Source organism: Budorcas taxicolor, chromosome 16 (genome assembly GCF_023091745.1).
Source record: "Budorcas taxicolor isolate Tak-1 chromosome 16, Takin1.1, whole genome shotgun sequence".
Lineage (NCBI taxonomy): Eukaryota > Metazoa > Chordata > Mammalia > Artiodactyla > Bovidae > Budorcas > Budorcas taxicolor.
In genome coordinates, this window is record NC_068925.1 from 71635008 (window position 1) to 71779186 (window position 144179).

General features: G+C 40.3%; 4 protein-coding genes across 6 annotated transcripts; 3 read left to right on the plus strand and 1 right to left on the minus strand.

Annotated features, from left to right (window-relative positions):
- The first annotated feature begins 34920 nt into the window (after positions 1-34920).
- SPATA45 (spermatogenesis associated 45) lies at positions 34921-37356 on the plus strand. Its single transcript, XM_052654291.1, has 2 exons — positions 34921-35194; positions 37337-37356. Exons 1-2 carry the CDS (start codon positions 34921-34923, stop codon positions 37354-37356), a joined length of 294 nt encoding a protein of 97 aa, XP_052510251.1.
- A 16787-nt stretch (positions 37357-54143) lies between these two features.
- Positions 54144-66678, minus strand: TATDN3 (TatD DNase domain containing 3). 3 transcript variants are annotated; one of them, XM_052653847.1, is made up of 10 exons: positions 66567-66672; positions 65158-65190; positions 64160-64233; positions 63864-63948; positions 61546-61608; positions 60538-60647; positions 60311-60366; positions 59549-59661; positions 56912-56989; positions 54144-54412 (listed from the first exon to the last, which is right to left on the minus strand). In XM_052653847.1, the coding sequence occupies exons 1-10, from the start codon at positions 66630-66632 to the stop codon at positions 54269-54271; spliced, it is 822 nt and encodes a 273-aa protein (XP_052509807.1). In that variant the 5' UTR covers positions 66633-66672; the 3' UTR covers positions 54144-54268. The 3 variants fall into 3 exon arrangements, with proteins under 3 accessions (XP_052509807.1, XP_052509806.1, XP_052509808.1); XM_052653846.1 differs by having other exon boundaries at positions 56912-56992; XM_052653848.1 differs by lacking the exon at positions 64160-64233 and having other exon boundaries at positions 56912-56992; positions 66567-66678.
- Positions 66679-66789: 111 nt separating this feature from the next.
- Positions 66790-110475, plus strand: NSL1 (NSL1 component of MIS12 kinetochore complex). Its single transcript, XM_052654088.1, has 6 exons — positions 66790-67023; positions 76993-77071; positions 86497-86627; positions 88149-88203; positions 107562-107629; positions 110187-110475. The coding sequence occupies exons 1-6, from the start codon at positions 66790-66792 to the stop codon at positions 110463-110465; spliced, it is 846 nt and encodes a 281-aa protein (XP_052510048.1). The 3' UTR covers positions 110466-110475.
- A 24230-nt stretch (positions 110476-134705) lies between these two features.
- On the plus strand, positions 134706-135066 carry LOC128061643 (60S ribosomal protein L34-like). Its single transcript, XM_052654023.1, has one exon. It carries the CDS (start codon positions 134716-134718, stop codon positions 135064-135066), a length of 351 nt encoding a protein of 116 aa, XP_052509983.1. The 5' UTR covers positions 134706-134715.
- Positions 135067-144179: the final 9113 nt, after the last annotated feature.

Consider the following 144179-nt stretch of genomic DNA (forward strand, 5'->3'; position numbering starts at 1 on the left):
TTATCAACTCCAGTATTCTTGCCCAGAGAATTCCCTGGACAGAGGAGCTTGGCGGGCTACAATCCATGGGATCAGAAAGAGTCCGAAGTGGACTGAACGACTTTCACTTTCACATTGTTTATTTATGTATTTTAATTGGAGTAGGATTGCTTTACAATGTGTTTGTTTCTGCTATACAACAATGTATATTTGTTGTTGTTCATTCACTCAGTTGTGTCTGGCCCTTTTCAACCCCATGGATGAATATATATAGCAGCAATATATATGTGTATATATATAGCAGCTATATATATGTGTATATCCCCTTTGTTTTGAGCCTACCCGGCAGCTCCCCATCTCACCCCTCTAGGTCATCACAGAGCGCCAAGCTGAGCTCCCTGTGCCATACAGCAGCTTCCCCCTGCCTATCTATGGACCATTTTTCTAGACACGTATTCATTACTAAAGTGAAATTAAAACTAGGGGTATTTCACAATGGACTTAATATTAAACAGTGTTGCTACCTAGAATGCTAAAAGCCGATACACTATTGAACCTGAAGGAGATCAGTCTTGGGTGTTCATTGGAAGGTCTGATGCTGAAGCCGAAACTCCAATACTTTGGCCACCTCATGCAAAGAGTTGACTCATTGGAAAAGACCCTGATGCTGGGAGGGATTGCGGGCAGGAGGAGAAGGGGACGACAGAGGATGAGATGGCTGGATGGCATCACCAACTCGATGGACATGAGTTTGAGTGAACTCTGGGAGTTGGTGATGGACAGGGAGGCCTGGTGTGCTGCGATTCATGGGGTTGTAAAGAGTCGGACATGACTGAGCGACTGAACTGAACTGAATATCATTATTTTGGTGGCATATAAACCTATTGTCAGATACTTCTCAGTGAAGGTGAAAACTACATAATCCTAAACCTTAAGGAATTTTAATGTCTTCGTTAGTCATCCTATGTAAATTGCACATATCACCCTAACCACTTCCCCTGCTTTATTTTTCTCCTTAATGCTTAGCACACTCTAAAATGTCCTATATTTTACTTTTCTTTTCTTTTTTTTGGTTATTTCCTCCTTCCCCACTAAAATGTAAGTTCCTTGAAGGCAGGGCTGAAAGTTTTGTTGCATTGCTGCTGTTGCTGTATACTGAGAACTTGAAACAGTACCTAGCAGTAGGTTTTCAATAAATATTTACTGAATGATTGCAACTAACAAGCTTTGTATATTTTAAATAATTGCTTACTTTGTAAGTGAATCTATTTCTTTTTTTAAAAAAACTTGCAAATTTCTTCTACAAACATGATTTTATAAACATTGATTTAGTTATAATTTTAGATAACTTAGTAATGTCCCCGAGTGAACAAACAAATAACTAAATCCAAAGGACTTCATTCTGTTAAGAAGTCTGTATGGATTACTGAGAAATGAACTAATTGCATTGCATGATATTCAGCACAACTTACTATTCATTATTCTGAGGCTTTTAAAATACCTTCGTGTACTAGGAAACCTTCTACATAGTTCACCAAAAAAACAAAAAACCAACTGTTCAGAAAGTGAATCTGTGCATAGAATTTAATTTTAGATCCCCCTTTTTTTTTAAGTATAATGACCTACAACATGTTAATTCCAGGTGCACAATATAGTGTTTCCGTATTTCTATACATTTCAAAATGATCACCAGCAATGGGTAGAATTTTAAATGGACCTTTCTTTACTTCCCCCAGTAGTACCTCCAATCCACATGTTTACAGTAAACATTCAGGCATCCCCTTCCTGAAACCAAAAAGTAGCAAAGTACATTAGGGCCCCATTTCCCCATTATCCAATGAAGGCCCCATTTCCCCATTATTCAGTGAAGGTTGAAGATTGTCTTCTGCCAGATTGGAAAGATAACTTCTCCTTTCCTTGGTAGCTCAGACGGTAAAGCTTCTGTCTACAAAGTGGGAGACCGGGGTTCGAGCCCTGGGTTGGGAAGATCCCCGGGAGAAGGAAATGGCAATCCGCTCCAGTACTATTGCCTGGGAAATCCCATGGACAGAGGAGCCTGGTAGGCTATAGTCTATGGGCTCGCAAAGAGTTGGACACGACTGAGCGACTGCACTTTCACTTTTCAGCACAGAGGACTTCCGTGGGAGACCTGGGTTCGATCCCTGGGTCGGGAAGTTCCCTGGAGAAGGAAATGGCAACCGACTCCAGTACTCTTTCCTAGAAAATCCCATGGACAGAGGAGCCTGGTGTCTGGGGTCGCAAAGAGTTGGACATGACTGAGCGACTTCACTTTCTTTCTTTCTTTCAGCACAGAAGAGCTTCCTGAATGCCCTGCAGGGAGGCCCTTCTCTCTGATTGTTGAGGCTCCATCTGTTTAAAAATAACTTGTCTTTTCTGTGGTCCTTAGCAAGAAGAAATGGGATTGGGAGTCCTCTGAGTGTCCTGGACACCAGTTAGCATGGTATCTAATTTCCTTCCATGGTGGAATTCCCTGGCAATCCAGTGGTTAAGACACCATGGTTCCACTGCAGGGAGCACAGGTTTGATCCCTGGCTGGGGAACTAAGATTCTACATGCCGTGCAACCTGGCCAACAAAATAAAAAATTGCCCTCCACATTATCACCAGCTCAAGCCTGTCTTATTCTTGCCCACTTTATCTTTTGCCTTCCCTGCACTTAACGAAGTTCTGTATCTGACCCTGTAATCATCATGGAGCATAGCAGCAAGAGGATTTAGAATAGTAGAGAAGAGTATCCGACCTCGAGCCTGGCTACCTGGAGTTGAATTCCAACTTTAGTACTCACTTGGAGAAGCCAATGGCACCCTACTCCAGTACTCTTGCCTGGAAAATCCCATGGACAGAGGAGCCTGGTAGGTTGCAGTCCATGGGGTCGCAAAGAGTTGGACACGACTGAGCGGCTTCACTTTCACTTTTCACTTTCATGCATTGGAGAAGGAAATGGCAACCCACTCCAGTGTTCTTGCCTGGAAATCCCAGGGACAGGGGAGCCTGGTGGGCTGCCGTCTTTGGGGTTGCACAGAGTCGGACATGACTGAAGCGACTTAGCAGTAGACTTAGCAGTAACTGTGTGATCTTGGACAATTTACTGAGCTGATCTGTAATAGCACATGCCTTATAAGACCGTTAACATGAGGATTAAGTGAGTAAAGAACACCTGGCACATGATTTAGGTATTCTTAGTTATTGAGACAGTCTAGTATAGGTTTCCCAGGTGGTGCTAGGGGTAAAGAACCTGCCCACCAATGCAGGAGACGTGAGAGACGTGGGTTCGATCCCTGGGTCAGGAGGATCCCCTGGAGGAAGGCATGGCAACCTACTCTGATATTCTTGCTTGAAGAACCCCATGGACAGAGGAGCCTGGCGGGCTACAGTCCATAGGGTTGCAAAGAATCGGACATGACTGAAGCAACTTAACATGGGCACACACTTAAGGGCCCAGGCTCCAGAGCCAAATGAGCTAGACTCAAACCCTAGCTGTTTGACTTACTAGTTGCATGACTGGATTAGTTACTCTGTGCCTCAGTTTCCACAGGGAAAGGGGGGGACAATATTCTTCATAAGATTGTTGTGAGAAATAAATGCCTAATAAATATAAAGAACTTCAGTGTGTCTTGACCTCTGATATATAGTAATACTCAGTAAAATGTTGTCCAGAGCCATTATTATCAACTTGTATCTCCTCAAAGTCATATCTCATGTTCATGTATTCTTAGATTTCATCCCATCTTGTTTTTTTTTTTAAGGTGGACCATTTATTAAGTCTTTATTGAATTAGTTACAGTATTACTTTTGTTTTATGTTTTGTTTTTTGGTGGTGAGGCATGTGGGATATTAGCGCCCCAATCAGGGGTCAAACCCATACCCCTTGTATTAGAAGGTGAAGTCTTTTTAAAAAATTATTATTGTTTTTATACTTGGAGGATAATTGCTTAACAATGTTATATTGGTTTCTGCTACACAACAACGTGAATCAGCCAAAAGTATACATATGTGCCCTCCCTGTTGAACCTCCCACCCCCCACCATGCCATCTTACCCCTCTAGGTTGTTACAGAGAAGTGTTTTGAGCTCCTTATGTTATACAGCAACTTCCCACTAGCTAGCTGTTTTTTGTATGGTAATACATATGTTTCAATGCTCCTCTTGCAATTCATCCCACTCTCACCTTCCTCTGTGTCTGCCCTGCAAATATTCATCAGTATCATTGGTACTGGTTCATCAATACCATTTTTCTAGATTCCGTATATATGCGTTAATATACAATATTTGTTTTCTCTGACTTACTTCACTCTGTATAACAGGATCTTTAGACCGAATTTATGGTGGTAGACCTCCTCCCTGGAAGATGATCTGAGGATGTCCCTAAAGGGTAGCACGCAGTGGCATATACTAATTACACTTACCATAAGAGGGAGCCAGCAGTTGCCACATCTAGACAAGAGTTGACCTGTCTAGACAACATGTGACATGTCTAGACAAGAGCAAGAGGCAATGGGTGTTGGACTAGGTATGTCGTGAATAGAATGCCCAAACTCCAAGGAAAAGTGAGCTGTGTGAGATTTAAGATTTCTTCTGACTTTAAATTTCTTTGATTTATGAAAAGTAAGGTATTTCCTATGAAAGGATTTGACAAAATTCATATGCTCTTTCAACAAAGTTCCAGAAAGTAATGAATGAAGTACAGAAAGGAGAAAACTCAGTAGTGTCTCTCTGTATTATCATTCTAATGTCTTAACCCCTGCCCCCTATCTCGAGGCTTCATTAGTAGGTACTTATTAACCAGTTTAGGTATGACTCATACTTTATACAATATCACATGTTTGGATATATAACATAACACGAAACTTTATCTCTGCCAGAGGACAGTACTGAGACCATCACTTTGTTGGGAGTCAAGAGGAGACTGAGCCACTTTATGGGTGTGGAATGGCAAGTCTGAGACAGATCTGAATACGTAATAGTTCAGCCATGTGAGATCTGAATGATACTCAGGAGCCAAGGTCCAAGATACTATTAAGAGTGATGTGGCTGTTCCTGAGCAAAGGTTTCCTGAAGACTAAGGGAGTATGTTACAAACCGGAACAAATCCACATGTCATGGAGCGGGGGTAGATTTTAGCAGCATTGTTTTCAGTTGGCACCAGTATTACCATGTCTATTTCCCTGAGCAGCCAAGGCAATGCTGTTCTACTCTGTGGAAAGGTTAAGTTGGGAATAGAGAAGTGGAGAAAGCTGGAAATTAGAATCCTCCCAGATGTACTTTTCCCCATTGAAATGTATCCCTTCCCCCCTGCCTCCCCGCCCCCCGCCCCCGCCACTGAAGTGATTTATCTGTATGTATACACTACATTCCTAGAAAAAGAATCCTAGGATTTCCCTTCTGTGTGTTTTCATCTTTCTTCTTCTTCATCCACAATGCTAGTTGAATCCATCAGTACTGTAGGTCCCCTACATACGAAACATCAAGCTGTGAACTTTCAAAGAGGCAAGCGGATGTTCCATCAGCATCAGGCATGAATGAAATTGCAGCTTGCTCTCCACCTCCTATTGCTGATAATCCCTCAATTTTACCATCTCCCATCTCCACTCCCTCCTCCAATCAGTAACTGTTCTTGCTCAGTGCCAGCCCCTGAATGCTAACTGTACTACTGTATTTTTCAAGGTACAGTACCATAAGATTAAAAATGTTTTCTTCATTTGTTGTGTTTGTTTTTATGCATTATTGGTATGAAAAGAATTATAAATCTGTTACAGTACAGTACTATATAGCTGACTGTGTTAACTGGGTACTTAGGCTGATTTGACTTATAAACAAATTAGACTTATGAACGTGCTCTCAAAATGGAACTTGTTTGTATGTAGGGGACTTAGTGTACAATGAAACCAAACAGACAAGATAGAGCAGATTATTCTGCCATATTTCTAGATCTTTGAGTTGCACACCAAATCTAGGACTGATCACTCCACATTTGTTTAACCACCCATAAGGTTCACAATTTTCCCCGCTTTTGTGATCATCAATGACTTCAAATTGACCAATGTAACCATACTTCAGCATCAGTTAGAAACCAGGCAATGACTTTGAAGCAATGCCTAAGAATTTGGCATTTGGGTCTCTTTGTGACATTGTTGATGCTCTTGAGAGCATCAGCCAAGTAATTCATGCATACCATTGTAGTGGCATGGAAGGATGGTGGAAACTATGTGTACCTTTTTGTGTAGGTGTGCTAGGAATTCAGTGCTGCAGTGGGAAGAACATCCTGCCCTAAAACCTCCCACAGATTTGCTAAATTTGGTCCTGCATTTCCTATCTTGCTTAAAACTTGCCCATTGAGTGATTTAAATATAATCAATGTCAAATCACAGTAAATTGTCCATGTTACATCTTGTTCCTATTTCCTTTACCTGAATGGATTTATCAGATTTCTGGTTGGCATGTTGGTTTTAAAGATGGTGAGATTCAGAAAAACAAATTTAAAGGTCTCCATTCACACATTTATCTCTGACTGACTGCTCCTCTACTCCAGCTGTGTTCATTTGAATTTATTTTGTTTGTTTTTTAATGGTAAGGGAGGATTTTGTGCTCAGGAAAACAAAACGTGGTTACTTGTGTTTAAATCAATACATAATTTGTTAAAGTTGCTAATATCAGATTTCTACTTCAGCTTCAGTGACATATGTAGGTAGCTTGAAATTGACCATAATGGGAGTATCCACACAATGAAAGTGGCAAATGCTACATCTACCCATGCACCAATGCTCAAAGTCTAACAAGACAGATCATTCAAAGCATTTTAAACACTACTTACAAACTTAGTAAGTCCGAAACTTTTGGTTAAAACAAATTTCCTTAAACAGTAAAATACTGCTTACAAAGAAACTTTTTTAGCTGTGGGATCATAAAATACATATCAGTCTCTTTTACCACCCTGCCCCACACACTGTTCTTGACACAGATGTCCTAAAATTCTTATAATTTCCTAAGTGGTAAGAGCACTAGGAGCATTTTTGTTTTAATATTCAGTTCTTGACCCTGGTTCCTAACACAGAGTTGATAAATCCCTTGGAATTTCCTGGGTAACAGCAGTGTCGCTAGTTGCTTCTAATGAGGCAACCCTTGGTGGGCCCCTCACAGGGCTGATCACCAGATAGACCAAGCCATGATTAGAAGCATGGACTTTTCAGCCTCACCTCCTATTCTCCAGATAGGAGAGAGGGGCTAGAAATGAAATGAATGATCAATCATGCCTATATGAGAAAGCCTCCATCAGTTCAGTTCAGTTCAGTCATTCAGTCGTGTTCGACTCTTTGTGACTCCATGAACTGCAGCACACCAGGCCTCCCTGTCCATCACCAACTCCCGAGTCCACCCAAACCCATGTCCATTGAGTCAGTGATGCCATCCAATCATCTTATCCTCTGTCGTCTCCTTCTCCTCCTGCCCTCAATTTTTCCCAGCATCAGGGTCAGCTCTTCGCATCAGGTGGCCAAAGTATTAGAGTTTCAGCTTCAACATCAGTCCTTCCAATGAACACCCAGGACTGATCTCCTTTAGAATGGGCTGGTTGGATCTCCTTGCAGTCCAAGGGATTCTCAAGAGTCTTCTCCAACACCACAGTTCAAAAGCATCAATTCTTTGGTGCTCAGCCTTCTTTATAGTCCAACTCTCACATCCATACACGACCACTGGAAAAACCATAGCCTTGACTAGATGGACCTTTGTTGGCAAAGTAATGTCTCTGCTTTTGAATATGCTGTCTAGGTTGATCATAACTTTCCTTCCAAGGAGTAAGCGTCTTTTAATTTCATGGCTGCAGTCACTATCTGCAGTGATTTTGGAGCCCCCATACAAAATCCCAAAGGTACTGGATTAGGAGAGTTTCTTTAACACCAGGCAAACACCTGAAGGTGTGGAAGAGTGGTGCTCCTGAGAAAGCATGGAAAATCCACATCCTTCCCCACATACCCTGCCCTGTGCATCTATTCCATCTTGATGTTCATCTGTATCCTTTATCTTATTCTTTTGTAGTAAACCAGTAAATAGTAAGTAGACTGTGTCTGAGTACTGCGAGCTGCTCCAGCAAGTTAATCAAAACCAAGGAGGGGGTCATGTGAACCTCGATTTCAAAATTTAATCTGTATTACATGATAAATCATGTCCTCTCCCCCTTCTGAAATGTAACTAAAACAGTTTAATTTTACATAGTTGGCCACAAGCCTAGTACTGTATCCTATAACCTTAGAGTGGGAATGACCTTAGTAAGGTTTTGTGAAATGTGTATCAACTGAAAAAATACTGCAACCTGACAGTTATGTTTTATTTGGTGGAAATTTTTAGAGGTAGCATCTTAAGTGATCCTGAGAGAGTGACTCTGAGAGTTGGGGGGGGGGGGGTAAGGAGGGGAGAGGGGGGAGGGAGGTGTGTGTGTGTTGGGGTAGAGCCAGGTTATATAGATGTTTTGCAACAAAGGGCAGATTTTTTTGTAAATTAAAGAAAACCAGATAACCCAGGTTAAGGAATTTAGTGCATTTCTGTGTATGGGAATGCAAGAGTCTGGGCTCATTGAAACCATTCTTTTGACATGCACCTCAGCTATTTGGGACCAGTATCTAGTGTTTTTCACATCCTGAGTTCCTCAGGGCCCACTGTAGGGAATGGCTGCAGTCTAATGGCTGCTGCTGCTGCTAAATCACTTCAGTCGTGTCCAACTCTGTGCAACCCCATGGACGGCAGCCCACCAGGCTCCCCCGTCCCTGGGATTCTCCAGGTAAGAACACTGGAGTGGGTTGCCATTTCCTTCTCCAATGCATGAAAGTGAAAAGTGAAAGGGAATTCCCTCAGTCATGTCCAATTCTTAGCGACCCCATGGACTGCAGCCTACCAGGCTCTTCTGTCCATGGGATTTTCCAGGCAAGAGTACTGGAGTGGGGTGCCATTGCCTTCTCCGCTAATGGCTGCTAGATGGCAGGTATTACTCTCCTTCCTGAGTTTCTTCCGGGATGACTAGCTCACCGTGGAGGACTGCAATTGCTGATGACTGTGACATCCTTGTTTACTGATATGGCAGGAAATATTCCATTTCTCATGTGAAAGAAAATGAATTCACTGATAGCAAGGTGTTTTAAAATGGAGCCTGGAGGCCATTAACAAGGTGAATCTTACACAGAGATGGAACTCTGACCATTTGAACTGGGCCAAACCACAAATATTCACAGGACTCTGCAAGAACACCTGAAACCTATCACAATCATGAGCTAAGCTTTCCCCTCCCTCTAGTGTTAGCCTCTGCACCCAAACCTGTTTAGCCTAGCTTCTACCTCCAATTCCACTTAAAATTCTTTGTAATATGAACCTCCTTTCTCTGCCTTTAAAAGCTCCTGACTTTCACTTCCTAGCAGGACACTGGGTTGCTACCAGAATCTATGTGACCTTAATTGCAATTCTTTGATCCCCAATCAATTCTGTGAAGTGAGAGTCCCTTGGGTCCCTCAGTCGTGTCTGACTCTTTGTGGCCCGTGGACTATACAGTCCATGGAGTTCTCCAGGCCAGAATACTGGAGTGGGTAGCCTATCTTTTCTCCAGGAGGTCTTCCCAACCCAGGAATCGAAAAGGGGTCTCCTGCATTGCAGGCAGATTCTTTACCAACTGAGCTATCAGGGAAATCCCAATCCGTAGGGAAAGACTAAGTTAGCCAAGATGGTGGTGGTCAGACTCTCACCCCACAGCCTCTCGCTCTGGCCCCACGTTTGGTAAATAATGATTATGTAATGGCTGAGATCATTTGTAGCACTGCGCATGCGTATCACAATGAACCCGCTTGGCCACGGGGCGCTTTTGTTCTGCGTACTTATATAAGCTCCACCTGAAACGCCCTTGAGGGTGCATTATGGCTGCGTCTGCTGGGTCAACCACGAGAGGAGAGACTACAACGTTCTGCGGCAATGGCTGCTCTAGCAGTCAGAAGAGAATAAGGGTCTACAGCTCCTTGAGTTTTTTCCCTGCTTCCCTGCTCGTGCCTTGCCTACCCTGGGTTCAATGAACAGTGAGATACAGCAAAACAACTTCCTTCCAAGATACAAATTCTAAACTTTCTGAAAAGATTTCTCAATTACAAAAGACATAATTCTGTCACCCTTCCTCCTCAAGTCTGTCCTCTGCATCTACCCCCATCTCCCTCCTTTTCTTCTTCCCTTGCTAAACTCCCACTTTACACCCCAAACCTTGAGGCCCCCTTCTTCAGCTTCACCCCCAATCTCTTTCATTCAACCAATTCAAACTCAACGTTTAGGGAATTCCCGCTTCCATTGCAGGGGGCACAGGTTGCATCCCTGGGCAGAGAACTAAGATCCCGCAAGCTGTGTAGTGCAGCTGAAAAATAAATAGAAAACCCATACATTTAAATCAAAACCTAGTGATGAGGGCACCTTTTAAAATGTACGTTATATACTTTGGACTAAGAGTTGCTAGCTATAGTCAAAGTAACTGCAGACCCTCAACATTTTACAAAGGAATTTAACATTGTCATTCAAACCTATGAGCCTTTGTTTCCTGATCTTTTATCAGTTTTGTTGAGGGGTCAGGCCCAACACTGGATGGCTGAAGCTGGCTGGAATCCTCCTTTAAAGGATCTGCAATGTATACTGACAGCTGATAGCCCTAAAGCCCAAGAAATAGCAAAATTTTATATGAAGCCATTTCTCAGGCCTTCCTAACACCTGTTGATTGGAATAAAATCAAAGCATCCACTCAAGGACTAGCAAACCTGTGCATGATATTACAACAGACTTGAAACTGTTTCTAAGGAAAACACTGGACTCTGTTTAGATAATAGAGTCTTTAACGCCCTGTTCATACATGGCCCAGGTGAAGATCTCAGTTTGGGCAGAGTGAGCCTGACTTAATTGACAAATCATGGCAACTCCTGATTTGGTTAATTTGGCAAACCTATTGGACTCTGCCTGCAATGTGGGAGACTAAGATTCTATTCTTGGGTCAGGAAGATGCCCTGGAGAAGGAAATGGCTACACATTCCAGTATTCTTGCCTGGAGAATTCCATAGACCGAGGAGCCTGGCGGGCTCCATGGGGTCGCAAAGCGTTGGACACGACTAAGCAACTAACGTTTTCACTTTTTTCATTCACAATTCAAATAAACTAAAGACCACTAAAATCATTAATTTACTGGTTCAACAGCTATCAGACTCCTCCCAGAGGCTTCAACAAACTAAATCAAAAGCCTTCAAACTCTAAAAATGTCAGCCATTTGAGTAAGTAGACTGGCCATTGGAAAAAGGATTACCTTAAACACTTTAAACAATTGTCTCAAGTTAAGCCTTTAGTTCTTCTTATGGACTGTGCTTGCTCCAAGAACAAACTGGGTAACAATTCACTTATGATTGGAAGTGAGCTCCTTCTTGTCTTCCCTGACACTGGAGACACACTTTCTGTGCTCAACCCCACCAATTTCAAACAACCCTTTCCTCTGAGAATTCAAATGGTGAGAATATCCTGAAAACCCTCCATGGTTTTACAAGTCCGCTCCCTTCCCTTTCCAACTGGGCTCCCTCCAGGACAATCATTCCTTACCTCTGGTCAGTTCTGTTCCTGTCAACTTCCCAGAAAGAGACCGTTTTAGAGAAATATTGTTGCTGGCCAACATCTTGGCTTTTTCTGCTCACTGAAGCTGAATAAAAAGTGTAGAAGCAGCGTCTGGAGGGAATAGAAAGGTGGCTTTATTTCCCAGCTGGTGGAGAGGGGAAGCACAGTAGGCTCGTGCCGCAAGGACTGTTCGTCTCCCTCTCCCGCCTCCACAAGGAGTCTGGGGGCTTATATAAGACAAGGGCTCGCAGTCAGGAGTCAGTGATGAGGAACAAAAGTGTTTGGATCTTGATTTCTTCCTCCTGCCCTTTACAAGACAGTCATAGACTGGCATAAGTAATCCTGTGAGTCTGGCAGTTCAGTAGTTCTGCGGCCTTCTTTTTGATATGTAACTACAAGGCTAAGGGTGTTGTAAGGGTAAACACCAGATACAAGATGTATTTAGCCTAGAATCAAAGGGAAATAGGTGCCAAGTGTAGATCCTGCCGAGTTAGAGGGCAAAGCAAACTTAGTTACAGACATGCAGTTAGGAGCAGTTAAAGTGAAAAAAGAAACAAAAAACTAGGAGTGTTCAGGCCTGCTCACTGTTCTCTTTATCTTCTTTGTTCTCAGGAAAGGGAAAGAAAAAAGCCTCATTCCTCTTTTTTCTTCCTTTTTACTGCAACAGTATCACGCTCTCATCTCTTTTTCTCAAAATGGGAAATTATTCTCGAGATTGATTCAGCTCCCTGGACAACTCATGGCATTCCAGCTCCTCAGTTCTATTATTAGCAGTTTTTGCCATTAGGACAAGCTTGAAAGAACCGAAAGTTAAAACTCCTCAAAGAAGTCCCTGAGAAATGCTGGGCAAAATCCACAACTGACATTGCGTGGATTCATCCAGCTCCCCCAATTCAAATTCAAATTGATCCTGGTAAACTCCTTCCAAGCATTAATCAATATCCTTTAACTCCTGAGGCCTGGGCAGGAATTTCCTTTGAGGCTCAGCTGGTATAGAACCAGCCTACAATGCAGGAGATCTGGGTTCGATCCCTGGGATGGGAAGATCCCCTGGAGAAGGGAACAGCTACCCACTCCAGTATTGTGGCCTGTAGAAGTCCATGGACTGTATACTCCGTAGGGTTGCCAAGAGTTGGACACGACTGAGCAACTTTCACTTCATTTCTCTTCAAACCAATCACAAGGGAATATAAGACACAAGGCCCCACAGTCCCTGCACCAGCCCTTGTTTTACATCCATTTTCACTATGAAATCCAAGGAAGAGGATAGAGATTCATCCAAGATTTGAGGGCTATTTAGAACATTGTTATCCCTCATCATTTGACTGCCCTTAACTCTCATACCCTTTTAATGACAATACCTAGAGAGGGTAAATTTTTCACCATAGAAGACCTCTGTGATGCCTTTTGCAGCATCCCTGTGGATTCTGAAAGTCAATTTTTATTTGCTTTCATGTGGGAAGAACAACAACACACCTAGCTAGATTGAAAGCCCTTTCTACTTTTCACAGATCCTAAACAGTGATTTAGTAGACATCATTTTTTCCACAAGGGTCTATCTATCTACCCTCTTACAACATGTTGATAAGCTTCTTCTCTGTTCCTTTTCTAAGGAAACAAGTAAGCAAAATGGCATCAGTCTCCTCAAGCCATTAGCAACTATAGTTCATTAGGTTTCTAAAGAGAAATTACAGGTTGTTCAAATGCCAGTTAAACACCTAGGATGCTGCTGCTGCTAAGTTGCTTCAGTCGTGTCTGACTCTGTGCGACCCCAGAGATGACAGCCCACCAGACTCCCCCATCCCTGGGATCCATCCTCTAGGCAAGAACACTGAGTGGGTTGTCATTTCCTTCTCCAATGCATGAAAGTGAAAAGTGAAAATGAGGTCGCTTAGTCGTGTCTAACTCCTAGCAACCTCATGGACTGCAGCCTACCAGGCTCCTCCACTCATGGGATTTTCCAGGCAAGAGTACTGGAGTGGGGTGCCATTGCCTTCTCCAAATACCTAGGATACCTGCTATCAGATGAGGACTCCTTTTAGACCCTTATAGGATTCAGTGTCTTAAATTTCCAGTAGCCACAGACCAAAAGACAACACCAGTAATTTTGGAGTCTGGCTGGATACTATGGGAACTGGATACCTTATTTTTCCTTAATAGCCTACTCTCTTTATACATTGCTTAAAGCTGAAAGACTAGATCCTTTAAATTGGGAAGAAGACACCTTTATGACTCCAGATCCTGAAAATCAAACTTCTCAAACCACCTGCTTTATTTTTAAAAATTATTTATTTTACTTTATTTTTGGTTGTTCTGGACTTTCTCCAGTTGCAGTAAGCAGGGGCTACTCTTCTTTGCGGTGCACAGGCTTCTTATTTCGGTGGCTTTTCTTGTTTCGAGGCACAGGCTCTAGGCTCAAAGGCCTCAGTTGTTGTAGCCCTTGGGCTCAGTAGTTAGGTTACAGGGGCTTGTTAGCTGTGGCTCAGGGCCCTGGAGCATTCGGGCTCTAGAGAGCAGATTCAGCAGTTGTGGTGCATAGGCTTAATTGCTCTGATGCATGTGGAATCTTCCCGTACCAGGGATCGAACCCATGTCCCCTGAATTGGCAGGCAGATTCTTATCCGCTGTACCACCAGGGAAGTCCTCAGAACATCTGCTTTAGGTCTTCCTAGTTACCAGCTTCAGAGAAGGCAATAGCACCCTACTCCAGTACTCTTGCCTGGAAAATCCCATGGACGGAGGAGCCTGGTAGGCTGCAGTCCATGGGGTCACTAGGAGTTGGACAAGACTGAGTGACTTCACTTTCACTTTTCACTTTCATGCATTGGAGAAGGAAATGGCAACCTACTCCAGTGTTCTTGCCTGGAGAATCCCAGGGACGGGGGAGCCTGGTGGGCTGCCGTCTCTGGGGTCGCACAGAGTCGGACACGACTAAAGCGACTTAGCAGCAGCAGTTACCAGCTTCTTTTCCCCTTTCTTTGTGTAGGAAAGGGAGGAGAATGCCTCAGGAATGTTTACAAAAAGGCACAAAGATCAACACTGAGTCCTTGGTCATTGCAGTCAATAATTAGACACTATAGTCAGAGGTCTTCCCCTATGCCTGAGAGCTATTTCAAAAGCAGCTCTAGAAAATCAACTCAGGAAATGGTTATGGGCTGTCCACTCATCATCTATGTTCCCCAAGCAGAAGAAACTTTGCTCAGTTCTTATCACACTCAATGCCTTTCTGTAAGCCATGTTACCTCACATGAAATGCTGTTACTAACGTCTCACAAAACCCTTTCCCAGCGCAACAACCTTAACCCTACAAACCTTCTCCTTTTACCTACTGACCAAACTCCTCATGACTGTTAACCCTGACTGATGAGTTATTAATCTTTGGAGCTGACTTAGAAGAAATACCTAGCTAACGCTGAAATTAAAATTTACTGAAGTTTAAGTTTACTGATGTTTCCTTTTTTTTTTTTTGACTGATCTTTCGTATATGAACAATGGCAAAGGAACACATTGTACGCAATCACTTCCTCCTTTGAAGTAATTTAAGAAGCTTCAGTGACCACTGCTACTTCAGCCCGGCACACAGGGCTCCGTGCTTCAACTGGGTCTGATATAGTCCCTTTGTGGTAGTTTCTAACTTTGGCACTTTGGAAACAAAGATTCCAGGAAACCAGATTAAGAATGGAAATTGGGTGAATGATTTGTTGGAATCAACCCAACTTCCATCTGTCCTGGTCATCATGAAGGTGCTTGGACATTCAAATTAAATTCAAATGAAACCAAAGTAAATAATCTGGTTGATCAGGCTGCGAGAACAGCCACCTTGTGAGCCACCCAACCTGAAAGATTTTACTAAATTTTGTCTACATTCTCAAAGAGGATCTCATGGAAGTGATCAAAGAAGGCCAATTGAAGGCAGTGCATAAAGGTTTTATTGGGCTGATAATAGCTGTATTTTTAGCCTATTAACTAATCTATGGTATGGCCCTCAAAGAAGAGCTGTCTTGCCAGAGTCCATGTAAAGACTCCTGATGGCAATGACTCATCAGATGACCCACTGGGCTGTGATAAATGAGATAATACTGTTGGGGAATTTTTTTGGATTAATTAATTGTTTTATTTCCTGTTGATTGCACTGTGTCTTTGCTGCTTTCCACGTGGACTTCCTCTAATTCTGGCAGGCAGGGGCTACTCTTTGCTGCAGTGGGAGGGCTTCTCGCTTCTGCGGCTTCTCTTGATGCAGAGCACAGGCGCTAGGCACGCGGGCTCGGGAGCACAGGCTCTTTAGTTGTGATGTGCAGGCTTAATTGCTCTGTGGCATATGGGGTCTTCACGGACCAAAGACTGAAATTGTGTCCCCTGCACTGGCAGGCAGATTCTTATCTACTGCATCACCAGGGAAGACCCAGGAAATATTTTTAAGGCCTCCAAGGAGACACAATTAGCTTGTGCTGTACATCCTTTAAAAAAAAAAAAAAAAACAGGAAAACTATCCAAACTGTCCCTGGATGTTTTGATTTGCTCCCCAGTGGCTCAGGGTTAAAGAATTTGCCTGAAATGCAGGAGATGTAGGTTCATGGGTTTGATCCTGGGTCTGGAAGATCCTCTGGAGTAGGAAATGGCAACAACTCCAATATTCTTGTCTGGGAAATCCCATGGAGAGAGGAGCCTGGTGGTCCGTGGCGTGGCAAGAGTCGGACACTACTTAGCAGCTAAACCACCACCGCTACAAAGGACCTTTTAAGATATGGCTGCTGCTGCTACTAAGTCACTTTAGTCGTGTCTGACTCTGTGCGACCCCTTAGACAGCAGTCCTCCAGACTCTCCTGTCCCTGGGATTCTCCAGGCAAGAACACTGGAGTGGGTCGCCATTTCCTTCTCCAATGCATGAAAATGAAAATTCAAAGTGAAATCGCTCAGTCGTGTCCGACTCCTAGCGACCGCATGGACTGCAGCCTACCAGGCTCCTCCACTCATGGGATTTTCCAGGCAAGAGTACTGGAGTGGGGTGCCATTGCCTTCTCCGTTAAGATATGGCAAATGGATTTAATTCAGCTGTGTCCTTCCCAAGGCTATAAATTTGTGCTTGTTATGATATTTATGTTTCCTCATTAGATTGAAGAATGTAGCAATATTGTTAGAAAAGGTTAGGCACTTCTCTGGTGGTACGGTGATAAGAATCCACCTGCCAATGTAGAGAACATGGGTTCGATCCCTGGTCTGGGAAGAGTCCACTGCCTTGGAGCAACGAGCCTGGTGCGCCGTAACTCCTGAAGCCCACATGCCCAGAGCCCATGCTACACAAGAGAAGCCACTGTCACGAGAAGCCCATTCACAGCTAGAGAGTAGCCCCTGCTTTGCTTTCTGAAACTGGAGAAAGCCCAAGTGCAGCAACAAAGATGCAGGGCAACCAAAAATAAATGAATAAGTATTTTTTTTAAAAAGAGAAAAGGTTACACCTATGTGGCGTGTGCTCTCAGAACTGCATGGTGACCAGGGAATGCATTCTACTGGCCATATAATGAAGCAAGTCTGTGGGGTTTGGCCTACTCTGCACTTCCTTTGGGAAGCGGTCTGTCACCACTAGAAACCATCACCAGCAGACTTACGCATTTGTCTCTCTCTGCTCTCGATATATTCAACTAATTAAAGGAGACATGCTTCATTATTGCAATGGACTAATCAGAGCCTTAGATAAAAAACATACCCTCATAGTACTATCTGTCCACAGGGTGCTCCTCAGAGACGAGAGAACACACATCATATTCTATAAGCAGGTGGCTTTGTCTACTGGAAATAACATCTTCAAAAAGATTACTTTTTTAATTAAAAAAAAATTTTTTTTTAAGATTCTTTACATCCTAGATGAAAAGAACCATAACGGGCACTCTTAACTAAGTCTTGTCCTACAACGCTGGAAGGTGCTAATTTTTGGATTCATGTTTCTTTCTTTTTTTTTTTGACTGCACCACGTATCTTGTGGGAATCTTAGTTCACCAACCAGGTATTAAACCCGAGCCCCAGCTTTGTAAGTGTGGAGTCCTAACCACTGGGAATTCCCATGTTTCTCAACTTAAAAAGGCTCCAGTGCCCAACTGGACTTGTGAAGTGACTGGAGAAATAAAATAAAAATTAACTAGAAAGTGAAGCAGATAATGTCTGATGCTCACAGCTTTCCCAATATTCAGAAGCAGGCTGGTATATACACTCACACTAAAATGAAAACTTAGCCTCTCAGTCGTGTCTGACTCTTTGTGACCCCATGGACTATAGTCCACCAGGCTCCTCTGTTCATGGGATTCTTCAGCCAAGAATACTGGAGTGGGTTGCCATTTCCTTCTCCAGGGACATACACACTACTCTAACCTCATTACAGAGCCTTTCATAAAAGCTGCTCTACTGTTCTGATAAACTTACTGAGTTTAATTATACTACTTCAATATCCTTGCTAAAGAAGGCCTGTTCAGTTGGCTGGTGGTCTCAGAATATCACTTAGTGACTTTACTGTGTCCAAGATGATGACCGGTCAGCATTTTGTTGGAATTTGTTTAATGTTAGCTGAATTTTTTTTACCTTCCTCGAGGGCACTTTCCTGGCAAATGGGGAGATATTCTTCTAGTGATCTATTCTCAAACTATAGAGGCTGGAGGACTTCTCTCTGAGGGTGGGATATGTTTCCATGACCTCAATCTTCCAGATTTAAGGTCAGTCTACTTATGTGTGTTAGTCACTTAGTCATGTCCAACCTTTTCCAACACAATGGACTGCATCCCATCAGGCTCCTCTGTCCATGGAATTCTCCAGGCAAGAATGCTGGAGTGGGTTGCCATTCTCTTCTCCAGGGGATCTTCCCAACACAGGAGTTGAACTTGGGTCTCTTGCTTTGCAGGCAGATTCTTCACCGTCCAAGCCACCAGGGAAGCCTAGTTACACCTTATCACCAATTTCTCCTTGGTCTGGTAGATTTTAAGCACTTAGCCCTTTAAGTTGTCTACAGGGTAAAACGATAAGATCATGGTCTCTACTCTGTTTCTGTTTGACACTGCTGCTGCTACTGCTAAGTCACTTCAGTCGTGTCCGACTCTGTGTGACACCATAGACGGCAGCCCATCAGGCTCCCCTGTCCCTGGGATTCTCCAGGCAAGAACACTGGAGTGGGTTGCCATTTCCTTCTCCAATACATGAAAGTGAAAAGTGAAAGTGAAGTCGCTCAGTCTTGTCCGACCCTCAGCTGTTACAAAACATTTCTCCAAAGTCCTGTTCCTCTTGCATTTCACCTGCTTGGATCTTCTTTTTTCTTTTACCTCTGTCGAGGTAAAAGTTGTCTACAGGGTAAAATGATAAGATCATGGTCTCTACTCTGTTTCTGTTTGACACTGTTACAAAACATTTCTCTAAAGTCCTATTCCTCTAACATTTCACCTGCTTGGATCTTCTTTTTTCTTTTACCTCTGTTGAGAAGCAAATAGCTGTCTAAAATTTTTAAGAAATGTGACCTCACAAGCCTGTGTTAAGCATTTTGCTGCACCGGGGCCAGGTGGTTGTTGGCTGGCCCCTTAATAGGCTGTAATGGTTGCATGGTCCATGGCTAGAACGTATCCCTAAGTTCATAACCTATCAGTGGAAACATGAATAATCACACTCGTTTTTTTTCGGGGATAATCACACTGTTGACTGGAGACTATGTTCTCCTTCAGGGTCCACATTTGTATGTGATTTCAAAGGAGAACCATAGACTTATGAATGTTTACACAGCTGGTATGTGACAGGATAATGCCTTTTTATACCATAGCATTTCACTTAACTTCAAGTTCTTGTTAGAGAAAGAAATCCAGCCAAAATCTCATTGGTCGAGATGAGACTCGGCTGCTCGCTTTTTATACCCTCATATACTCTCCATTGATTGCCATGTGAAAGGATTTGTTCCTTGAACTGGTGCAGTCCATACTACCTGTTGGACCACAGCTGAATTAACAAAATCTACCACTTGAGGCTTGGCCCAACAACAATGGGAATCCCTGGGTTCCCCGGTGAGGGTTGTATTAGATAATCAAATAGGGCTTCATTATCTCCTTGCAGCATGGGGCAGCCGTTGATAGAATGCCCTAGCCAACACCTCCTGCTGCACCTAGATTAACACTTGCAGTGAATTTCGGAACTTCCCTGGTAGTCCAGTGGCTAAGACACCATGCTTCCAATGCAGGAGGCCCGGGTTTGATCCCTGGTCAGGGAACAAGGTCCCACAGCCATGACTAAGAGTTCGCATGCCTCAAGTAAAGATCCCAAGGGCCACACCTAAGACCTGGTCCAGCCAAACAAATAAATATTAAAAACATACAGACACACACACACACACACACACTTTCTGGTGAATCTGAAGTAAAACTTGAAACATTAGAAAAATAGCACAAAGCTTCTCTGTTCCCTGTCAACGTTTTCAGCTGGCTGTCTTCAGCTCTGGGCACTTAGATAAGATCAGGACTTCAAATATTATTTATGATTATTAGAATTTTGCTATGTGTGCTTGTAGCTAGATTTACACTGCTCCTCACTCAGACCTGCTCCAAAGCTTCTACAAACACCAAGACTGTGGTCTCTCAATGGATCAAAATGATAGTAAGGCTTCTGGCATCTGGTCCCATCACTTTATGGCAAATAGACGTGCAAACAATGGAAACAGTGAGAGACTATTTTCTTGGACTCTAAAATCACTGCAGATGGTGACTGCAGCCAGGAAATTAAATGACACTTGCTCCTGGGAAGAAAAGCTATGACCAAGCTAGACAGCATATTAAAAAGCAGAGACATTACTTTGCCAACAAAGGTCCATCTAGTCAAAACTATGGTTTTTCCAGTAGTCATGTATGGATGTGAAAGTTGGACTATAAAGAAAACTGAGCACCAAAGAATTGATGCTTTTGAACTGTGGTGTTAGAGAAGACTCTTGAGAGTGCCTTGGACTGCAAGGAGATCCAACCAGTCAATACTAAAGAAAATCAATCATTGGAAGGACTGATGCTGAAGCTGAAGCTCCAATACTTTGGCCACCTGATGTGAAGAACTGACTCATTGGAAATGACCCTGATGCTGGGAAAGATTGAGGGCAGGAGGAGACAGGGATGATAGAGGATGAAATGGTTGCATGGCATCACCAACTCAATGGACATCAGTTTGAGCAATCTCAGGGAGTTGGTGATGGACAGGGAGGCCTGGTGTGCTGTGGACCATGGTGTTCCAAAGAGTCAGACATGACTGAACAACTGAACTGAACTGAAGGTTTATTTACTTGAACATTCAGGTAACAGTGAAATTTCTGGGTGATGAAATTGCTCAAGTCTTTTCCTGAGTACTTCCCTGTTGGTCAGATGTGGCCTAATCCTTATGACACTGACTCTCTGAAATAGCCAGCAGAAATTAAAAACTCCCCTGGCATGGGATCTAATTTTTGGGGAGAAGTTCATCCCACTGATGTGAGACAAAGCAGGTCTAGAAGCAGTGATGCTTTCAGAGACAAATCTGGATCAAAAGGGAAAAAAATAACTGGGATGACCCAGAGATGGTATGGGGAGGGAGGTGGGAGGGGGTTCAGGATTGGGAACATGTGTACACCTGTGGCGGATTCATGTTGATGTATGGCAAAACCAATACAGTATTTTAAAGTAAAATAAAGTAGAATTTAAAAAAAAAGGGGGGGGGGATATGAAATGTGAAATAAAATGCACTTACTTACGTCAAGGGGTTTTTAAATGGAGCCAAGAGGCCATTAAGGAGGTGGATCTTGTGCACAGCCTTACCCAGTCACACCATGAACTGAGTCAAACCACAAATACTCAAAGGACTCTGCAAGAGGACCTGAAACGTCACAGTAATGCACTTTTACCTCCCTCCGGTAATAGCCTCAGCAAATCACTAGAGAGAAAAATCACAAATACAAACCTCCCCCTTTTTCCTTTAAAAGCTGCTGACTTACTTCCCGCCAGATACTGTTTGGGTTGCTGCCTGAAACTGTGTGTCCCAAATGGCAATTCTTTGATCTCAAATAAACACTGTTTGTCTTGATTATTTCCTTCCAGGTCTATTTAGTTTGATAATTTAAAGAGAGCAGCAAACCCTAGCAAGTCTAAGCAAATGAAAATGGGATACTCAAGAATATAGCCTGAAACTTGCTGGGAGAGTAATCTTTGAGCAAGGAAAATGTGTTGGCTTAAGAATTATTCCAGGGACTTCTCTGGTGATCCAGTGGTTAAATACCTGCCTTCCAATGCAGGGGATGCAAGTTCAATCCCTGGCTGGGGAACTAAGAATCCACATGCCACATGGTACAGCAAAAAAAAAAAAAAGAATTATTTCAGTTGGGTTTCTTTCCTTTTAAAAAAAATTATTTATTTTTGGTTGCTCTGGGTCCTCGTTGATATGCACAGGTTTCTCTAGTTGAGATGAGCCGGGGAGGAGGGGTGGGGGGTTGCTATTTTTTTTGTTGTGGTGCAGGGGCTTCTCATTGTGGTGGCTTCTCCTGTTGCAGGAGCACAGACTAGGGCGTGTGGGGTTCAGAAGTTACCCACGTGGGCTTCAGTTGCCCTGGGGCATGTGTAATCTTCCCAGAGCTGGGATGGAACCCATGTCCCCTGCATTGGTAGGGGGATTCCTATTCAATGTACCATCCGGGAAGTCCCCAGTTGGGTTTCTTATGTTACAAATAACTGTGTTGTAGACAGAATGTTACTCTTGGGCACAGCATATGTAACTTTATGAATTAAAAATCTAATCTATTATACATTTTAGAAGAACTCATGATGCTTGGATTGTACTTTATAGTTTAGAAGTCCTTTCATCTGTTGTTTAATCATCACAATACTGACATCCACCCCACTTAACAGCTAAGGAAGCTGAAATTCAAAGACGTAGAAATCTTCCTCCAGATTGCACTCTGAGAACGAAGGATTTGAATATAGCCCCTGCCCTCAGGTGCCAGGATTGTGCCCAACTGGTGAGATCTCTTGATAAGTCTTTTGCATATCTGGGACCTTTGTTCTTTAAAAAATGAAAAAACAAAACACTTTCTTATCTTTAGCAACTGCCCTGTGTTGGTCTTAATGATTTTTGTATTCTAATCTCATTAGAGTTAGGTGATTTAGTTTCTTTTGCTGACCCTTGATACAGTTCTTTAAGGAATTAATTTCTCTGGCATTGTGAACTGGTTTCTTCGACACCAGTCTTTCTTCTATCACTAATTTCTGTAAACAGGTGAAGAACTGATGGCTTTGGCCTGCAAGTAACAAATGCTGGAAAGGGTGTAGAGGAAAGGGAACCCTCCTACACTGCTGGTGCTGCCACTGCGGAAAACAGTGTGGAGGTTCTTCAGAAAACTAAAAATACAATTATCGTATAATCCAGCAATCCCACTCCTAGGAACCAGTTCAGTTCAGTTCAGTTGCTCAGTCGTGTCCGACTCTTTCCGACCACGTGAACCGCAGCATGCCAGGCCTTCCTGTCCATCACCAACTCCCGGAGTTCACCCAAACTCATGTCCATTGAGTTGGTGATGCCATCCAACCAACTCATCCTCTGTCATCCCCTTCTCCGCCTGCCCTCAATCTTTCCCAGCATCAGGGTCTTTTCCAATGAGTCAACTCTTCACATCAGGTGGCCAAAGTATTGGAGTTTCAGCCTCAGCATCAGTCCTTCCAATGAACACCCAGGACTGATTTCCTTTAGAATGGACTGGTTGCATCTCCTTGCAGTCCAAGGGACTCTCAAGAGTCTTCTCCAACACCACAGTTCAAAAGCATCAATTCTTTGGTGCTCAGCTTTGTTCACAGTCCAACTCTCACATCCATACATGACCACTGGAGAAACCATAGCCTTGACTAGATGGAATATACCTGGACAAAACCGTAAATCAAAAAGATACATGCACTGTTGAGGTCCTTTAATGGACCGGAACCTGGTGGTCTGGAGTCGACTATAAGAAAGTAAAGAAGAGAGAAAGAGAGGCTGATATTCCTTGGTTTACGCAGAAAACCAAAAAAGTCCTTTGACACAGGGCTTGCGTCGCTCACGAAGGCACCTGATGCCCTCTGGAGGGGGGTGAAGGCACAGTGCGCCTTCTCGAGAGGGTCTTAGAAGCCTGGGTGGGAGAATGAGCACGATGGGTCTCTGTGCTCCAGAAAATCAGCCTTAGAGAGAGAGAGAGAAAGCAAAGCATGGGGACCAAAGCTCTGATGGAGCAAAGGTGTTTTAATCAACATGGTGTGGGCATATATATTGTCTTACAAGGTAGTTATTCTCAGCAAAGATAAAGATTAAAATTCCAAACTTACAAAACATAGGCGATCTCTATTAAAGAGAGAGAGAGTTGAATACAATCACTTTTACCGTATGGTTCACAAGAACGAAGAGGGTACTTTTCACCGTATTGAAAAACTAATGAAGGAAATACCTGGATCCGTCAGCCCCGGAGAGGCTTGCCTCTCCTCTTAATTCCTGAGTATTCAGGAATTAATAAGGAACAGAGGATTCCTGACAGATCCAAAACAGTACACATCCAAAACAGCACACAGGAAGCCTCCTGTTCAGTGCTTCCTGACAATCCACAACTATGTTCATAGCAGCTCTACTCACAATAACCAAAACGTGGAAACATCTTAAACGTCCACTGATGGAGGGATGGATAAAGAGGATGTGGCGCATATATACACCAGAATACTACTGGGCCGTAGAAAAGAACAAAATGATGCTATTTGCAGCAACATGAATGAGACTAGAGATCATCATACTAAGTGAAGAAAGTCAGAAAGATAAATACCGTATGATATCACTTATCCGCGGGCTCTAAAACATGACACAAATGAACCTATTTACAAAACAGCAACAGACTCATAGATCAGACTTGTGGTTGCCAAAGGGGTTGGGGTTGAGGGAGAGGGATGGACTGGGAGTGTGGAGTTGGTAGATACAAACGTCTATCTTTTGAATGGATAAACAACAAGGTCTTAATGTATAGCACAGGAATTGTATTCAATACCCTGTAATAAACCGTAAAGAATGTGTGTATATAACTGAGTCACTTTGCTGTACAACAGAGATTGGCGCAATATTGTAAATCAACTATACTTCAATTAAAAACAGAAAAAAAGAAATGATGACTTTTATATTTCTGAAATGTATTTCTGAAGGTTTTTTTAAAAGCGGAGGCTTCCTCTTCTGAGAAAAAAGCATACAAATAAAATAATTACCCATATGAAACATGAAGTTTTAACAAAATCAATTTTAAAATAGCAACAATGTACTAAGTACTTACCACAAACCATTAGACCTTAAGTTCCTTGGGGGCAGGTACCTATTTGCCCTCAGTGCACAGAACAGCAACAGACCCAGAGTAGGTGCTCAAGAAATGTCAGTGCGTATAATAAATTGATGCTGGGCACGTGCATTGTATGCATATCTCCTTTAACTCTGCTAAAAAACAAAATTTAGCCGAACAAATTTGAAAATGAAATTGGCTTTATTAGGCAATTCACAAACTGGGAAGCTTTCCATCTAGCAACTAGAAGGGCACTTGGGGGGTTGTACAAAATGGAAGGCTTTTATAGGAAGGAAGGTGGGAAAGGGAGCTATTAGCAAAAGGAAAAAAAGGTGGGGGTTGCTTTAAATCAGGGGAATGAGGGGAGACAAAAGCAAAGGTTATCTTTTCTTCCTCTGGGGGATGGAGAGGACCCTCGTGGCAGTTTACTTTATTGAAAATTCCAAACGGGTTGATTAAAACTACATTTCTGGGAGGGGTGGAAGCTGCAATTACATTAGGGATTAAATCTAGGTTTGGCATCATGGGCTTTAGCACAGATGATGCCATTTAGGTTTTTTTTTTAAATAATTCCAACTCCTCTCTCTTTCGACCACATACACACAAACACAGCTTCGTGGTATAGATATCTTTGTCCTATTTTACAGATGGAGAAACTGATATTAAGAGAGATTGAGTAATTTATTCAAGGACATATGGCTGATAACTAAATGGTTTCTCTGACTTTAAAACTTCTGTTAACCAGGATTCTATGACTAGAACAAAGCCAGAATGGCACAAATCGTAATATTCCATTGCCAGGGTAACATATCAGTAGGCTGAGCCACACCAGTGGACTTCACATAGGCTCTGAGTTGCTGTATGTTGAAGGTAATCTATAATAATATGCCTGTTGTTGTTTAGTCACTAAGTCAGACACGACTCCTTGCAACCCCATGGACTGTAGCTAGCCAGGCTCCTCTGTCCATGGGATTTTTCCGGGCAAGACTGCTGAAGTGGGTTACCATTTCCTTCTCTAGGGGATCTTCCTGACCCAGGGATTGAACCCACTTCTCCTGCATTGTCAGGCAGATTCTTTACCACTGAGCCACTTGGGAAGCCCAATATACCTGTGGAAATAGTAACACGCTTTCAATATATACATATTTGGTTCTTGGTATTTTGGTAGTTATATTCTATAAAGTGCGCTGAACATTGAATTAGCAAATACTGAGCCATGGCTCTTAGAGGAAATATAGAGGCTCTGTGACCACAGCCTCTGGTCACAGCATTTTTGTCAACCATTTAAGTGTATGGTTTTTTTTTTTTTAAGAGTGTTTCAATTTAGAGACACAAAGTATGTTGTTGATTCATTGATGTTGAACTCACAGTTGACAGCACTATAATTCATTCTTAAACAAGGTTGATCTAACACACATAAGGCACATCACAGCCTTCTTGCCATCTAGGAACACCAGAGGGTACTTTAGCATGAAACTTGACGGGCATTTTAAACAGTGAAATCAATGCAAAGCACCAAAATGCAAGAAACACCACACGTGACCCCCCAAATATGAGGAAAACAGCACACTTATGAGAGCTGAAACAAGAAGGCAGAGAGCCTTGCTCTACTTAGCTGGTGTGCACATCAAGGAGATCCAGGTTTTTCACTGCTATGTGCGTGTTTGGGGATGACTGTGAAAGTGCTACAGTATTGATTATTGGATAGCAAATTTCAGTGAGTAGGTAAATTTTCAAACACGGAGTCCATGAGTGGGACCTACAGAGGATCCACTGAATATGCATGATCTAGGTATGACCTATATCAAATCCCTTATACAGTGAAAGTGACAAACAGATTCAAGGGATTAGATCTGGTAGAGTGCCTGAAGAACTACGGACAGAAGTTTGTGACATTGTACAGGAAGCAGTGATCAAGACCATCAACAAGAAAAAGAAGTGCAAAAAGGCAAAATGGTTGTCTGAGAAGGCCTTACAAATAGCTGAGAAAAAGAGAAGCTAAAGGCAAAGAAGAAAAGGAAAGATATACCCGTTTGAATGCATAGTTCCAAAGAATAGCAAAGAGAGATAAGAAAGCCTTCCTCAGAGATCAATGCAAAGAAATAGAGGAAAACAATACAATGGGAAAGACTAGAGAGCTTTTTGAGAAAATTAGAGATAACAAGGGAACATTTCATGCAAAATTGGGTGCAATAAAGGACAGAAATGGTATGGAGCTAACAGAAGCAGAAGATATTAAGAAGAGGTGGCAAGAATACACAAAACTGTGCAAAAAAGATCTTCACGACCCAGATAATCATGATGGTGTGATCACTCACCTTAGAGCCAGACATCCTGGAATGTGAAGTCAAGCGTGCCTTAGGAAGCATCACTACGAACAAAGCTAGTGGAGATGATGGAATTCCAGTTGAGCTATTTCAAATCCTGAAAGATGATGCTGTGAAAGTGCTGCACTCAATATGCCAGCAAATTTGGAAAACTCAGCAGTGGCCACAGGACTGGAAAAGGTCAGTTTTCATTCCAATCCCAAAGAAAGGCAAAGCCAAAGAACACTCAGACTACCACACAGTTGCACTTGTCTCACATGCTGGCAAAGTAATGATCATAATTCTCCAAGCCAGGCTTCAACAGTTCATGAACCGTGAACTTCCAGATGTTCAAGCTGGATCTAGAAAAGGCAGAGGAACCAGAGATCAGATTGCCAACATCCGCTGGATCATCGAAAAAGCAAGAGTTCCAGAGAAGCATATCAGTTCAGTTCAGTTCAGTCGCTCAGTCGTGTCTGACTCTTTGTGACCCCATGAATCGCAGCACGCCAGGCCTCCCTGTCCATCACCAACTCCCGGAGTTCACTCAGACTCAACATCCATCCAGTCAGTGATGCCATCCAGCCATCTCATCCTCTGTCGTCCCCTTCTCCTCCTGCCCCCAATCCCTCCCAACATCAAAGTTTTTTCCAATGAGTCAACTCTTCCCATGAGGTGGCCAAAGTACTGGAGTTTCAGCTTTAGCATCATTCCTTCCAAAGAAATCCCAGGGCTGTTCTCCTTCAGAATGGACTGGTTGGATCTCCTTGCAGTCCAAGGGACTCTCAAGAGTCTTCTCCAATACCACAGTTCAACAGCATCAATTTTTCGGCACTCAGCCTTCTTCACAGTCCAACTCTCTCATCCATACATGACTGCTGGAAAAACCATAGCCTTGACTAGACGGACCTTAGTCAGCAAAGTAATGTCTCTGGTTTTGAATATGCTATCTAGGTTGGTCATAACTTTTCTTCCAAGGAGTAAGCATCTTTTAATTTCATGGCTGCAATCACCATCTGCAGTGATTTTGGAGCCCAAAAAAATAAAGTCTGACACTGTTTCCACTGTTTCCCCATCTATTTCCCATGAAGTGATGGGACCAGATGCCATGACTATGCCAAAGCCTTTGACTGTGTGGATCACAACAACCTGTGGAAAATTCTGAAAGAGATGGGAATACCAGACCACCTGACCTGTCTCCTGAGATATCTGTATGCAGGTCAAGAAGCAACAGTTAGAATTGGACATGGAACAACAGACTGGTTTCAAAACAGGAAAGGAGTACATCAAGGCTGTATATTGTCACCCTGCTTATTTAACTTATATGCAGAGTACATCATGTGAAATGCCAGGCTGGATAAAGCACAAACTGGAATCAAGATTGCTGGGAGAAATATCAACAATCTCAGATATGCATATGACACCACCCTTATGGCAGAAAGCAAAGAACTAAAGAGCCTCTTGATGAAAGTGAAAGAGGAGAGTGAAAAAGTTGGCTTAAAACTCAACATTCAGAAAACTAAGATCACGGCATCTGGTCTCATCACTTCATGGCAAATAGATGGGGAAACAATGGAAACAGTGAGAGAGACTATTTTCTTGGGCTCCAGAATCACTGCAGATGGTGACTGCAGGCAGGAAATTAAATGACTGCTTACTCCTTGGAAGAAAAGCTATGACCAACCTAGACAGCATATTAAAAAGCACAGACAGTACTTTGCAAACAAAGGTCCATCTAGTCAAAGCTATTGTTTTTCCAGTAGTCATGTATGGATGTGAGAGTTGGACCATAAAGAAAGCTGAGTACCAAAGAATTGATGCTTTTGAACTGTGGTGTTGGAGAAGACGCTTGAGAGTGCCTTAGACTGCGAGGAGATCCAACCAGTCCATCCTAAAGGAAATCCGTCCTGAATATTCATTGGAAGGACTGATGCTGAAGCTGAAACTCCAATACTTTGGCCACCTGATATGACGAACTGACCCATTTGAAAGGACCCTGATGCTGGGAAAGATTGAAGACAGGAGGATGCCAGAATCATTTCCTAGGCAGGATGATAAAAAGTCTAGGGGTCCCCAACGAGAGAGGGGTCTGGAAGTATCAGAGGAAGAACGGACAAACTTTTTTTTCCCTCTACATTCCTTAGGATTATATAACAATAATGTATCCTGCCTGAGGACAGTCTCTGGATTAAACCTTCTGGCTAATCCTGTTATCTTAAAATGTAAATTATGGGAGTAGGTCTGGTGAGGTCTTTACAACCTCCAGACATTCTTTGGATTCATTGGAGAGTATATAACTCCATTGCTAACACTAGTAAGCGGGTACTATTTCTGCCCCCTTCTGATGCCTATGTCAGAAGCTTTCTCTATCTCCTTTATACTTTAATAAAATTTTATTAGACAAAAGCTCTGAGCGATCAAGCCTCGCCTCTGGCCCCGGATTGAATTCTTCTCCTTCTGAGGCCAAGAATCCTGGCGTCTTTGCATGATTCAAGAACAACCGTTCAAGGAGAAGGGGACAACAGAGAATGAGATGGATGGCATCACAGACTTGATGGACATGAGTTTGAGTAAGCCCTGGGAGTTGGTGATGGACAGGGAAGCCTGGTGTGCTGCAGTCCATAGAGTCACAAAGAGTCAGACATGACTGAGCGACTGAATTGACTGTATATGCATGCTTAAAAATACATACCTTTAAAAAGTCATAGGTTAGGCACATTATTTACTTCCATTTAAGACACTAAAACTAGGTGATTTAAGCATAGAAATTGACTTGTTCCTATGTCACACATACAGCCAGTTTCATAGACATGTGACCTCTCTCTACCGTCACACAAGCGCCAGCCCCCATCCCTAAGAAGGGGCCCACTGGTTTAATGCTCTTCTGCCACCATCTTAAAATTCTCAGTGATTTTTCAGCAAGGGCCCTTGCCTTATCATTTTGCTCTGGCCACCACAAATTATGTAGCTGAACCTGCTACTGCTGCTGCTGCTAAGTCACTTCAGTCTGATCACATAGCAAACAGATTAATAACTGAGGGGACAAAAATACTATTTATTTATCCAATTAGACAAAAATGTTTTTACAGTGACTAATAGATATTTTCAACTTACCATTTATTGAGTTTTGTTTATATTAAGTTCTTGATAATGTATTAGCTCATTTAATCCTTATGGTTCTCTGTGATTTGGATATTATTTCCATTAAACATGTAAGGTAACTGAGGGCCAGAGAAGGTAACTTAACTGAGGCCACACAATTAGCATGGCTTGAGCAGGAGTCAAACCTTTTTGACTTCAGATTCCATGCTCTTACCATTAGACTCTTGCTGTGTCTAATTTTAGTTGGCTCCTGTGTTCACGTGCTCTGTAATCAGTTTTATTTTCCTATGCTGCTTTTAATAATTTTTCTTTGTATTTAATTTTTATTAGTTTAATTAATATGTGTCTTGGTGTGTTTCTCCTTGAGTTTATCTTATATGGGACTCTCTGTGCTTCCTGGACTTGATTGACTAGTTCCTAATGCACTGTGGTGACTTGAATGGGAAGGAATCCAAAAGGGAGAGGATAGATGTATATGTACGGCTGATTCATTTTGCTGTACAGTAGAAACTAACACACTGTAAAGAAACTGTACTCCAATAAAAATTAGTTTAAAAATAATAAAATAAAACACACATAGGGTGAGAATGCACAGTGATATCAAATAAATTAGTCTATTAGTAAAAAAGTTTGAATTCTGTGATCTTCTTAGTGAATTTGTGACTAAGACATCTACATTTCATTTGCAGTAAATCTATTTAATGGGCTTTTAACAAAATATAAATTAGCTCAGAAGTACATGAGACAATTACCTTGTTTTCTACTTCCTTTAGTCATGTCCCCACTTGTTTTTCATTTGAACATCTTGCAGAGAGGATGATAAACAGTAAAAGCAGTAAAGGAGACAGAATTCAAGGAGTTTAATTTCCAACAAATTAGTATCTCTAGTAAAAGTAACTTGAAATTAATAACAAAAATGAGATACAGGAGGTATTTGTAGATTTATTTCATTCATATCTTCTTGTTTTTACTACTTTGGATAATTAACAGGTGATCAAAATAGAGTTAGCAAGATTGAGGCCAGTTTAATTATTTAGCGTTAATTGAGTGCATAAAATATTTTATCTCCCTTCAATTTAAACTTGCTAGATCCAATGTTGAAAAGGTATCTTCTCTCTTCCTTGTTCACTTCTGCAACTGACATCTTGCCTAAAGAATTGCTTACTTGAAAACCAAGGGATCATTTCTTGGTGGGTTGTATATCTTCTATATTTGTGAGCTAACATTACTGGATTTATACTTTTAGGAAAGTCAACTGCTTTTTATTGAGCTCCTATATTATACTGAGCTCCAACTCCATATTATTGTAAATAATATGATGCCTGAAATCAAGGATTTTCCCAGGGAGACAGGAAAGAGAAAGATAAAGCAGAAAGACTGTATATGCCAGAGATGGTGCAATACAATTGTCATTTAGTAAAAAAGCTTTTCTTCTCATATTCTTAAAACAGAGTTTATGTTCTTAAAAATTCCCAGAAATGAAGTGAATATAGGAGAGTTAGATCTCATCTGAGATATTAGATTAGAGAAAAATAGCTTTACTTATTTCTCTTAGTCCTAAAATTGTAGGACCTTCACCCTCAGCGGGGAGCCAGTCCCAACCAAATTCGCCTGAATCTAAACAATCTACTACTAAGCATAAGAATAAATGTTTATTGTTGCATGCCTCTGAGATTTGCATCATTATTGTGGCAATAACTTCCTGAGACAATTCTTTATGATTGTTCAGAATATCTGAATCTTCCTCATGGCTCTGGACAGAGGGAGGCAAAAAAAATCAGGAATTTCATTCTCCATTAAAGCATTTGCTTTTATTCTGAGCAACTATTTTCTTCAAGTAACTTTTTTCTTGTAAGAAAACTCTGAAACTATACCTCTTATCCTTTTGTGTATTTAGGAATAGAAAACTGATGTCTTGTGGGTTTCCTAAAATACTATATGTTTGCAAGATTTTTGTCACTTGAAAGTGTTAAAGGGTAAACAATCTAAAAGTCTAACAATAAAGAGACTAATCAATTAATTGTTATAAATCCATATGATAGACTACTGTCATCAGAGAGTACCTTTTTTATTACGAATGACACGTAGTGATATGAAAAATTCTCACAATGTTAACGTTAAGTGAATAGAAATTATCTGGTTAATAATATACTTTTTATTCATTCAACAAGTATTTATTAACCACTTGCTTTACGCAATGTGCTCAGTGCTAATCCCAATTTTATTCCACAGCTTTATTGTGATATAATTGACATACAATAAACTGCATGTTTAAAGTGCTGACGGTCTCTAACTTACAATGATTTGGTGTGCAATTTTTCAACTTTATGATGGTGCAAAAGCAATATGTATTCAGTAGAAACCATATTTCAAATACTTCAGATTTTGAACTTTGATCTTTTCCCAGGCTAGTGACTTGTGGGACAATACTCCCAGCTCCCAGTCAGCCATGTGATCAAAAGTGAAAACGACTGATACAATTACAACCATTCAGTTTTTTACTTTCAGTAGAATGTTCAATTAACTACATTTGATAATCAGCACTTTATTATAGAATAAGTTTTATAATAAGTGTTAGATGATTTTGCCCAACTGAAAGCCAATGTACATGTTCTTAGCACGTTAAAGTAGGTGAGGCTAAGCTATCATGTTTGGTAGGTTAGGTGTATTAATTGCATTTTCACCTTAAGACATTTTCAATAAACACTGGGTTTATCTGGTTGAAACCCCACCCTAAGTCAAGGATGATCTATATACAATTTGATTAGCTTTAGATATATGCAAAAACATGAAACCATCACCACAATCAAGATAACAAACATATTAATCACCACTAAAAGCTTACTCATACAGTGTATTACTTTACAATCCTGCTTGCTGCCGTTGTTCTTAACCCCTCCTCATTTCCAGACAACCACTTCTCTGCTTTCGGTCGCTATAGAGTAGTTCATATTTCATAAAATTTTGTATGAGTAGAATCATACAATGCCATTTTTTTTGGTCTGACTTTTCTTCACTCAACCCAATTTTTCTGAGAGTCAGCCATGTTATTATGAGTATCAATAGTACTTTTTTTTTTCTCTTACTAACTGCATAGTATCCATTGTGTGGATATACCATGATTTATTTATCCACTCAGCTGTCGATGGACAGTTGGGTTGGTAGGACTTCAGGGCTCATAATACTGATTTTCTAAAATGAAAAAGTTGATTTCAACATGAGTTGTATTCTATTTCTAAATTGTGGTTTGTGTGTTGTTTTTTTAATTTGGCTATGCCACATGGCTTGTGGGATCTTAGTTCCCCAACAAGAGACTGAAAGACCACTGCCCCCGGCTATAAAAGCATGAAGTGCTAACCTCTGGATTGCCAGAAAATTCCCTAAATTGAGTTATTTTTGTATAAAGAATGATCATTCTTACTTTTTCTGCAATTAATATTCAGTTACTGCTACTGCTAAGTCACTTCAGTCGTGTCCAACTCTGTGCGACCCCACAGACAGCAGCCCACCAGGCTCTCCCGTCCCTGGGATTCTCCAGGCAAGAACACTGGAGTGGGTTGCCATTTCCTTCTCCAATGCATGAAAGTGAAAAGTGAAAGTGAAGTCGCTCAGTCGTGTCTGACCCTCAGCAACCCCATGGACTGCAGCCTACCAGGCTCCTCCGTCCATGGGATTTTCCAGGCTAGAGTACCGGAGTGGGGTGACATTGCCTTCTCCGAATATTCAGTTAACCCAAGCTGAAAAGACTAAACACCTCGAGTAGTATATTTACAAACTTAGTTAATACAAATCCTTAAAATATTTTAAATCTCCTTTGTAAATTTAGCATATCTGATTTTTAAGTGCTTCAAATCCCTGAAAAGACAAATTTACTGGCCTAACAAGCAAAATCTTCCTAAATAGTTAAAAACATATGTTTAAAATTTGTGTTTTCGTATGACCAGTTTGATGTCTTCTGTATTTGTTTTTTTTAATTTTTGGCTGTAGTGCTAAGCCTGAGGGATCTTAGTTCCCTGAGTAGGGATCCAACGCAGCCTCACCAGTGGAATCTGAGTTCTGACCACTAGACAGCCAGGGAACCCCTTGTACTTTTTATAATGAAATATCTTTGGATATTTATTAGCAAAGAAACATCCAAAATGTTAATTTAGCTGTGTCAGGATTACAAGTGATTTTAGCTTTTTGGCCTTACACTTTGCTGTATTTTCTTTATTTCCTGTAATAAGTTCATATTATCTTTATAACCAGAATAAGCAATGAAAGTTCCTAAAAGCAAAAATCAATGCATAGTATCACTGTAAAAACCAAAATATATTCTCTCACTGTATCCTCTTTCTCTGGTCTTTTCTTTCTCCTCAGGAAATATCAAGACCTTAGAAAGCAATGGTAAGAGATGCAGGGAGGTTGAGGGAGGGGCACAGTGGTGGTGGTATCTGCAGGAGAAGAAATACTTGACATGAGGTAATCACTTGATAAAGTAACTGGAGATGCTGGCAAATATCTGATTGTGAATACTGGATTTGAAGTCAAGCGAGCGATTGATAGTATTTTTTTTTTTTCTGCATTTGTTTGCAGGACAGCAAGAACCACTTGATGATTAGTTTGTCAGCATAATGCTATCTGTAAACAGAAACCGTGAAATAATTAAAAAACTTAAAATAGACAAACGTCTCCTGGAGGAGATAAACGAAAGGCGAGAATCCAACTGCCTGGTGGAAAGAAGCAATCAAGTCAGCTTATTGAGAGCTCAAAAGAGGCATTTCCATGGTGCCTACAAGTCCCTTACTCACGACCAGGTCAAAAAACCTGTTCCCGACAGTGACAGGAGCTCCTGGGTCAAACTGAGCCTCTTCGTTCACAAGGAGAAAAGGCACTTTCCACCAAAAAGTAAGATGCTGCGGTAGGATTCCTACCCAGTTGACAGGAGGGATCTATAAGTAAACTTAGGAGTTATTTCTAGGAATGAAAGAGGTTCATACATATTGCTCTGGGATAGTTAAAAGGCAATCTGTTTGACGTTAAATGTGCATCAGTAAACTAGGCTAGTCGATGTAAACTAGGCTAGTAAGATCTACTATAGACCAGAGATCCTCGTTTCCTCATGTTTACAGGATTTGAGGGATCGTCTCCACACTGGCTCATTCAATAGGGTCTAGTTTGGGTCCTGGAATATTCATTCTCAGGCAGGCAGAGGTGATACTGAGCCTGATGGCCTAAGAACCATATTTTGAGAAGGATCCAGAGGCCTCCTTGTGCATCAATTTCTGTTACGTCTGCAAAAATGTTATATACAAAATTGAGATACAGTGGAAATGATTTTGATGACAAATATCAAACAAAAAGACCTGAGACACAACAATAAAATGTGGAGGAAGTTTGGGGTGAGGTGGCATGTGGTGTTGGTGGTATTATTTTGCAGGAGGGAGGAAGAAGAACTGCTGATAAATATTTTAATTGTTAAATACTTGTTTGTAAGTCAAAACAAGTAAGTGATGGTATTTTTCCATTTATTTTGAAAAAAATAAAAAGAGTATAATTTATGTTAAACATAACCAACAAATGATTAAGTTAGGTCACAAACAAAATAATTGCCATATTGGAAATGTAACTTCTTTGATGACAAGGCTGTGACTATACACCTGACCCACCACATTGATAAGCAGGGCAGAGAGGGTGATACAGTGTGGCCTGGAAACCTGAGATTCTCCATTGTGTTTTAAAGTTGATCTGTAACAGTCAGATGTTAACTTTGCTCAAAAAATAACTCTTTTACAAGGAGGAAGTATTCCTCTTCCCTGGTAGCTTGGTTGGTAAAGAATCTGCCAGCAATGCAAGAGACCAGGGTTCTATTCCCAGGTCGGGAAGATCCCCTGGAGAAGGAAATGGCAACCCATTCTAGTATTCTTGCCAGGAAAATCCCATGGACAGAGGCACTTTGCGAGCTACAGTCCATGGCATCTCAAGAGTCAGACACGACTTAGTGACTGAACCACCACAATTCTAAGAAAACCCACACAATCTCAACCACAAAAAAGAATGAAATAACACCATTTGCAGCAACATGGGTGGACATAGAGATTATTGTACTAAGTGAAGTAAGTCAGAAAGAGAAAGACAAATACCATATGACATCACTTATATGTGGAATCTAAAGTAAGACTCAAATAAACCGAAACAGACTCACAGGTATTTTGAAGCTCTCTCTTTAATTTTCCATTTGGAGATATATCAGTCAAAAGAAGTGAAGTGAAGTGAAGTCGCTCAGTTGTGTCCGACTCTCTGCGACCCATGGACTGTAGCCCACAAGGCTCCTCTGTCCATGGGATTCTCTAGGCAAGAATACTGGAGTGGGTTGCCATTTCCTTCTCCAGGGGATCTTCCCAACCCAGGGATCATACCTAGGTCTCCCTCTTTGTAGGCAGATGCTTTAACCTCTGAGCCACCAAGAGGGAGAATCTTACTTAACCATGCCTTAAAAATGGAAGACTTGGTGTCTCACTCAGTTTCAGCTGCTATAACAAATTACTATAGACTGAGTGGCTTAAGCAACTAACTTTATTTCTCACAGTTCTGGAGGCTGGAGGTCTGAGATCAGGGTGCCAGCATGATTGGGTTCTTGGAGTTCCCTCTTCCTAGTTTTCAGAGAGCTGTTTCTTGCTGTATTGTTACACAATACAAACAGCTGGCTAGTTTGTGGGGGGGCCCTTCCAGTAAGGGCACAAATCCCTTTCATGAGGACTCCACTCTCATGACTTAACTACCTCCCAAAGGCCCCACCTCCAAAGACCATCCTATCAGGATTAGGGTTTCAGCATAAGAATTTGGAGGAGCACAAACATTCAGCCCGTTGCACTTGGGTTCAAGTTCTGCTTCTGCCACTGAGTAGTCTCATGCCTTCAGTCATTTAGTGTCTCTAAACCTTATTCCTTGTATCTATGAAGCAGTACTTCTCTCTGCCTTCAGGGTTATTCTGGAACTATGAAATGTATTATAAGATATGTAATAGATACTTATTCTTTTATTTTTCAGATAATGCCATATTTGGATAGAGTCCGTCTACAAAGGCACATAGAAACACAATCTCTTTGATCCTTCTTCAATATCTGTCTAAATTATTTACAAACATTAATTATAAGAGAAGCCAAAGAAAACTATTGATTAGATCATCAAGAAACCATTGAGCCACACAAAACGTATTACATCTTCACTGCCTCCCATCATTTAGACTTAAACATTTTGAAGAGAGGATTTGAGTTATTAAAGATACTTTCAGAGATGGATGACCTAAATGTTCACTTCATAGCGATCTCTTAACTAATTTAAAATTTTCAAATAATTTATATTGTTTCCTTTTTTCAGAGTTACAGGTGTTTTACTTTTATTAATTCTTTTTAAAAAAAGGTGTTTGTTTTTTTTTTTTTAATTTAGAAGGAAATGGCAACCCACTCCAGTATTCTTGTCTGGGAAATCCCCTGGACAGAGGAGAGCTTGGCAGGTTACAGTTCATGGGACTGAGAAAATGTCAGACACGACTTAGTTACTAAACAACAAACAACATAGTTGATTTATAATATATAAGTTTCAGATGTACAGCACAGCAACTCAAACATGTATGTATAAAATATACATATATGTAAATATATATATATATATATACACACACACTTTTCTTGGATTCTTTTCCCTTACAGGTTATTACATAATATTGAGTATAGTTCACTGTGTTATACAGAAGGTCCTTGTTGGTTATCTATTTATATTTATACATAGTATAAACAGTAGTGTGTATATGTTAATCCCAGCCCCTAATTTATCCTTCTTCCCACACCCAGAGTTCATATTATTTTTGTAAATCAGTGGAATGTGTTGACCAACCACACCAATCAAGTTGAAGGCTAAAGTTTCCCGAAGTTTACATTTGCTTCTATTGATTACTTATATTACCTTACTCTGTTAGAGCAATGATTTTGATAATTTGAATAAGTACATACTTGAGAGGGTACTAGAAGATTCAATATATGCAGAATACATCATGAGAAACGCTGGGCTGGAAGAAGCACAAGCTGGGATCAAGATTGCCGGGAGAAATATCAACAACCTCAGATATGCAGATGACACCACCCTTACGGCAGAAAGTGAAGAGGAACTTCACATCAGAAAGCCTCTTGATGAAAGTGAAAGAGGAGAGTGAAAAAGTTGGCTTAAAGCTCGACATTCAGAAAACGAAGATCATGGCAACTGGTCCCATCACTTCATGGCAAATAGATGGGGAAAGAGTATCAGACTTTATTTTTCTGGGCTCCCAAATCACTGCAGATGGTGATTGCAGCCATGAAATTAAAAGACGCTTATTCCTTGGAAGGAAATCTATGACCAACCTAGATAGCATATTCAAAAGCAGAGACATTACTTTGTCAACAAAGGTGCGTCTAGTCAAGGCTCTGGTTTTTCCAGCGGTCATGTATGGATGTGAGAGTTGGACTGTGAAGAAGGCTGAGCGCCGAAGAATTGATGCTTTTGAACTGTGGTGTTGGAGAAGACTCTTGAGAGTCCCTTGGACTGCAAGGAGATCCAACCAGTCCATGGATTCTAAAGGAGATCAGTCCTGGGTGTTCTTTGGAAGGAATGATGCTAAAGCTGAAACTCCAGTACTTTGGCCACCTCATGCGAAGAGCTGACTCATTGGAAAAGACTCTGATGCTGGGAGGGATTGGGGGCAGGAGAAGAAGGGGATGACAGAGGATGAGATGGCTGGGTGGCATCACCGACTCGATGGACGTGAGTTTGAATGAACTCTGGGAGTTGGTGATGGACAGGGAGGCCTGGCGTGCTGCGATTCATGGGGTTGCAAAGAGTCAGACACGACAGAGCGACTGAACTGAACTGAACTGAACTGATAAAGGCTTTTGTTGTATATCATTGCTGTTGTTGTTCAGTTTCTGCTAAGTCATGTCTGACTCTTCAACCCCATGGACTGCAGCACTCTATGCTTCCCTGTCCTTTACTGTCTCCTGGGGTTTGCTCAGATTCATGTCCATTGAGTTGGTGATGTTATCCAATGATCTCAGTCATTGTCAGCCCCTTCTCCTCCTGCCCTCAATCTTTCCCATCATCAGGATCTTTTCCAGTGAGTAAACCCTTCTCATCAGGTGGTCAAAGTATTAGAGCTTCAGCTTTAGCATCAGTCCTTCCAATGAATATTCACGGTTGACTTCCTTTAGGTTTGACTCCAAGGGGACTCTCAAGTCTTCTCCAGCACCACGGTTCAAAAGCATCAATTCTTCGGCGCGCAGCCTTCTTTATGGTCCAACTCTCACATCTGTACATGACTGCTGGAAAACCATAGCTTGGCCTCTACAGATTTTTGTCAGCAAAGTGATGCCTCTGCTTTTTAATATGCTGCCTAGGTTTATCATAGCTTTCACCCCAAGGAACAAGTGTCTCTTAATTTCATGGCTGCAAGTCACTATCTGCAGTGATTTTGGAGCCCAAGAAAATAAAATTTGTCACTGCTATCACTTTTTCCCCTTCTATTTTTCCATGAAGTGAGGGGACCAGATGCCATGATCTTAGTTTTTTGAATGTTGAGATTTAAGCCAGCTTTTTCATTCTCTTCTTTTGCCCTCATCAAGAGGCTGTTTAGTTTCTTTTCACTGTCTGCCATTAAAGTGGTATATATCTGAGGCTCTTGATATTTCTCCCAGCAATCTTCATTTCATTTTTTGATTCATCCAACCTAGCATTTTGCATGATGCATGATGCCCTCTGCCTATAGGTTAAATAAGGAGGGCAACAATATACAGCCTTGTGGTACTCCTTTCCCAATTTTAAACAAGTCAGTTGTTCCTTGTCTGGATTTAACTGCATACAGGTTTCTCAGGAGACAGATGGTCTGTGTATCATTGCCCATCCCAAGTGGGCATTGCTTGAATCATCTCATGGTCAAATCCTATTTGGCTAGGGTCGCCTATCTTTCACTGATGCTTGGATAGCAGACTAATTTTCAAATTTTATCCTGGCTATGTTCCTTATAGTAGTTTAAGTTAATTGCTATTCGATTTCTATTAAGAGCCTATTTTATATGGCAAGCTGAGCACTGCCTGGCCTGGAACACAGCTGTTTCTTGGCATTTGTCTTTATATTAGTGAAATATTCACCTTTTATTTGGCTGCCCTTTGCCTCCATAGGGAGCTCAGATTCATTAGCCAAAGGATTTTAATGTTGAAAGGAGATGAACCAGGAAACTGGCCTGCAGCCCTATTGCACAAGGGCAGAGTATGAATAAGATCCATCAGATTTGAGGGGATGTAAAAAAAATAAACAGACCCAAACCTAAGCTTTTGCTTTTCAAGAAGGCAAATACCTAGTGTCAGGAGCTGTGAAGGGTTAGCCTTCCACAGTTTCATGGGCATTGACAGAAGATATAAGACTCCTAGTTCCGAGGCAAAGGACTTGTTATTTGGAGCCCAGCAAGTAGCACAAACCTCACATACCTGTTGATTCCTCTTGCCTTCCCCTCCATCTTCCCTTTCCTAAAATCCATAGGACAATATGGAGCTGTTCAGATAGATTACACACACACAGAGGATCTGCCTCACAGCTAAAGACCACTAAGTTCAAGAGAGCCAGTCTTTGCCTGGTGGAAGACATTCTCTTTATTATATTGGACAGGAAATAAACCCTCCCTTTGATTCAGTGGGGACATGATCTCTGTCTACCAAGACCCGTGGTAATACAAACACCCTTGAAGAGGTAGCCTGGAACAAAAGCTTTTGGTGCCTCTGGCACAAAACTGCAGAAATGTGAGACCTGTATATGGGGAGTGATCTCCCAACACCTGGCAGCCCAAGTAAAGGCTAGAAATACAGCGCCAATCTATTTTCAGCTGGAGCCTGGTGGGCTGCAGTCCATGGGGTTGCTGAGAGTTGGACTCGACTGAGTGACTTCACTTTCACTTTTCACTTTCATGCATTGGAGAAGGAAATGGCAACCCACTCCAGTGTTCTTGCCTGGAGAATCCCAGGGACGGGGGAGCCTGGTGGGCTGCTGTCTGTGGGGTCGCACAGAGTTGGACACGGCTGAAGTGACTTAGCAGTAGCAGCAGCAAGATTTTTCCAGTAGTCACATATGGATGTGAGAGTTGGACCATAAAGAAAACTGAGCACTGAAGAATTGATGCTTTTGAACTGTGGTCTTGGAGAAGACTCTTGAGAATCTCTTGGACTGCAAGGAGATCAAACCAGTAAATCCTAAATGAAATCAGTCCTGAATATTCATTGGAAGGACCAATGCTGAAGCTGAAACTCCAATACTTTGGCCTTCCAATGTGAAGAACTGACTCCTTGGAAAAGACCCTGATGCTGGGAAAGATTGAAGGCAGATGACACAAGATGAGATGATTGGATGGCATCACCGACTCTATGGACATTAGTTTGAGCAAACTCCAGGAGATGGTGATGGACAAGGAAGCCCGGCATGCTGAAGTCCATTGGGTCGCAAAGAGTCGACTGAGCAACTGAACTGAACTGAAGATGAATCAAAGGAGAAAAGCAAGTAGTAAGTAAGTGTCTGGTTGTGTACAATATACTTAACTTTTCTAACTGCGTTTCAGTCCCCACTACCTCCTCCCCAACTACTTGTGGTTTTCTGCCGTATTCTGTCACCACCCCCCTTCCACATATTCTGTTCACTTGGCCAGCTTTAACATTACAGTAGTCCCCCAACCCCAATCCACAGTTTCACTATCCATAGTTTCAGTTACTTGTGGTCAACCATAGCCTGAAAATATTAAACAGAAAATTCCAGAAATAAGCAATTAATAATACATTTAGAATTTTTCACTGTTCTGAATAGCATGGTGAAATCTCACGCTGTCTTGCTCCATCCTGCCTGGACATGAACCATCCATCCCTTTGTCCAGCGTATGCTGCCCAGTAGTCTCTTGGCAGCTGACTTAACTAACAGACCAACTATCTCAGTATCGCAGTGCTTATGTTTAAGTACCCTTTTGCAATAACAGCCCCAGAGCACAAGAAGTGCTTCTGTTAAGTGACAAGGTAAAAGTTCTAGACTTAATAAGGAAAAGAAAAGAATCCTTTGCTGGGGTTGCTAAGATCTACAGTAATCTTCTACCTGTGAAATTGTGAAAAAGGAAAAAAAAAATTGTTTTCCCTTTGCTGTCATACCTCGAACTGTGAAAATTACAGCCACAGTGTGTGATAAGTTGAAAAAGTATTAAATTTGTATAATAAGACACTTTGAGAGAGTCCATATTCACATAACTTTTATTACAGTATACTGTTACAATTGTTCTATTTTATTATTAGCTATTGTTAATCTCTTACTGTGCCTAATTTATAAATTAAACTTTATCATAGATATGTATGTGTCAAGGAGGAAGAAAATTTACTCTGCCCTTCTAGGCTTTTCTGGATGGCCTAAGAACTGACATGAGACAGATTAACAGGAGAAAATCAAATAGTTTAATGGCATGTATACATGAGAGAGACCCAGGAAACTTCAGTAGCTTTCCAGAATGGCTGAAACCCTTACCTTAAATACCATCTTCAGCTAAAGATTAAAGAGGATATTGGGGGTAGTGGTTTGGGACTTCAACTGGGAGGAAGGCAATTCACATGAAGATGAGAAAAAGTCCTCTATCTAAATTCTTTTAGGCAGGTAGGACAAATGGTCTTCTTGAGTCCTCTGGAAATTGTTTTCAGTTTGAATTAACCCATGTGTTGCAGGAAGGGGGACCCCTTTCAGGGCTGGAAAAGGGGCTCTTGTCTAACACTCAGAAATGAATTGTCCAAGGAGACACATGTGCTGGCAAAGCAAGAGACATTATTGGGAAGGGTCACCCAGGCGGAGAGCAGGAAGGTGAGGGAACCCAGGAGAACTGCTCTGCCACGTGGCTCGCAGTCCCAGGTTTTATGGTGACGGGATTAGTTTCCGGGTTGTCTCTGGCCAATCCTTCTGATTCAGGGTGCTTCCTGATGGCGCACGCATTGCTCAACCAAGATGGATGCCAGTGAGGAGGATTCTGGGAGGTGGAAGGACACATGGCCTCTCCTTTTGACCTTTCCTGAACTCTTTTGATTGATGGTGGCTTGTAGTTCCATATTCCTTCCTAGGGCCTCCTGTTGTAAAATCACTCACACAACTGGTTATATGGTGCCTGGCCAAGGTGGGCAGTTTCAGTTAGTGTGTGTCCCCTGACTCGTGTGCCAAAGAGACATTTTGGGGTGGCAAATTTTGCTCCCCTGATATGTATAAGGAAGATTGTATATATAAGGTTCTATGCTAGCCTCAGTTTCAGTATCCAGTGGGGTCTCATAAACTGTCCCTGTAGATAAGGGGAAACTACTGTAGGTTAAATACTACCTCCTTCAGGGACTTCCCTGGTGGTCCAGTGACTAAGACTCTGCACTTCCTCTGTAGAGGGCTTTGATCCTTGGTCAAGGAACTAAGTTCTCGCCTGCCGTGCAGCCAATCAATAAATACCATCTTCTTCTGGAAGCCTTCCCTTCCTCACCCTCTTTCCTTTGTTAATGAAAAGATGTTTCCCGCCATAACAATAAACAAAGAATGTTGCAGCCATCAACTTGTCACATTACAGCTGCCCTTCAGTCAACCCTGAGGGAAAACCAGACAAAGACGCTAGGATAGAAGAAAATTACAGGCCAATAGAGATCACTTTCATGCATTGGAGAAGGAAATGGCAACCCACTCCAGTGTTCTTGCCTGGAGAATCCCAGGGACGGGGGAGCCCGGTGGGCTGCCATCTATGGGGTCGCACAGAGTCGGACACAACTGAAGCAACTTAGCAGCAGCAGCAGCAGAGATGTAAAATCCTAAACAAAATACTAGCAAACGGAGTCCAGCAATAAGGACCACACACCATGATAAAGTTGGATTAATTCCAGGGTCACAAGAATGTTATAACATGAAAAGCAATCACTGTGACACACCACATCAAGAAAAAAAAGCCACATGAAAAGACAAATTCCACATGATTTCCTTGAACTTAGTTTCCAAAAAAGGTACTTTAGTTACTTCTGTTGAAAAACACTGGGCCAATTTTACTCATTGAGTAAAAACCAAAATTCATTCGGCTGAGTGATTTGGTAAGAGACTGGCCTGTCACTCTTCCTTGAATTGGCTACTTTAATAAAGTGTGTCAGAATGAAAGTGAAAATATCACATGAGCGCTTTCAGCTCCAAAGAAGAAGGACACATCTCCTTGCAGCTAGTAACGGCTTCCTCAGGCAAGTGAGAGACTTGAAGGCTGGTGGAGGTAAGTCCTCATATGCTATGTAATGAGCCCATAGGAAGCTTCCTCATTTAAGCTAAAAAAGGCGGGAATTCCCTGGTCATCCACTGGTTAGGACTCGGCCCTCTTACTGCCAAAGGCCTGGGTTCAATTCCCCGTCAGAGAACTAAGATACCACAAGCCAAGCAGTGTGGGGGTCGGGGGGTGGAAAGGGGAATGAGGAAACTTCCTCATCCAGGGACTACATATGAGAGCTGGCCACTCGGTGATCCAAGCAACCACAGTGGTTTTAGACTGCCAGAGGGAGGAACTGAGAAGCCAGAGAGTGGAGTTGACTCTAGAGGGACACCTAGAGAAGTTAACCTTAGAAGCAGCGCATTGGTTCACCATAAAATAGTCATTAGCAGTTTTAGCTTGGCAAACTGATATCTGAATAGGCAACAAAACTTTCAAAATAACAGAAAAAGGAGTGAAAGATTGCCAACCTCCAAACTATTAATAATGTCCCAGTACGGTTCATCAAGGGGCTTCTCTGGTGGCTCAGAGGTTAAGGCATCTGCCTGCAATGCGGGACACCTGGGTTCGATCCCTGGGTTGGGAAGATCCCCTGGAGAAAGGAAATGGCAACCCACTCCAGTATTCTTGCCTGGAGAATCCCATGGACAGAGGAGCCTTGTGGGCTACAGTCCATGGGTCGCAGAGAGTCAGACACGACTGAGCGACTTCACTTCACGGTTTGTCAACCAAGGTCCATCTAGTCAAAGCTATGGTTTTTCCTGCAGTCATGTATGGATGTGAGAGGTGGGCTATAAAGCAAGCTGAGCACTGAAGAATTGATGCTTTTGAAGAAGGTGTTGGAGAAAACTCTTGAGAGTCCCTTGGATGGCAAGGAGATCCAACTAGTCCATCCTAAAGGAAATCAGTCCTGAATATTCATCGGAAGGACTGAAGCTGAAACTCCAATATTCTGGCCACCTGATGCAAAGAACTGACTCATTTGAAAAGACCCTAATGCTGGGAGGGATTGGGGGCAGGAGGAGAATGGGATGACAGAGGATGAGATGGTTGGATGGCATCACCGACTCGATGTACATGAGTTTAAGTAAAATCTGGGAGTTGGTGATGGACAGGGAGGCCTGGCGTGCTGCAGTCCATGGGGTCGCAAAGAGTCGGACAGACTGAGCGACTGAACTGAACTGAACTGAACTGATGGTTTATATGGGGTCTTCCCAGAATCTGCCTGCAAATGCAGGAGAGCCGGGTTCGATCCCTGGGTCAGGAAGATCCTCTGTAGAAGGGAATGGCAGTCCACTCCAGTATTCTTGCCTGGAGAATCCCATGGACAAAGGAGCCTGACAGGCTACAATCCATGGGATCGCAAAGAGTGGGACATGACTGAACGACTAACACTACTACTACTACGGTTTATATACATAAGGAATTTATACTTACAAGTTATTGCTTAATTGAGAATTAACGGAAATCTCACCCTGAAAATGGACTCTGTCCAAAACCTGTTAGAGAAAGCCAATTGGATAAAACACATTTTTAGAATTTTGACCTTAAAGAAACAAAAGGCCTTCCAGGAGAAATTTCTGTTTCTCTCTCTGATCCTTTGAAATGTAAATTTTTCTACCTGATTTTAGGCATTTTTATTGTGTTTTGAGAGCTTGATCTCTGCCATTCAGAATATATACATATGATATACATTTGGCAGCCAGTCAAACAGCCTGGGATTCTGAGCAGCTGTTTCGATTGGCTGTGCCAGCAAATTTGTCACAAATGGTCCCTGACCATAAGGGGCTTTGTCATCTCAACCTTTGTTGTGCCTGTCTCTATAATGGGGTTGCAAAGAGTCAGACATGACTGAGTGACTGAGTGACAATACAATGAAGGTCTTTACTTAAACTATTTTGACAAGTAAACTTTCTGGCTCTTGTGAAGGCCTCATCTTTGTACTCTCTTGTGGGGACACATCCTGAATTTTATGGTTTGAGTTGCTAACACGTGGCTCGTCAGTGGCCAGACAGGTATCCTTTAAATCGGAGAAACTTCTAAATTGGCAAGAACTCTCATTATAAACAGCTGTTTTACTAGTGTCTATGAAAAGACCAAATTAGAAGGTGGATACAAAACATATAAATATAATAATGGCTAACCTTAAGAACCTCTACCTGCCAATGCAGGAGATGCAAGAGATGTGGGCTTGATCCCTAGGTCGGGAAGATCCCCTGGAGGAGGGAATGGCAACCCACTCCAGTATTCTTGCCTGGAGAATCCCATGTTCAGAGGAGCCCGGTGGACTACAGTCCATGGGGTCGCCAAGAGTTGGACACGACTGAAGTGAGTTAGCGCGCATGCATGCACAAACTAACAGACGTCATCAGATCGAGAGGCTTTGTGATAGCTGAAAGAAAGTGCTACAGTGGAAGTCAGGGGATTATAATTCTAAATGTGTCACACAGTAGCTGCAAGAATTTATACAACTTATTTAAATTACTTGGACTTTAGAAGTAATCCCCAGAAAATTCCTGTACTGAGGATACTGGACTTCTAACACTTAGTGTCCTCACATGCTATGCATGATTCTCTAATACATTAAGTAACTGAACTGGGAAATGAGAAGTAATTTACACCATTTTTAACACCCAAGGTATAAATACCACTCAGGTTATTCATGAATTACTTGAATTGAGATGCTCACTGAAGAAGTCATCTTTTTTTTTTTAAGATATGCTTGTCTTGGAATTAGGCAAAGATAAGGGGGATAAAAGGGCTTCTCAGGTGGCTCAGTGGTAAAGAATCTACCTGTCAGTGCAGGAGACATGGTTTGACGTCTCAGTCGGGAAAATCCCCTGGAGAAGGAAGCGGCAACCCACTCCAGTATTCTTGCCTGGGAAATCCCATGGACATTGGAGCCTGGCAGACTACCGTCCATGGGGTCACAGAAGAGTTGGAGGCAGCTTAGAGACTAGCCAAAAGGGGGATAAGGAGTATTAGGATGTTTTTCTTGTGGTATTTGAAAAAAAGAGCTGGAATGAAAGTCATTCCATGTTTAAACTTGTAACGTTGATAATCCCTGACTTATCTAGTCTTTTCCCATTCTATATTTTTGACTGACTTTGTAATCTTAGCACAAATTTAGTCATAGTTTTAAAAGGACAGTGAGGGAGTTCCCTGATGGCCCGTGGTTAGGATTCTGGGCTTTCACTGCCTTGGCTCAGGTTCAGTCCCTGATGACGAACTGAGATCTTACAAGCCATATGGCATGGTCAAAAATTTAAATAAATAAATAAAATTTAAAAGACAATGAGATTTGCATATTCATGAAAAGCTAAGCTCTAAAAAACATAGAACCAGTCTCTGGAAACCCTTTTTAAATTACTCAGATCTTATAAATGAAATGTGAGTTCACAATAAGCTGCTTTGAAGTATTCAAGCAAAAGCACGAAAAGGGCAAGAAAGGGCAAAGCAAGAATTAAACTTTGAAGTGTGACTGTAGCTCAATCATGCAAAAACAAGACTCTTCTTTATGTTTAGTTTAGAAGAGGGATCTGAGAGAGGGGAAGAAAACATGCAATAGCAAAAGTAAAGAGAAGGACTATGACAGACAGGGAGTGAGCAGGAGTGAGACTGAGCCCCAGAGCGATAATGCGGACTCTTGGTTGCATCCAAATGAAAGAAAAGGACTGATATTTTTCTCATTTAAAGAAAGATACTAAAAAAAAAAAAAGAAAAAAAAATAAAGAAAGATACTATTCTATCTGTTTCTTACTAGAATAAAAAAAGATGACAGCTGGAATAAGAAATGCTTCCTCCAGTATGGCAGGTCACCATATATAGAGAGGGCAAAAGCTCTTTTTACGTTTCAACTGGGGAACAGCTCCTGGATAAGGCAAAGACTTGCCTTTCTAGACCAAGAGAGTTTACTCCTATTTTTCAAAAGATTTAACATTAAACAAATCTTTGAGTAGCAGTTAATGCATTTATAGGTTAGAGGAGAAAAATAAGCATATTTTAAAAAATCAACCCACTGAAGAGGTATTTAATATTCAATATCCATTTCAAAGAGTAGATTGAAAGATAAAATATTGACTTCTCAACTGCCATCAGTTGGACTTACTGCCTCCATACCTCTTATTTATTTATTCATTTTCTTCCAGCTTTATTGAGAGACCATTGACATAACAGCGCTAAGTTGAAGGTTGCAGCATAATGAGCTACATACACAGTAAGCTCAGTGAACACCCGTCATCTCATAGACACAAATTAAAGAGAAAAACATTTTTTCTTACGATGAGAACTTTTAGGGTTTACTAAAAGGCTAACATGTATGTAACACACAATAGGGTTAATTAAATTCATCATGTTGTACCTTACATTCCTAGTACTTAGCTGGCTTACAACTGGAACTTTGTAACTTCACTTCGGCCTTCCCCCACACCCACCTCCAGGCACAAATACAATCTCTTTTTATGAGTTTGTTTGTTTTTAAAGTATAATTGACCTCCAACACTATGTTGGTTCCTTTTACACACAGTGACATCTATACATTTCAAACTGATCACCATGATGTCTCGTTATGATATGCCACAAAACAAAGATATTTCATAGTTACTGACTATATTCCCCACACTGTTCATCTCATACCCATGACTCATTTATTTTGCAATTAGAAGTTGTACCTCTTAACACCCCTAATTTATTTTTTTCCTCCCTCAAACCCCTTCCTTCTGGAAACTACCTGTTTGTTCTCTGTATCTAGAACTGTTTCTGTTTTATTATGTCTGTTAATTTTTTTTTAAGATTCCAATAAGTGAAATTATGCAGTCTTTCTTTCCCTGTGACTTGATGACTACCTTCAGTGTTATGTTTGGATTCCTTTCTCTTTTCTTAATAATTTCTTCTTTTTTATTTTACTTATTTTTTCTTATCTGTTTTTCTTTCTCTTTTTTGGTGTGTGTCTATTACAGATTTTTGGTTTGTGGTTACGATGAGTTTTATATATAGCAATCTCTCAATGTGATTGTTGTAATTTGTGGATTTCTTAAGTTCAAATTCATTTTTACAACCCAGAATTATAACGCCACTCCCCCAACGTTTACTGTTTTTGACGTCATATTTTATATCTTTTTGTTTTGTGTATCCCCTAACTGTTGTGTGTATAGACAATTTTATTACTTCTGTCTTCTAATCTTCCGTTATACATGGTTGATGTACCACTGTTACTGCATACTTGCCTTTACCAGTGAGCTTTTTCCTCTTGTAACTTTCATGTTCCTAGCTGTGGGCCTTTTCTTTTTCACTTAGAGAAGTCCCTTTAGCATTTCTTGTAAAGCTGGTTTGGCGGTTCTGAACTCTTTCAGCTTTCACTTGTCTGCAAAACTTTTGATCTATCAAATCTGAATGAAACACTTGCCAGGTAGAGTCTTCTTGGTTACAGGATTTTCCCTTTCATTCTTTTGACTATATCATGCCGCTCCCTTCTGGCCTCCAGAAGTGTTAGTTTCTCAGTCATGTCTGATTCTTCGCAACCCCATGGATTGTAGCCTCCATGGACTGTAGGCTCCTCTGTCCACCGGATTCTCTAGGCAAGAATACTGGAGTGGGTAGCCATTCCCTTCTCTAGGGGATCTTCCCAAACAAGGGATCAAAAGTTTCTGGTAAAAAGTCAGCTGGTATCTTTAGGGGAATTCCCTTGTAGTATGCAACTTGTAGGTTTTTCCTTGCTGCTTTTAATATTTTATTTTTAATTTTTGTCATTATAATCACAGTGTGTTTTAGTGTGGTCCTATTTGGGTTGCTCTTGTTTGAGACTCTCTGCTTCCTGGACCTGGCTATGTGTTTCCTTTCTCAAGTTAGAGAAGTTTTTAGCTATTATGTCTTCAAACACAATCTTTACTCCCTCTCTTCTCATTCTGGGACCCCTGTAATGTGAATGTTAGTACACGTGACGTTGTCCCAGTGGTTAACTATCCTCATTTCTTTTTATTCGTTTATCTGGCCAGCGTCAGTGATTTCCACTCTGTCTTCTAGCTCACTAATTCATTCATCCATATCATTTAATCTACCATTGATTCCTTCTAATGCATTTTCATCTCAGTTATTGTATTCTCCGTCTGTTTTTTTGTTACATTTTCTAGCTCTTTGTTAAAAACCTCGAATCTCTCTTTCTGTTCTACAATCCTCTCCTGAGTTCTTTGAACATCTTTATGATCATTACCTTGAACTTTTCATCAGGTAGATTGCCCATCTCCACTTCACTTGGCTCTGTTGAGGTTTCCTCTTGCTCCTTTGGAACATATTCCTCTGTTACCTCCTTTTGCCTAACTTTCTGTTTGTTTGTTTGTTTTTCTGTGTATTTGGTATATTGGATACATTTCCTAACTTTGGAAAATTGGCCTTTCATAGCTGCTGCTCAATCCCTTCAGGTTACCAGAGCTATGTGCTCTAGGGGTGCCCCCTATGTGGACTGTGTGCGTCCTTCTGTTGTGGGAAGTTGAGTACTGGGGAAGCTATCGTAAGGTGTGGCTGGCCCCTGGTCTGGTTGGCTGCCAGGCCCTGCCTTGTGTAGAGGCTACTAGGTGTTAGTGAGCAGGACCAGGCCATGAGGTGCTTGCTGCAGAGTCCTGGGGGGTCTCAGGGCTAGCGTTGGCCCACTGGTCAGTGAAGCCAGGTTCTGGGATTGCCGGTGGTGGGGCTGGGGTTCCCCAATCTAGTGTCAGCCTGCTGGTGGGTGGGGCTGCTTCCACCCACCCACATGGCTGCTTGTGAGTTCCAGGCTGTCCCAATGCTGGTGCTGACCTACTGGTGAGTGGGACTAAATATTGGAGTGGCTGACTGAGGCGTCCCAAGATGTCTCTGAGCTGGTGTCAGCCTGCCAGTGCATCGGCTGGATCCTGACATGGAAGGTTATGGGGTTGCAGGGGTCCTGGGTCTGGTGTCTGCCTGCAGGTGAGTGAAGTCAGGTCCTGGGTCTAGAGCTGGCCCACTGCTGAGTGGAGCTGTGTCCTGGGATCTCTGGCTGCAGGGCCCTGGGGGTCTCATGGTTGGTAAGATGGTTTGTTGATGGACAGGGCTGGGCTTCAGCCCAGGTGATCATGAAGCTGGTGCTTGCCCACTGGTGGATGAGGCTGGTGTTGGTGTCCTGGTGGGCAGGGCTGGGTCCCAGGGTAACTGTGGGTTCAAGGGGTCTTAAGACAGCAGGCCTTCTGGTGGGTGGGGCTGTGTCTCCGCCAAGCTGGTTCTCAGAGCTGAGGTGTCCTGGTACTGGGGCTGACAGGCTGGTAGGCAAGACCAGGTCCTGGTGCTAATAAACTTGAAGGAGGATTCCAAACTGGCACTTGCCAGTACCAGTGTCCACCAGGTAGAAGCAGCTCTCTAAAATCTGCTGCTGCAGTTCCTGTGTCCCCAAAATGAGCTCCAGTTGCCTCCTGCCTCTCTGGGAGGCTCTCCAAGGTCAGCAGAAAGGTCTGACCCAGGCTCCCTTCTAACTACTGCTTCTGTCCTGGGTCCTGGAGTGTATGAGATTTTGTGTGCTCTCTTTGTGAAGTCTCTATTACCCACAGCCCCCCTCGGTTTCCAGAAAGTTAGCACCCCTGGCCTTCAAAACCAGTTTGGGAGCTTGTCTTCTTGGTGGAGGACCCCTGGGCCTGGGGAGCTTGATGTGGGGCTCAGACCCCTTATGCCTTGAGAAGAACCTCTGCAGTTGTAATCGTCTCTCGTGCACGAGTTGCCCACCTGGGTGTACGGGTCTTGACTATACGTCTCCGCCCTTCCTACCTGTCTCATTGCGCTCCTTCTTTATATCTTTAGTTGTAGATCTTTTCTGCTAGTCTTCTGGTCTTTCTCAACTTTTTTTCTCTTACAACTATTTACCTGCTCTGTAAACAGTTGTAATCTGTGTGCCTGGGAGAGGTGGTGAGCTCAGGGTCTTCCTGTTCTGCCATCCCGCCCTCTTTCTCTGTTCACTTATTTTAAAAGTATGTGAGAGCATATGGATATTGCAAACCTTGCTTCAGGACACGAAGAAGATGCAAAACCAAAAAAAGTAGTTTGCCATCAAAAGGTTTACAGTCTCTGGAGGTGAAAAACATAAAGTAACCCTAGTAAAAAGGATTCATGGGTTACACGTCATCAGACTGGTGTTCATAGCATTGCATTTTTCCTTTATTATAGTACTATTCATATTGCTTTGCAATTTGTCCACTTGTCAATCTTCTTTATTAAACTGAGAGCTGAAGGCAAGAACTGTATCGTGTTTGTCCCTAGCCTACAGACCTAAGACTAGTGGGCAACCTGTAGGAAGAGCTCAGTAACTATTTGTATAACAAATGAAAGAAACTGATCAATACATGAAGGAAATGGCTACACAGTTTAGAGGGCAAGGATCATGTCTGGCTGGGGTGGCTGTGTAGGCTAAAGTCATGTAAGTTGGCTCTTAAAGGATTTAAAGGTGAGAAGACGTCCAACAAAGGGATTGTGAGCAGATGGCGGTAGGAAATGGGCAAAAGAGATAGAGTTAAAAGAGAACTCAGAAATCTAGTTTTAATACAACCTCCCACTAAATGTAGGAATTTCATCTGATATCATGGTGGTAAGTGGCTGAATATCTCATAAAGGGTCCTGTTCTGCTTCTTAGATGGTCTAACTTGATTGGGGACCCTCTACCCCGACTCCTCCATAAATGAATTCATTTCAAAATATTGAAGATTATGTAAAAATCACTTTGATTTTTAGGAAGTTGTTTCTCTGGCAGGTACTTTTTCCAGTGTTTGCTGCTTATAAAATTTAACAAAATTAAATACTCAGGTTTTGGTATGAATCACAATACCTTGTAAACTATATTTAAGATTAAAAAAAAAATTGTAGTAAAGTACACATAACAAAATTTACCATCTTAATAATCTTTACGGGTATAGTTTATTGGCATTAAGTACATTTGCATTATTGTGCTACCATCACCATTAAGTACAAGACTCTACTCCTGAGATTTTCAAAACTTACTACTGCATGCAAAAATGTCAGATACATTTTAAATGAAGCTATTTACATTTTGAACATGTGACAAAATTCAGACTGGAACTTAAAATCAAGTTATTAACTAAACTTTGGGGCTTGGTGTTTAATGATGATTGTACAAACCACGGGCTTCCCAAGTCAGAATCTAAGATCAACATAAAAACCGTGATCATTCTTCTCTTAAAGAGAGAGAGAATTCAAAATGCAAAGTTCAGTTTTGCAAACCCAGAAAAGATAGGACTTTTGGCAGGATAAGAAACTAGATACTCTTCTGTCACTGGATAAATCCTGTGAGAAGTCAAAGAGGTGGTAAAGAATCAGACTGGGGCCTGTTCCAAGCCATCACAGTAGTGCGTGTTTCTTATCTGTGGGAGCCACCCTCGCCAGAAGAAATGGTTTCAGTTCATGCGGTGGTTGCTCTTAACCGGCAAAGAGGCAGCAGTGTTCCCAATCTCCTGCTAAGAGTTCATTAACTGAAAAGCAGTGCAAGGTAGAATTTGAACCCAGGGTTTCAGGACCTAAGCCCAGTTTTACTTCTGAGAGAAACTCTTCTCTAAAATCATAATCTTCTCTATCTTGATACTCCTCCAGTGGCTTCTGCAGTTGAGACTTGTCAGGACACTTATTTTTCTCAAACACTGCCCTCTGCAGGTGGTTTTGTTCGGAGGCTATTTCGGGAGCAGCTGCTGAAGCTTGGGAAACAGTTTCAATGCGTTCTGTGTTGTCACTTCTATAACTTCTTCCACTGAGACCCCTTTCACCTGGGCAATATATTCTGCTGAAATGGAAATGTTCTGGGGCTCGTTCCGTACCTGAAACAGAACAAAGAGACACTGAATCAAACGTGACGCTTGACAGAAGCAATCCTTGGAGACTGTGGATAAAAGATGAAAACGAGTAGGTTAAAACAACTGATGGGTTCTTGCCTTTTTTTTTCTTTTTTTTTTTAAGGGGGTGGGGAGAAGGCCCTGAACTTCAGCCTGAAAGCTAAGGCTACAACACTGATTTTAAGTCTATGCTGCTCTTGAAACATAGGGCTCACAATACCCTAGGGCAGGGAATTAACAACTGAGGTCCCAGAACCTTGCACGTGAAGCAGTCTGCACAGTGGACACTTGGTGACCTGACCGAAGCACTAACTGTCCCTTGGTCTGCTCCTCAAGCAAGTGCTTGTAAAGACTGTGCTCTGCTGCGTGGCCACCACACCCCACAGGCTGCAGTACAGTTTGATTCAAGTAACACCATCGTGTGTCTGAAGACTAAATAGGTTATGCACCCGTATTTCACTGATTCTAAGATGCATTTCTCCCCTATCTTAACGTCTCTGAAACTGACAAATATTTTACTGACATCCAATGGCATGTGAAAGTATAATTGGTAGTGTTTTTCCCCTTAAGGGTCCATCTTCAATCACTGGCATTTAGATATGATGAAATATATTACTGTTGTTATTATTTACTCAGGATGATAATGTTCAGAGGAATACAACTGTTAAGAGTAAAAAAAACAAAAAGCCTTGATAATGTAGGCTACTAAAAAAACAATGAAAAATGTGCACCCAGATTTAGGTTCAAGGACATTCTTTATATTGTGAACAACATGGTTTGAACTGTGTGGGTCCACTTAAACACAGATTTTTTTCAATAAAAATTACAGTACCGCACAATCCAAACTTGGGTTGAATCTGTGAATGCAGAACCATGTGAAAGAGGGCTGGATCCAGGGTGTAAAACTGAAGACATCGAGGGCAGATAGATGCGGACTTTCCACGGTATGGCACAGGGCTGGAGAAGGTGTCAGTACCCCTAACCACTTCGCTATTCAAGAGTTAACTGTACCATGTTGGAAACAAACAACCTACATGGCAATATCTGGTTAAATGTACTCACATGCTGAAATTTATATAGTAATTAACCAGGATGAGGAAAAGTGTTTATTTATTGATGAACACATATGTTCACCACATAAAAGCAAGTTATGAGATGATGTGTTAAGGTTAATTCTGTTTTTATGAAAAACATATTATGTGTACATATATGAATATAAAAAAGTGTGGAAGGACATAAGAACCTGCATTTATTTAGTGCTTATCGTAGGCAAGGTTTTGTTCTAAGTTTTTCATGGAATTTCTCATTTAATCCTCAAAATAACTCTAGGAGATAGGTACTATTATTATTACCATCCTTTTTTACAGATAAGAAGGGATCCTAAACAGCTAGTAAACAGCCCAATTGAGGTTTCAACCTGAGCAATCTGACATCAGAGTATATACTTTTAACCAGTATACTATAGTGGTAACCTTTCAGTGGTAGATGGTTCTATTTTCTTATTATTTTCTGTGTTTTCTATTAGTCTAAGATAAACACATCTTACTCAACAAAAAACACATTCACTTTAAAAATTCATTTATTCAATAAATATTTTTGAGTACCTACTGTGTCTTCCCTTCAGGTAAATATAATTTATAATGGTAGCAATATTTATTTATTTATTTAGGCTGTGCTGCAAGGCTTGTGGGATCTTAGTTCCTAGATTAGGAATTGAACCTGGGCCATGGCAGTGAAAGCACCAAGTCCTAACCACTGGACCACCAGGGAATTCTTAGCAATATTGAAAATATGATTCTTTATGGCCTATAATAACAAAATGTAGAGCAAAAATTTCATAAATCTATGACTATATCAATACATACATGTACTGAAAGACATTGAGGCTAATTTTAGCATGCTAATTAAAAACAGGAAAATGAACATTTATTGAGCATTCACTATATATCAGACACACTGAGCACTTTCATATACATTACTTCATTTAATCCCCACTGTAATACTTCAAAGCATTTTACTATTATTTTACCCACATTTTATAAATGAGAAATAGTTTCAGAGAGATTAAGAGACTTGACCAAAGTCACACAGCTAGTGGGTACCATCACACACCAGATCTGAATCCAGGTCTTTCCGACTCTAGACACTGGGGTTTGTTTTTTTTTTAACGTTTTTTTTATATTGGAGTACAGTTGATTAACAATGTTGTGGCAGTTTCAGGTGTAGACACTAAGCTTTTCTACTATACTGGTCTGGATTTCAATATTACATAAACTAGGTTGTGACCCATAGCAAATAATATTCTTTGGAGCACTACTGCCATATTTGGAAAAGACCTGATGAAATTTAAGTCAATATAACCTTTCAACCTAGCACTACAGTAAGATTCCATTGTATTTACTCTGTAAGGAGAAACACAGCTAAATTGAAAATATTTCAAATGAAAGATACACTAAATAATGTAGAAATAGGAAAATCATTTACCTGTTTTTCTGGTCCCAGTGCAGGGGAATCCGTTTCTAAGCAAATTGAAGTTAAAGGCAACTGTTTCACAAGTTTCTGCTTCTTAGAGAAAAGAGAAAGCTAGTAAGTTTAAAACATGAGAAGTAAAGATAAAATAAGGAGCATTAAACCTACCTGGCAATGCATTCTATTCGGCAGGAATTTAAAACTCATGCCTGAACATTCAACTAATAAATGTCCACTATGTTCTCATCATTCTACACTAACAGATTTAAAAAGACACATTTTTGGGAATTCTCTGGTGGTCCAGTTGTTAGAACTCTGTGCTTCCACTGCAGGGGGCCCAGGTTTGATTCCTGGATGGAGAACTAAGATCTCACAAGCACTGCAGTGTGGCCAAACAAAAAAAACATTCTTTGCCAAAAATTATCTGAAGCCTCTAGGAACTCAAGAGAGTAGCAACCAAGAGCAGAAAATGAGGTACATCCAGCAAGAAACCAAATATCTGGTATCACATGCTCACTGAAAGATCCGCGGAGAGATTTCTATTGTTTCTCCACCACTACCATACTCAGGGTTTCTTCCTGCTGTTCACTTTAGGTCAGTCAAGGTTTTATGTTTATAAATCCAAGTTCATGTGCATATTTTGAATTTTAGATTAGGAAATAGATGGTTTTATATTCTGTTTATGATTTTGCCTGGATTATAAGGACGTCAATTAACTCAGTTTTACACCAAGAGCAATTCTCTTGTTGCCACTGCACTTTTTAAGATAAAAAACGGAAAGGAGATACATGATGCAGAGTGGAACAATGATAAAATAAATTATTTTAAGAGTAAAATTTCAGGGCTTCCTTGGTGGCTCAGTGGTAAAGAACCACCTGCCAATGCAGAAGACACGGTTTGATCCCTGGTCCGGTAGGATCCCACACGCGAGGGGCAACTCAGGCCGATCACCGCAGCTAGGAGCCTGCACTCCAGGGCCTGGGAACTGCAACCGCTGAGCCCGCACACCCTCAAGCCTGTGCTCCCCAACAAGACAAGGCACCTCGAGGGGAAGCCCACAGGCTGCAGCAAAGAGTAGTGCCTCGCCCACAACGAGAGGAAAGCCAGCACAGCAACGAAGACCCGGCACAGCCAAAAAAGAAAGAGTAAAACTGCAAAAGCACAGGAATATGTATGCTCGTGCACTGCTGGCAGACAAAAATTAAACTGGTATAAATTCCTCAAAGGAAATGTGACAATTTAACCACATATCTAAAGATACATACCCTTTTTCTTAATGGTTCCATTTATATACAGTAACTGCAACAAAAGTTATGTGAACAACTGTGGATGTGCAAAGCTATTCACTGAAGTGCTGTCTGTTAACAGTGAAAACTAGAAACAATGTAACCTTTACTTAAGGTAATGCTTAACTAAATTAGGTACATCCATATTGTGAAATAATAGGTAATTATTTTAAAGAAGAAACAGGTCTATGTTTATAGATACAAAAAATATCCATGAAGCTAACTCAAAACAAAAAGAATATGATATCTTCGTATTTTATAAGAATCAGATGTTAACAATGATTGTCTCAGTGGTAGGACGAGTTGGGTTGACCGGAAATTTGTCTTTTTCTGAAGTGTCTCTATTTTCTATAATGCACAAATATTATCTTTAAACTTAGAAAAAATAACAGCATTTTAGTTTAGAAACGGAAATGATAGCACTGCTAAAAAGTACTACTGAATAAGAAATTTCTCCATGAATGGTAAAAGTAGGAAAAATAAAAGTAATCTTGGATCAACTATACTTCAATAAAAATTAAAAAACAAAACTAAAATGCTAAATTGGTAAATAAAAACATAAATTTGGACTATTGCCTCCCCTGAGTCTTAAAAGGCTGGTTCAAGGGTTAATGATAAGGAAATGTGAAGATATAGAAGTAATGAATAGCTGTTGGGTTGGAAAACTGGTTAACAACTTAGAGTACAAATCAATCATACAGGAGAGTTACCAAATTTCCAGTTCCCTGAAAGATACACACAGAGGTCTGACACACATTCCTAAGTTGTTTTTACAGGAAGCGGACCGTCACCAGATGAAACTGCTGACCTCAAGCATGTAGATCTCAGGCCATTTGAAACCAGAAGATTGACTGATGATGCTTAAAACTGTATCTTGATGTCAACCAATTCGAGCACTGGGTACAAGCTGATCACATGCCCTGCAGCCTCCTCCCTCACACGGCCTTTAAAAACACTTTTCTGAAAGCTATTGGGGAGTCAGGTCTTTTGACAATGAGCTGCCCAGTTTTCTTGTGTGTGGATCCAATTTATCTATTTTTTTTCTTTGGTGATTAGTGCTTTTGGTGTCATGGCAAAGAAAACCACTGCCTAATCTACGGTCACCAAGATTTGGATCTGTTTTCTTCTAAAAGTTTTGTAATTTCAGCTCTTACATTTAGGTCTCTGATCCATTTATGAGTTACTCTTGATGTAAGTATGAGGTATGGACCTAAGATTAATTTTTGTAGTGAAACCAGAACAGTACATAACAGTACAGTACCGTAAAAATTACTGAACAGGAAAAGTTCACAGCAGTAAAGTGAAAGTTCCTATTTTAAAGTGTTATGCCACAAAGTGTAGAACCAAGTTTAATGAAAGATTTTACCTGCCCACTTCTTATGATAGAAGGAGGAATTGAGAAGAAGTATCCGGCTTTTACCCCTTCCATGGCTACAGATGGCCGACCGTCAAACGCATGCAGCAACACTTTGTCAGCACCTCTCAAAAATTAAATCAGAGTGCATTTTATTTCCTTAATGAAAGGTTTTCCCACTAATCAAATTGAACAACACAGACTTTAAGTAAATGTTGGTCACTAGAAGGTTCTGTGGTTTCTAAAGGGTAGATAAACGTACAGTGTTCAACCAGTAGAATAAAAATAAATTCTTATTCTGCAGAATAAATTATATAACATTGAAACAAGTTTTAAACAATTATTTAAACTTCCCATTCCAACCTTCTTGAAGTTTGTGAACTATCAAATTATTGTTCCTAATAGATCTTTAAATGGTTAAACTGTCCTTAAGAAGGATGCTAGTAGAAATGAGGAACTGAATGATTAACAAATTCAACAGTACACACACACATACATATGTACTGCTCTTACTTGATCCAATTAAAAAAAATCTTATTTTACTTGATCTAATTTTTCATTCGCTTTATCCTCGTCTGACGAACATTACAATCACACTGAAAACCTTATAAATAGTAGGCTGACTTGCAAAACCATCTTAATTGATTTCCATCACTACCCTGGCCTGCTCTCTTCTCTTTAAGAAAACAAATAAAGATGTCTTTTTCTATGAGAACATGGACTAGAATTGTCAAACTTAAACATTAGGCACATTTTTCTCAGGAACCTACATACCTTGCTCATTTAAGAGGCTGATGGTAGGTCTTCCGGCTGAGCGCGAGTGAACATTTCTGTTGAACAACAAAAAAACTTCCTTTTAAGTATTTACTATGAACATTTTATTTTTGATCTATTAAAGTAGTTAAGAGAAAAAGAAAAGTAGAGCTCCATTTCAGGAGAATCATTATTTATCACTAATGTGCTTTAAAACTATTAATATAGAAAGATGATAATTAACCTACAAAGGCAAATTTAGTCTTTTGGCTAATTGGACCTGTCTGATTAGGACTTGTCTTTGCTCTTCCTTCTGTTCATCAGTGCCAGCAAATCTGGGGGAGAAATCCAGTCCAACCTATAACAGAAAAATAAAACAGAATCACGTTTATGGTTTAATGAACCCCCAAAAGCAGATGATGGATACTGTCCAAGAGAAGTATAATGCGAGTCATACACTCAAGCCACATACACATCTTTACAGCTTCCAGTAGCCACGTTAAAGACACTAACAAGAAACAGGTGAAATTAACTTTAATAATATACTCTAAGTCACAGTTCCTAAAACATTATCAATATATTACAGTCATTCATATCATTATCTAAACACATAACCAATGTAAAATTACTGAGTTATTTTACATTCCTTCTTTGAGGTACTGAGACTTTGAAATCATCTGTCCATTTTATCCTGATACCACACATCAGTTTGGGCCAGTCACAATTCAAGTGCTCAACAGCTGCATGTGGTCACCACACTGGACAGTAATGATTATAAAGGACTGCTTCCCTTGATACTATTTTGGCATGCACTGCTATAAGCTATATTCTGAATGTGTTATTCTTATCTTTTATCTTTACAAGTGGAATTACCAAGTGGTAAAATGTCTCACAACTTTAAATTATTTAATAAGTTTTTTATTATAAACTCTAACCTATTAATATTTAAAGTATGCTTGTACATACTATTTCAAGTAACCAGAGAGATGGCCTTTTTTAAGCAAAAGGAAAAAAAGCAAAGCATACTGAAATGTTAATAAAGCATCCATTAACAAGGCCATGGGGAGGTGTTCTATTGTTTTATCCCTAAGTGCTTTTGCTTACTGAGGAAGTACTGACAAGTTGTTATTCAGCTGAGCACGGTGAACATAATTATCTAAGTCTGTTCTAATCACCGACACTGAATTAGGGACTGCCTTCATGTATCACATGGAGGTCTGAATTAGAAATCACTTGATCAGCTGGTGGATATTTACCTCTCCAATTGCCAATAACTGATCCTTATAATTCTCGATAATGGGCAAAGCTACGTCCAAATCCTGGGATGAAAAAAAAAAAAGTAAATTCATTCAAATAGGAGAGAGGAATGTCATAGGTTTTGTATCAACACCTATTATATGCCAGGCACTATGCTACGCTGGGTCCTTTACATACACATCCTTTACCCAGTTGAGGAACTAGGAATGGTAATCCTTCTATAATGGTGAGTAATTCTAGCTGGAAATTTGAGCAGAAATGTCCCATACCCAATTAGTTATAAAAACATTACTTCTTATGAAGATTCCCACTTCAACACTTCCTTCTGTCTAGGAGGCATTTCCTGGTATTTAGGAGGAGTGATCTGGATTTCCTGGAATAGCTGAGCAAGAAAAAACAAAGCCACTCACCTTGGGGAGTCTGGGAGTACGTTGCTAAATTCTCCTCTTAGGGTACGAATGAATGACTTGTGAATTTTAACAGTGATAATCCCAAACATCTTTTGCACTATTTTCACTGATTTCATCTTTATAGTTCTGCATACCCTATTTTTGTCCTAAAGTTTCAACAATATAAATACTAAATATCACGTATATGGCTGTTTGTCAACTACTGAAGTAACTGTATAGTTAATTCCATAGTTTCCATATCACTATTTCCACTTAAAGAGAATTTTCCCTGCAAGGGTTTCCTTGTAAGAGAAAAACAAATAAATGGAAAACTTGGTTCTAGATATTTTAAATTACTTTGAGGATTTCAGAGTATGTAAATTCAAAGTATTTCTAGTGAGAATAATCAGAAAAAGAATTAAGAAAAGGGAGGTAAAACAGATGGTCGAGGAACAGGAGAAGATGTTATATTATGCCTCGAGAGAGAAAAGAAGATGAGGGAGGATAAATCAAGGCCTTACAATTCCAGTAGACTCAATGGAGCAGAATTAACGTTGTCAAGAGGAGCTAAGAGTACATAACCCTAGTTATCAGAGAAGGTGTCTGACAATAGCTGAGTAGGTCAGTGTCAAGAAAACATCTTCTGTATCAAATGTTCAAACTAATCTGTGTGTCTGTGACCTCAAAGGGACTGGAGAAGTTGGAGAGATTACCCAGGAAACGTAGCACACTTAGAAACCTTAAGACAAAGAAATTACACATTTGGATGAAGACCAGATATAGGGAAAAAAATCTTCCTGGGTATATGTATTACCTATAAAAACAAGGAAAACAAACTTACAATGAGATTATTTCAATTCCTTGTGAAATAATTTGGAAGTTTCTGGCAAGTCAAGGATAGTAAATTGTTAATAGAAATACTACTTCATACCACTAATATGTATAAATATATGTGGTCTTCATCATTTTAATAGATGTAAAAATATTTCAAAGGACATTCATAGGTCTCTTTCTGACTTTAGCTCTATTCCTACTTCCTCCATAAGGTCTCAAGTTCCTTAATAGCTAGTGGTTCTATTGTGGGGTTTTAAAATATTCTATGCCTTTATACTCTATGACTGGGAATACTGCAAATAATGATTCACCATTTACAAACGAGGAAACTGAGACCTGGCAAGTTTAAGTGCCACAGATCGCAGAAGGCAGCAGGCCAAGTCTCTGACTTCAAAGCTCATGATGTTTCCACTATGCTGTTCAAAGAAGGAGGGAGAGAGAAGGAAAGGAAGGGCAAAGGGGAGGGAGGAGAGATTTATTCTGACTTAAAATAATTAGAATATTTTTTATTTAATAAAGAAAATATTTAGCCTTTAGAACATTTAGAACTGGGGTCAGGCTTGTAACAGAAATGAGTGAAGTGGGTTAAGTAGGGACAGGAGCCAATGTATGGCTCAGTGGGTAAAGAATCTGCCCAAAATGCAGGAGATGCAGAAGATGTGGGGTCCAATCCCTGGGTGGGGAAGATCCCCTGGAGGAAGGCATGGCAACCCACTCCAGGATTCTTGCTTGGAGAATCCCATGGACAGAGGAGCCTGGTGGGCTACAGTCCATAGGGTCACAAAGAGTCGGACACGACTGAAATGACTTAGCACTCATGCACATATAGCTTATAACCCACATTTTCTATAAAGTTATATTTAACATTGTAGCATCATATTTAACACTGTATAAGTTAACTATTTATTTTTGAACTGCTAGGCTGTTCCCTCTTTTTCTCTATTACAAATAATGCTGTAATAAACCTCTTTGTGAAAGAAGATAGAATTTCTTTCTTTTGGATTATTGCTTTAGAATAAAAATCAGAAAGAGGAGGATTACTGAGTCTAAGGGTAATACCATTTTTTATGGCTCCTGTTTTATAAGACTATTACCTTTAATGTGACACTTCTTTGGTCTTCTGGTGAAACTCCTTGAACTGGGTGAACACCCAAGCATGGCAGGACAAACCCATTATACCTAAAAATGTAGAATGAATTAAGAAAGCAGGATTATTAGACTAGGAGACAATGTTACTCTGAAGAACAAGTAGGAAAGAATTTTTTTAAGGCTGTTAATGTAATTTTTTCCCTTCTCATTCTCTTTAAAAATGGATGATCTTTGATATTATAAACATGATACCATATATGCATCCTTATTAGCAATTCTATTTCTTTATGAGAAGTAGCACCTTTCTGAAAGCTGGATAATCTTTTCAAACTCTCCTGAATGTTCAGCGACCACGACAAGAGCCATAATATTGGCCTGAAACAAACATGAATAGAATTCAGTTATAGTCTCAAACAATATCCATCCAATACAACTAAATAACAATTTAAAGTCTTCTGTGCTTTTAGTTATCCTTGCTCCCTCACACTCCATCAATAGCATCATAATGGCCATCACTAATTAGCTACATATGTTTTGGACATATGTTCAGTGAGTATAAATATCACCGCATTTAATCTGCACACCCTTCTGACATAGGCATTGCTGTAATCCATTGTTTGGATCAAGAGACATTTGGATGGAGTCAGATAACCTGCCCAAGATCATTAGGCCTGTGTTACTCCAAATACCACACTCCTAATTAAACTGTGATTGTGAAACATGGCTACACATAAAAATGGCAACCATTTCTATAAGTTTGAAGGAAGACCACAAAACGCTATTGTAATGAATTTCATAAATGCTTCCCAAAATTAACAATTTTCCTCCAAACAAACCCAAAATGTTTCAGAAAACTTTTATAATTTTTCCAAGATCTTCAGAATAATGCTAATTTAAGAGCTGACAGACGCACCGACCTGTTCTATATAGCTGGCATGCCTGGTGTCTGTGGGCATGTGTCTTGGATTCAGACTATCTTGTCTGTATCACTTTACTAGTGATGCATCTTTGGACAAATTAATCTAGGCCTTAGCTTCCTCTTCTATAAAACAGGTAACGGCTGCCTATAAAATAGTAGCTTCCTTAGAAGGTTGTTGAGAAACATTAAATGAGATAATGTACAGAATGGGTTTAAGTTCAGTGCCTGGCACATAGCAAACAACAGATGCTGCTTATTGTTAATGTATTTTTTACTGAAGCAACATCAACATATTATACCAACATTTCAAGCTATCTTAGATCAAAATTAGTAGGAAGATAAAAACAACCAAAAAAGAGCAAGTATAGCTATTGGCTTACTTTCTTGGCTTTCTCCAGCACATCATCCAGATCCTAAAATAAACATAAGTAATCATGATCATTTTAGATGGATAAGTAACTATCCTTTGCTTGTGTATACCAATGCAGTTGAGGCACCATAAAGACTGACAATGATGGCAAGGAACAGGGTGGTGAGAAGGGCCTAGCTGACACACCTTCCATTTACTCTCTCCGTAAATTCTGGCTTATGTTCCCACTCTACTGGAACAGAAACTGTTATTGTCAAATATAAAAGACAGTTCTCTGTCCCACTCTACCCTTCAGCAGCATTAGAAACTCCTCACTTGTCTACTCTTTCCTTCCCCAAATATTTTCCACTCTTGGCTTTTGCAAATACTTCTCTCTAGCTGTCCGCTACTTATCAAGTCTCCTTGACTGGCTCTTTCTCCTCTGATTTCAGGACCATAGGCTTCTCTTCCTGTACTTCCTGTTAAGTGATCTCATTACTATACTCATTATGCCAGTGAGTCCCCAATTTTTATCTCCAGCCTGTAATTCTCTTCTGAACCCAAGATTCACATTTTAAAATGACCATATGACGTTTCCACTTGGATGGACATCAGGTTTCAACATGTGCCAAGCATAACTATTTTCTCCCCAACAAATCTGTTCCTTCTGCCTGCCTTCTCCAATCTGTTTTCCCTCATCTCAGTGAACAGCACCACCATCTCTCTCCAGCATCCTCCAGTTCCTCCTCTCCCTCTCTCTGCACATCCAGTTCCTCTTAGTATGTACTTTAGAATCGATCTCCAAAATGTAACTTGAATTCATCTGCTTCTCTCGCTTGCAACTCCCCTGTAACCTCTATCATCTTTAGTCTCAATACTGCAAAAGCCTCCAAACCGGTTTTCTAACTTCTAACCCTTGCTTTCCTCTATCCATTTACCACACATCAGCAGAAAGGTTTTTAAATGGATTATCAGATCATGTCTCTCTCCTTCAACCACCCACCCACCCACCAAACCGTTCTACAGGATCCCCATTGTGATTCTAATGAAATGCGAATTCGTGCCTCACGTATCCTACGCAAACTTCTTCAGTCCGATTTTATGCTTCTCTCTTTTTAACTCATCGGACGCCACCCAGCCTTTCGATAGCTTGAATGTGCCAAATTCTGTCCTGTCGGGGGGCCTGCAACCCGCCTGCTTTCCTCACCACCATGCACCCACCGCTTTGTTCTTCTTCCGCAATTTAAGCGTCACCTCTTGAGAGGTTTACCCGCCAAACAGAACCGCCTCTTCTTTCTCTAACACTAGCCTCTGGTTTCCAATGTAGCAGGTAAAACACGTTGACATTACGCGTGGAACTTCGCCCCCCCGGGAGGATAACTCGAAGGGTAAGGACAGGGGCTGCCCCGCTCCCACGGGCCCGACCTCGCCCTCACGTACGTGGTCAAAGTCCGGGGCGGAGAGGTGGCAGTGACAGTCCACCAGCCCTACGCCCACCGCCCCCATCGTCGCAGCCACCGAAACCCCTGGACTCGCCGGCGGAACCACAGCCGGAACCCGAGTGCCGCGGCGGGCTGACTTTCCGGCCGGACGAGGGCTCCTTCCTCCCGGGAAACCCGCCCTTCCGCCCTCAGAATTCCCGCCCCCAGTTCAAGTTGGAAAAATGGAGCGGGCCCTTCGGTCGGTGGCGCGTTCTCCTTGTCGGGACGTGGGGAGAGTGGCCAGGACAGAAGACAGGGCCTCGGTCCCTGCCACATACCGAAAAGACTTCCGTGTGCGCTGCACTTCGAAGCGGGCCGTGACGGAAGTGCTAGAACTGTGCAGCAGCTTCGTGCAAAAGCTCGGGGACGCGCTGCCTGAGGAGATTCGGGAGCCCGCGCTGCGAGATGCGCAGTGGGTACGGGCCCAGTAGCCATCTCTTGTCTTTTCACCCGCTTTCTCCACACCCCGGTCAGTGGTCAGGAGGAGCCCACGGCCGGCTTTGTCAGAGTTTAACGGTGCCCGGGAACGCGAGGGAACGAGATAGATGCTGGAGGCAGCCGGGTGTTTTAGTTAATTTAGGCCAGTGCTGTCCGACCGAAAAATTCAAGGCGAGCGATGTATGTCACTTGAAATTAAAAGGAAGAAAATAGGTGAAATTAATTTTAATGATATTTATTTTAACCAACTGTGTCCAAGATACCGTTTTAACTTGTAATAATTTTTAAAAAAGGAACAGCTAGTTTACATTCTTTGGTTCATACCAAGCTTTTCACATCTGTCTTAAACCTGATGTCCTTTTCCACTAGCTACATTTTAAGGCCTCAACAGCCACAAAGTGGCTGGATTGTCCCCTCTTTGGACGGTGTAGACGGAGACTCAAAGGGGAATCCTGGAAGTCAGTCACCAGGCTAGCTTTTGGTCTGTCTTTTTGCTTGTTTTTAGAATATCTCGTGAAAAGAGCGAAAACATTTTCCTTACGAGTCTAAAGTAGATAAGGAAGCTTCCCATTATAAACTTCACTAATATCACACTGACCCTTATAACTCGTTTCCCCTTCCTTTTTCAAGTATATTGCAAAGCTGTGTAGAAGATGAGGTTTTTTTGCCGGGCGGGGGCAGGTGCGGGGCGTGGTGGGAAGACACAACAAATTGAGGGATTTGTGCCAGTCTGAAGAAAGCACACAACCTATTTATATGCAGGGGAAAATGTTAAAATGTTTGTAATGCAGTACAGTTTTACTGACCACAGTACAAACAAAATAAAGTTTAAGTGGATGAAGAATGTAAGAACACTCCCTGGGTTGTGATTCTGTGTTCCAATATTGTATACACTGACTTTTATATCATTCCCCCCTTGCTAGCAAGGGAAGGATAGAGACATACCTGAGGACATTTTTAGTAGTAGTTTGATGGGAGAAGACTTGTTTCTTTGTGTAATGATCTTAGAATTTACCCCTTTCCAGGAAGTGCTAAGGTACTTAGAACATTAATTCTCCTTATAGGAAAAGAGGAACTTGGCTTAACTGATTATACTTTATTAATGGATGAGAAAGTAAATTAGAAGATAAAAGATGTGAAGATTTAAACTACCAAGGGAATTCACTTGTGTTTTAGTTAAGAAAACAGATAAAAGGTGGAGGCTTCAGTAATGTTGCCTCTCTATCTAAAACCACATAATATAGTAACATTTTTTGTGATAATTTTTTTAAAACGTTATTTTATTGAAGTATAGTTGATTTACAATGTTGTGTTAATTTCTACTGTATAGCAAAATGATTCAGTTATACATATATCTGCTTTCTTTTCCATTATGGTTTATCGCAGAATATTGAATATAGTTCTCCGTGATGTACATCAGGACCTTGTTTATCCATTTTACACGTAAAAGTTTGCATCTGCTAATCTCAAATGTCTAACCCATCCTTCTCCCACCCACCTCCTGCTTTGTACCCACAGGTCTCTTCTCTATGTCTGTGACTTTGTTTCATAGACACATTCTTCTGTGTCATATTTTAGATTCTACGTATAAATGATACCATATATCTTTCTCTATTGGGCTTCCCTCGCTTTAATATGGTAATGTCCAAGTCCGTCCGTGTTGTGGCAAATGGCTTTATTCCATCTTTTTTGCGGTTGAGGAGTATTCCATTGTGTATGTGCCACGTCTTTATGCTTTCTCTGTTGGTGGACATTTAGGTTGTCTCCATGTCTTGGTTATTGTAAACAGTGCTGCAGTGAGCACTGGGAATTGCATCTTTTAAAAAATTTTTAAAGTTATTTAATTAATTTTGTATTTGGCTGGATCTTCGTTGCTGCGCGAGGACTTTCTCTACTTGCAGCGAGTGGGAGCTACTCTTCAGTTGCTGTGCTTGGAGTTCTCTTTGTGGTGGCTTCCCTTGCTGTAGAGCCCTGGCTCTAGGGCACGCGTGCTCCAGTAGCTGTGGTGTGTGGGCTCCGTAGTTGCAGTTCCTCCATTCGAGAGCATAAGCTCAGTGGCTGTGGTGCACGGACTTAGTTGCCTCATGGCATGTGGGATCTTCCCAGACCAGGGATTGAACTCATGTCCCCTGCATTGGTGGGCAGATTTTTAGCCACTGGACCATCAGGGAAGTCCTGCATATCTTTTCAAATTTTATTTAGTACTTTTCTCCAGATATATGCCCAGGAGTAGGATGCAGATCATATGGCAACTCTTAATTTTTTGAGGAAATTCCACACTGTTTTCCCTAGTGGCTGTATCAGTTTACATTCCCACCAATCATGAAAGAGGGTAGCATTTATAATTTGTAGACTTTTTATTTAAGGCTTTCAAAAATTAATTAGTTAATTTTGGCCACCCTGAGTCTTCACTGCCGTGCTCAGGCTTTCTAGTGGCAGGCGGGCTTCTCGTGGCAGTGGCTTCTCTTGTTGCAGAACACAGACTTGAGGTGCACCCGCTTAGTTACCCCACAGCATGCGGAGTCTTCCCAGACCAGGAATCAAATCTGTGTCCCCTGAATTGGCAGGCGGATTCTTGTCCACTGGACCACTAGGAAAGTCCTGTGTATTTTTTTCTTTTAATATTTTAATTTATTTATAATGGGTGTAGGTAGTGGGCTGGGGACAGAGATTGAAAATAACAATCCAAAAACAACAGAGATAGAGGATGTGGACAGCGTATTCATTTCCTATTGTTGATATAACAAGTTACCGCACTGAGTGGCTTAGCCATAAGTGAATCAGCCATAAGTATACATATATCCCCTCCCTGTTGAATATCCCTCCCACCCCTCTACCCCACTACACTACACCCCTGCCTTCCCATCCCTCTCGGAAGTCACAGAGCACCAGGCTGAAAGTGAGTGAAAGTGAGAGTCATTCAGTCGTGTCCGACTCTTTGCGACCCCATGGACTATACAGTCCATGGAATTCTCTAGGCCAGAATACTCTAGTGGGTAGCCTTTCCCTTCTCCAGGGGATCTTCTCAACCCAGTGATCGAACCCAGGTCTCCGACATTACAGACGGATTCTTTACCAGCTGAGCCACAAGGGAAGTTACAGAGCACCAGGCTGAACTCTGTGTGTTATATAGCAGCTTCCGGGGCATGTACGATCTTCCCAGACCCGGCACTGAACCCACGTTCCCTACACGTTCCCTGCTCGGGCCAGGGGATTCTAAGCCAGCATCTGCTGTGCACGTGGGAAGGTGTGTGTCAGGGCTGCTCTCTCAGTTCACCCCACCCCTCCTTCCCTTGCTGTGTCCACATGTCCACTCTCTACGTGTGTCTCCATTCCTGCCCTGCAGATAGGTTCATCAGCACCATTTTTCTCGATTCCATATATATGCGTTAATATACGATATTTATTTTTCATTTCTGACTCGCTTCGCTTGTATAACAGGCTCTAGGTTCACCCACCTCAGTTCAGCTGACTCAAATTTGTTTGGTTTTATGGCTGAGTAATACTCCATCGTAGATACATACCGTAACTTCTTTAGTCTGTCGATGGACGCCTGGGTTGTTTCCATGTCCTGTCTATTGAAAATAGTGCTGCAGTGAATATTGAGGTATATGTGTCGTTTTGAATTATGGTTTCCTCAGAGCATATGCCCAGTAGTGGGGTTGTTGGGTCATACGGTAGTTTTATTCCTAGTTTTTTAAAGGGCCTCCATATTGTTCTCCACAGTGTCTGTATTGCATTCCCACCAACAGTGCAGTACATTCTCTCCAGAATTTATTGTTTGTAGACTTTTTAATGATGGCCATTCTGACTGGTGTGAGGTGATACCTCACTGTAGTTTTGATTTGCATTTCTCTAATACATAAATCACTGCAGATGGTGATTGCAGCCATGAAATTAAAAGACGCTTACTCCTTGGAAGAAAAGTTATGACCAACCTAGATAGTATATTCAAAAGCAGAGACATTACTTTGCTGACTAAAGTCCATCTAGTCAAGGCTATGGTTTATCCTGTGGTCATGTATGGATATGAGAGTTGGACTGTGAAGAAGGCTGAGCGCCGAAGAATTGATGCTTTTGAACTGTGGTGCTGGGGAAGACTCTTGAGAGTCCCTTGGACTGCAAGGAGATCCAACCAGTCCATTCTGAAGGAGATCAGCCCTGGGATTTCTTTGGAAGGAATGATGCTAAAGCTGAAGCTCCAGTACTTTGGCCACTGCATGCGAAGAATTGACTCATTGGAAAAGACTCTGATGCTGGGAGGGATTGGGGGCAGGAGGAGAAGGGGACGACAGAGGATGAGATGGCTGGATGGCATCACCAACTCGATGGACGTGAGTCTGAGTGAACTCCGGGAGTTGGTGATGGACAGGGAGGCCTGCGTGCTGCGATTCATGGGGTCACAAAGAGTCGGACACGACTGAACGACTGAACTGAACTGAATACTTAATAAAGTAACATTTTAAAAAATTGATACAACTATGCAATGAATATTAAAAAGACAATTTGGATAATTCTTGAATAGAACTGGATAGAGTAAGGATTTTACTTTATAAAAATCTTTATTTTATTTTATTTTACTTTACAATGCTGTATTGGTTTTGCCATACATTGACATGAATCCACCATGGGTGTGTACAAGCTCCCAATCCTGAATCCCCCTCCCACCTCCCACCCCATATCATCTCTCTGGATCATCCCCATGCACCAGCCCTAAGCATCCTGTATCCTGTATCGAACATAGTCTGGCACTTCGTTTCTTACATGATAGTATACATGTTTCAGTGCCATTCTCCCGAATCATCCCACCCTCTCCCTCTCCCTCAGAGTCCAATAGTCCGTTCTATACATCTGTGTCTCTTTTGCTGTCTCGCATCCAGGGTCATCATTACCATCTTTCTAAATTCCGTATATATGTGTCAGTATACTATATTGGTATTTTTCTTTCTGGCTTACTTCACTCTGTATAATCGGCTCCAGTTTCATCCATCTCATTAGAACTGATTCAAATGTATTCTTTTTAATGGCCGAGTAATACTCCATTGTGTATATGTACCACAGCTTTCTTATCCATTCATCTGCTGATGGACATCTAGGTTGTCTCCATGTCCTGGCTATTATAAACAGTGCTGCGATGAACATTGGGGTACATGTGCCTCTTTCAATTCTGGTTTCCTTGATGTGTATGCCCAGCAGTGGGATTGCTGGGTCATAAGGCAGTTCTATTTGCAATTTTTTAAGGACTCTCCACACTGTTTTCCATAGCGGCTGTACTAGTTTGCATTCCCACCAACAGTGTAAGAGGGTTCCCTTTTTTCCACATCCTCTCCAGCATTTATTGCTTGTAGACTTTTGGATCGCAGCCATTCTGACTGGTGTGAAATGGTACCTCATTGTGGTCTGGAGATTTGCATTTCTCTGATAATGAGTGATGTTGAGCATCTTTTCATGTGTTTGTTAGCCATCCGTCTGTTTTCTTTGGAGAACTGCCTATTTAGTTCTTTGGCCCATTTTTTGATTGGGTCGTTTATTTTTCTGGAGTTGAGCTGCATAAGTTGCTTGTATATTTTTGAGATTAGTTGTTTGTCAGTTGCTTCATTTGCTATTGTTTTCTCCCATTCAGAAGGCTGTCTTTTCACCTTACTTATAGTTTCCTTTGTTGTGCAGAAGCTTTTAATTTTAATTAGATCCCATTTGTTTATTTTTGCTTTTATTTCCAATATTTTGGGAGGTGGATCATAGAGGATCCTGCTGTGATTTATGTCGGGGAGTGTTTTGCCTATGTTCTTCTCTAGGAGTTTTATAGTTTCTGGTCTTACGTTTAGATCTTTAATCCATTTTGAGTTTATTTTTGTGTGTGGTGTTAGAAAGTGATCTAGTTTCATTCTTTTACAAGTGGTTGACCAGTTTTCCCAGCACCACTTGTTAAAGAGATTGTCTTTACTCCATTGTATATTCTTACCTCCTTTGTCAAAGATAAGGTGTCCATAGGTGTGTGGATTTATCTCTGGGCTTTCTATTTTGTTCCATTGATCTATATTTCTGTCTTTGTGCCAGTACCATACTATCTTGATGACTGTGGCTTTGTAGTAGAGCCTGAAGTCAGGCAAGTTGATTCCTCCAGTTCCATTCTTCTTTCTCAAGATAGCTTTGGCTATTCGAGGTTTTTTGTATTTCCATACAAATCTTGAAATTATTTGTTCTAGTTCTGTGAAAAATACCGCTGGTAGCTTGATAGGGATTGCATTGAATCTGTAGATTGCTTTGGGTAGTATACTCATTTTCACTATATTGATTTTTCCAATCCATGAACATGGTATATTTTTCCATCTATTAGTGTCCTCTTTGATTTCTTTCATCGGTGTTTTATAGTTTTCGATATATAGGTCTTTAGTTTCTTTAGGTAGGTATATTCCTAAGTATTTTATTCTTTTCGTTGCAATGGTGAATGGAATTGTTTCCTTAATTTCTTTTTCTACTTTCTCATTATTAGTGTATAGGAATGCAAGGGATTTCTGAGTGTTGATTTTATATCCTGCAACTTTACTATATTCCTTGATTAGCTCTAGTAATATTCTGGTGGAGTCTTTAGGATTTTCTGTGTAGAGGATCATGTCATCTGCAAACAGTGAGAGTTTTACTTCTTTTCCAATTTAGATTCCTTTTATTTCTTTTTCTGCTCTGATTGCTGTGGCCAAAACTTCCAGAACTATGTTGAATAGTAGCGGTGAAAGTGGGCACCCTTGTCTTGTTCCTGACTTTAGGGGAAATGCTTTCAATTTTTCACCATTGAGGATAATGTTTGCTGTGGGTTTGTCATATATAGCTTTTATTATGTTGAAGTATGTTCCTTCTATTCCTGCTTTCTGGAGAGTTTTTATCATAAATGGATGTTGAATTTTGTCAAAGGCCTTCTCTGCATCTATTGAGATAATCATATGGCTTTTATTTTTCAATTTGTTAATGTGGTGAATTACATTGATTGATTTGCGGATATTGAAGAATCCTTGCATCCCTGGGATAAAGCCCACTTAGTCATGGTGTATGATCTTTTTAATGTGTTGTTGGATTCTGATTGCTAGAATTTTGTTGAGGATTTTTGCATCTATGTTCATCAGTGATATTGGCCTGTAGTTTTCTTTTTTTGTGGCGTCTTCGTCAGGTTTTGGTATTAGGGTGATGGTGGCCTTGTAGAATGAGTTTGGAAGTTTACCCTCTTCTGCAATTTTCTGGAAGAGTTTCAGTAGGATAGGTGTTAGGTCTTCTCGAAATTTTTGGTAGAATTCAGCTGTGAAGCTGTCTGGACCTGGGCTTTTGTTTGCTGGAAGATTTCTGATTACAGTTTCAATTTCCATGCTTGTGATGGGTCTGTTAAGATTTTCTGTTTCTTCCTGGTTCAGTTTTGGAAAGTTGTACTTTTCTAAGAATTTGTCCATTTCTTCCACGTTGTCCATTTTATTGGCACTATAACTGCTGATAGTAGTCTCTTATGATCCTTTGTATTTCTGTGTTGTCTGTTGTGATCTCTCCATTTTCATTTCTAATTTTATTGATTTTATTCTTCTCCCTTTGTTTCTTGATGAGTCTAGCTAATGGTTTGTCAGTTTTATTTATCCTTTCAAAGAACCAGCTTGTTGCTTTGTTGATTTTTGCTATGGTCTCTTTTGTTTCTTTTGCATTTATTTCTGCCCTAATTTTTAAGATTTCTTTCCTTCTACTAACCCTGGGGTTCTCCATTTCTTCCTTTTCTAGTTGCTTTAGGTGTAGAGTTAGGTTATTTATTTGACTCTTTTCTTGTTTCTTGAGGTATGCCTGTATTGCTATGAACTTTCCTCTTAGCACTGCTTTTATAGTGTCCCACAGATTTTGGGTTGTTGTGTTTTCATTTTCATTCGTTTCTATGCATATTTTGATTTCTTTTTTGATTTCTTCTGTGATTTGTTGGTTATTCAGAAGTGTGTTGTTCAGCCTCCATATGTTGGGATTTTTAATATTTTTTCTCCTGTAATTGAGATCTAATCTTAATGCATTATGGTCAGAAAAGATGCTTGGGATGATTTCGATTTTTTTGAATTTATCAAGGTTAGATTTATGGCCCAGGATGTGATCTATCCTGGAAAAGGTTCCGTGAGCACTTGAGAAAAAGGTGAAATTCATTGTTTTGGGGTGAAATGTCCTATAGATATCAATTAGGTCTAACTGGTCTATTGTATCTATAAAAATCTTTAAAGTATAGAATATATACTCTAACTCATAATTATCAGTCATCATTTGACTTAAGCTTATTTTTTCCTTTTTTAAAAATTTATTTTTAAATAGAAGGATAATTTTAAGCTTATTTTTAATTATATAAAATGTATTCTCTTTATGAAAAATAGCATAAAGCAAAAATCTTTGAATTCCTCTCTCCTATCCCTCTTCCTTTTTGGAAATAACTTATTATTTTGGAGGATATAATCCTTTTCTTTTTTGGCTTTAAAGCTGTCTCTCTGTTTTAAAAAGTGTTTTTCTTTTTTTTAATACTAATTGTGTCATGCTGAATTGTTAACATCCTGCCTTTTGTTTAAAAAAATCAAATATGTCTTTGGTTATTATTTGTTAATGTTATATATAGATGTACTTCATTCTATTAGTATTGTATGATATGGGTATATTGTATATTTAGCCATTCTCTTAATTTTGAATTTAGATATTTTTCCCTCAATATTTCATAATTTCAAACAGAACTGAAATAAGCATTCTCAGTTTATCTTCTTTATGTTTTTATGAGAATGATCCTTTAGGTTATGTTGATAGACGTGAAATTGTTAGGCTATAGGGAATGTGCATTTAAAATTTGGATGTACCATCAAATTTCTTTAGTTTTTTACTTTTTAATGTATTATAAACATTTTTAATGTTACAAAAAATAGACTAGCACAGTGAACATCCATATGTCTATCACCGAATTTAGCAGTTATCAAAAATATGTTATACTTCTATTTTAAAGCAAATTGCATCTCTCATGTCATTTCATCATTATATACTTCAAAGTACATCTCAAAAAAAAAAAGAGTCCTAGGACTTTCCTGGTGGTCCAGTGGTTAAGAATCTGCCTTGCAATGCAAGGGATGTGGGTTCAACCCCCAGTGTGAGAAGAACTCACATGCTGTAGAGTAACTAAGCCCAAGCACCGAAACACTGATCCCAAGTACCACAACTAGAGAGTCTGTGTAAATCCATCTACCGTAGTGAAAGATCTCCAGTGACGCAACGAAAATCCCGCGTGCTGCAACTAAGACCCAGCGCAGTCCCCTTCCCACCAAAAATACAGTCCATTGTAAAGTAGAAATTAATTTCACTTTCTTTTAAGCCTGTGTATTTTCCCACTTGTTAACAGTGACTCTCATTCAGCAGCAAATGTATTACTTATTACCCTTGAGATTCATTTGAGCCCAGTTTGTTAGCTTGTTTTCCTTTCATTTACTTCCCTGGTGGTTCAGACAGTAAAGCCATCTGTCTACGATGTGGGAGACCTGGGTTCGATCCCTGGGTTGGGAAGATCCCCTGGAGAAGGAAATGGCAATCCACTCTAGTACTATTGCCTGGAAAATCCCATGGACAAAGGAGCCTGGTAGGCTACAGTCCATGGGGTTGCAAAGAGTCGGACACGACTGAGCGACTTCACTTTCACTTTCCTTTCATTTAGGAAGTAAACTTTGTTTGTACCAATATAGTAAAACTTTTCATCACATTTTCTCATGGGTAGCTTAATGGCTGTTGGAACTAAAATGTAGGTAGAATAAATGATTGAAATGGAATCTCACATCATTGAAAAGCAAAAGCATACTAGTAATCTAGTCATCTACTTTTTTTATATTCTCTATCACAAATCTGAATTGTCCAAATGTTTGAATTCAGTATTTAAAGTTATTTTTAGTAACTTGATTTTTGTGACTTTATTGCAGACTTTCGAATCAGCTGTGCAAGAGAATGTCAGCATTAATGGGCAAGCATGGCAGGAAGCCTCAGACAGTTGCTTTATGGGTATGTGACTTCACTTTGTCCCTCTGTCATTCATTTCTGAGTTATTTTTGTAGCCATTCCATTTTATTTCCTGCCATGTCACATGGAAGATTCCTTCCAGGATCTTAGTTCCCCAACCAGGGATCAAGCCCATGGCCCCTGTAGTGGAAGCTTGAAGTCCTAACCATTGGACTACCAGGGAATTCCTACCTGTTTTTGTCACCTCTTTACTGGCAGAGTCCCTTTACTGGAAGAAAAGAGAAAATCAATGTAGAAGACTATTAAGGTCATACACTGAGGCAAACAACGTAGTGGTTACCATGATCCTTTATATATGCTATCTGGCATTCCCACAGGACTTTGATCTGATCAGTCTTCAAAAGTACCCTTGTCAATAGCTTATTGGAAAATACTATGTAACTGTCATGAGATGAAGCAGGCCCAGAGAATTCCTATGCTTAATACTTTATAAATCAAATTATATATTTATAAGCGATCCTTTGAGTAGATAGTGAAATACTCTTAGAAATGTGAAGTTAAACTGTGTAAGTACCATATAAAGAATGAGTTTAATATTTGCAGAAACCTCCTTAAAAAGACAGAATATTTTGCTGGTCCAGGCAGACTAGATTGCACCCTACCTAATGAAGGTGACATATTTAAAGAAATTGAAGTTTTAATAGAAAGAAAATGGTCAGTGTAGGAAGGAAAAAAATGTGGTAGGAAAAGAATGATCAGTGTGGGAAGAGAGACAGAATTCTCCAGCAACATCCAGGAAAAGGGCTGTCCTGACAGGAGGACTGGAGTGCCTCTTGGTCACCATGGTGATGGTACAGAGATCTGACCAGTGTAGACTGATGTCTCTGCTCACTGTTAAGATTAACCACTTAAACCTTTGAGCATATGCCAAGCCCTGTCAAGTAATTCTCTGTGGCTACAGTTTTTCTTAGCATTAAGATAATTCTTTGCCCAGAAGACTTTACTCTCCACTCCTTGGTATTATTATAATTACCTCTTCAAAGACGCCCAGAGTTCACTTTGTGGTTTACATATTAAAATGGAAAAAACAACATCAGATTTTTCAACTATTAGCAGAGTGATTGCCAGTTAGTGGGGAAAGGCAGCATATGAGAATCACCTAGGAGTATTTTCAAACTAGACAGCCTTTACTGAATGTTTATGTGACTGTTGTTCTCTGAAGTCAGTTTCGAACTGCTGTATTGTTTGGTCCAGACTGCCTTTAGCATATGATTCATCAGTTTATAGATCAACATGTGTATTTTCTGACAGGTTGGCAGCATGAGTGCATGGCTGAAACCTGGATGTTCTCTGTCCCTTTCCCTACCCCTTATAACTCTGAGGGGAAATAGTAGAGAACACTGCAGTTTTACCTTCTTTCATGGGCACTCAATCAGTGTCAGACACCATACCAAGTTCGAGGAAATAAATGAAAAGATACGATTCTTAACATTTAGGAACTCATCATTAAAGGAAGGAAATAGACAAAAACACATTACTCCTCAGGAAGTGGAAGAAGACATAACAGAGTAGGTTGCTATTAAACGCATTTAATAAATAAAAGTATAGACAGAAAGGAGGTTGGAAGGACGTTTGAAGCAAAGAAAAAATCATGTGCAAAGGCACAAAGTGAAAGTTGCTCAATCATGTCCAACTCTTTGCCACCCCATGGACTGTATAGTCCGTGGAATTCTCCAGGCCAGAATCCTGGAGTGGATAGCCTATCCCTTCTCTAGCGGATCTTCCCGACTCAGGAATCAAACCGGGGTCTCCTGCATTGCAGGTAGATTCTTTACCAACTGAGCTATCAGGGAAGCCCTAAAGGCACAAAGGAGTGATATGTTTGGAAAATGGCAGAAGTGAATTGAGACAGATGAGGCCAAGTTGGGACCAAATCACATAAAGCCCTGTAGCGTATGCTGAGGAATATGCACTTTATCCTGTAGATCAGGGGTCCCCAACCTCTGATGATCTGAGGTGGAACTGATGTAATAATATGTAAATAAAGTGCACAGTATATGTGATGCCCCTAAACCACCTCCCCATAGTCCCCTCTTACCTTAAGGGGATGTATCCAGATTGTCCAGTCGATGCCTGAAGTCCAGATAGTACCAAACGCTGTGTATACTATTTTTAAAAAAATTTTATTGAAGTATAGTTAGTTTATAATGTTGCTGTTCTTCTGTACAGCAAAGTGACTCAATAATATACATATATTTATATTCTTTTTCATTATGGTTTGTCACAGAATATTAAGTATAGTTCTCAGCGCTAGTAGGCCTTTGTTGTTTATCCATCCTATATATAATTATGATAAAGTTTAGTTTAGAAATTAGGCTTAATGAGATTAATAACAATAACTAACAATAAAATAGAACGATTATAATAATATTCTGTAATGAAAGTTATGTGAACATGGTCTCTTTCCGTCACTCAGAATATCTTACTGTATAAATTTAATGCCTTTTCTGTCTGAACTAAAGACTTACCGTGCACTGTGGCTGTAACCTTTGCAGTTTGAGGAATGACAACAAAGCTAACACAAATTTCTTTTTTCTTCTTCACAGTTTCACTGATAGAAGATTTATTCTTACTGTAAATCTTAGCAACTTCAGCCTACAATTTTTTTCCTTATTAAGTTGCAGACTTCTGCCTTTTCACTTAATGGAAGCACCTTACAGCTTCTCTTTGCCATATTTGATTTTTTAAAAATTCATTTATCATGTTTGGCTGTGTTGGGTCTCTGATGCTCCACGGGTTTTTCTCTGTTAATAGATGCAGCGAGCAGGGGCTGCTCTCTAGTTGTGGCGTGTGGGCTTCTCCTTGAGGTGGCTTCCCTTGTTGCAGAGCATGGGCTCAGGGCTCAGGCTTCAGTAGCTGCAGCTCGCAGGCTCTAGAGCGCAGGCTCAGTTAGTTGCGGGCCTAGTTGCTCCGCAGCATGTGGGATCTTCCCAGACAAGGGGTCGAATCTGTGTCGCCTGCGCTGGCAGGCAGATTCTTTATCACTGAGCCACCAGGGAAGCCCTTCTTTGCCCTGTTTAAATTGTCAGCATCACAACTCTAGTGCTTTGGGGCCGTTATTAAGTAAAATAAGGGTTAGTTGAACACAGACACAGAGATACTGCAACAGTGGATCCGATAACCAAGGTGGCTACCCAATGACCAATGGGCAGGATAGATTGCACAAAGGGATGGTTCATGTCTTGGGTGAGGTGAAGCATGACAGCCTGAGATTTCATCATGCTGCTCAGAATGGCACACAATTTAAAACTTGGGAATTGTTTATTTTTGGAATTTTTCATTTAATATTTTCAGACTGTGGTTGACCATGGGTAACTGAAATTGCAGAAAGTGAAACCACGGATAAGGGTGCACTACTGTAACGAGAAAAAGTGTGTATTTTAGAATCTAACTGCTGACTGTGTCGGGGACGGATTGGAGAAGGGAGAAATTCAAGGGAGAACCTCAGACCTTAGGAAGTTATTGCAGTAATACAGCCAAAGACGGTGAAGACCACCCTATGAAAGAGGAAAAAAAGATGGGTTCGAGAGATGTTCAGAAGATAGAATTAATAGGGTTTGTATCTGATCTAATACATAGAATCAGTTAGTAAGTTTCACAAGGGCAGAGGCTTTTGTGTTTTGTTCACTGAGATTATTGTGCAAATGAGTGAACAAATGAAAGAAGGAACATACAAGTGAAACCAACTTTCTCCCTGCTCCTCTCCTCTGAGAGGGCTATCCCCCATGCCCAAATGAAGATCAAAGATCTCACATGCTGCAGCTGTGCCCTGGTGCTCCAAATAAATAAATACATATTTTAAAAAAGAATTAAAAAGTAAGTTCCTTGAGAGCAGGGAATATGTATATTTTTCTCATGACTATGTTTTCAGTACTTGGCTTGGCACATAGTATATGGTTGGCCAAAAGTTCCTTTGGTTTTTTAAGTAAAAAATAAGACAGTCTTTCATTTTCACCAAGAACTTCACTGAGCAACATATTCACTGCTTTGTTCTACTACCTTCTGCCATTTTTCAGGCAACTTCATAATTCGATCTTCCCAAAACTTTTTATCTTTTCAAGCAAAGAACTGTTCAGTTTCCTTTTACAGTCTTCCAGGAAACTGAAATTTTTTCCATTTAGAGAATTTTGTAAAGACTGAAATAAATGGACACCTGAAGGTGCAGTGTCTGGTGAATATAGTGGATGAAATCAGGACTTCCCAGCCAAGCTGTAACGGTTTTTGTCTGGTCATCAAAGAAGCATCGTGGTCTTGTGTTATCTTGATGGAAGATGATGTGTTTTCTGTTGACTGATTCCAGACACTTTTCACCTATTGCTGCCTTCAGTTGGTTTACTTGGAAGCAGCACTTGTTGGAATGAATCGTTTGGTTTTCTGGAAGGAGCTCATAAGAGGACTCCCTTTCAGTCCCACTATATATACAACATAACCTTTGGATGAAGACCAACCTGTGGTGTGATTTGTGGTGGTTCATTTCACTTGCCTCATAATCTCTTCTATTCCACACTATTGTACAGTATCCACTTTGCATCTCCTGTCACAATTTGCTTTAAAAACATGATATTTTTCATTATGTTTCATTAGAGAATCACATATGGAAATATGCTCAATAAGGTTTTTTCGCTTAACTTATACGGAACCTAAACATCGAGTGATGAACATAACCAAGCTGGTGCAAATGATTTTCAGTGCTAGATTTGGATATTTTGAGTATGTTGACTATCTTCTGCATGGTGTAATGTTGACTGTTCTTGATTCATGTCTCAATTTGGTTGCTCTCAACTTCAATTGGTCTACCCACCCGTGGAGCATTGTCCCTTTTAGAAAACTCCAGCATGAAACTTCACAAACTACTTTTGACACATTCAGTTGGTCACAGCATCTTCTCCATACACTGCACAAATTTTTCTTTTGTGTTTCAGGTGTGTTTTTATGTTTCTTGAAATAATAAAGCATAATATGCTGAAAATGTTGCTTCTTCCATGATCAGTATTAAAATGGCTACTCAGAAATTCACCAATTGGTAAGCTTTTTTAAAAAATACACACTGATATGACAGCTGTCACAGTACACTCTTAACAAAATTGTTTTTAATAAAATTTAAGACAATTAATCACTACTAGAGCCAGTTACAGGAAAAACCAAACAAACCTTTTGGCCAACCCAGTGCATATTTGTTTAGTCGCTAAGTCATATCCAGCTTTTTATGATCGTATAGTCTGTAGCCTGCCAGGTTCCTCTGTCCATGGCATTTCCTTTCCTAGGGGATCTTCCTGACCCAGGGGTTGAACCCATGTCTCCTGCATTGAGGTGAATTCCTTACCCCTGAGCCAATGGCGATGCCAGAGTAATGACAGATTCTTTCCTGCTTAAATTTGTGCTAGCAAATTTGGAAAATTCAGCAGTGCCACAGGACTGGAAAAGGTCAGTCTTCATTCCAATCCCAAAAAAAGGCAATGGCAAAGAATGTTCAAACTACTGTACAATTGCACTCATCTCACACACTAGCGAAGTAATGCTCATAATTCTCCAAACCAGGCTTCAACAGTGCATGAACCATGAACTTCCAGATGTTCAAGCTGGATTCAGAAACGCAGAGGAACCAGAGATCAAATTGTCAACATCCGTTGGATCATCAAAAAAGCAAGCGTGTTCCAGAAAAACATTTGTTTCTGCTTTATTGACTATGCCAAAGCCTTTGACTGTGTGGATCACAACAAACTGGAAAATTCTTCAAGAGATGGGAATACCAGACCACCTGACCTGCCTCCTGAGAAATCTGTATGCAGGTTAGGAAGCAACAGTTAGAACTGGACAACAACAGATTGGTTCCAAATCGGGAAAGGAGTACGTCAAGGCTGTATATTGTCACCCTGCTTATTTAACTTATATGCAGAGTACATCATAAGAAATGGTGGGCTGGAAGAAGCACAAGCTGGAATCAAGATTGCCAGGAGAAATATCAATAACCTCAGATATGCAGGTGACACCACCCTTATGGCAGAAAGTGAAGAGGAACTAAAGAGCCTCTTGATGAAAGAGGAGAGTGAAAAAGTTGGTTAAAACTCAACATTCAGAAAACTAAGATCATGGCATCTGATCCCATCACTTTATGGCAAATAGATGGGGAAACAGTGACAGACTATTTTGAGGGGCTCCAACATCACTGCAGCTTGTGACTGCAGCCATGAAATTAAAAGATGCTTGCTCCTTGGAAGAAAAGTTATGACCAACCTAGACAGCATATTGAAAAGCAGAGACATTACTTTGCCCAAAAAGATCTGTCTATCAAGGCTATGGTTTTTCCAGTAGTCGTGTGTGGATGTGAGTTGGACTATAAAGAAAGCTGAGTGCTGAAGAATTGATGCTTTTGAACTGTGGTGTTGGAGAAGACTCAGGAGAGTCCCTTGGACTGCAAGGAGATCCAACCAGTCTATCCTAAAGCAAATCAGTCCTGAATATTCATTGGAAGGACTGATACTGAAGCTGAAACTGCAGTACTTTGGCCACCTGATACGAAGAACTGACTCATTTGAAAAGACCGTAATGCTGGAAAACATTGAAGGCAGGAGGAGAAGGGGACGACAGAGGATGAGATAGTTGGATGGCATCACCAACTTGATGGACATGAGTTTGAGTAAACTCCGGGAGTTGGTGATGGACAGGGAGGCCTGGTGTGCTGCGGTCCATGGGGTCACACAGAGTCGGACACAACTGAGCGATTGATCTGAACTGAACTAAACTAAATTTATACATTTCAGTTTTTAGCTTTATCATTAGGTGGCGCTAAGAAACCATTTTCTTCTCTACACAGAAGATTTAGCTGGGAGATTTGTTTTTGATAGCTGATTGTGAAATAGTAACAATAGTCCTTTCAGGCTAGTGATTGAACTTTTTAAATAATGAATTAAAATATAGGGAAGACTGCTCATTTAAATAAATATTCAAAGTAATAATGACTATATCTTATAATACTCTCAGAAGAAGTAATTTAGTTGGACTTAGTGAATATTTTTTTGATGAATGAAAGGTCATACATGACCTCGTTAATCTTTACCTGATATGTACTTTATGCTGATATATGTCAGCAGTGTCTCAAAATGTTCCCCAGTATGTATTTAACATGTTTCAGACTTTTCCATAATGAAGCTCTCTACTCAGTAAGATAAATAGATATATTTCTGCCATAGAATTTGACATAGAACACACAGGATGCAAAATTAGTTTAGCTGAGGACATAGCTTTTTAGTATTTTTAACTACTTAATGTTTGCTACTTTAAAAAATAATTTCCAGGGACTTCCCTGGTGGTCCAGTGATAAGAATGTGGCTTGCAATGCAGGGGACCAGGGTTCCTTCCCTGGTCAGGAACTTAGATCCCACATGCCCTGGGGTAGCTAAGCCACAACTGGAGAGCCCCCATGCCATCCAATACAGCCAAATAAATAAGTAAAAATAAGAATAATTTTCAAAATAACGTTAATGTATTCCCTGCATTCATTTCATCTGAGGTGCTTAATTTCTGAGCCTCATTCCAGAGATCTCTGTTGAGAATCAAAATTTCTGCCCTTGTCCTTAGAAAAGAATGTATACTATATGATTTCATTTATATAGAATTCTAGGAAATGAATACTAGAATATAGTGATGAAAATTTGATGAGCGGTTGCCTGGGATAGAGAGCAGTTTGGAAGGAGCTGGAGGGGGACATTACAGGGGAACAGAAGGAAACTTTTAGGGTGATGGTTATGTTCGTTATCTTGACTGTGGTGGTGGTTTCAAGGATATACACTTGTCAAAACTTAATCAAATTGTGTATTTTAAATATGTGCAGTTCACTGTATGACAGTTAGACCTCAATATAGCTGTTTTTTTACTTCCGACAAGTTCTCTAGGTGATTATTCATTCTCCAGGAGTCTGAGAATCAGTACAGTTGACTTTTGAACAGCACAGATTTGAACTGCAAGAATCCGCTTATATAGGGATTTTTTTTTCACCATATATATACTACAGTACTACATGATTTGTAGTTGGTTGAATACACAGATGTGAAAACTATAAAGTTATGTTTGGATTTTTGATGGTGTGTGGAGGGTCGGTGCCCCTAACTCCCACATTGTTCAAGGGTCTACTGTATTTTAAAACATAGGAAAGCAACTGATAAGATAGCTTTAGCCAAGTCAAAGAAATACTAAAATGTTAAATGCTTTCAGTGTGGTTGTTTCATTATATTATTATCCTTCTTTTCTTGTACTTTATCCTGCAGCCATTTAGAACTTTTTCCTAAAGACTCTTGATCTTGCTGGTGCTGTTTTCTCTGCCTCGTGCTTCTCCGTATTATTTTTTCCCTACCTTTTTTAAATGCAGTTTATTTACATTTATATCAATATTTCAAGATCCAACTCAAATGTTACTTTCTTTTTAAAGTCTCAGATTCCCAAGGCATAGTTATTGTTCAAGTTGTTCTCTGCTGGTAGCATTTTGTTCATACCTCTGTTGCATACGTGAAGTTGTTTTGCAGTTACCCGTCAAGTTTCTTCCAGTGAACCATAAGCTTTTAGAGAACAGGGGTTGTGTTATATTCATCTTTGTATTTCTTTTTTTTTTTAAGTTGTTTTTCTGTCTTGTCATTAAATTTTACTACTACAGGGTTAGTTTTATGTCATTTGTTATTTGATACAGATTTTAAAATTGTATTTATCTTTAATTTCTAAAGCTTGACATTATAAACTGATAAGGCTTCCAGGTACAACTATATTTTTCATTGTTTATCAGTAGTTCTTCAGAATATATTGTTACTATATTGTTTGGAACTGACACATGTTATATTGTTAGATATTCTCTTAATATGACTTCATGAAAATTTATTTAACATAATCATAACCTTATTAATTTGTTTTAGTTTTTTGCCATAAGAGAAAACTCTAGATTTTTCCTTTATGCATTTGCACAGATACTGCATGCTTTAAATTATTTTGTAGGTTTTAGCCCACATATATTTTTGTGTGTCTTCTTTAGGCATTATATTGTTGGGTTTTGTTTTAATGCCAATCAGTATGCTGTGCTTTATATTAGAGTTTAGTTCATTTGCTTTATACACTTTAATTGATAACTTTCTTCCAATTCCTTTGTCCTGTAAGTTTTCCCTCATTGTATCTTTTTTTTTTTTTTTAAATCATCTTTGTATTTCTCTGATTTGGGGTTGGATTCCCACAGGGGCTCAATAAGTAATTGACTTTTAAATGAATAGATGAATCAGTCACCAAAGTGAGGCATCCATTAACTTGCCATATTTGTTTTCCTTAAATTTTGTGTTTCCTAAATTTAGTTTATTTATGTTACATTTTCATATAGAATATAAACTGTGTGTTTTAAGGAATTTTTGATATTATTTTTTCCCTTGAAATAGATTCTGATATCAAAGTCCTTGAAGACCAGTTTGATGAAATCATAGTTGATTTAGCCACAAAACGTAAGCAGTATCCCAGAAAGATCCTTGAATATGTCATCAAAATCATAAAGGCACAACAAGAGATTCTGGTAAGATGATTTACCTTTAAAATAGTAAATTTTATGTAATGTCTGTTTTACTACAGTAAAAAAGTTAAAGTATAAGATCAAGAGAAGATAAATGTTTTCTTTGTTTTTCATGCCTAAATTACTACTGTTTGTCTATTATAGAACTTCCCCCTTCTAAGTCACACTAGGTTTTGAATACAGCTGATAATAAAGTAGAATTTGAAGATGGAAGACTGACAGTAATTTACTTCTGAGTCCAGGAAGGAGAAAGAAAATTATTTTTTAAGCTTCTTCCTTCTGTTTGTGATTTATATTTGGCACATTATTTGTATATAGTTATGTATTTTGGGAGACCCTTGTCTTTGTTATGTATTTTGGTGATGAAGATTGAGACTACCTGTTTATAATGCCAAAATTTGCTTTATGAATTGTGTGTAATTTCTTTTGCTCCAAAAATTATGATGAGGCAGAAGGAGGTTTGCTGGAATGGCATTGCCTCTGGAGTGAGACATACATGTGGCTTTCAGCTTTGCCTAATGGTTTGTCCTTACTTTTTGAAATTAGCATACTTTCACATATAAATTTTCCAGTTGCTTAGTTTTCAGGAATTGCTTCAGAGAGTGAAAGCAGGTACTTTATCTAAAATATTTTGCTTATCATTCTATGAGAAAAAATAGTTATAAGCAAAATTTTTCTTTTTTATTTCTTCCACAGAAATGTCAGTTCTCCAAGAAATAGCCCACTCCCATCTCCCTCATCTACTTTTAAAGTTTTCTCAGGAAAAACATTCCAAATGTATTTATTGTCTAGTATCTTTATCCCTATTACTACCCTTCCTCCCTGCTCCCACCTCCCTACCAAAAAACCTGTAGTCGGTATTACATTAAAGAAAGTTTGCTGACCTAGACGGGGTGTTGCTGTGGAAGTTTAAAAATTGATGCAAAAATGAATGAGATGAGGATACTAAAGACAGCTTTAAAACAAACAAAAAACCTTTTTGGCTCTTGCTGCTTTGGGCAAGAGAAAAAGGACATTTTCCACTTCCTTTTTGCCTGAATTATGGATCTTGTTCTTAGAGTTCTGCTACTGCAGTCCCAGTGTATCACAGGTAGGCGTTAGTGTGCTGACACTTTCAAAACCAGATTTCTGTGTGAATATGAGTTCGAGTTCTAACCACTCGTCCTAAAATGAACTTTTGAAAACCAGTCCGTTAATAGTTTGGAAACTACGTTATACTTCAAGATTCTTTCACTGTGCCTTTATTTTGCTTCTATGCTTCTTTCTTGTATGCTGCATCTTAGTGTATGCAGTAGGTGGCAGTACTCTAAAAGGTATAATTCAGACTTAATTTGAGCTGTTCTTTTCTCCTCCCTCCCCTACAGGATCTGATTTGGACGTTTGTTTTGTTTTGGGGTTGGTTTTTTTTTTTTTTTTTTTGCGAAAGAATGATACTGCTGACTAATATTTGTTTATATTAGCTAAAGAAAATGTTTCTGTAAGTCACCTAGTTGTTAATTTAAATCTGTTTTATTTTATGTTTAGAAGCAGTACCACCCTGTTGTACATCTGTTGGACCTAAAATATGACCCTGAGCCAGGTGAGCCAGTATTCATTTGTGGTAAAAATGAAGCATGAGCTTGTAATTTTAGGAGTTCCTGATATTCCTTTAAAGGTTTTAGCATCAGGGGTATCTTCCCTTTGATGCTCTAACTCACTCCCAGTCATAAGCATTTCGGTCTTTTTCTCACTTAGGTTTATGAAAACTAGCTCTGAACCTGCCATCTCAGAATTTCTAGGGTCAGGAACCAGGAATGTGGACTTCTGTTAAGCGGTCTCCTGACCTAGAGTATTACACCTTCTCCATCAACCTTCTGCTATAATACCCTCCCGTCTTTAATACTGTTATATTATCCATTCTTTGCATTACAGCCAAAGTGGTACTATTAAAGCACTCATATTATGTTTTCTTCGTGTGATAACCATCATTGGTTTTTCATCATTTACAGAATAAAATCCAATAAAAATATAATATTGAACTTAAGAGATATGTACACTTGCTACACCTTTGAATTCAGTTCTGTTTTCCACTTAGGTGCATCTTGTAAAACACAAATAAAAAGAATATAAACTGTAAATCCAGCAACAGAACTAACATTGCTAAAAATGTGGATCATGCGTATTTTTAAATAACTCTATTCTTACCTTTAAAAATTTGTAACAATTTTCCTAAGAGACATTTTGGAATTTGCGTCTGGCTCTCTAAAGTACCAATTTTGAAGTCTTTGTAAAAACAGTTAAGATCTTGATTTATTTGTATGGGATTTCTATACTTACGGCTTTAAATACCTCACCCTTGTTGAATTCTGATTTACCTTCTAACATGTCCCCTGCCCTTCCAAAGTGTCCCAAACCAATGGGATAAACTGAGAGGGGGAAGCAAATGTAGACCTGAAGTTGGTTAAAATCATAGCAGTCACTGTATTTGACAATAAACATTAACCTAGCAACACTTTGTCATCGGTTTGGTTTGGTTCAGTTCAGTCGCTCAGTTGTGTCTGAATCTTTGCAATCCCATGGACTGTAGCACGCCAGGCTTCCCTGTCCATCACCAACTCCCAGAGCTTGCTTAAACTTATGTCCATTGAGTCGCTGACGCCATCCAACCATCTCATCCTCTGTCGTCCCCTTCTCCTCTTGCCTTCAGTCTTTCCCAGCATCAGGGTCTTTTCCAGTGAGTCAGTTTTTCACATCAGGTGGCCAAAGTTTTGGAGCTTCAGCTTCATCATCAGTCCTTCCAATGAATATTCAGGACTGATTTTCTTTAGGATGGACTGGTTTGATCTCCTTGCAGTCTAAGGGATTCTCAAGAGTCTTCTCCAGTACCACAGTTCAAAAGCATCAATTCTTCAGTGCTCAGCTTTCTTTATGATCCAAATCTCACATGCAATCATAACTAATGGAAAAACCATAGCTTTGACTAGATGGACCTTTGTCAATAAAGTAATGTCTCTGCTTTTTAATATGCTGTCTAGGTTGGCCATAACTTTCCTTCCAAGGAGCAAGCATCTTTTAATTTCATGGCTGTAGTCACCATCTGCAGTGATTTTGGAGCCCCCCAAAATAAAGTCAGCCACTGTTTCTACTGTTTCACCATCTGTCTGCCATGAAGTGATGGGACCAGATGCCATGATCTTAGTTTTCTGAATGTTGAGCTTTAAGCAGCTTTTTCACCTCTTTCACTTTCATCAAGAGGCTCTTTAGTTCTTCACTTTCTGCCATAATGGTGGTGGTATCTGCATATCTGAGGTTATTGATATTTCTCTGGGCAATCTTGATTCCAGCTTGTGCTTCTTCCAGCCCAGCATTTCTCATGATGTACTCTGCATATAAGTTAAATAAACAGGGTGACAATATACAGCCTTGACATACTCTTTTTCCTGTTTGGAACCAGTCTGTTGTTCCATGTCCAGTTCTAACTGTTGCTTCCTGACCTGCATACAGATTTCTCAAGAGGCAGGTCAGGTGGTCTGGTATTCCCATCTCTTGAAGAATTTTCCAGTTTGTTGTGATCCACACAGTCAAAGGCTTTGGCATAGTCAATAAAGCAGAAATAGATGTTTTTTCTGGAACTCTCTTGCTTTTTCAGTGATCCAGCAGATGTTGGCAATTTGATCTCTGGTTCCTCTGCCTTTTCTAAAAGCAGTTTAAACATCTGGATGTTCACGATTCACGTATTGTTGAAGCCTGGCTTGGAGAATTTACTTATTTTTAAGGGCTATTCATATTTTGTCAAACTTGGGTCAGATCTTCTTAGGAATTGAAAGGTATGGATACAGTTGAAACTTTGTTTTTACCCTTTTACCATCCCATTCCACTCCCTCTTACTTACAGAATAACCGCTATGCTCAAGTTGAGAGGATCCTTCCTATGCATGTTTTTGTGCTTTTACTTTATAGATGTATATCCATAAACACTGTGTGGCATCTCTTTTAAAAATTTTACATAAGCTGTATCATACCAATCATATCATTCTGCAACTTGTTTTTCCCCATTGGTATTGTATACACATTATCTGCATTCATTTAGTTTCTATATAATATTCTCAGCATGAATACTTCTCTGTAAGTCCGTTCCTCTACTGAGGGACACTTGGTTTCTTTTTATTTTTTTGGCTGTTATGAACAGTTTTGCAATGAATATTTTTACACCTGTGTCTTGTAAACTGTGGCATACTTAATGCTGCAGATTTTCTGAGGTAGATTTCTGGAAGCAGAGTTTCTAGGTCCAGAGAGCTTGTCTCTGTTCAGCTTTATTACATTTGAGCTTTACTACCCCTCCAAAGGTCATGTCAGTTTATGGTTCCACCAGCAGTGTTTGAAAGTTCTTGCTTCTGTACAGTTTGCCAAAAATTAATTGCTGTCAGGTTTTCTGTACTTTTTTTTTTCTTTTCGCCAATGTGATGGGCATGTAGAACTTTTAAAAGTGAGGTTGTTCGTCTTGAGTTACCTATTTATATTCTTTACCTGTTCTTTGGTTGGGTATTACAACTTTCCTTATTCATTTCTAAGAGTCATATACACAGGCACATAAAGATACACACATGCACACACACATTATAGACATTAGTGTTATAAGCACTGTAAATATTTGCTCTCAGTTTTTGGGTTGTCTTATAACTATTTATAGTGACTTTATATATACATAAGTTTTTAAAATATATATAACTTTATTGCAATATAATTTATGTATAATAAAAGTATGTACATTTTATGCATACAGTTTGAGTTCTGGCAAATGTATACAACTCTGTAACCATGACCACAATTCAAATACAGAATTTTTCATCACTCATGAAGTTCCCTTATGCCCCTAAATTTTATGCTTTTTGTCTCTAACTCTGGTAATATGGTGAATTAACATTGACAGATTTTTCTGATGGTTATCATTGCGTTCACACGGAAAACCCCACTTACTCATTAGTATATTTTTTCTTTTATATACTTGAATTAAAGTTACCTGTATTTTATTTATATTTGTATACTATGTTAAACTATAGTATATTTGCATCTATAGTCATACAAAAAATAAACCTGTTTTAAAACATCCTGTCCCTTTCCAATTTTGTCACCAAGGTTATGCTGCCCTCATAAAACAGTTTCTAAATGTCACAGGGTTTTTGGTCTTTGAAGAGCTGGTAAGATTCATGTATAAAACTGTCTGAGCGTAGTTATAAACTGACTTAGTATATTTAATGGTTATTGATTCCTTCAGGTTTTTTTTTTTTTTCTTAAGTCAATTTTGGTAATATTTGTTTGAAAAACAGTCTGTTTCATCCATGTATTCAGTATATTGGCATGAAACTTTATGGTAGTTACTTACAATTTTAAATATTTCTGTTCCACATATGCTTATTTCTTAATGTTGTTCATTTTTGCTTTCTCTTTTTTCTTGATATCTTGCTCTAGATTTCTTTGTTTTTAATTGGTCTTTTCAGAGAGTCATCTTTTAGTTTTGCTGAGTTTTTCTATTGTTTTTCACTTTTATGGTTCCTTGAGTTCTGATCTTATCTTTAGTGTGGTCTTCCTGCTTTCTTGAGTTTTATGTGTTATTTTTAACTTCTTGAATTAAACACTTGATTAGTTTACTTCAGTCTTATTTTTTAGTAAATAAGTACAGATTTATCTCCAGGTCCTGCGTTAGCCATATCCTGAAGACTCAACATGTAGAACTTTCATAGTTTAACTCCAAATATTTTTTCATTTCCAAATGTAGGAGTCTTACTTATTTTCCTCTTTTTGCCATCTGCCATGTTGATAGATTTTTATCTCTTATTTTCCTTTTTTTCTGGTTTGAAAGCTATCTGCTATGCTTCTTTTCCTTTAGTGTTACCTGTTAAAATTTTAGCATACTATAGTTCTAATATTATCTAACATAGTCAGGAGTTATACAGTATTTCAGGTTCCCTCCTAGGCAAGAAAAGGACTTTATTATACTTCACCCACTGAATGAGCACATCCCTCCCTCAATTTTCCTTCTTATTTGTGTCTAGAACTTTATAGCACTCATCTGCTTTTTGTCTCTATAGATTTGACTGTTCTAGACATTTCATATAAATTAAATCATGTAATATGTCATCCTTTAAGAATGGCTTCTATGAATTGGCATAATGTTTCAAGGTCCATGTTATAGCATGTATCAGTATTTTGTCGCTAATGTAAATGGAGTTAAAAAATAGTTTCAGTTTGTTTATTGCTACTGTATAGAAATAGGATTGATGTTTATATCTTGATCTTGTATCTTTCAATCTTGCTGATCTCATTTATTAGTTCTAATAGTTTTTTAGTGGATTCTTTAGAGTTCTCTACATAAAAGATTATATCATGTGATCGACAATCAGAGTTTTACTTCTTCCTTTCCAGTCTGGAGGCCTGGTACTCATAGTTGATGATAAGTCTGCTCAGAGACTAATTGTCATTCTTTAATGGATAATCTGTATTTTCTCTCCTGATTTTTCATAATTTTTTTATGTATTCTTAATGTTCTACAGTTTTAGCACAATATGGTTAGGTGTTTATTTTTTATTTATCTAACATGGTGCTTAGGGTATACTTTTTCCAACAATGAAAATAACTTTCTTGCTTTTTCTTGATTATATAAAAATGTATTCACATCCCCAAAGTGTTAAAAGCATAAGAAATGAGTTTAAATCACATGGAATCATGTACTCAAGATAACCACTATTAACATGTTTATAACCAGTGACTAGTACTCTTGCCTGAAAAATCCCATGGACGGAGGAGCCTGGTAGGCTGCAGTCCATGGGGTTGCTAAGAGTCGGACACGACTGAGAGACTTCACTTTCACTTTTCACTTTCATGCATTGGAGAAAGACATGGCAACCCACTCCAGTGTTCTTGCCTGGAGAATCCCAGGGACAGAGGAGCCTGGTAGGAGGCCGTCTGTGGGGTCGTACAGAGTCGGACACGACTAAAGCAACTTAGCAGCAGTAGCAGTATTATAATATATTGCTTATTGCTACCTCTTCAGTCCACCTGCAGATCTTGCTGCCTTGACCTTGAAAACGTATTTCAATTTCAACTACTTCCTATCAAATCCATCTCTACTGCTGTTGTCATTGTCTCCATATTCTCTTAGTGGGACTACTGCAGTAGTCTGCTGGTCTCCTTCCAGTTCAGTTTGCCACATGGCATCTAGGGGATTCTTTCTGAAGCATAATCAGGGTGCATCAGTCCCTGCTTAAAAGTCTCCAGTGGCTCCCCATCATACTTCCCTTGGTCTTCAGGTCCTCTCTGACCTGGTCCCTGGCTGCTCCTCAGATTTCATCTCTGACCCTGGTTTCTTAGCACTCTCACCTTTGTCTGCTGAGCTCCAGCCACACTAGCATTCTTTCTGTTTCACCCAGAATGTGCCAAACAGGCACTGGCCCTGTGGTTTTCACACTTGTTGCTCCCTGGTTCCTGTCTGAAACTACCTGCCTGACTCTCCCTTCATTCAGCTCTGTTCAAAGCGTAACCTTGTCAGTGAGGTCTTCCCTGACAGTCTGTGTCAGATCCCTTCCTGACCCCCTTGCTCATACTCTGTCACCCTAACCTGCTTTATTTCCCCGACTACTTACTGACATTATGTAATTTCTCTTTATTTTATTGTCTTCATCCCTTCCCTCACTGTACTATAAACTCCCTGTGAACAAGGGCTTTGTTTTGTCTACTTCTGTATCCCTTAGCTTTAAGATCGTTATCTGACATAGTACACTCAGGAAATATTTATGAAATAGGTACATAATTATACATGTTCTTTTAAAATTTTTAAAAAATAAGGATAGTGTTTAACTTGTTTTTGGCCTCCTTCCTCCTTTCCCATCTACTGCTCCTTCAGAGATACATCACTAATCTGGTGTGAAGCCGTTTACCCTTTTTTCTCTTTTCATATAATCATATTGAAATACATACATACTGGACATTTGGGGAGCATAATTTATTTTACAGAAAAGTGATTTATGTATTCAGATTATCTATACCTTACTGTTATAAATATATGGGAGATCCTCCAATTCAACTACCATAGATCTCACATTATATTTTAAATTGTGTTATGTTTTTATAATTAGTTTTTGTTTCATGCTATTAATAAATGTAAGCTTAACATTAACTTGTAAATAGTCAATGGTATATATATAGTAGAAAATGAAAATCCAGTCTATTTGTCTTCCCCAGTCTATCTGAAGTCAGTCAGTTCAGGCAGTTCAGTCGCTCAGTCGTGTCCGACTCTTTGCGACCCCATGAATTGCAGCACGCCAGGCCTCCCTGTCTATCACCAACTCCCGGAGTTCACTCAAACTCAGGTCCATTGAGTTGGTGATGCCATCCAGCCATCTCATCCTCTGTCGTCCCCTTCTCCTCCTGCCCCCAATCCCTCCCAGCATCAGAGTTTTTCCAATGAGTCAACTCTTCGCATGCAGTGGCCAAAGTATTGGAGTTTCAGCTTTAGTATCATTCCTCCCAAAGAACACCCAGGACTGATCTCCTTTAGAATGGACTGGTTGGATCTCCTTGCAGTCCAAGGGACTCTCAAGAGTCTTCTCCAACACCACAGTACAAAAGTATCAATTCTTTGGTGCTCAGCTTTCTTCACAGTCCAACTCTCACATCCATACATGACCACTGGAAAAACCATAGCCTTGACTAGATGGACCTTTGTTGGCGAAGTAATGTCTCTGCTTTTGAATATGCTGTCTAGGTTGGTCATAGCTTTCCTTCCAAGGAATAAGCGTCTTTTAACTTCACGGCTGCAATCACCATCTGCAGTGATTTTGGAGCCCCCAAAAATAAAGTCTGACACTGTTTCCACTGTTTCCCCATCTATTTGCCAAGAAGTGATGGGACCAGATGCCATGATCTTCGTTTTCTCAATGTTGACCTGTAAGCTAACTTTTTCACTCTCCTCTTTCACTTACATCAAGAGGCTTTTTAGTTCTTCTTCACTTTCTGCCATAAGGGTGGTGTCACCTGCATATCTGAGGTTATTGATATTTCTCCTGGCAATCTTGATTCCAGCTTGTGCTTCTTCCAGCCCAGCATTTCTCATGATGTACTTACTCTGCATATAAGTTAAATAAGCAGGGGGACAATATACAGCCTTGAGATATTCCTTTTCCTGTTTGGAACCAGTCTGTTGTTCCATGTCCAGTTCTAACTGTTGCTTCCTGACCTGCATATAGGTTTCTCAAGAGGCAAGTCAGGTGGTCTGGTATTCCCATCTCTTGAAGAATTTTCCAGTTTGTTGTGATCCACACAGTCAAAGGCTTTGGCATAGTCAATAAAGCAGAAATAGATGTTTTTCTGGAACTCTCCTGCTTTTTCCACAATCCAACAGATGTTGGCAATTTGATCTCTGGTTCCTCTGCCTTTTCTAAAACCAGCTTGAACATCTGGAAGTTCACGGTTCACATATTGCTGAAGCCTGGCTTGGAGAATTTTGAGCATTACTTTACTATCATGTGAGATGAGTGCAATTGTGTGGTAGTTTGAACATTTTTTGGCATTGCCTAAAGGTTTAGGATCCTCCAGTAGCTAAAGAAAGGCTTCCCAGGTGCTACTGGTAAAGAACCCACCTGCCAACGCAGGAAACTTAAGAGACATGGTTCCGATCCCTGGTTGAGGAAGATCTCCTGGAGGAGAGCATGACAACCCACTCCAGTATTCTTGCCTGGAGAATCCCATGGACAGAGGAGCCTGGCGAGCTACAGTCCAGAGAGTCACAAAAAGTCGGAAACAACTGAAGCAACTTAGCATGCATGCAGTAGCTAAAGGAAGTCATAACAGATGTTACAGAAGAAAAATCATGAAATAAAACAAGAATAGTACAAAAATAGAAATGATAAACAAGCAAAGTTAAAAGATTAAGTTAAAGATTTTCTAGAAGATGAGAGTCCTCAGACAAATTTACATGGAATTATAAGTGGAAGATGAGAAGAGGAAACAAGCAAAACAAATTAAAAAATCCCCCCTACTCAGAAACAAAAAAAAAGTGTATACTCTATTTAAATAAAATTGTGTGTATGTGTGCTACTGCTGCTGCTGCTGCTAAGTTGCTTCAGTCGTGTCCGACTCTTAGAGACCCCATGGACTGCAGCCTTCCAGGCTCTTCCGTCCATGGAATTTTCCAGGCAAGAGTACTGGAGTAGGGTGCCATTGCCTTCTCCATGTGTATGTATAAAAAAGCATTAAAAAAATTACCAGTAAGAACCACAGAAATGAACCATATGTTACATACTTGAATGAAAAAAATCACAGACTAGAATATATTGTATATATATAAACAACTCAAAACTCCCTGTGCCTATCTGCCCATATACAAATGTATTGATAAAGATCTAAGATTAGACATATCAAGCAGTTACAGTAATTGTCTATTTGAAGGTGTGTGACAGCAGATATTTAGAAAAGGCAGAGGAACCAGAGATCAAATTGCCAACATCCGCTGGATCTTCAAAAAAGCAAGAGAGTTTCAGAAAAACATCTGTTTCTGCTTTATTGACTATGCCAAAGCCTTTGACTGTGTGGATCACAACAAACTGAAAAATTCTGAAAGAGATGGGAATACCAGACCACCTGACCTGCCTCTTGAGAAACCTATATGCAGGTCAGGAAGCAACAGTTAGAACTGGACATGGAACAACAGACTGGTTCCAAATAGGAAAAGGAGTATATCAAGGCTGTATATTGTCCCCCTGCTTATTTAACTTCTATGTAGAGTACATCATGAGAAACGCTGGGCTGGAAGAAGCACAAGCTGGAATCAAGATTGCCAGGAGAAATATCAATAACCTCAGATATGCAGGTGACACCACCCTTATGGCAGAAAATGAAGAGGAACTAAAAAGGCTCTTGATGAAAGTGAAAGAGGAGAGTGAAAAAGTTAGCTTACAGGTCAACATTGAGAAAACGAAGATCATGGTATCTGGTCCCATCACTTCATGGCAAATAGATGGGGAAACAGTGTCAGACTTTATTTTTGGGGGCTCCAAAATCACTGCAGATGGTGATTGCAGCCGTGAAGTTAAAAGACGCTTATTCCTTGGAAGGAAAGCTATGACCAACCTAGATAGCATATTCAAAAGCAGAGACATTACTTTGCCAACAAAGGTCCATCTAGTCAAGGCTATGGTTTTTCCAGTGGTCATGTATGGATGTGAGAGTTGGACTGTGAAGAAAGCTGAGCACCAAAGAATTGATGCTTTTGAACTGTGGTGTTGGAGAAGACTCTTGAGAGTCCCTTGGACTGCAAGGAGATCCAACCAGTCCATTCTAAAGGAGATCAGTCCTGGGTGTTCTTTGGAAGGACTGATGCTGAAGCTGAAACTCCAATACTTTGGCCACTGCATGCGAAGAGTTGACTCATTGGAAAAACTCTGATGCTGGGAGGGATTGGGGGCAGGAGGAGAAGGGGACGACAGAGGATGAGATGGCTGGATGGCATCACCGACTCAATGCACATGAGTTTGGGTAAACTCTGGGAGTTGGTGATGGACAGGGAGGCCTGGCCTGCTGCAATTCATAGGGTCACAAAAAGTTGGACGCGACTGAACTGAACTGAAACCTTTAAAAATCATTTTCAGATTGCTCTATTTTTATTTTATCTACAGCAAATTCCTCCCCTTGACGTTGGTTATATTGGCTGTCCTTCATGGTTGTAATTTCTTCATATATTTAAGAATTTTGCTTAGCAAGTGTTTCTTGACTGAGTTTTTCATGTGCTTACTTTCTTATTGCTGCTTTCCCCTCTTCCTGTCTAGCAGTTTTGTGGTTGCCTTCTGTCTGGCCCTTGATCAGTCCCAGGCAAGAACCACATCTTAAATTGACACTGGGAGGGCCTCTGTTCCACTGTAATATTGGCAATAGTGGATCTAGTCACTAAGTCAGCAGGCAGCTTAATATAGCCCTGGCTTTGAGGCATTTTCTGCCATCAACTAGTGTAGCTTTAAGTATGCTGCAGCTCAGTAGCTCAGTTTGTTTGTTTTTTCCCCCAGCCTCCTTTTCAGGGTAGGAAAACTCCATTTGAACCCTTGGTTTCATGTATGAGGCCAGTTCTCCCCATTCCCTGCCCCTCTGGTGCGTGTTGACACCTTTTTATCTTGTGGGGAGCAAATTCCTGGTTACTTACTGCCTACCTTCCATCTGCCCTCCAGTGGGTCTGTAACTTTAGCCTGACTTACAAGCTTTTTCTCTTCTACTTTTTTCTGGTTCATAGAAATTTACTTTGTACATGCTTTGAATTTGTCTTTAAAATTTTTCTGTCTTTATCCAGTGGTACTTTGGACAAAAGTGGGGAGTTTATGAACTTCCAAGACCAGCTTGACTAGAAATTTAGGATACTCTTAAAAACACAAATCAACTTTCATTCCTCTCTGCTTAAAATCCTAAAGTCTCCCAATTTTAAAGAATACATAATAGACTTTGACCTTCTCAGCATTCCTTTATGTGACCTGGCCCTTCCAGATTCATTTCAAAAGCTTTCCTTTTTTGTTCTAGCCCTCTGTAGACCCTCTCTTTCTGCAAAGTGGTTCAGCTGTATGTGTGTGTGTGTGTCTATTTGTTTTTTAGTTTCTTTTCCATTGTAGGTTATTACAAGATAGTGAGTAGAGTTCCCTATGCTATTAATATGTAGTAAGTAGGTCCTTGTTGGTTATCCATTTTATATACAGTAGTGTGTATATTTTAATCTCAGACTCCTGATATATCCCTCTTACCCTTGGGTAACCATAAATTTGTTTTCTATGGCTGTGATTCTATTTCTCTTTTGTCAGTAAGTTCATTTGTATCTTTTTTTTTAAGATTCCACATATAAGCAATATTGTATGATATTTGTCTTTCTCTGTCTAACTTCACTTAATATGATAATCTCTAGGTCCATCAGTGTTGCTGCAAATGGCATCTCATTCTTTGCTGTGGTTGAGAAGTATTCCACTGTGTGTATGTACCACATCATCTTTGTTGATTCATTTGTCAGTAAACACCTAGTTTGTTTCCATGTCTTGATTGGCTATTGAAAATAGTGCTGCTGTGAACATAGTGTTGCCTCTGTGTCTTTTCAAATTACAGTTTCTCCAGATAAATGCCCAGGAGTGGAATTGCTGAGAGATCTGTTTTTAGTTTTTAAAAGAATTGCTGTGAAAGTTGCTGAGTCATGTCCAACCCTTTACAACCCCATGAGTATACAGTCCATGGAATTCTCCAGGCCAGAATACTGGAGTGGGTAGCCTTTCCCTTCTCCAGGGGATCTTCCCAACCCAGGGATCGAACCCAGGTCTCCCACATTGCAGGCGGATTCACTGAAACCTGAACCACAAGGGGAAGCCCAAGAATACTGGAGTGGGTATCCTATCCCTTCTCCAGGGGACCTTCCCAACCCAGGAAGCAGGTGGATTCTTTACCAACTGAGCTATCAGGAAATCTCCAAGGAATTCCCATACTGTTCTCCATAGTGGGTGCACCAGTTTACATTCCCATTAGTAGTGTAGAAGGGTTCCCTTTTCTCCACCCCTTCTCCAGGGTTTATCATTTGTAGCCATTCTGATGATGGCTGTTCTGACTGGTATGAGGTAATACCTTATTGTAGTTTTGATTTGCATTTCTTGAATAATTAGCAGTGTTGAGCATCTTTTCATGTGCCTGGTGGCCTTCTGTATGTCTTCTTTGGAGGAATATCTATTTAGGTATTCTGCCCATTTATTTATTTATTGAGCATATGAGCTGATGGTGTATTTTGTAAATTAATCCTGTCAGTCACATAGTTTGCAAGTATTTTTTCCTCAGATTGTCTTTTTGTTTTGCTGATGGTCTCCTTTGCTGTGCAAAAGCTTTTAAGTTTAATTACGTCCCATTTGTTTATTTTTGGTTTTGTTTCCATCACTCTAGGAGACAAATCCAAAAAGAATACTGCTATGGTTTATGTCAGAGTGTTCTGCCTGTTTTTCTCTGGGAGTTTCATAGTATCCAGTCTTACATTTAGATTTTTAATCCATTTTAACAAAGTTTGCTTTTGTATATGGTGTTAGAGAATGTTCTAATTTAATTATTTTACATGTAGATGTCCAGTTTTCCCAGCACTACTTGTTGAAGAGACTGTCTTTTATTCAGTGTATATCTTTGCCTCCTTTGTCATAGATAAAATGATCATAAGTATATGAGTTTACTTCCCCCAGTACTTCTAAGGTTGACATCTTCTCAGTTTTCCTTATTTAAATGCTACCTCCGCAGAGAGATCTTTCCTACTCACCCTGGTAAAAGTAATCTCTCCCCAATTCTCTGTCATAATACTTGTTTATTTCCATAATATCATTTGTTACGACATGTGCTTGTTTGTTTCTTTTCTCACAAAACTGAAAGCTTCATGAGCTTTTTACTTTGCATTTTTGTTTGCATTTTGTGAAGCCAGCATATAGCATCATGCTCAGTAAATACTTACCACATGACTATTATTCACCCATGCATTCAGCATATTTATTGAATGTCTACTATATGCCAGAACTATTCTCACTGTGGAGGATGTAATGGTGAACAATACAGACAGGGTCCTTGCTCTGTGGAGCTTACATTCTAATGAGGGAAGGAAAGTATCAACAAATAGAAAAATAAATAACATCAGTGCTAGGGTGATGTGTTTAGGTGATGGGAAACACTTTTCTGAGGAAGTAACAAGAAGGAATTTATCTTGTGACAATCAAGAGGAAGAACTTTTCAGTTAGAAAAGCTAGAACAAGGTTCCTAAGAATGAGCTTGAGTATTCATAGAACAAGAGACTACTGAGGCTGTAGTGGAAGGAATAGAGGGAAAGAGCATTATAGGAGAAGGTTAGAGTCTTGACTGAGGCCAGATAACACAAGCTAGGAGTTTAAAAATATGTGGTACCTTAAGACAGAGGCAGTTCTTGGGTACTGAAGGAGCTGGTGAGGTGTAGGTGTGAGTAGAGGCCAAGGAGCCTAGCACGTGTGTTAAACAGATGGGTTAAAATTGTGGCAAAGTGTTATCTTCCAGAAAGTCATATATCACTGCTTAGTTTTTGATTTCCTTTTCACCGGGGATGCTACTTTTTAACTCATGGTTCTTATTCATGCCTTTAGTTACCCTTTTTAGAAACTAGTACAAGCCAAACATCCTATATTATGCATGCTTGCTCATACATGTTCATAAAAATACAGTGGAAATGGAAAGGAAACACTCAGTTAATGCTTTTTTTTCCTTGCTGAATTTCTGAATTTGTGCATGCTTTTGGAATTTCATGTTTCCTAGTTTAGTCAGTGCAGTGACCTAAAAGCAAAACAAGGTTGATTACTCAATCTTTCATTTCCACTTTTTCATTTCCCTGTGTTTTAGAAAGCAAGTGACTAGGGAAGGCAGTGTACTCAAGGGTGCCTAACTTCCACATTTTTAAGAGCAAACTTTTATATATATATCTTTGCAGCAGTCTTCTAATTAACTCGCTACCAATAGGATGAGTTTTCATTTGTCATTTATAACCTTTTGTGATCCTATTAGTGAAACTAATCATTCTTTCCATATCATCAACTTTTTTAAAAAGTTATTTGAAATTAATTGACTAGGCTCCCTTTTTATTATTTCCTGTCCTTCACAAAACATGTAGTAGTGACAAGGATCTATTTTAAGTTTCTCTGTAGTAGACTTTATGATAGTTCTTTTGCTGACCCTACAAGCAGAGGACTTAGAGACAGTTCCTCTTTTTTCCTAATAATGACAGCTTGCTTAAGCCATTGTTAGAATATTTACAGGTAGTCACCCACTTACAAATGGTTACATTTCAGACATTTATACTTAATCTGAACTTTGAAATTTGAACTGTATTTCCCCCTGAAAAAATGTGCAAATGGTATTATAAATAAATAACTTTCTAGGCTACCCTTTAAAGACCTGTGTAAACCTGTGTGTGCTCGGTCACTCAGCTGCATCTGACTCTTTGCGACCCTATGGACTATAGCCCACCAGGGCCCTCTTTCCATGGGATTCTCCAGGCAAGAATACTGAAGTGGGTTGCCATGCCCTCCTCCGAGGAATCTTCCCAACCCAGGGATTGAACCCGTGTCTCTTGCATTGCAGAATTCTTTACCGCAAAGCCACCAGGGAAGCCCCATGTAACATATAGTGTAGCTGAAATACTACACATTTATGATGAAAAATATTAGGAAAATCACACTTCAGATGCACATTAGTTCTACTGCGTGACATTTAAATAGAATCTGGAGGTAGTCCTTTGGGTTCAGTGATACCTTTGTTTGTGATGAGACAGTGAATAATGGTGCCATGAAGGTGTTCCCATTAAGGTGATGGAGAGAGCCCTTGAGGATGCTTCTGCAGGAAGCCCATTCATCTCCTGTATGGCAAGGACCAGCCATCTGGACATGAGACAGTTTATCACGAGTACCTGTAAGCTCTTACTAGTTACAGCAAGTAGAACATTCATTTAAAATAACCTTAAGTGAGAAATTGAAAAGTTTGTGTATTTTGAATTCCTGAGCAGATATTAATGTTGGTGAATGCTTTTCTGATACATTTACAGATGACATATTTCATTTTTAGTGGTCATATTTGTGTGTTTATTTTTCCCTTTTTGGGTTTTTTTAAATCTTTGTGTGTTTAGTTTTATTCCTAAAATTATTGATGCTCCTTAGTTTTCAAAGAAAGGAATTTAATTTACTTAACTAAAAACAAAACAGTACTTAAATGTTAATAGTTGAAACAAATTTAACTCTAGACTTTTAAAAATTCTTTGCTAGGCATAATTTATTTTTGTTTTTATCGTAAGAGATTTTTATTGTAGCAAAATTTTTGACTGTTTGTTAACTTATATTCATTTGAGTATAGCATAATTCCTGGCAAAGTGGTAGTTTGGAAAGTTACATATAGAATATAGAAGAGTGTATGCTGTGAGTTTCTAACTCTATTTAGTGTTTATTCAGTTATTCGTTTAGTTCAGATACATTTCTCAGCTGTCACAGCTCCTTTTTTCCCATCTAAAAAAAAAGAGGCTGATGAAACCTGCTTCTGTCACAGAGTTGCTAAAGTTAATACATAGGATTGATTGGCATTGTATGACAGCCCATAATACTACAGAAATGTGCTATCAGAAGATCACGTGTAGGGAAAACTTCCATTCCTTCTGTTTCTTTTACCTGAACTCTCCTTTTTATAGCCAAGTTTCTCAAAAGAATAATCTACACTCATCCGCTTCACTTTCATTTTTGTCAAAAATCATCAGTAGTATTAAGCATTGATATTATTATGACTATGTAAATGTTCTTCAGTATGAGTCAGGTAATCATACTATGAGTGTATTTTCTTTCTTGAACATCTTTCTACCCCCCGCTTCGGAATGCTTTATTTTTCTGTTTGCTTTGTTTGCTGATGTGTCTTTCACTAATTCTTTCCCAAACACTTCAATAGAACTGTAAAATTCTTCTCAATATAGTAAACACTTCCATCAAATCCACTTTTAAAACGCTTTCCTTTTTTCTTGGAGGTTTTCCTCTGGGAGCCTTTTGTCTTCCTGTTCTAATCTGGACTGTTTGCTCTTTAGGCCTGCTGAAGAGCTTTCATTCCATCTGTTTCTTTCCTCCTCATCCTGGGGATTTCCTTTACTTCTGTTATCTTTTGGATCATGTTTCCTGGTTCCTGTGTTTTCTTCTTTCTTGATTTATTCTCTTGTTTTGGTATAGCACATCCTCTACCACCCACCTCCTGTTTCCACTCACCCCCAGCCACCCAGTACGAAATCTTCTTAGTCTATAACATCTATGTTATAAGAGCTCTTATAACATCTATGAAGTCTTTACTCCTTTCAATTCCCTTGTTGGATTGACCTCACCTTTGTGCCTCCATGGCAAACTTTGTTATAGCCTTCATCCATCATACTTTTCAAGCACCTGCTCTACAAGTCAGACACTGTGTTCAGCAGGAGGGAGTCCAAGATTAAGAGAATAAGGTTCTTGTTCCCAGGGAAATTCTGAATAATAGGAGCACCATGGTTTTCACTGCGGGGGCCGTACTGCCCCCTAGCGGTCCTTTGAAAAATAGGGGGAAATTTTTAGTTACAGCACTAATGGGAGGGGTAGCTGGCATTTTATAGTCAGGAGCCAAGAATACTAAACGTAGTGTAAGTCCAGCACAAGTCTAGAATGTTCCACCAAACATTCATGTATGAAAATCTGTTCGCAGTTATCCAAGCCTGGGACCTAACTCCATTTTACATGCAATCCCAAACTACTTGGCATGGTTTTCATTGTTATTGCTTGTGCAACAGATGGAAAACAGCTATTGTCCATCCGTGTGTGTTTGCAGAAGAAAATTTTTTGTTAAGTTATATGTGTTACTACGTGCTGAGTGACTGAACTGAAGACAACTTTCTAGAGTAAATGCTGAAAAAGAGATTTCGTTCATTATGTGTATGTTTGTATATATTGAGCTATAATATATAGTGCACAGCTTGATGAACTTGTATACATATATACATATTAAAGTATGTAAGTGCCACTTGGATCTAGATATTGTCTGCAGAGTTGGGAAACATAGGATAAACTTATTTTTATGGGGTTTTTTAATATATTTATTTTTTAATTTATTCATTTTTTAATTGAAGGATAATTACTTACAGAATTTTGTTGTTTTCTGTCAAACCTCAACCTGAATCAGCCATCGGTATATATATATCCTCTCCCTCTTGAACCTCCCTCCCATCTCCCTCCCCATCCCACCCCTCTAGGTTGATACAGAGCCCCCGTATGAGTTTCCTGAGACATACAGCAAATTCCCACTGACTATCTATTTTACATATGGTAATGTAAGTTTCCATGTTACTTTCTCCATACCTCTCACCCTCTACTCCTCTCTCCCCATGTACATAAGTCTATTCTCTGTCTGTTTCTCCACTACTCCCTGCAAATAAATTCTTCAGTAGTATCATTCTTCTAGATTCCATATATATACATTAATATGTGATATTTATTTTTCTGACTTCACTCTGTATAATAGGCTCTAGGTTCATCCATCTCATTAGAATTGACTCAAATGTGTTCTTTTTTATGGCTGAGTAATCCATTGCATATATGTACCACAACTTCTTTAACATAGGATAAACCTATTTTTAAAAAGTACCTTTTCAAATAATATGCTGTTATGTTTTCATATGTACAGTAAATATAGTCACACTGTCCAAAAATCTGGAAACATCAGGAAAATATCCTATCTATTTCATTTTTTACATTTTAACAGTTAGATCCATTGCTTTAAATTTTACTTGAAAAGGTAACTTGAAGAAGAAGATATAGACTATATTATTTGCAAGTGTAACTAACACATATTTATTCTGCTTCCCAATTTTACAGACACTCTGTACCCCAAAAAGTTTCTGTATATTCATTACTGGTCAATATTCTGCTGCTCTCAGAGGTAGCCACCATTCTGACTTAATAATCATATTTCTTCAAATATTCTTTCTATCTCTATTAATTTACATATGCAGGAAAGGTAAATTGAACTAAAAAGAAGTCTTTGCAACTAGAGTTGCATTTTATCAGTCTGATTATGAAATGTTTTAGATCCACTTACAACTTTCATACTCCCTTTTTTCAAAAGATGAATTACTTAGAAATTTTCAACAATATTTTTACTTGCAAAGGATTTTGGTACAGTGTGTAGAACAAAGCTAATGGGAAATATGTAATGGAAGATTTGTCTTTTTAATAGAACCAAATGTTACTGAATTAACAGAAGCACCCAAAATGTAGGAATCTCATTTTTATTAATAAAAATTATTTTTAAATACTTCCTATTATTGCCACATTGTATATTAAAAACTTTTTTACAATGATAAGAAATTATGTGAATTTAAAATTTTCAATTAGATGGCTTGTCTTTATTCTTACTCCCTGGTGGCTCAGGCAGTAGAGTGTTCTGTCTGCAATGCGGGAGACCTTGGTTCGATCCCTGGGTCAAGAAGATTCCCTGGAGAAGGAAATGGCAACCCTCTCCAGTACTCTTGCCTAGAAAATCACATGGACGGAGGAGCCTCGTCCAGGCTACTGTCCATGGGGTCACAAAGAGTCAGACGTGACTGAGAGACTTCACTGAGTCTTACTCTGAATCTGTCCACAAAGGTCAACCACATATCTTCTGTCTGTTGAGTCACTGAGTCGTGTCTGGCTCTTTGGAACCCCATGGACTGTAGCTCGCCAGGCTCCTCTGTCCATGGGATTCTCTAGGCAAGAATACTGGAGTTGGTTGCCATTGTCTCCTCCAGGGGATCTTCCTGACCCAGGGATCGAACTCATGTCTCTTGCATCAGCAGTTGGATTCTTTACCACTGTGCCACCTGGGAAATGCCATCTTCTTTATAGTTCTCATATTTCTGTTTTTGTCTTATCCATTCTATATTCCATCGCCTTTCAACAGTATGACTGTATGATCTCTGAATTCTTTTTAAGTGGATGTGATTACTGAACTACTGAATGTAATCTGAATTATGGTGGAATTTCAAAGTAGGAGATAATATTTTCTATTGGATTTAATCCCTACACTTTCCAGTGTTTTAGTGTAGGGAATTATTTTGATGTAACACTTTTAATAAGGCCATCTCATTTGTAGATATATTGTGCTTCCTAATTTTCACCATTTCAACATGCTGTACTTTGTATTGGCATATTATCCATACTCTTTTAAGATTATTTCCTCCCCTCTTGTCATATTCAAATAAATAGAGTATGTTATTTCACTGATCTTCTGTTTTATATATAGAATAACCTCTGCTTTTCTTGTTAAGTAAAGGTGAAGAGTCCTCACAGATTACTGTCCAGATAGCACCTGCATGTCTTTTATGACTTGGTATTAGATTACAAGCCTAAAATATTGTTTGGTGGTTTCTTTGCAGCCCCTCGGTTGGAAAACTTGAGATGCAGAGGAGAAACAGTAGCTAAGGAGATCAGTGAAGCCATGAAGGTAACTGCCTACTAAATTATAAGTGAATAACATGTGTAGCTAGGTATTTGCTTTTAGCATTCATATGTGTGTTAGTCTGTTGTAATAGGAATTCTCAGTAGTCTTTTAAATAGATCTTTAATGAAGTTATTAAATGACTGTAACATTCAGAATGATTACCATTCTTTAGGTACCTACTGTGTGCCAGTGTTATGCCTGGCTTCTTTAAAGGTTGGGCTTCGCTGGTGACCCAAACAGTAAGGAATCTGCCTGCAATGCAGGAGACCTGGGTTCCATCCCTGCATTGGGAAGATCCCCTGGAGAAGGGAATGGCTAGCCACTGCTGTATTTTTGCTTGGAGAATTCCATGGACGGAGGAATCTGGCAGGCTACAGTCCATGGGGTTGTAAAGAGTTGGACGCGACTGAACGATTAACACTTAACTTTCTTTGAAGGTTGGTTATCTTTTTTGAGTTCTGAGAGTTAGAAATCCATCAAACAATTTTGATAATAACACGAACATTTAGTCAGCATTTATGAATTAGGCCCCGTCTAACTGTTTTACATATATTGTATTACCTCACTTAATCCTTACTCTATCGCTCTGAGAGAAGTACTGCTGCTTCCTTGTTTTACAGATAAGGAAACTAGAGGGGCTAAGCAGATTGCCCAAACATATCAATTGTGCCAGGATTTAAACCCTGGATGTTTAGCTCCAGAACATGTACTCTTAACCACTGTATTATACTGTATTTATGCAAATAATCAGTAAATAATATATAAGAAGAATAGCAGAAGAAGTTTATTAGAATCAAACCGAGGGCCATAGCTCAGGAAAGAGCTTCTCAGTAGCTTTGATGGGACTGCTCCAAAGGGTAGGGGAGGAGCCAGTCTATATGAATTTTTTGGCTGGGGAAGAAATGTCTAGATTGCAACTTGGTAGAAGATACTGCTAAGTGGGAAGAACAGATGTCTCAAGTTAATGATTTTAGTGTTTTTTTCTGTGTATGGGAAGGTGCAAGAATCTGGGGTCGTTGAAATCTGTCCTTAAATGTGCATCTTAACTATCTGGGAGCCGGTGTATGCAAAGCACAGAATGCTCATCTCGGCTTTCCCATCCTGAGTTCCCCTCGGGGCTCCCTGTCTTGGGTGAGTGCAGTGGGTCATGCCTTGGCCCTTTGTGTAACTGGATGATGAGCGCATTCTTTGCTTTAATGGTGAAAGCAGAAGTACAAGGTATGTTTGACAGGCCACGAGACAGGCTGTTTGAGTTAGCATACAGTTCAAACTAAATCATGTATAAACCAGAGTGACTTCCCCATACCTCAGTATGTGGAAATTTCTTCCATCAACTGCATATCCAACTTGGAGTTTTAATATTATTATAATAAAATTGTCTATGTTCTTGACATGTATTTTGCCCAAACAAAAACCATTTGGATATCTAGTACATGAAAATTATTTTTAAACTCCTTCAGAATGTCCTCTGTTTTGATTACTTTCTGTAACCTTTTGTGATGTGTATTGATCCCATGATTTTCTGGTACTCACACTTCTCTCACAGCATGCTCTTAATCAGACATTGGCGAGCTGTGGTGGGCCAGGCTAAAACCCAGCCTGCCACCTGTTTTTGTAAATAAAATTGTTTTGGAACCGAGCCATGTACTTTCGTTTACTTATTGTCTATGGACTCTTTGGGGCTTCACAGGTGGCACAGTGGTAAAGAATCTGCCTGCCAGTGCAGGAGACACGGTTTCGATCCCTGGTTCTAGAAGATCCCTAGAGTAGGAAATGGCAACTCATTCCAGTATTTTTGCCTGGAAAATTCCATGGACAGAGGAACCTGGTGGGCTTCAGTCCAAGGGGTCACAAAGAGTGGGCTGTGACTGAGCGTGTATGCGTGCATGGCCTCTTAACACTAGAACGGGAGAGTAGAATACTTGTGACAAACGTAAAGGCCCTCACAGCCTAAAATGTTTATTCCTTGGGCCTTTATAGGGAAAATGCGCTGATCCCGCCTCTTAAGATTTCTAACATACGTACTATCCTAAAATAAAGAATTCCAGACGTTAGATTTTTTAACTCTGAAATTCTGTTACCTTGTGTGTGTGTGTGTGTGTGTGTCTGTGTGTGTGTCTGTGTGTCTGTCTGTATGTGTGTCTGTGTGTGTGTGTCTGTGTGTGTGTGTGTCTGTGTGTGTGTCTGTGTGTGTTAATCTTTTCACCTTGCTGTGAGGCTTTAGTTCCCCTGCTAGGAATCTAACCTGTACCTCCTGCATTGGAAGGACAAAGTCCTAACCACTGAGCTGCCAGGGAAGTCCCTGTTACCTCCTGTTTTACTAGAGTTCTATTTTACTACCAGGCATTATAAAATAGGAATAGAATACATCTTTTTAGCTTTTGCTTTTTGTTAAAATCCCTCAGCTAAAATTGGTATTTTAAAGTAATGCCGATTATCTATGACCTAAAAATAAGGTTTTAGAAAAAGGCTTGACCTGAACAACTTAAATACTTACCTCTGTGTTTTTGTGTTTCAGCCTGAGATTAACGTTACGTATTACTGTTGTTTGTTTTTTAAGTCCTTACCGGCATTAATTGAACAAGGAGATGGGTTTTCCCAAGTGTTAAAGATGCAGCCTGTTATCCAGCTCCAGAGAGTCCACCAGGAAGTCTTTTCCAGTTGCTGTAGGAAACCAGGTGGTAAAGCTGAGAGCTTTATAGCACAGATAGAAGCCACACCAGCCGAGACTTCTACTAGGACGACTACTGACTTGGTACTGAGAAGAAAGCGAACTAAAGACTGCCCCCAGAGGAAGTGGTATCCGTTGCAGCCAAAGAGAATTAATCTTGATACATAAGCCCTTTTTGTTCATCATAAGAGGTGAAATTAGGCACTGTCAACATTTAGATTACAGCCTAATGCCTGGACAGGACTTTGTTTAAAACAGCATATAACTAGTGATTCCTTAATACAAGTATAGTAATGCTATGTTGGGGTGTGATGTAATATTTTCATCTGTAGTCCATGAAAAGCATATTGTTTGAATATTGACACAAAGCCTGTCAACAGTCATTAAGAGTACAAACTTTTACTGTCCTTAAATACCATCAACACTTGGCTGCCTTACAGCTTTTGTGGAATTTCAGAAGTAACATATCCCACTGCGTTTCCCAGATATACATCTTTGTTTAAAAAAGAGCTGCAACAGTTTATTTAAGGGCTGAAAGTCATCATCATTTCTGCACAGTAGCAGATACAGTTGTTTTCTTGGGTACCTCCCCCAAGGCAGTTTGATTTATCAAATTAACATGCGGATGACAAGACTGGCTTTGACTTTGTTACACTAAGTTCCATTAATTTGAATTTGTGGGATTAATTTTAAATTTTTTGGTTTTGTTTTATAAGACGAAGATGATTTGTGTAAGAATTTCTCTTAGAAATAAAACTTGCCATGTAGCTCGTGTTTCTTACACACACTTTTGTTTTTCATAGATTAACTTTTAAACATAAGTTGACTTGGAACTAATAATTTCTTTTCAGGATTTCTCATTATTTTTTGCAGATGAATCCAGTTCAAAAATATATATCAGATTAAAACATTAAACAAATTGTCACTATGGAAGAAATACAGATGATCATATTGAAATATTTTACATTTGAGAATGTTCACATATCAAGTATATAATCATTGGTAGAAAGAAGTCTGAGAAAGCAGTATTGCCTATACTCCTAAACATTTAAGTAGAGTTTCTCTAGCTCTTATTGTTTCTCTTATTCACATTAATACAATGTAGGCAGGGCCATCTAGTTTGCCAGCTGTTTTCTTACAAACGATTGTATACCTTCGTTCCTTTACAGAGGAATTTACTAATCACGAGGTTGGAAAATAATGTACTTCTCTTGTTCATTATGTCTTAATTATCATGAATAAGAAAGTCTGTCTCAGTGAAGAAAACTTAGAAAGCTACTTTATTGCATTCTGAATTTGAATGTTACAACTTAAGATCTGTATATTTGTATGCAATAGTGTGTTTTTATTAAAATAATGTACAAAGACTGCAGCCTTGATCCTGTGTATTTTTGAGACTTGTCTCAGGCCTTCTGGAGCTAAGCTTTAGTTGGATGGTAGGTCAACACCTTGCACATAACTAAATTTCACTGTAAAACTGGAGTCTACAGAATATTGCTATACTAATGTCATGCTTTTTCATAATATCAGTACAAAGGTCTATGAATAGTTTCACTCAAAAGCATGCAAACAAAAGCATTATTGTTAATTCTCCTAGGTTAGATAACTGAATTGTATTTCTGTAAAAAAAGGTCTTTTTAAGAGATTCATGTTGAGATACATAGAGTTTAATAACTTGATGTCTTAGATTCGTTTGCAATATGTTAGCCAAGAAAAAAGAGGAACAGATGAAGTGAATATGGCAAAAATCTTGATAATGTTGGATCTGTGTGAAGCTATAATCTTTCTACTCCTGGGTCTGGAAATTTTTATAATTAAAAAGTTTGTTCTTTTTAAAGCCCTCAGACAAACAGCTGAAACTTGAAATCTTTTAGAGGGCCCACAGTGTTACTCCACAGTTATAGCAGAGTTCTGAATGAAATACCATTAGGAAAGAAAATATATTAGCATTATTAACTAAGGTAAACATGACTGATACCAGTAATTTATTATCGATAAGTATTTTTAAGAAGAGAAATTGAGGGACTTCCCTGCTGGTCCAGTGGCTAAGACTCAAGTACTCCCAGTATAGGGGGCCGAGGTTTGATCCCTGGTCAGGGAGCTAGATCCCACATGCCGAAACTAAAAAGATCCAGCATGCTGCAACTAAGACCTGGTGCAACCAAATACATATTTTTTAAAAAAGAAGAGAAATTGAATTTCTGCATAGACTGAGAACTAGCTAGCTAAGGTGATGAAAAGTCAAAAAGTCTTGAAGGAAATAGTTGCAAGAAATATTGGAGGAAAAAAATAGAAAATCAAATAGTGACATACCTATGGTAAAAAGAAGGCCAGATTGGACGGAGTCTTAAATTTCCTTTCAACAAAAACCAAAGTCAGACAAAGAAGCAAAACACAGGAAGGTCAAATCCAGTTTCAAGGGACAGAGGACATTTAAAGCAGCTAGTTCCTGAAAACACTGAAGGAATATCTGTGTTTTCCAAACATCAGGCATTAGAAACTGTATTAGTCAGCTTGGGTTGCTGTAACAGAATACCACAGACTGGGTGACTTAAACAACAGAAATTTAATTTCTCACGGTTCTGGAGATTTGAAGCCCATGATCAAGGCAAATTCAGTTTCTGTTCCTTCGTGCATACATTGGTGGTTGGGGCAGTATTGGTCTCTTTTCTTTTAAGAACATTAATCCTGTTAGAAAGCTACACCTGTGACCTTATTTAACCTTAATTACTTCCTTAGAGGTCCTGTCTCCAAATACAGCCACACTTGGGGCAGGATTATGGGCTTCCCTGGTGGCTCAGACAGTAAAGAATCCACCTGCAATGCAGGAGACCTGGGTTAGGAAGATGCCCTGGAGAAGGGAATGGCTGCCCACTCTGGTATTCTGGCCTGGAGAATTCATCCATGGGGTCGCAAAGAATCGGACATGACTGAGCGACTTTCACTTTAGAGCTTCAACATATGGATTTAGAGGGGACTCAAACTTTAGTCCATAACACTGGGCAACAGGTATCTTTTCCTCGACCTCTTTCCTTGGGCCTTCGTGGCTTGGGCTGCATAGAGAACAAAGTCAATGAAATCAAACTTTTACTTTGCTTCAGAATGCAGCTATCTGTGAAACTGAGTTTGTCTGACTTCTGTTGAAGGCCGTTTTCCCTTATATACCTTCATTTATTCATTTATTAATCCACTCAACAGATACCTGGTAGTCACTACTCAGTTCAAAAGTCAGGTTCAGAGCATAGTTTCTGAGCCAGATTGCCTGGATTCAGACATCTGTTCTACTGTTACTAAATAGAATTGAGCAGGATACCTCTGTACCACAGTGTTCTCATATATAACATGGGGATGACAATACCCACCTTACAGTGTTATGAGAAGTAAGTGAGTTCATAATATAAAGTCTTTAGTACTTGGCACATAGTATACATAGTGAGCATTCCATAAGCGTTATTACTTGGTTTGTCAGAAAAGGAAGTGAAAACACTCAAGGGATAAAATGTCAAGAGTCTCATTCCAGTGAGAACAGTGATCATGCAGTGCAGCAAATGGTACAGAGATGTGTGTGGGGGAACTTGGTGAGAAGCCATGGAGGTCTTTGTGGAAGAGGCTACATTTGAGCAGTCTTGAGGGAGGAAGCTTCCTGGCAGTGTGAGAGAATCCAACAGGGCAGGTGGCTGAGAGGGAGCAGTGTGCACAGGAGGACCCCCAGGTAAGTCTCTCTGTGTGAGTCTTGTCTAAAGAGGCTTGCTGTAGGCGAACCTGAAGAGAGAAGCAGGAGCAACTGTTAAGAATTTTGTCCTCCCCAGAATGGGGGTGAGACACCATTAGTGTCAACACAGGAAGGGCAAGGAGGTGGAAAGTCCATTGAATCCGTGGTCCCCCTTTTGTGGCATTTACCCCAAAATAGCAAGAACAAGAAAGAGAAGCATACTCATCTTTTGAGGAAACCGGGAGGTAGGTTGCCCCAAACCATAGCAGATGAAGAAGGAAAATGTATGGAGGAAAGAGAAACGAATTAGCAAGTCAGAGGGATATCAAACCTAAGTGTCTGCAGAGTGATACATTGATAAGGGAAACCCAATTCTGCTGCACCCCCACCCCCAGAATCACTTGGCAGTTGAATGGAGGACACCACAGAGTCTGAGGTGAGATGGAGAAGCCTGAAAATGAGGTGGTGACTTATCCCCTTCACTCACTGTTGGTAATTATGCTACAGGAGTTTGTCTTCTGAAAAACTGAAGTAAAGACCTAGAGAGAAGAGTGAAACCCAGAGCAAAAAATGGGCAAAGTGAAGTTCCGTACTGGAGTGGTGAGACTTGGAGTTCCAGAATACTGGCAGCCTCACACATCTTAGCTGGGCTTCTTTAGAGAAATTGAAAAACTCCCCAGAGAAAAGAGCTCCAGACAATGATATTTGGAGGTCCCAAGCCACATTTCCAGCTGACCAGTCCAATTGCTCTACTGTGGAGCCATTTTGTCTCTTAAGACCCATCCACACAGGGCTTCCAGAAACATTTTTGTATATACTTTCCTCTCTGAAATGAATAGAGTTCCCTTGCAGTTCAGTGGTTGTGACTTGACACTTTTCACTGCCAGGACCCGGGTTTGATTCCTGATTGGGGAACTAAGATCCAGCAACCTGCACAGTGTGGAACAAGAACGAACAGGAAGCAACCCAAATATCCATCAATAGTCAAAAAACAAGTGTGGCATATACACGCAATGAAATACACAGGAATTTTAAACTGAAATTACTGATACACGTACAGTAAGTCCCCTACACACGAAGAAGTTCCCTTCTGAGAGCACGTTCGTAGGTCCAATATGTTCATAAGACCAACAGGGTTAGCCTAGGTACCCAACTAAGGCAATTGGTTATAAAGTACTATTCTGTAGTAGGTTTATAATACTTTCATACCAAAAACACAACAAACACAAAAAACATGTGAAGTCTTACAGTACAGCACCTAGACAAGTCCTGTTGTGCAGTATAACAGCTGGCATATCGGGACTGGCATCGCGTGAACAGGCAAGAAGAGTCCCTAACTGGAGGGGGGGAAGAGGTGGCAGACGGTGGAGGTGAAGGATCCACACGACAAGAAGTGGGGGGTGAGCTTCAATTTCCCTCATACTTGACATTGATGGAACACACGTTTGCATCCTTGAAAGTTCATATGTAGGGGACTTAACTGCAATATGGATAAGTCCCAAAGACATTATATTGAAAGAAGCCAGGCTCGAAAGAGTACATACCATTTGTGGAAATTACAGAAAAGGCAAAATGAATCTATGGTGGTTGCCTGTGGGGAGAGAGGAGATACTAACTGGGAATGGGCACAGGGAAGCTTTTTGGGTGACAGAAATGTTCTGTATATTGATCTTACTGGTGCTTATATTGCTATACACATATGTAAAGTTTCATTGAGCTATGTACTTTAAAAGTCTTCATTTTATTATATATGTTTTATTTTAAAGAATAATAAGCACGAAAGTGGAAATTCACTGGATATGTGAAGGAAGCCTCTAAATGCAGAGACCAAAAGACTGTAGGTCCCACGAAGGCAAGAACCTTTGTTCTGATGTACCAAAGCTAGTGCCTGCGGGCACATGGCGGTTTCTCAACGCATATTGGTTAACTGAAAACAAGAACACAAAAACCAGAGGGAAATTAGGATTCCAAAACAAACAAACAAAAAACCCAGACAAATACATGGCAGAGTTACAAAATAATTACTGCTTTCCCAGAGAAGAGACTGCTTCCATTAAGAAAACTCCAGTAAAGAATTTAGTACACGAGAAAGAGTTCTTAAAAATTAAAAGTTGAAGTGTAAATGGTGAAATAAATTCAGGATGAGGGCTGTAAGATGAGTATTTCCCAAAAGTAAAACAAAAAGATTAGGAGATGGCAAATTAGGAAGAAAAACTAAGAATAAAGAGAATAAATTCAGAGGGCCAGAGGGTCTAGTTGGTTAGTCAGTTCAGTTCAATCGCTCGGTCGTGTCCGACTCTTTGCGACCCCGTGAATCGCAGCACGCCAGGCCTCCCTGTCCATCACCAACTCCCGGAGGTCACTCAGACTCACAGCCATCGAGTCAGTGACGCCATCCAGCCATCTCATCCTCGGTCGTCCCCTTCTCCTCCTGCTCCCGATCCCTCCCAGCATCAGAGTCTTTTCCAATGAGTCAACTCTTCCCATGAGGTGGCCAAAGTATTGGAGTTTCAGCTTCAACATCAGTCTTTCCGAAGAACACCCAAGACCGATCTCCTTTAGAATGGACTGGTTGGATCTCCTTGCAGTCCAAGGGACTCTCAAGAGTCTTCTCCAACACCACAGTTCAAAAGCATCAATTCTTTGGTGCTCAGCTTTCTTCACAGTCCAACTCTCACATCCGTACATGACTACTGGAAAAACCATAGCCTTGACTAGACGGACCTTAGTTGGCAAAGTAATGTCCTGCTTTGGAATATGCTATCTAGGTTGTTCATAACTTTCCTTCCAAGGAATAAACGTCTTTTAATTTCATGGCTGCAGTCACCATCTGCAGTGATTTTGGAGCCCCCCAAAATAAAGTCTGACACTGTTTCCCCTGTTTCCCCATCTGTTTGCCATGAAGTGATGGGACCAGATGCCATTGTCTTCGTTCTCTGAATGTTGAGCTTTAAGCCAACTTTTTCACTCTCCTCTTTCACTTTCATCAAGAGGCTTTTTAGTTCTTCTTCACTTTCTGCCATAAGGGTGGTGTCATCTGCATATCTGAGGTTATTGATATTTCCCCCAGCAATCTTGATTCCAGCTTGTGCTTCTTCCAGCCCAGCGTTTCTCATGATGTACTCTGCATAGAAATTAAATAAGCAGGGTGACAATATACAGCCTTGACATACTCCTTTTCCTATTTGGAACCAGTCTGTTGCTCCATGTCCAGTTCTAACTGTTGCTTCCTGACCTGCATACAGGTTTCTCAAGAGGCAGGTCAGGTGGTCTGGTATTCCCATCTCTTTCAGAATTTATCACAGTTTATTGTGATCCACACAGTCAAAGGCTTTGGCATAGTCAATAAAGCAGAAATAGATGTTTTTCTGGAACTCTCTTGCTTTTTCCACGATCCAGCAGATGTTGGCAATTTGATCGCTGGTTCCTCTGCCTTTTCTAAAACCAGCTTGATCATCTGGAAGTTCACGGTTCATGTATTGCTGAAGCCTGGCTTGGAGAATTTTTTTTTTATTTTTTTGGCTTGGAGAATTTTGAGTATTACTTTACTAGCGTGTGAGATGGGTGCAATTGTGCAGTAGTTTGAGCATTCTTTGGCATTGCCTTTCTTTGGGATTGGAAAGAAAACTGATCTTTTCCAGTCCTGTGGCCACTGCTGAGTTTTCCAAATTTGCTGGCATATTGAGTGCAGCACTTTCACAGCATCATCTTTCAGGATTTGAAATAGCTCAACTGGAATTCCATCACCTCCACTAGCTTTGTTCATAGTGATGCTTTCTAAGGCCCACTTGACTTCACATTCCAGAATGTCTGGCTCTAGGTGAGTGATTACACCATCGTGATTTTCTGGGTCGTGAAGCTCTTTTTTGTACAGTTCTTCTGTGTATTCTTGCCACCTCTTCTTAATATCTTCTGCTTCTGTTAGGTCCATACCATTTCTGTCCTTTATCAAGCCCATCTTTGCATGAAATATTCCCTTGTATCTCTAATTTTCTTGAAGAGATCTCTAGTCTTTCCCATTCTGTTGTTTTCCTCTATTTCTTTGCATTGATTGCTGAGAAAGGCTTTCTTATCTCTCCTTGCTATTCTTTGGAACTCTGCATTCAGATGCTTATATCTTTCCTTTTCTCCTTTGCTTTTCGCTTCTCTTCTTTTCACAGCTATTTGTAAGGCCTCCCCAGACAGCCATTTTGCTTTTTTGCATTTCTTTTCCATGGGGATGGTCTTGATCCCTATCTCCTGTACAGTGTCACGAACCTCCGTCCGTAGTTCTTCAGGCACTCTATCAATCAGATCTAGTCCCTTAAATCTATTTCTCACTTCCACTGTATAATCATAAGAAATTTGATTTAGGTCATACCTGAATGGTATGATAGTTGATAGCCATTCCAGAAAGGAAGGGCAGAGAAAACCAAGGAGTCAAAATTATCAAAGAGATGATACAGTTACCATATGATCCAGCAGTTCAATTCTGAGGTCAAAACCTAAGAGAATGAAAGGCATGTCTATGTAATAACGTGTGAATGAATGTTTATAGTAGCAAACAGAATGTCTATCAACTGACAAATGAATAAATAAAACATGGTACATCCACTTGATGGAATATTATTTGGCAATAAGAGTTAACAGTACATGTTACAGTGTGGATGAAACTTAAAAACATGCTAAGTCATAAGTCACTTATAAGATTACCTTTGGTATGATGCCATTTATATGAAATGGTATTACAGGTATAACAGGCAAATCTATAGAAACAGAAAATGGATTAGTGGTTGCCCAGGACTAGATTGAGAGGGTGGGAAGAATGGGGAGTGATACTAATAGGTATGAGGTTTCTCTCAGGGGTGATGACAATGTTCTAAAGTGATTGTGGTGATGGTTTTTTGGTGAATATACTAAAACCCATTGAACTGTACACTTTAAATGGGTGAATTGTATGGCTTGTGAAGTATATCTCAATTTTAAAAGACAGTAAAGAAAGAAGAATAATACACACACACAAAAAAACATTTTCAGATCCCAAGACTCTAGAAGATAAAACCTGAGTATTCAACCCAAGGAATGAAAAAAAACTCATCTCTACCAAGGTAGGTTACTGAGAAATGCTGGATAAAGAGAAATTCCTAAAAGCTTCCACTAGAGCAAAAGATGATAAAGAAAAGGGAATTGGAATGGCATCAAATCACTAAATAAGAGTCCTTGAAGCAATACAATTTGGAAATTCTTGGTATAAATGACTTGAAATCTAGGCATCCATACCCAGTCAAATAATCAAGTGTGAGGTTAGCCAAAAACCATTCTCAGAAATGCAAAACCTTAAAAAAAAAAAAATTATCTCCAAAGCATCTCTTTTGGGGACACTTCGAGAGCATGTGCTCCACTACAAAGTATAAACCAAAGATGCCCATTGGCCTAGGAAAGAGAGGCTCCAAAACAGCAGCAGATTCAATTCCACAGGACACAGTTCAGTAGATCTGGAGAAGAGAGCAGTCAGGTTAGGCTGGAATATGAACACATTTGACTCCAAAAGAGACACTATCGGGAGGAGAAAATATAACTGACAGCTTGGAAAATTATATAGAGGAGATATTTTATAGTATGTGGATGTTCAAAGAAACATGTCAAAATACCAGGAAATTATTCACCACAATAAGCAGAAAGTTGTACAAGGAAAGAAACGTAATCATAGTTGGATACACAGTGATACTTACAAAGACATAATAATGAGTGCCCACATCTGAATTAAGTAAAAAATTGAGACAGTTATATTGGGAAGGCAAGAGGATTGGCAGTTAATAATGAGTACAGCATGAGTACTGGACGTTAGAACAGACAGTGGTCAAAGCACTAGAGTGGGGACTCTGGAGGCCCCTGCAGCTGCTGGGTCCTGGGAAAGTCCAGGGTTTCCCAGGACAGGAACTGGAGCATCCAGGGTGACAAGGATGGGATGCTGAGAAAGCTCCTGTACCAACCAGTATACCACGCATACTTTGCAGTATTGAAACAACTCAGACGGTTTCCACTCTGACCATCTGAATATCAACCACGAAGTAGGAATGTTGGGGAGTGAAGTCTTTGCCACAACTGAAAATAAATGCAAAGTGTCTGAAATAGCTGACTCCAGAGATAGCCCAAGATGGATATTATTCAGTAAATGCCAGAAAAACGCAGCTAAGAGAATGGAAAGCGGTTACCTTTGTGGATGAATCTAGGTGGGAAAAGTGGGCCAAGGGACTGATATTTTTTGGTATAAGTTTTGCAGATTTGATTCTTTAAATTATTTACATTTAATACTTGCATAAAAATATATTTGATTTTTAAATGATTTAAAAACTGCAACACAAATACAAGTGAATATGAGTTCTCTTCGCCACTATCTTCTCTTCTTCATATCATTGAAAATTAAGAAATAAATTGTACTTCAGGGGTTTCTTTCAGTTGTTTCAGTTCCATTATCTCAGTATTTTTCAGATAAGATTCTGTTTTTAGTTGAGAGTTTTAGTTTTGGTTTCTTTGAAGTTTTTTTTTTTTTCTCCCCCTGACCATTTGTTTTGCAAATAGATTCTATTATCCAGTCTCTATGTAGAAAAATGAAGAAAAAAAAATCTTTCTAGAGAACCACTAAAAGGTTACTGGGTATTTTATATGAAATGATTTGGGGAAATTAATACTATATTCATTTGAAGCCTCAAGTTCAAGGAGTCCTCCTATAATTCATTGATGTATCTCTTAAGTTGTTTGTAGCCTGTTGACCCTCTACTGATATTAGCCAAGTGAATGAGTGATTTCACATTGCAAATTTCTAACTTGTCAGTTTCTCCAGATCACAATCACAGGCATTAATAACTTGTGGTATTTATATTCTTTTTTAAATGACTTTAAAAGATAGTCTTACTATGCAGGAGGCAGAGTATGGTGGGGAGTTGGTGGGTGGCTGGGGAATTTAAAGTCCTAAGGGCAAATCACTGGGAAACTCCCCTGAATTTGAACTCTGGAGTCTTCATGCTACTACTGTTGAAGTGTAGTCCCTGTGTCCCTGGGAGTGTCAGAGCAGAGGAAGGCATTCACACCCCTCAGACTGACTCCCTGGTGCTTGCTGTTCGGTCGCTCTGTCGTGTCTGATGCTTTTTGTGACCCCATGGACTGCAGCACACCAGGTTTCCCTGTCCGTCACTGTCTCCCAGAGTTTGCTCAGACTCACGTCCATTGAGTCGGTGATGCCATCCAACCATCTCATCCTCTGTTGCCCATTCTCCTCCTGCCCTCAATCTTTCCCAGCATCAGGGTCTTTTCCAATGAATTGGTTCTTTGAATCAGGTGGCCAAAGTACTGGAGCTTCAGCTTCAGCATCAGTCCTTCCAGTGAATGTTCATGACTGATTTCCTTTAGGATGGACTGGTTGGATCTCCTTGCAGTCCAAGGGACTCTCAAGAGTCTTCTCCAACACCACAGTTCGAAAGCATCAACTCTTCAGCCCTCAGCCTTCTTTGTGGTCCAGCTCTCACATCCATACATGACTACTGGGAAAACCACAGTTGTGACTATATGGACCTTGGTTGGCCAAGTGGTGTCTCTGCTTTTTAATGTGCTGACTAGGTTTGTCATAGCTTCCCTTCCAAGGAACAAGTGTCTCTTAATTTAGCAGATATATTTGCCCTCTGGTCCTCTCTTCCTTTGGCTACAGTCCTTTGACTTCCAGGTGGCCTGGGTAAGAAAACCTGGCTCCTCTGGTTCCCTTGCTCCAGCTGATCCTGCACTAGCGAAGGCTCAGGCTGCTGTATCATCACTTGGACTAGCTTCAGTTCAGAGAATGGCCCATGGCTTTGGGCTCATACCTAGTCATGGGTTTTAAGGACTCCTCTGTGGCCCACATCTTCTGCCATGATGGCACTGGAGCTAACTGCCCATCTCTGCCCCTTGCATTACCTGGATGGGACTCCCCTTCACCAGTCTGTAAGTATCCGAGACTTGGACATTTCATTCTTTTCGTTCCTTCAAACTCTTCTGAGGTTTAGTTCCTCCAAGAAGCAACTGGGGGGTTACCTTACCCCTTCAAGACTCTTGCTGCCTGCATCATACCAATAGCCCTGGGTTCTCCCATCACTGCCCTTTGCAGCACCAGCTGGTTCAGTGACTTTTCTCGGGTTAGACTGCCTTTGTTCCTACATTTAAAGAAGAAATATTCATTGAATGTATTTATTTAGCTGTGTCGGGTCTTAGTGGTGGCATGCAGGATCTTTTTCGTTGGGGTGTATGGACTCTTTAGTTGTAACGTGTGAACTTAGTTGCCCTGAGGCACATGGGATCTTAGTTCCCCCTCCAGGGATGGAACCTGTGTCCCCTGCATAGCAAGGGGACGTGCTTAACCACTGGACTGCCAGGGAAGTCCCCTGTTCCTATATTTGAAGCTCCTTTCCTTTTGAGGCATTTAACACCTAAGCATCTCCACCATAGGAGAAGGTGGGAAAGAAGAGTAGAAAGGAGGCTTTGACTTGCATATCTTGCTTCATTTCCTTCCCTGTTGAAAAGAACGTGGTGGGAAGAAGGTTCAAATAAGCATGGGTATGCATTCTCTCTGATTTATCATACTCTACTTATGTCTGCCAACCTCTGATCTTTTGAGGGTGTGTGTGGACATTAGAAAATGAATGGTGGGTAGGATAATATTAGTAACATCTGACCAGTTTGTAGGACACCTCGGGGCCAAGTCCCACACATTCCATTTGCAGAGCCTTGTGAGCTTTCCCAATCACATTCCAAACAATATTTTAAAATCACTTTTCGTAATCACACCTCCTTTTATCCTACAGATACTCAGTGAATGCAAACACCGTGCTAAGGTGTGTGGCTACACGCGTGTAAACAAGGCACAGACCCTGCCCACAAGCAATCTGCCTTTGGTTCCCAGAGACATCAGTGGCAGCCAGAAATTCAACAAGGTGACAAAGGAGAGCAGAAGGAAAGGGGCCCCCAAGTTTGGGGGCAAAATTGTACTGCTGCTGGGTTCCAGACTCCCAGAGGGAAGATGAAAGTAACACTCAAGGGTTTTGAGACTTCTGTGGAATTAGCTGCTTGTAAAACATTGCTTTGTCTGGCTTCAAAAGCTATGATGGAGCCCTAAGAAAGTCCTGTCATTTACAGGCAAATCTTAATACTGACTTTGATTTCTCTTTGTTAGAAGCCCAACCCAAGAATTCTGCTTAGGAATTTTTCAGATATGACAAATGATTGCTTCTCTAGAAATAGTCTGTAACTAAAATGAGTCCTCATTTCTTTCGTCTCTCACACTCAAAAGGAACAAAAATCCAAAGACAGAAATCAGTGTTGTGTTCTCTCTGTCTGGGCGATGGGCGTGTGGCTGCCTCACCGCCAACTTCCAACAATCCCGAGATGGTCCTTCCTGAAACCCAGGGCTTGATCTGCTGCGCACTCTGCCCTGGGGCCCCTCCTGCCTCCCAGCTGTTGTCGGAGTCAGAGGGAGGCAAAGCAGAGGAGGAACAAGGTGAGGTGTGGCAACAAAGGGACCATGACCAAGTGTACCATGCCTTATCTGTGAAGGTATGACTCTCCAGAGATTTCCTCGAATGGTCTACGTGATGTGTAGATAAGCCCTGTGGTTCGCTTTGCTGTTTAATACATCAGATCAGAGTCTCAGAATTCTCAGAAATCACTTTTTCCCCTAACACAACCCCTTTTATCTTTCATATCTCCCTTTAAATATGATGTGAAAGAATTGTGTAAACCAACCCACGAAGTAATAGTGCAGCGAAGTCAGGTGAAAGGCCATTAATAGATTAAATTATAAAGTTGTTTAAGGCAATGTATTTTTGTTTTTTAGTTTTTTTATTTAAAAAAAACAATTTAGTTTGTTTTTAAAACAAGCACATAAAGAAACCACTTGGAAATTCCCTTGTGGTCCAGTGATTAGGACTCGGTGCTTTCACTGCCAGGGCTGGGTTCAATCCCTGGTCATGGAACTAAGATTCTGCAAGCTGCACCTCAAAAAAACAAAGCAAACAGAATTCACTATATGCCTAGAATGCTACAAAAATACTTCCCTATAAGTGTTGAAATATAACCGTATCAACTTATTTGCAGAAAGTGAAGTCGCTCAGTCACGTCCGACTCTTTGCAACCCCATAGACTGTAGCCTACCATGCTCCTCCATCCTTGGGATTTTCCAGGCAAGAGTACTGGAGTGGGTTGCAAGAGAATAGTAATAAAATACTAATAGTTACTATGCCATTGAGTGCTTCCTGTGTGCCAAGAACACGCTAAGAACTTCACGTGCATCATCTCATTTAATCCTCAAAACCATGCATGAGGTGGGAGCTATTATCATCTCCATTCTCAGGATACAGAGATAGAGGTAAGACAGTCTACATGCCCAGCCACCTTCCTGGGGGTCTGCAGACAATACTCGGTGAAGCGAGGTGGTGTGACTGCAAACTCTGCCGCCACCGCTCCCCATCAGTTCAGCTCAGATTAGTCGCTCAGTCGTGTCTGACTCTCTGCTCAGTCCCCATGGACTGCAGCACGCCAGGCCTCCCGGTCCATCACCAACTGCCGGAGTTTGCTCAGACTCATGTCCATAGAGTCGGTGATGCCACCCAGCCATCTCATCTTCTGTCATTCCCTTCTCCTCCAGCCTTCAATCTTTCCCAGCAACAGGATCTTTTCCAGTGAGACAGTTCTTCACATGAGGTGGCCAAAGTATTGGAGTTTCAGCTTCAACATCAGTCCTTCCAATGAACACCCAGAACTGATCTCCTTTAGAATGGACTGGTTGGATCTCCTTGTAGTCCAAGGGACTCTCAAGAGTCTTCTCCAACACCGCAGTTCAAAAGCATCAGTTCATCATCACTCAGCTTTCTTTATAGTCCAACTCTCACATCCATCCATGACCACTGGAAAAACCGTAACCTTGACTAGATGGACCTTTGTTGGCAAAGTAATGTCTTTGCTTTTGAATATGCTATCTAGGTTGGTCATAACTCTTCTTCCAAGAGTAAGCGTTTTGTAATTTCATGGCTGCAATCACCATCTGCAGTGATTTTGGAGCCCTCCAAAATAAAGTCTGCCCCTCCCCATGACACAGAGCAAAGGCCCCTTGCCTTGGGTCACAATGTCCTTGCCATTACACCATAGCTCCCTCGTGCACTCTTTTTTTTTTTTTTAATGACATGTAGCAACATATAGTAACAACAAACATTTCTAAATTTCCCAGGAGTTATGAGCAGCATCTAAGAAATTGCTCAAAGTGGTTTTTAAAAGTTCATTATCTTAAGGATATTGTGTGTGTATTTCTGCTGTTAATTACTTGAGAAATATAAATCGTGATAGCCAACCATTACTTCATGGCAGGAAGTTAACAGTCCTGCCCATTCAAGATTACAGTTATAAATTCTGAATGGCCAACTGTGAATTAATAAGCTTTCAAAGCAACTTCCAGACAATTGAGTCATCAAGTTTTTCAGAGAAGTATGTGGCACACATTTAAGTCATTGTCTTCTTTGGTGACATGTTTATGATATTAATTTAAATGATAAAAGAGGGATTCCCTGGGATTTCAGTGGTTAGGACTCTGTGCTTCCACTGCAGGCTGCATGGGTTCAATCCCTGGTCAGGGAACTAAGTAAGATCCCACAAGCTGGGAATAATAATAATAATAATAATAATTTCAGTTGACTAAAAATTGTGTCAGTTTTCCAAATACATGTAGCATCTGTTACAAAGATAGTGTTTGGAAAACATTAAACTGACCTAGTTTCATTTTCCCAGTTAAACTTGATTGTCTCCTGGTCTTCCACATCTAAGGCTGAGCGCTGAGTCTTACTGCACCCCAGTAATGAGGGGGAGAAGCACCAGCCCCACCTGGAACGAGGGACCATGGAACAGTTGCGCCTCTTTTTTTTTGGCTGTTCTTGTCTTCATTGCATCGCTGGAAATTCTCTAGTGCGGCTCATGGGCTGCAGGATTCCCAGGCTCAGTAGTTGCAGCTCGTGGGCTTAGTTGCCCCAGGTATGTGGGATCTTAGGTCTCTGACAAGGGATCAAACCTGTGTCCCCTGCATTGCAAAGCAGATTCTTAACCACTGGACCACCAGGGAAGTCCCCAGCTTAAGTCACAAGGCAAGTCCTGAACACCATATTTTTTGGGTAGAGAAAAGGATTTTCTAATTCCGTTAGCCTCCATATACTATATTAAGAGTCAGGTCTGGTGGGCTGGTTATAAGCACAGTCTAGGATAGAAGGCATGTGAGAAATCTTGGTCCATTCTGTCCCCAGTGGACTGTGGAAAGATGAGGAGGGTGAAGCTAGCAGGCCCAGAGCCTGACTTCTCCTCTCTGGGCGGTGGTCTAGACTGACGGAACTCCAGGAGGACAGAGCCTGGAAGATGCTGTCTCTGTGCTCTTCGCACCAAGATAAAATCAGCGCCAAGGTGGTGCTCCGCAGTCCAGCCCCTGACACTGTCTCGGCTCTGTTGTCTCACAGAAGGCATTTGGAGTTCTCCACATGCCACGTGAAGAATTGTAGGAGCAGCCAGCCAGTGGAGGTGGCTGGCAGCCTACTGTGGGGTACCCAGGCAGGCAGTCATACCAAACTGCCTTAATTTTTATAGTTTTGTAATCCAAGTCTATGCCCCAACCAGTAACGCTGAAGAAGCTGAAGTTGAACGGTTCTATGAAGACCTATAAGACCTTTAAGAACTAACACCCAAAAAAGATGTCTTTTTCATTATAGGGGAATGGAATGCAAAGTAGAAAGTCAAGAAACACCTGGAGTAACAGGCAAATTTGGCCTTGGAATGCGGAATGAAGCAGGGCAAAGGCCAATAGAGTTTTGCCAAGAAAATGCACTGGTCATAGCAAACACCCTCTTCCAACAACACAAGAGAAGACTCTACACATGGACATCACCAGATGGTCAATACCAAAATCAGATTGATTATATTCTATGCAGCCAAAGATGGAGAAGCTCTATTCAGTCAGCAAAAACAAGACCAGGAGCTGACTGTGGCTCAGATCATGAACTCCTTATTGCCAAATTCAGACTGAAATTGAAGAAAGTAGGAAAAACCGCTAGACCATTCAGGTATAACCTAAATCAAATCCCTTATGATTACACAGTGGAAGTGAGAAATAGATTTAAGGAACTAGATCTGATAGAGTGCCTGAAGAACTATGGAATGAGGTTCGTGACATTGTACAGGAGACAGGGATCAAGACCATCCCCATGGAAAAGAAATGCAAAAAAGCAAAATGGCTGTCTGGGGAGGCCTTACAAATAGCTGTGAAAAGAAGAGAAGTGAAAAGCAAAGGAGAAAAGGAAAGATATAAGCATCTGAATGCAGAGTTCCAAAGAATAGCAAGGAGAGATAAGAAAGCCTTCCTCAGTGATCAATGCAAAGAAGAGGAAAACAACAGAATGGAAAAGACTAGAGATCTCTTCAAGAAAATTAGAGATACCAAGGAAACATTTCATGCAAAGATGGGCTCAATAAGGACAGAAATGGTATGGACCTAACAGAAGCAGAAGATATTAAGAAGAGGTGACAAGAATACACAAGAGAACTGTATAAAAAAGAGCTTCACGACCCAGAAAATCATGATGGTGTGATCACTAATCTAGAGCCAGACATCCTGGAATGTGAAGTCAAGTGGGCCTTAGAAAGCATCACTACGAACAAAGCTAGTGGAGGTGATAGAATTCCAGTTGAGCTATTTCAAATCCTGAAAGATGATGCTGTGAAAGTGCTGCACTCAATATGCCAGCAAATTTGGAAAACTCAGCAGTGGCCACAGGACTGGAAAAGGTCAGCCTTCATTCCAATCCCAAAGAAAGGCAATGCCAAAGAATGCTCAAACTACTGCACAATTGCACCCATCTCACACGCTAGTAAAGTAACACTCAAAATTCTCCAAGCCAGGCTTCAGCAATACATGAACTGTGAACTTCCACATGTTCAAGCTGGTTTTAGAAAAGGCAGAGGAACCAGAGATCAAATTGCCAACATCTGCTGGATCATGGAAAAAGCAAGAGAGTTCCAGGAAAACATCTATTTCTGCTTTATTGACTATGCCAAAGCCTTTGACTGTGTAGATCACAATAAACTGTGGAAAATTCTGAAAGAGATGGGAATACCAGACCACCTGACCTGCCTCTTGAGAAACCTGTATGCAGGTCAGGAGGCAACAGTTAGAACTGGACATGGAACAACAGACTGGTTCCAAATAGGAAAAGGAGTATGTCAAGGCTGTATATTGTCACCCTGCTTATTTAACTTATATGCAGAGAACATCATGAGAAATGCTGGGCTGGAAGAAACACAAGCTGGAATCAAGATTGCCAGGAGAAATATCAATAACCTCAGATATGCAGATGACACCACCCTTATGGCAGAAAATGAAGAGGAACTAAAAAGGCTCTTGATGAAAGTGAAAGAGGAGAGTGAAAAAGTTGGCTTAAAGCTCAACATTCAGAAAACAAAGATCATGGCATCTGGTCCCATCACTTCATGGCAAATAGATGGAGAAACAATGGAAACAGTGTCAGACTTTATTTTGGGGGGCTCGAAAATCACTGCAGATGATGATTGCAGCCATAAAATTAAAAGACGCTTACTCCTTGGAAGGAAAGTTATGACCAAGCTAGATATCATATTGAAAGGCAGAGATATTTCTTTGCCAACAAAGGTCCGTCTAGTCAAAGCTATGGTTTTTCCTGTGGTCATGTGTGGATGTGAGAGTTGGACTGTGAAGAAAGCTGAACACCGAAGAATTGATGCTTTTGAACTGTGGTGTTGGAGAAGACTCTTGAGAGTCCTTTGGACTGCAAGGAGATCCAACCAGTCCATTCTGAAGGAGATCAACCCTGGGATTTCTTGGAAGGAATGATTCTAAAGCTGAAACTCCAATACTTTGGCCACCTCATGCGAAGAGTTGACTCATTGGAAAAGACTCTGATGCTGGGAGGGATCGGGGGCAGGAGGAGAAGGGGACGACAGAGGATGAGATGGCTGGATGGCATCACTGACGCAATGGACGTGAGTCTGAGTGAAATCCGGGAGTTGGTGATGGACAGGGAGGCCTGGCGTGCTGTGATTCATGTGGTCGCAAAGAGTCGGGCACGACTGAGCAACTGAACTGAACTGATAATGCATTTATTTTTTATTGACTATTCCTCTGCCACTTATTATTTTTGCAGAAAGTTCTTGGCTACTTCTTTTCTAATCCCCACATAAACTTTAACATCCAATGCCCTCCTCCAAAAAAAAAATCTTGTTGGTATTTTGGGGGAACTGCATTAATTTTATAGCTTATTTTTTTAAGGAAGATGGACAGATTAATTCTTATCTAAGAACTTGGTATGATCTGGTTTTTTTTTTTTAAAGGCCTATTGCTACCATGACTCTGCTTGATTATTAGATTTCAAAACCCGTGGCCTATTAATCTGTCTTGAAGTCACTTTGAAACACCATATACTCCTCTCTTGTTTTTAGGAATTACAGGGTGTTATTGTGGTTTGTTTGTCTATGAGTTGCTATACAGTCAGTCCCCTACTTATGAACCTTCAAGTTATGGACTTTCAAGGATTCAAACCTGTGTTCTCAAATCCAATCACATAAGTTAGTTTATGTGTCAGGCGTACACTGACATGTGCATGCATCCTCTACAGGTGGTTGTGATTTGTGTACTTTACTGCCCTGTACTGTATAGACTGCAGTAGTTCAGCATCTTTATTTCAAGCTAGATCTGCAAGAGGGCGACTTCTCTGTGCAATGTGAGGAGCTTACTAATGAAGACCCAATGGAACTGGAGGCCTGGAGAAAGGATGAAGAGAGACCACGAGGAAGGAGAAGGAACTGCAGAACCAGAGATGCACGACGCAGGAGACAGAAGGGGATTTTCTTGAAGGCACGGTTAGTTGTTGAATCACAGGACCCAAATGTGGAACAGCACACAGAGTTTGCAGCAACCGTTCAGAATGCAGTCCAGTGCTACTGCGTCATCCATGACGAGGGAAAAAGAGCTACTACCCAGACATTACTGGGTCATTTTTTCAAGAGGTTAGAGAGAATTGAATCCAGCAAGGAGCCGGAACTTGTGCCATCAACGTCAAATGAGAGTGAAAGTGCAGCCTGCCCTCCGTCTTCTGTCGCTGCTGATCCTTCGGTTCTGCCATCTCCCACCGCCTCCCCAGTCAGTAACTCTTCTCGCCTCTTCACTCCATGCCAGCTCCTGTGTGCCAGCTGTTGTTCTGTATGGCGTACTCTTTAAGGTACTATACTGTAAGATTAAAAACATTTAATTTATTTTTGTGTGTTTGCTTTTCATGTATTATTTGTGTGAGAAGTATTACAAACCCATTACAGTACAGTACTATATAGCCAAGTGTGTTAGTTGGGTACCTAGGCTAACTTTCTTGAACTCAGGAACAAATTGGACTTAAGAACGCACTCTTGGGATGGAACTCTTTCATATGTAGGGACTTATTGTATAACAAATCATCCTCCAAATAATGGCTTAAAACAACAACCGCAGTTCTGCAATCTGAGCTGGGCTCAGCTGGATGGTTTTTCTGGTCTTCGTGCTGGTGGTCACTCATGTGGCTGCATTCAGCCGGCAGGTTGGCTGGAGGCTGGCTTCCTGTGGGACTTGGGATGGTCAAGCGTCTCCCTCTTTCCCTATAGTCTCAGTGTCTCTCTCTTTCCAAATGGACTTCCCATGTGATTTCTCCAGCAGGGTAGCTGATCTCTTCACACAGTAGCTCAAGGATCTTCAAACTACAAAAGCAGAAATGTCCAGGTCTTCTTGGATTTAAACCTGGAACTGGCACAACATCACCTGTACTATGTTCTTTTTTGGATAGATATAGGGACCATTGCTGGAGAAGGCCATGGCACCCTACTCCATTATTCTTGCCTGGAAAATCCCACGGATGGAGGAGGCTGGTAGGCTGCAGTCCTTGGGGTTGCTAAGAGTCGGACACGACTGAGCGACTTCACTTTCACTTTTCACTTTCATGCATTGGAGAAGGAAATGGCAACCCACTCCAGAGTTCTTGCCTGGAGAATCCCAGGGATGGGGGAGTCTGACGGGCTGCCATCTCTGGGGTCGCACAGAATCGGACACAACTGAAGCGACTTAGCAGCAGCAGCAGGGACCATTGCAATGGAATTTTTTTTTTTTTTACTTTACAGCCTGCTAGACCGTACAGTACTGTACTAGGCTGGACTACTACTACTAGACTACTATTGCTAGACTGTACTAGACTATACTAGACTGTGCCAGTACAGTCTACTAGACTGTACTGTAGACGGGAGGAGAAGGGGCCGACAGAGGATGGGATGGTTGGATGGCATCACCGACTCGATGGACATGAGTTTGAGCAAGCTCCAGGAGTTGGTGATGGACAGGGAAGCCTGGCGTGCTGCAGTCCACGGGGTCGCAAAGAGTCGGACACGACTGAGCGACTGACCTGAACTGAGACTGCACTATATTCTATTAGTTAAAGTAGGTCCTGGGCCAAGTCAGGTTTAAGAAGGGGTTTGAGGGTGGGATCTCTACAAGGGCATGAATGCTGGGAGACATAGTTCATGATGGGCCACCGAAATGATGGGCTACCACAATAGTTTTGAAATTCTTCAATGGGCACTAAATCCCCAGGATCTAACCCAGTGCTTGGCATCTGTTGAATGAATACTGCTGGCTGATGGCTGCATGTATAAGTAGCACCACTGGAATGTGGAAACTCAGGTTCTGAAGGCAAAGTCTGAGCAGCCACCTGCAAAATCACACTTACAACAGCACCACTTGTTTGCCGACACGTTGAGGTGTGTGGGGCCTCCCGCACATCTGTGAGACACCATCCTCCTTCTCAAAAGGCATCACCGATTATTATATACTTCTTGAGAATCTATTCAAAATACACACGAGTCAATAAGTAAATTGCAGCACTTACATTCTGTGGAAACAAAGGGGAAGTTCTTTGAGGAGAGTGGTTAGCATGGAAGGAGGCCAGAGATTTCACTGTTCTGGTTAGTCAAGGAAGATTTCCTGGAAGAGGTGGTTTCAGGAACTCTACGAATAATGGGAAAAGATTGAGGTCGACTGGGGGATATTCTGAACAAGTGATATGACCTTAAAAAAAATCCAAGACACCAGAGCAAGACGGATGACAGGAGTGATGGACAGCTGTTTGCAAAGAGCGAAAAGCCATTCAGGAAGGAGTTTGGCGGAACAGTCCAGCCACTGCCTGCAGAAGTTGGGCAGTGCCTAGGGCATTTCTGCAAAGGTTGAGCATTTCTGGAAAGGTTGAGTCTGAGACTTGCTGTCGCTACACTGGGACCCTCTTCCATCTGTCTTCCCTGTTACTTCTAGAAGGATTCAGGTCAAGGCACAAAGGTGAATATGGCTGGATCTCTCAGGCTCATGGGTAGAAGTGCACAGCCTCAAAGAGTCTGTAAAACTGGCTTCCCTGGAAAGAAAAGAGACCAGGAGGAGGCAAGATGGGAGAGCCCAGTTAGCTAGAACTCTGGGCCCCCCTGAAACCAGAGCTCCTTGAAGAACATAATCCTCTGGGCTGCCCTCCTGCCAGGAACACACAGTGAGGGGCAGAGTGAGGTCCCTCAGGCCTGTTCTTTGTGACCCTTCCTGTAGTGATGAATGTGGGGGGAAGTGACCGGGGAGTGGGCAGGAGGCCTGGGTTAGTTTTCCTGCTCCATCCACCTCCCCAGAGTAACCAGCCAATTCTTAGAACTGCCTTTGCCATTTGTGGCTCTTTTTAGCAACCACAGTCTTGAGTCAGACAACCAGTAATGCTGTCTGAAAGCCAGTAAATATTTGCCATATGTAGAATCCTAAGCCAGGTTCCATGAGAGGGCACATAAAATCAGAAGTGAGAGGAAGGCCCAAAGGTCATCTGATCTAGCTCTGTGCTCTCAGAAAGGAGAATAAGCAGGTCAACCAGTTGTCAGGAAAAGCAGCCTCTTCGAAGGTTTCAGGGAGACTGCAACTCTTTGAGGCATAAATAAAATAACTGGAAAAGAGACTCAATGCCAAAGAGAAAGAGCCTTATGATTCACTCCAGAAAAGAGCAGGTCGAGGGTGCAGTGGTTTGTTTAGTTCTGTGGAAGAGTCTCAGGCAGGGGAGACTTGCCGGCGCTCCTCTGCCTCTGCTGGGGAGAGAACAAGAGGAAATGAGTTTGAAGGACAGCATGTGGAACCGAAAATAAACATGAACTGCTGACCATCAGCGGAATTAGGTCCTGGAACCCTGAGGGTGGGTGGAGACTCTTCATTAAAAGAAAAAGAAATCTATCAGGTATACTTCGTCTAAACAGGAATCATAAAGGATCCAGAACAATCTTGCCAAGGTCTTTCAGTGCTATCAGCAGTTCTTATTGAGTAAAGGGATTATGGGCAAATTGATTACAATAAATTATTTTAATTAGTTATTAATTAAATATATAATAGTTTGTGATTGTCAGTGAGTATTGCCATTGTTATTTTCTAATTTTATATGATAATTGTTTCATTTTTGTAATAAGAATTTTTATTAAAATTTTATTAAAATTCTGATCTCCTGTGACTTAAATATTTATAGCTCAGTTTTTAATAAAAACTGGAATTGCTTGGTGTGTGAAATTGCACACACAGGAAATATAAAACTTCAGTTACTTTTATGTAGGTAAGTGTCTGAAACTTGCCTGGAACTTCCTACTTTAAAAATAACATAGCATAGTATCTAGATATTTTTTAAAGTTCTTTTGTATTATACAGTCTCCTGAAACTTCCACTTTGCCTGAAAAAGTGAAAGGGTTTTTTTCCTTCCAGTTTTCTTGAAGTATAATTGAAATACAGCACTGTATAAGTTTAAGGTGTAAGAAATAAATGTTTGAAATTTAGTGGAGAGTTGTCCATTTCCATGCATAAGAAAATGCATCAGAATTTTAAAAATATACTTCTCAGCTGTTTTGCTACTGTGAGAATATTTCATGTGTCATTGATGCAGAAATCACTTTGTAGCATGAGTTTATCAGTATTCTGAATAATTCATCCTTCCAATCTGTTGTGTAGGAGATATTTCTGCTCAACAAATTGGAAGTTTTCTAATGTACCACTTTTGGTGAATTTGGTTGTTCAAGATGGAATTTTAACAAACGTTCACTATGTGAGCTAGGACGTTACTATAGGAGAGGCACATTGCCTACAAGCCAAGACACAGGCATAAAGAAACGACAAGACAGTCCTGGTCTGAATCACTAACGAGAGAGCCCGTCACTCGTTTCCCAGATGCGTGCACTTTGATACCAAGCCACCCACCATCTGACACGTTAGAGCACGATGGAAGAGGGCCATCACTTCCACTTGGAATGATTAAGAACGTCTCCACAGAGGGTGCATTTGAGCCACATTTCATTTATTTATTTATTTATGACCGTGCTGGGTCTTTGCTGTGCCTGGGTTTTCTCTAGTTGCGATATGCAGGTTGCTCATTGCAGTGACTTCGCCTGTTGCAGAGCACCAGCTCGAGGCTTGCAGGCTTAGCTGCCCCACAGCATGTGGGATCTTCTTGGATCAGGGATCGAACCCATATCCCTTACATTGGCAGGTGGACTCAACCATTGGGTCACCAGGAAAGTCCCTGAGCCACACTTTAAATGTAAATGGGGCCGGGGGGACGGCATCTAGAGGCATTCAGGATGGTGCCGCGTCTGACCTACCGTCGTAGGCTGTCCTACAATACAGCCGCTAACAAAACCAGGCTGTCCCGAACCCCTGGTAATAGAATTGTTTACCTTTATACCAAGAAGGTTGGGAAAGCACCAAAATCTGCATGTGATGTGTGCCCAGGCCGACTTAGAGGGGTTCGTGCTGTGAGACCAAAAGTTCTCATGAGGTTGTCTAAAACAAAGAAACATGTCAGCCGAGCATATGGTGGTTCCATGTGTGCTAAATGTGTCCTCGACAGGATCAAGCGCGCTTTCCTTATTGAAGAGCAGATCGTTGTGAAAGTATTGAAAGCACAAGCACAGAGTCAGAAAGCTAAATAAAAAATGAACCATTTTTGAGTAAAAAACAAAAAATAAAATAAATGTAAATAGGATTTGGTTGACAAAGCACATTCTAGGCAGAAGCAATGGCATGGGTGAAGATGAGATGTGCTGGCAGGGACCATCTTAGCTGGGACATACTGTGATAATACCGAGCCATTGACATAGCTGGATTTGTTACATCAGAAGTACGCCATGAGATTTAAAACTTGGGTTAAGGTTTAGGATGGTATTTGTCAGAAAGTGGGGAGGTATTGGAGGTTTATGACCTAAGTATGTGTATAATTGTTTGTGGCACTCTGCTAGATGGAGATATACAAGGAGATCTATCCAGAAACATATTCCTGGCTGCTCTATTCAGAGGCATTGGCAGGGTTCACTTCATGTGTGAAAACAAAAACAGAAAAACAGAAATGAGTGGAAAAAGCAATAGGTTTGAATAATCGGTAAAGTCTCAACATGTTTTAAAGGGTACAATTTGAGAGGAAGGAAAATATTTAATTTGACCCTCAGTCTTAGTATAACTCAGGGAAATGCAGATCGAGACCCACCTCCTAGACACACAAAGATTTAGGTATCTGATGATTGATAGAACAACTAAACAAAAATCAACAAGGATATAGAACTCAAGCAACATGGTCTAAGCAGTATTTATAGAACACCCTACCTAGTCATGTATGGATGTGAGAGTTGGACTTTGAAGAAGGCTGAGCGTCGAAGAACTGATGCCTTTGAACTGCAGTGTTGGAAAAGACTCTTGAGAGTCCCTTGGACTGCAAGGAGATCCAACCAGTCCATTCTGAAGGAGATCAATCCAATCTGAAGGATTTCTTTGGAAGGAATGATGCTAAAGCTGAAACTCCAGTACTTTGGCCACCTCATGCGAAGGGTTGACTCATTGGAAAAGACTTTGATGGTGGGAGGGATTGGGGGCAGGAGAAGAAGGGGACGACAGGGGATGAGATGGCTGAATGGCATCACTGACTTGATCGACACGAGTCTGAGTGAACTCTGGGAGTTGGTGATGGACAGGGAGGCCTGGTGTGCTGCGATTCATGGGGTACGCAAAGAGTCGGACACGACTGAGCAACTGAACTGAACTGAACTGACCCAACAGCTGCAGAATGCACATTCATTTCAAGTGCTCATGAAACATACACCAGGTTAGACTATATCCTGAGTCATAAAACAAACCTCTGCAAATTAAAGAGAATTTTAACTATAGAGAGTATATTCTCTGATTACATTGGAATCAAACTAGAAAGCAATAGCAGAAAGATAAGAGGAAAATCTTCAACCACTTGGAGTAAACACTATTCTAAATAATTCATGAGTCAAATAGGAAATTGCTAGGGTAATTTTAAAAATTCCTTGAACTAAATGGAAATGAAAATATGATATATCAAAATTTGCTTGACATAACTAAAATAATGCCAAGAGGGAAATTTATGCACTAAATGTGTCAAACTTTCAACTAAAGAACCTAGAAAACAGCAAAATAAGTCCAATCAAGCAGAGAGAAGGGAAAAGTTAAAAACAGAAAAATGATAGAGAAAAGCACAAAAACAAAAAGACGATTCTTTGGAAAGATTAACAAAATTGACAAATCTCTAGCAAGACTGACCAAGAAGGGGAAAAAAGAGAGAAAATACAGATGACCAATGTCAGGAATGAAACAGGGAACATCACCCGAGAACCTCCAGGCTCAAAAGAATAATAAAGGAATATTATGAACAATAACATACACAAAGATTTGACAACTTGGGTGAAATAGACTCATTCCTCAAATAATATAAACTACCACAACTCAATAAGCCAGAGATGATTTTAATAGCCTTATAACTATTGAAGGAATTGGCTTCATAGTTTTAAAACTTATGAAAAGGAACCTCCATATATGGGTGGTTTCACCAGAGAATTCTATTAAACAATTAAGACAGAATTTTAGAAAAATTTTTAAAACAATTTTTAAAATTTCTTTTTTGTTGAAATATAGTTGATATACAATGTTGTGTTAGTTTCAGGTGTACAGTAAAGTGATCAGTTACATACATATGTATTCTTGTTACATGTATATAATAGGCTTTCTACATACATATGTTCTACTTTTAAGATTCTTTTCCCACATGTGCTGTGTTGTACTTAGTTGCTCAGTCATGCCTGCCTCTTTGTGACCCTATGGGCTGTAGCCTGCCACACTCCTCTGTCAATGGGATTTCCCACCAAAAATACTGGAGTGAGTTGTCATTTCCTTCTCCAGGGGCTCTTCCCAACCCAGGAGTCAAACCCATATCTAATGGCATCTCCTGCACTATAGGCAGATTTTTTACCGCTGAGCCACCAGGGAAGCCCTTTTCCCATATAGGTTATTACAAAATATTCAGTATAGTTCCCTATGCTTACAGTAGGTCCTTGTTGGTTATCTATTTTATATATAAGAGTGTGCATATGTTACTCCCAAATTCCTAATTTATTCCTCGCCCCACATTTCTGCTTTGGTAATCCTAAGTTTTTTCTAGGTTTGTGGGTCTATTTCTCTTTCGTAAGTAAGTTCATTTGTATCATTCTTCTAGATTCCACATATAAGTGATATCATACGGCATTTGTCTTTCTCTTTGACTTCCTTCACTTAGTGTGATAATCTCTAAGTCTATCCATGGCGCCACAAGCGGCATTATTTCACTCTTTTTTATGGCTGAGTAGTATTCCATTATATATATATATATATATATATATATATATGTACCACACCTTTTTTTTTTTTGGCCATGCTGAGCAGCTTGCAGGATTTCAGTTACCCCACCAGGAACTGAATTCGGGCCATCAGCAGTGAAAGCTTGGAGTCCTAGCCACTGGGTCACCAGGGGATTTCCTGCACCACCTTTTCTTCATCCATTCATCTGTCAATAGACATTTAGGTTGCTTCCATGTCTTGGCTATCGGAAACAGTGCTGCAATGAACATTGAGGTACATGGATCTTTTTGAATTATGGTTTTCTTCTGATAAATGCCCAGGATTAAGGCAAAATTAACACCAATTCTATACAGTCTCTTCAAGAAATAGAAGAGAGGGACATTTTCCATTTTATCTTATGAAGCTAGTAATACTAATACCAAAACCAGACAAAGTCCATACAAAATAAAGAAAAATACAGACCAATTATCCTCCATGAATACAGGAAAAAAAACAAAATATTAGCAAGTAGAAAATAGCAATACATAAAAATGAATTACACACCATGACTAAATAGAGTTTGTTCCAGAAAGAAAAGGTAGTTTCAGTACTTGAAGATCAATTGGTGTAATCCACCATTTTAATAGACTTAAAAAGAAAAATCTCATGATTATATCATTTGATGCAGAAAAAGTGCTTGACAAAATTCAACAATTCATGATAAAAACTCCGAGAAAAATTAGGGATAAAGGGCATGCATGCATGCATACTAAGTTGCTTCAGTTATGTCCATCTCTTTGGGACCCTTTGGACTGTGCCCTGTCAGGTTTCCCTGTCCATGGGATTCTCCAGGCAAGAATACTGGAGTGAGTTGCCATGCCCTCCTCCAGGGGATCTTCCCAGCCTAGGGGGACTTCCTCAATTTGATAAAGAATATCTACAAAAAAAAAAAAAAAAGCTACAGCTAACATTACAGTTAACATGATGAAAGACCGAAAGCTTTACCGTCTAGGATCTGGAACAAGGCAAGAAGGTTTGCTCTTACAGCTTTTATTAACATAGGGCTGGAAATTTTTGTCAGTGCAATAAGAGAAGAAAAAAAAAAAGCAGATCAGAAAGGAAGAAATGAAACTATCATCGTTGGAGGTGACATGATTGTTTACATAGAAAATCCCAAAGAATCTACAAAAAATTCCTAAACTAATAGGTAAGTTCAGCAAGTTCATAGGACACAAGATAAATCTAGAAAGAGCAAATAAACACATGGACACTGAAGTTAAAAATATAATACCATTTATAACCACTCAAAGAAAAAAAGAGAAATACGTGTTAATCTAACAAAACATGTAGAGAACTTGTAGCTAAAAGTTATAAAATGATGATGAAAGAAAGGAAAAATCTAAATAAGTGGAGAGACATACTGTGCTCATGGATTGGAAGACTCAACCTAGTAAAGAAATCAGTTCTCCCCAAATTTATATATAGGTATAATGCAATTCTTGTCAAGATCCCAGCAAGATTTTTTGGTGGATATATACAAGATTGTTCTAAAATTTGAATGGGATGACAAAGAAACTAGAATAGCTAAAATAATCTTGAAAAAGAAGAGGAAAGTAGGAGGAATCAATTTATCAAATTTCAAGATTTATTATTGATATATAGTGATAGTAATCAAGACAGTGGTATTGGAAAAGAAATAGATACATATGTAAGTAGAACAGAGAACCCAAAAATAGACTCACAAATATAGCCGGCTGATTTTTTAAGTTTTTCAGCATTATATTTATTTATTTATTTGGCTGCATTGGGTCTTAGTTGCAGCACATGCGATCTTCATTGCATCATGGGGTATCTTGAACACGGAACACAGATTCTCTAGTTGCAGTTGCTCTAAGGTATGTCGGATCCTAGTTCCCTGACCAGGGATCAAAGCTGTGTCCTCTGCATTGCAAGACAGATTCTTAACCACTGGACCACCAGGGAAGCCCCTTGGCCAGCTGATTTCTTATAGTGATGCAAGAGCAATATGGTGGAAGAAAGATTGTCTTTCCAACAATGGTGCTGGAGCAACTGAACATCTATAGACTAAAAAGAAAATATGAACATCAACCTAAGACTTCACCTAACAGAAAAATTAATGTGGATCATACACTTAGATATAAAACATAAAACCATGCAACATTTAAGAAAAAAAGTAAGAGAGAATCTTTAGGATCTAGGGATAAAGAGTTCTTAGACTCAATACCAATAGTGTGATCCACAAAAAACAAAAAATTGATAAATTTGCCTTCATAAAAATTAACAATTATATTCTGCAAAAGAACTTGTTAAAAAATGAAAAGACAAGATTCAGAGTGGGAGAAAATAGTTGCAAACCACATATCTGAATAAGGACTAGTATCTGGTATATATGTAGAGCTCTCAAACATCAATAGCAAGCCAACAACCCAATTATAAAATGGACAAAAGATGTAAAGAGAGAATTTACTGAAGAATGTATAGGGATGGCAAATAAATATATGAAAAGATATTCAACAGTGTTAGCCATTAGGGAAGCACAAATTAAAAACCACAGTGAGCTATCATTACATATTTATTGGAATGGTTAAAATAAAAATTAGTTACAACAACATGTGCTGGAGAACATGCTGAGAAATAATATCACTCATACATTGCTGGTGGGAATTTAAAATGGTTCAGCTGTTCTGGAAAACACTTCATCAGTTCTTTAAAAACTAGACATTCAACTGTGCTATGACCCAGTGGTCTCACTCTTGGGCATTTTCCCTGAAGAGTAAAGATTTATGTTCACACAAAATCCTGTATACAAATGTCTGTAGCAGCTTTATTTGTCATATCCAAGAACTGGAAGCAACCCAGGTACCTGTCAATGTGTTAGTGGTTAAATAAACTGTGGTACCATAAAATACTACTAAATATAAAATACATAAAAATATGTAAAATACCATAAAATACTACTCAGCCACAACAACTGCAAAAAATGAGCTATTACTGATCCAGGTAACAACTTGGATGAATCTCCAGAGAATTACGCGGAGTGAAAAAAAAAAGAATCTCAAAAGATTATATACTGCCTGACTGCATTTATATAAAACTCTTGAAATGAAAAAGTTATAGAAATAGTGATTTCTATACCAAAAGGTATGGGTGATCCTTGTGGTGATAGAAATGTTCTGTATCTTGACTGTATCAGTGTCAATATCTGCTTGCAATATTTTGCTATCGTTTTACAAGATTTTAGGAGAAACTGGGTAAAGGGCACATGGCATCTCAGACTTCCCTGGTGGTCCAGTGGTTAAGACTCTGCTTCGCTGGGGAATTAAGATCCTTCCTGCTGCATGACATGGCCAAAAAAAGGCAAATCTACACATATCTCAACATTTTAAAGTTCAACCAAAAAAAAGCAACAGAATGATAAAACTTATGATATTTAAGGTAGGGAGGTGGATGGAATAGGGATGAACTTGAAAGTAAATGAAAGGGCTTGTCAGTGCTTTGGTTTTGGATTAGATGATGGGTTTAGAGGTGTTTGCTGTATTATTGGGGTCTTCCCTGATGGCTCAGTGGTAAAGATTCTGCCTGTAGTGCAAGAGCTGCAGGAGACTCAAGTTCAATCCCTGAGTCTGAAAGATCCCCTGGAGGAGGGCATGGCAACCCACTCCAGTATTCTTGCCTGGAGAATTCCATGGACAGAGAAGCCTGGTGGGCTACAGTCCACAAGGTCACAAAGAGTTGACACGACTGAAGAGACTTAGTGCACTGTATTATTGCTTTATAACAAAGTGACAAATAATTAAAAGAAGTATATTCATGAACCAGTGAGGACAGAGTAAAAGGTACCAAGAATCAAGGTTGATCCAATTTTGTGTCCCTGAGGTCTACTGGGGGGAAGTAACAAATGAGCTCAGTTTCTTATGAGAAGCAGACTTCAGGCAGCTTTCTTACACATACCAGAGGCTCTTTCTGCCATAAACAAGTCAACAGCAAGGGCAGTTGTTAAGAGGGAAAGGAGATTCCTTGAAACAGCCACAAACATCCATTTTAAGAGTTTGGGGAAATACCAAAGGTATTATCCTCTTTCTAATGAAGTGTTCTGCTTGCTGATGGAAAGTCATTCATAGTTTATTCATTCAGCAGCTATGTGACCAGTGCGTGCTAGGCACAACAAGAAGCTAGAGATGCCTTCAAGGAAATTACAAATTCGTTGTGGAAAGTGGTCAGTTCTACAGGAAATGAGTGAAATTATTATTTTTTCAAGTGAGTCATGAATGTCTTATTCATTGTTTTAAAGAAAATAATGAGCAATCTCTTCAGATATTAGGCTATTATAATTCCTATGGTATGCCATAATTTGAGGTTGCCTTCAGTTCAGTTCAGTTCAGTTGCTCAGTCGTGTCCGACTCTTTGTGACCCCATGAACTGCAGCACACCAGGCCTCCCTGTCCATCACCAACTCCCGGAGTTCACCCAAACTCATGTCCATAGAGTCGGTGATGCCATCCAGCCATCTCATCCTCTGTCGTCCCCTTCTCCTCCTGCCCCCGATCCCTCCCAGCATCAGAGTCTTTTCCAATGAGTCAACCCTTCGTATGAGGTGGCCAAAGTATTGGAGTTTCAGCTTTAGCGTCAGTCCTTCCAAAGAACACTCAGGACTGATCTCCTTCAGAACAGACTGGTTGGATCGCCTTGCAGTCCAAGGGACTCTCGAGAGTCTTATCCAACACCACAGTTCAAAAGCATCAATTCTTCGGTGCTCAGCTTTCTTCAAAGTCCAACTCTCACATCCATACATGACCACAGGAAAAACCATACCTTGACTAGACGGACCTTAGTCAGCAAAGTAATGTCTCTGCTTCTGAATATGCTATCTAGGTTGGTCATAACTTTTCTTCCAAGGAGTAAGCATTTTTTAATTTCATGGCTGCAATCACCATGTGCAGTGATTTTGAAAGTGAAAGTGAAAGTGAAGTCGCTCTGTCATGTCCGACTCTTTGCGACCCCATGGACTGTAGCCCACCAAGCTCCTCTGTCCATGGGATTCTCCAGGCAAGAGTACTGGAGTGGATTGCCATTTCCTTCTCCAGGGGATCTTCCAGACCCAGGGATCAAACCCAGGTCTCCTGCATTGTAGACAGACGCTTTAACCTCTGAGCCACCAGGGAAGCCCCCCAAAATAAAGTCTGACACTGTTTCCACTGTCTCCCCATCTATTTCCCATGAAGTGATGGGACCAGATGCCATGATCTTCGTTTTCTGAACGTTGAGCTTTAAGCCAACGTTTTCACTCTCCTCTTTCACTTTCATCAAGAGGCTTTTTAGTTCCTCTTCACTTTCTGCCATAAGGGTGGTGTCATCTGCATATCTGAGGCTATTGATATTTCTCCCGGCAATCTTGATTCCAGCTTGTGCTTCTTCCAGTCCAGCGTTTCTCATGATGTACTCTACATAGAAGTTAAATACTAGTATTTCACAACCTGTTAAAACATTATTCTACTAGATGTCTTTCTGTGGGAAACAGAAGTGGAAGGGGGGAAAAAAAAAAAGAAAAATCAGTTACTCAATTTTTCTGTGACTTATGCTAACATGGTGCTTCTGAAAGTCATTAAGCACACTCACACCTGCCTTGATGGTCTGTGCTGGGCCTTCTTTGGGGGCAACTCTTCTAATCCAAATGCTAGACGTCCCCAGTGCAAATGCTCTTTATGTATTAATCAATTAAAGACTTAGTAAGTACACGCTCTGCCTGAGTTTGAATGCTAACTCTGCCATTTTTTTCTTGGTAATCTGGGCAAATTTCTTAAGCTCTCTGTGCCCCAGTGCCCTCATTTCTAGTGCTGGTTATTCCTGCAATGAGGCACTGAGTGGGGGAGGAAGGAGGGCAGAGGGGTTCGGGAAACATTGCTTTTGCCTTCATGGAGCTTTTAATCTAGTAGGAAAACACAGTAGGGCACTAATATATGAATAAGAATATTCACTGGAAGGACTGATGCTGAAGTTGATGCTCCCATACTTTGGACACCTGATGTGAAGAGCCGACTCATTGGAAAAGACCTTGATGCTGGGAAAGGTTGAAGGGGAGAAGGGGACAACAGAGGATGAGATGGTTAGATAGCGTCACTGACTCAATGGACATGAATTTAAGCAAACTCCGGGAGATAGTGAAGGACAGGGGACTCTGGTGTGCTGCAGTCCATGAGGTCGCAAAGAGTCAGACTTGACTTGGCAACTAAACAACAACAACAAGACCTGGAAAGACACATCAAACTGCTGGGGGAACTGGAGGCGATGATCACTTTTCATTTATCTATACTAGTTGAATCCCTTCTTTTTAAAAAGATAATTCATTCGTGTATTTCGTTTGTAAATGAATATTTTTTTAAAAGCTTCCTAAAGAAGTTGAGTACTGCAGAGAAAAGGG

Excerpts from the sequence above, each read along its gene's own strand:
- SPATA45 (XM_052654291.1), top strand. The coding sequence starts at position 34,921 with ATGCTATCTGTAAACAGAAACCGTGAAATAATTAAAAAACTTAAAATA. Across the intron at positions 35,195-37,336 it reads AAGGCACTTTCCACCAAAAA|ATAATGCCATATTTGGATAG; the intron begins GTAAGATGCTGC and ends TTTATTTTTCAG.
- TATDN3 (XM_052653846.1), bottom strand. The coding sequence starts at position 66,632 with ATGGGGGCGGTGGGCGTAGGGCTGGTGGACTGTCACTGCCACCTCTCC. Across the intron at positions 59,662-60,310 it reads CAGCCTCTTAAATGAGCAAG|GTGCTGACAAAGTGTTGCTG; the intron begins GTATGTAGGTTC and ends AATTTTTGAGAG. Across the intron at positions 56,993-59,548 it reads CTATCATAAGAAGTGGGCAG|AAGCAGAAACTTGTGAAACA; the intron begins GTAAAATCTTTC and ends CTTTTCTCTAAG.
- NSL1 (XM_052654088.1), top strand. The coding sequence starts at position 66,790 with ATGGAGCGGGCCCTTCGGTCGGTGGCGCGTTCTCCTTGTCGGGACGTG. Across the intron at positions 88,204-107,561 it reads AAAATATGACCCTGAGCCAG|CCCCTCGGTTGGAAAACTTG; the intron begins GTGAGCCAGTAT and ends GTTTCTTTGCAG. Across the intron at positions 107,630-110,186 it reads AGATCAGTGAAGCCATGAAG|TCCTTACCGGCATTAATTGA; the intron begins GTAACTGCCTAC and ends TTGTTTTTTAAG.
- LOC128061643 (XM_052654023.1), top strand. The coding sequence starts at position 134,716 with ATGGTGCCGCGTCTGACCTACCGTCGTAGGCTGTCCTACAATACAGCC.